The following is a 144,179-nucleotide window of genomic DNA, read 5'->3' on the forward strand; positions in this document are numbered from 1 at the left end:
CCCAGCCCAGAGATGGCAACCATAAGTGATAGATCCATAGATAGACAGATCTAGTAGCAAACCAACTCAGACAGTTCCACCAGTATTTACAGTGACTGACTTATTCAAGAGGGATCAGGCAATAGGGTCGCACTGTACAAAATGATTCACAAAGCTACTTGGATAAATTATTGGGGACTGTGGTCTATACTAACGTGTATAATTTTCTGTAAATTGGATCCTACCGTGTAATTTTACCTTATCGAATGTGTCATGCTAACAATTTGCCTTGCTTCAGTTCTGTTTTTAACAGTTCTGGTTGGTTCTACAACCCAAATCCTATTTTATTGTTTATTGAATGTCCCATCCTGTTGATAGTATTGCCTTACTCTGTGTAATGCTTCTTGAGTCCCAAAGTAAAAGACAGATTATAAATAACAAATAAATAACAGGATGTCTCTATCCTGAGAGAAAATATTTCACTTTTTATTTGCACAGACATCAAATCTATTCAGGAATAGATTATATTTTCGCACTAGCAAAATTACGACAAACACAAAGGTATAGTCTGTATTTGAGCAATAATCATGCAGATCTTGCCCCACTTAAATTTAACTATTATATAAGTGCATTTGGTAGGGTTGCCAACCTCCAGTTGGGGTCTGGAAATCTCCTGGAATTACAAACAACAGAGATCAATTCCCTTGACAAAAAATGACTGTTTTGGAGGATGGGCACTCTGGCATTATATACCTCTGAGGCTCCTCCTCTCCCCAAACCTCAACCTTCCCAGGCTCCGCCCCCAAAATCTCCAGGGATTTCCCAAGCCAGAACTTGCAACCCTAGAGGGGCTGTAGAATTTGGAGATGAAATGAACTGTTGTTAAAAGATGAACAGATAACTAAGAAACTAAAAGAATAGCGCAAGTTCTTCTTTAGTATTAATGAATCAAAAGAGATACCATTTGTTATAATCTGGGAATCCTTTAAAGCATATTTTAGAGGCATTGTTATGTTGATAGAGAACCATTTGACCAAAAGGGTAGGGGGGACATTAGTCTTGGAAGTAGAAAATGAGGAATCCCCCCCCCCCAAATAGTGTCTCCAAGAAACTAAGCTAGTTTTGGAAATGACAAGAGGCAAGTTAAAATTACAAAGCACTCACCAGACAGCAAAATCCCTATTGTATGCTAGACAGTCAATCTTTAACAAGCCAATAAGCCAGGAAAATATTTGGCACATTTACTAACCAAAGAATGGGGCCAAATAGAATTATTGAAATTAAGGACAAAATAGGAAACCGGCTTAAACCGGCTTTACAACAGCTCTCAGAAAACGAATGAAGAATAATGGCAAATTCTCTGCCAGACATAGGGGGCATGAGCTACAGGCAAAATATCAGCATTCAATGAGACCACCTTAGAAGTCTCCTCTTCATAACATCTTGATGGGATGTCTATTCCCCTCCACACACAAACATATGCATGCTGATCCCTCTTCTGTCTTGTGCTGCAGTTACCAACTACTTCCGCAGTTTCAATTTATCTTCTCTGCTTCCTTTATCCTTCAAAATGCCATTTATTAACTGAACTCCCGAATTGTTCCTTCTCTCATAAGCTGTTTCCACATGGGTTATTTGCCCGGGGTTTAATGCTGTTGGAAAGTGGGGTTTTCCTTGCTTCCCCACAGTATTGAGGTGTACCTCCTGGATTTTCACAGGCTTTTCTTCAGTCTTTCCCTAACCGGTTTGCTGCAAAAATTTTGGAAGAGATTGCAGCAAAGTCCAGAATGCTGTTGAGTGAGGGGGTGAAAAGGTTTGGCTATTTGTGGTCCTGCCCACATGGCAGCCATTTTCCCTGCCCCTCAGGCTGCCTTTTCCTCCCACCACCTCCGGGGGATCTTTGTCAAAAAAATTGCAATAGAACATTGTTATGTCATTTTGACGATATAACCATCTGTGAATCGATTTCTCTGAATTTCCAGTTTTCGTTTTTTTAAAGACTCTAGCCCCTTTTGTTGTGAAGATATAAAGGGAAAGAAATATCTATGCAACAAAAGGGCTAGGGACTTTAAAAAAAATAAAATCTGGGAATGATATTCAATTACTGTTTTAAAAAAAAGAAAGAAAAAAGCCCTGATGGTCCAGTGGAGGGTGGTGGTGGCTGCTGCCAGGGGACTGAGACAAGAAAACTATGGGAAACCTGCCTTGTGAAAGCCCTGTTGTCACTGTGATGTATTGGCAGTTGCAGCAGCAACAGGAAAAGTAGAAAAGCCTGTGACTGTGTGGGAAAACACTTTTGTTGCTGTTGTTCTTGCTTTCAAGTCACAGCTGACTTAGGTGACCCCCATCAGGTTTTCAAGGTAAGAGATGTTCAAAGGTGGTTTGCCATTGCTTTCCTCTGCGTAACAACCCTGGACTTCTTTGGTGGTCTCTCATCCCAGTACTAACCGTGGCCGACCCTGTGTAGCTTCTGAGATCTCACAAGACTGGGCTAGTCTGGGATATCCATGTCAGGATGGAAAACACCATACACACAAATAAAATCCCTGGTGTGTAGCTCTGTTACTGCTGTTGCCCAACTATAAGGACAGAGGGGTGGTGTAAAGAGAGCAGGGTCAAGAGGTGAAGGTCTCCAATACAGCCACTGAGGGCTCAGCCTGAATCCCCCCCATCCTCCATCCACTAGGCTACCCAGCCATTATGCCAACCTTACCTGCTAGTTGTCTCAAGGGGACATCCAGAACCGGCTCTGTGGGACACACAATACAGCCTTCCCCTATCTTGGGATTTCCCGCTCTTCATTCACCTCAGTAGGGTCACAGGGGTACAGAGAGGGCAAATTTGAAGTCCCCTCGACAGCTGGAACCCCCCACTCTGGTTGCTGCAATTCCCTTTGGCTTCTTCAGGGGAAAAAGCCAGGAAATGCATCTCAGTCCCTTTCACTGCAGAGAAACTGGTCGTTGAAGGAGCTGATCAGCAACAACCTTTGAACAGAGAGCCCAACCCATATCTCCTAAAATAGTCCATTAATATATGGATTCTAAAGTCCCAGCCATATCAAAATGGTCTTTGAACAGAAATGTCACAGCCGGGATTCCTGCATTTCATGACCCGTTGACTCCACTTTTCCTCCATATCTGGGTGTGCCTGTGTACACATGCATATACCGATAAGAATACATTTCGTCCATTTTATGAAGAGGACTGTAGGCAGCTGGGTACAGAATCAATGTGTTCCTATGGATGAAACACAAGACTCCTTTTTGGTTTTGCTGCAACAGACTAAGCTTCACCTTCCCCACACATAGATGCTGCCAACACTTCCCATGAGATGCTTCTGGTCACACAACTGCTTGCTCCCCAGGTCAGCGGAAGGAAATGTGTGCGTTTTTGTTGGCTTCTTTTTGCCTAGTGAGAGGGTAGGCCATAAACAAAAGAGAGTAAAGCGCAAGCAAATGTAACACAAATGTTGTAACAACAACAAAAATAATTTGATGCCTCCTTTCCTACAAATTTGGCCTTCCAAGGTAGCAATCAGTTAAAAAAACATTAAAAACAAACTTTGAAAACAATGCACATATACGTGGAAAACAACAATTGAAAATATAAAAAAGAAGGAGAGTCAATAAAGGATAGTCACATGAAACAAAAAAGTCTTCATCTGCTGACGGAAGATAACAATAGAGGGAGACAGATGACTCCACAATTTGGTGGCACAATCAAGAAGCCCTTTCATGGGATGCTACCCATTTCCCCTCAGATGATGGTGCAAATGAAGCACGCCCCCCCAAATGACCAGAATAGGTAACTTCATGTGGCAGTGGGTGGTCCTTAATGTATTTCAGCTCTAGCCATATAGTCAATACCAGCACATTGAATTGGGCCCAGAAGCAAACTGGAAGTCAGTGGAGCAAGACTGGGGTTATTTGGTTCCTACAACGCACTCCGGACAGCATTCTCACTTCAGCATTCTCTACCAATTACAGCTTCCACACACTCTTCAAGGGCAACCAAACACAGAGCACATTGCAGTAGGCTAATCTAGATGTTACCAGGGCATGCAACACAGTGGCAAGATCTTGTCTGCACAGTAAGGGCTGCAGATAGCTCCCCAGCTGAAGCTGCTGAAGGGGAACCCTGGTCACTGCTACCACCCGTTTCTCCAACAGGAAACCCTGGTTCAGAAGCACCTCCAAGCTATGAACTGCTCCTTTAGAGGGAGTGCAACCCCATCCAGAACTGGAGGTATCCAAATACCTGGGTCAGACCTTCCTCCCCTCCCCCTACACACACACCAGTACCATCTCTGTTTTGTTGGGATTAAGTTTCCGCTTGTTAGCTCTGATCAACCCAAAAACTGCCTTGAGGCACCTGTTCACAGTTTCCATGGCCTCCCTGGAATCTGCTGGAAATGCAAGATAGAGCTAAGTGTCATCCACAGACTGGTGGCAATTCAACCTCAATCTCCAGATGACCTCTCCCAGTGGCTTCATATAGATGTTGAAAAGCAGAGGGTGGAAACATTGAACCTTCCAGGACTACATAGGCCAAAGGCCAAGAAGCTGAGCAGCAGCCCCCCAGCACCACACTCTGAAACTAACCTTTGAAGTAGGACTGAAACCACTGCACAAAAGGGCCTTCCAGTCCCTACCCCGAAAGGCGATCCAGAAGGATACCATGATTGATGATATCAGAAATGGCTGAGAGGGCTGAAGAATCAATCAGGTCACTCTCCCCACATCCACCTCCCTCACAGATCATCCACCAGGGCAACCAAGGCCATTTGAATCCCATAACCAGGCTTGAAGCCAGATGTGAATTGATCCAAATAATCTGCTCCATTCTGGAATCACTGAAGTTGTCCAGCCACCCCTGGTTCAATCACCTTGCTCAAGAATGTCACATTTGAGACTGGCTGATAGTGATCGAAATCTCCTGTGTCCAGGGGAGGTTCCTTTAGTAGTGGAAGTACCACTTCCTGCTTCAAGGCAGGGGCAACCACCCCCCACTTGTGCCTCTTAAGCCATCTGAGTGGCAAGAAAAATAAAAGTAGAAATTAGAAAAAAATGTAGTAGGCAGCATAAAATGCTTTTTTATTATTACAGAAACAGCAACTAGTATTGGGATGTATACGTCACAATAACCTAGTTTGATGGTCTGATGAATGGTGGGATGATAGCCGGGATGATAGCCAATGATAGTCTTCTGGACCTGCTGGGCTGGCCTTGCCTGTTGGGGATTCTCTTCTAAACACCCCCCCCCCTTGATAGGGTGCCTTGTTTGTCGGCTGCAGCCGGGGATCCACAGCAACGGCATAATCAAACGGGTGATTTGTCGCTAGGTCAAGCGACGAGCTTCAGAAAGCAGATCTTTTGTTTTATTGTATAAGACTTCCGTCTACTGGAGCTAGAATATAACTGCAGCTTTTGGGGTGTTTTTTGTGTCTTTGACTTGGTGGCAACTATAAAGCTTTATTTAAGGAGTGAAAATGCCCCTCATCTTATGGGAATGTTTGGACTATAGACTGGTATCTGTGGGGCTATTTTATTTTTGTGCTCCCTGTTCTCTGGTATATTCAGATTGCATTTTCTTCTATGTTTTTGGACCTTGTATAGCTCAAGTTAGAGGATTACAAGATCAATTAGAGTATACTATTTTTTGGACTGTTTTTCTTCTGACGTTTCCTTCCACCCTGAAGACCTCTGGTGTGCTTGAAAACTTACACTATGTTTTGTGCCCAGTTAAATAGTAAAAGGTACTACACGGACTTTGTTCTTGTTTGGGGTTGTTGCATGGACCACTACGGCTGTACAAGTTTTTCCATATTCCAGGAATGACGGGGGGTGGGGGTTTGGATAAGTCCAATTTGGCCATAGACACACTGCAATGCAAATGGGGGCAGGTGAGGTGTTTCTGAAAGGGATCGGGTGAGTGTATCTGTTAAATGAGGATGCCCTGAAGGGCAGTTTCCTCCCCTCCCTTTTATTTTGGGTGCTTACTCTACCATCTACCTCCCAGTTTACCAGTGCACAGACGCAAATGACTAGAAATGAGCAACATAGAGGAATGCAAGTCTGAACTAAAGTTGCAGGACCATTCTGAACAGAAAACTTTCCATGGTAAACTAAAATGTCCTGAATCTGTATAAGTTCCCCAAATTCCTAGGTCTGGTAATAATACAAGCAGCCTGGGACATACTAAAACACATCCGGCCCACTCTAATGCCCGGTCTGAAAATCCCTGCAGCATTTCTTCATTACCTTTGAATTGCTTCTTGATGCCTTCCAAAAAAGGATTTAAATCCGAGAAGTCCCAGATGTGCCACTTCAGTGCAAGAGGAAAAGTCATTGGATTCCCAAATGCCTCCTTTTCTTCATACCTTGAGAAAATCATGTTAAAGTATCATCCATTCAATTCACAATTCCCCCCCAGGGGATCAAGGAAACAGAGGAAGGAATTGGCAGAAAGCTTACAGCAGGGGTCCCCAACCTTTTTGAGCCTGCCAGCACATTTGTAATTCTGACACAGCATAATAGGCATAACATCAGAATAGCTACCACAAAAAGGCTACTATAGGAGGAGGAGGAGGAGGAGGCCGCCACAACATGACTGCCAAAGCTTAATTCCAGTAACACAGCGCAGATCCTTGTGCTGGCAGCTGCCAATCAAGTCTCCAGTAGTCAATCAGAATCTTTTATAGAGAAAAGCCCTACCTGGTTCCACCCACTTCCAAAAAATATCTGGCAAGTGCCAGAAAAGGTGCCCACGGGCACCACATTGGGGACCCCTGACTTGGAGACACAGGCTGAGGCTGAAAGCAGAAAAAGATGGAAGGCTCTTTGGAGAGCAACATCGTCCACCTCACTGTCGCTCCTGGGACCCAAGAGCCACAACAGCAGCTGGGAGGAATGGTTATTTAAAAATAAAACAGAGCCCATTTCGGCTCAGGACACCACCACAGGGGAAGAAAGGGCTCCTGTCTACCCCACCGCCATTTTCCCTTGCAGAAACAGCACCTGGGGGGGCTAATTCTCCATTTTGCTACTCCATGTGGACTATTCTGTGCATTTGAAGCAGCAAAAAAGGGGAAATAACTCCCTTCCCCAGTGTTGTTTAGGCAGGGTTGTTGTGAGGATAAAATGGAAGAGAGCGGAATTAGGTTCAGCCGTAACGCCTTCATGTCTTTTTCTCCATCTCCCATAATACTAGAACTCGGAGGCACCCAATGAAGTTGCTGAGAAATAGGTTTGGGATAGACAAAAGGACTTTTTTTTTTTACTCAATCAGTAATTAAACTGTTGAATTCATTGCTGATGATGACCATGAGCATAGCTAGCTTTAAAAGAGGACTAGACATATTCAAGGAGGAGAGGTCCAGCAGGTTGGCCAAGTCTGCAGTATCTTTCATGTTCTTTTATCCTTGTTTGTATGCTGCGTTTTGTGGTCCCGGTGTATAAAAGGATACAAGGATAAAAGAACATGAAAGACACTGCAGACTTGGCCAACCTGAGAAATCAGCAGTGGCTGAACATGGACTGACACAAACAGGACACAGGGTCTTATTCCAAGACACTGAAAGACTGGACAGTTCTACCAACTATTTTGTCAGATTGCACAGAGAAGCCATTGAAATTCATAAACATCAGCACAACTTTAACAGAAAAGAGGAGAGTTTAAGAATGAATAAGGCTTGGCTTCCTGTTCTGAAAACCTCCAGACTAACAAAGACAACAGTCAACAATAGCCATGCAGATAAGCTTTGGATTACACACATTAACAGATCACTTCAGGATACAATGGTTCCATATTAACATACCATACCCTCATTAGCACATTATCTTGATACTTACAGGACAATGATTAGCACATTACTTTTGCAGGACAGTACTCAGCTCAAACCCAACCCCTTTCTGACTATATATTACTCTTCCTACACACTTGACGCTGAGAGACACTGTCCTTCAGTGTTACTCCTCTGAAGATGCCTGCCACAGTTGCTGGCGAAACGTCAGGAAAGAAAATTCCAAGACCACGGTTACACAGCCCAGATAACCTACAAGAACCTACTTGGGGAGACTTACAGCAGAAGCCTGAATTTTCTGGTCACCAGCCATGTATTGCCCATAATGGGCTGCTCAGCATGACAAATGCTTCATTTCAGAAGCTTATACTCATCTGAAGAGTGGCACAAACACACAGAGAGACAAAAGAGAAATTTTAATAGAAGCTTAACCCAGCAGAACCCTGGTTACAGAAATCCCCCTCCTGATTTTCTTTATACAACTGGAGAGCTGGGGACAGTTCAAGTCAACAAATGAAAGCATCCTTGTGCCTTATCTGGCACTTATGAAATCCCCCCCCCCAAAAACCCAACAATTCAAGACAGCACAGTTTTCAAATCAACATAATTTTATCATTAACATAATATCTGTACAACCCTCACATCTACCATGACTGAAACCCAAGTGCTAGGAACATAGCAACCTTGATAGCATCCTCCTTGCCCTTCAGGAGGGGCACTCCAATGGGATTTCTGAGGGAGAAAAACCTCCCAACAGCCTGAGGCTGACATAGGTCGTTTTTGCATGGGAACTTGGACCCACATTCGCCCCGTCTGACTCGGTTGTTCCTTGGAGTTCTGCAAGTGTTTTCCATCCATTAGACACGAGCTCGCTGACAACCCTCGCAACGTCTGGGTCTTCCCATCCCTCTCTTAACTCGACTCTTCCCTCTAACCTGAGCTCAGCCCAGCTGAAATCTCCATGCAGATAGCAAAGCACTGGACACAGACGACTGCTTTCTCTCACAACCAATCACAAAGCAGCGTGTCAAGAGGCAGGCATTCAAATACTTCCTGCTTCCTCGGAGCGCTTTCTGAGGTGAAATGTATTACTGTTGCTTTCAGAAATGAGAAACAAAGGGAAAAAAGGGAATGTTGGGAAATGCAGGAGAAATGTCTCCATTTTACCCCAGTTTTGGTGGTTGGGAGCCCGCAGAGACCTTATCGATGATCCTGCTGTGAAGAGACAGTCTTAAGAGAGTTTGAGGTAGCCCTTTTGATACACCCAAAACAAGGGCAGGAGGGTCTCTCCAGAGAAGGAGGCTCCGGAGAACTCGTAGATCAGGGCTGCTCGGTCAGCGTCGAAAAAGGCCACTCGGCCCCCAGAGTAGTTCAGGCAGACTCGGATCCTCTTCAATTCCCCCCTCAGGAACAAGGGAGGGCCGTGGTCTTTTAAGGCAGCCTTGTAGTATCCTCCCCACTTCCCCACAGTCCAGATCCCTTCCTCAGGACAAAAGAGGACCCCTCCCTTCCTCCTCACAGTCGTTCTGACCACCCCCACAATCCATCCTCCCTCACTTCCCACAAGGACTTCCCAGAAATGGCGGCCTGCTGTGAATCCCTCACGGCCCAGAACAGCACTATATTGGTCAAATCTCTCAGGATTGTCGGGCAGGGTTTGAGCTTTTTCTCCCCATCTCACGCTTTTCCGATCTTCGGACAGGACGAGTCGGGGATGAGCTGTGTCTGAATCCAGAGTCACATTTGCTGTTGGGGGGAAAACAAGGAAACAAGAAGAGAAGCATTTGCGGACCCAGGCCGAGCATGGGATCCAGAGGTCCAGCCCCTCCTACCAGGGGTCACCCACCCCAGCCCATAACACCCAGTGTTGTCCGAACCCCAAATCATGTGAGTGCAAGTTAAGCAGTACACAAATGACAAGTACAAACATGGTTGGATTGAAACAGGCCACAACTTTATTGGTTACAGCATTAGGCATTGGCAAGCATGGAGGTAGGATCCTGACATGAGGTGACCCGATGCCAGCTGATGTACCCTGCACCCAGCACCCTGCTGGGAGCAGCCTGAGATGGCAGCGTCCAGGACCCACTTGGACGGCAGCCACTGTGTAGTCATAGAATCATAGAGTTGGAAGGGACCACCAGGACCATCAAGTCCAACCCCCTGCACAATGCAGAAAACTCACAACTACCTCCCCCCTCCACACCCCTAGTGACCAGAAGATGGCCAAGATGTCCTCCCTCTCATCATCTGCCTAAGGTCACAGAATCAGCATTGCTGACAGATGGCCATCTAACCTCTTCTTAAAAACCTCCAGGGAAGGAGAGCTTACCACCTCCTGAAAAAGCCTGTTCCACTGAGGAACCGCTCTGTTAGAAAATTCTTCCTAATGTCTAGACGGAAACTCTTTTGATTTAATTTCAACCCGTTGTTTCTGGTCAGGCCTTCTTGAGCAACAGAAAACAACTCGGCACCCTCCTCTCTATGACAGCCCTTCAAGTACTTGAACATGGTTATCATATCCCCTCTCAGTCTTCTCTTCAGGCTAAACATACCCAGCTCCTTCAACCTTTCCTCATAGGACTGGGTCTCCAGACCCCCTCACCATCTTTGTTTCCCTTCTCTGGACACGTTCCAGCTTGTCTACATCTTTCTTAAATTGTGGTGCCCAAAACTGAACACAGTACTCTCGTTGAGGTCTAACCAGAGCAGAGTAAAGGGATACCATCACTTCGCGAGATCTAGACACTATACTTCTGTTGATGCAGCACAAGACTGCATTTGCCTTTTTAGTTACAGCATCACACTGCTGACTCATGTTCAGTGTTTGGTCTACTAAGACCCCATCCTTTTTGCACACACTACTGCTAAGACAAGTCTCCCCCATCCTATAATTATGCATTTGATTTCTCCTACCTAAATGTGGAACTTTACATTTTATTAGCTTTAGCCCAGTTCTTCAGCCTGTCCAGATCATCCTGTATCCTTGCTCTGTCTTCTACCGTATTTGCTACCCCTCCCAATTTAGTATCATCTGCAAATTTAATAAGCATCCCCTCTATTCCTTCATCCAAATCATTTATAAAGATGTTGAACAACACAGGGCCCAGCTCAGATCCCTGAGGAACTCCACTAGTCACTTCTCTCCAAGTGGACGAGGAACCATTAACTAGCACTCTTTGGGTACGATCTGTCAACCAGTGGCAGATCCATCTAACAATAATAGCATCTAACCCACATTTTCCCAATTTGTCAACTAGAATACTATGTGGAACCTTATCAAAAGCCTTACTGAAATCTAGATAAACTATGTCTACAGCATACCCCTGATCCAGCAAGGTAGTAACTTTCTCCTCCACCTGGAAGGAGTCCATCCCTTCGGCCCCTGACTGGGCATGTCCAAATCCAGGCCTCCTCCAAAGCTCCTTATTGGGGTCCCCAGCATGGGAAAAGGGGGCACGCAGGCCAGCTTTCCCCCAAACAGGATCCGGGCACCATGGCCAAACTGCCAGAAGAGGAGGCCAGAAGGGTGTGAGCTTCTGGACGACTCCCGCCAACGCCTAATGTTGCAACCAGACCCGTAGTCTGTGCAGGACGTCCTGCAACCAAATATCCATGCCCCACAAGGACAGGTGCACACCATCTGGGCCAAACCAGGCCCCCAAGCGACTCCACTGGTCCACGAGGTGAATGACATCACCCCCAAGGGCTTCCGCCGCCCTACCAGTAGCCAGCATTGCCTTCCACCTAGGCATGGTCTTCCACCTAGGCATGGTCAACTTTTTCCGGGCACCCTGCCAGGTCTGCCTTTCCAGCATGTCCAGCCACAAGTGCTCACCCTTGGCTACCGCCTTGTTTGGGCCTGCAGATCCCACACTGCTGCTGCCCGCAGAGTGCTGCCTTTTGTTTTGCCCCGGTCATTTCCACCCTGATGACGTCTGGCAATCCATGCTGCCATACTTTTTGCTGCCTGTGCGGTAACAGGGACTCCCCATGTGTTCCAGAAGCACCAAACCACTTCAATTTGATCCAGTCACCCGTGCCTAAGCGACTTCCCCCACCAGGGTTAGGAGCACCCGGGCAACAAGGAGTTGGATCCAACAACAGGTGACCCGCCTGCCAGCCAGTGTAGCATCAGCCCCCGTGAGGGACCGTGCCAGCCCAGTCTTCACCAGAGTGCCCACTGAGTGGGGGGGACCACGGAACGGCACACCCTGTGTCACCCAGTGGTGAGCACCAGCCAGCCGTCCCTGAGCCAGACCTGCCCAGACATGGCTCAGTTCCGAAGACTCCTTAAGCGAGTTATCAACACAAGAGGTAGGCTCATAGGCTTCCCCCCAAAATGGATCCACCTAATGCCCAGGCCACCCGCTGCAGCCAAGCAAGGAACAAGGGTCCTCCTGAGGGCCACCCCAGCCCAATTCCCACTCCAAGCAGGGAAATTCCCTCCAGCTGGTGACCCCTGCTCTATGCCCAGAGGAAGGCGAAAAACCTCCGGGACCCCTAGCCAATATGGCCCAGAGGAAAATTTCTTCCTGATGCCAAAGTGGCAATTGGCACTACCCTGGGCATGTAAGAAAGGGCCACAAGACGATCCCTCCAGTACAAGGAGCTTGCCCAATCAGTACAAGCTGCGCACACCCCCATCCTGCACACTATATGTCAGCAGGTCCAGGCCCCAATTTGCCACTGTGCGAAAACTAAAAGACATTATATGGTGTTGCTTTGGGCCACATGCAAATGGACCTCCACCTACCCATGTGGACCTCTCCCTGCCCATGGCACAAACACGGGTCTGTGACCACCGTGGTGGCTCCTATCTTAATAAAAGGGGGCACAAACACTCTGGGTGAGAGGCTGGGTCATGCCCAGCCCCGGGAGTGTATCGTAAGGAGGATTGCCGGCATTCCCTGCTCCCTCTGGAATTTACTTTATTTTAAACTCAGGAGACAGCCTCTTCCTGCCCAGAAGTGTGCATCCGAGTGACAGCTGGGGAGGCAGCAGACCAAGTTGAACAGGAGGCTTGTGAGTGACAGGCACGTAGTTTCCGTTCTTCTCCCAAACATCAACCCGATCTGTGCCTCTCTTGGGGAGGATTCTGAAAGGCCCTCCAAAGCTGATGCCCAGCAACTGTTCTCCCTGCATTTCCATATGGCGGCAGGTAGGCAAAAGGAGGCAGTTCATCCCCTCAGAGTCCACCTTCTCTTTCACCCTGTCTGACCTCCACAGAAAAAGAAGGAACTGGCTGAGGCAGGGAGGGAGAGATGTTTGAGGAACAAAACAAGAGCATCCAATAATGTTATCTCTAGAAAAACACCAAGTAGAAGAACACAAATTGTAAGGAGAAGCTTTTTAGTTAAGAAATAATTTAGCCGTGTATGAAGAAAAATTTACCTTTCTGCAGATGAAGTCCAGAATCCAAAGTGTCTGAAGAAGCAAAAGAAACAAACGTGAGCAGCAGACCCTTGTGCCAATACCTTTCCTGGTTTTACAAGGTATTTTACAAGGTGGCCCGTGAAAGGTGGGACTTTTGCCAAGCCAGGCTTCTGACTGGCTGTGCAGCTTTTCAAAAATGCTGCTTGGGCAGCAACTATCACCACAGCACAAGGATCTTCACTGTGTAACTGAAGGAATGCTGCAGCAGCCATTTTGTGACTGGCTCCACCTCCGGCAGCAGCTATTTTGTGGCATCCCATTTGTGGCTGCCCTCACCATGCTGTGTAAGAATTCCAAAGATGGCCACAGGCTCAAAAAGGTTGGCGACCCCAATCTAAGTAGCCTAAAGCATAATAAAACACATCTGGCCCTATCTAAAGTCCAGTCAGAAAAGTACATTGTTTACTCACCGAGAAGGTCCTTTCCGCTCTGAAGCAGAAGGTCATCTTGCAGCATTGGGTGTTTCTCGTCCCATTGCTTGGAGAGGCAGGACTAAAATTAAACTATTTCCTGTCTTGGGGCGAGGAACGCCCACACACTTCCAGTTAATCTAATACGAGCTCATTAGAGACAAGGAAAAAACAGGAACATGATAACAAAAACCATAACAACAGATTGAACAACACAATGAACTGGTTGAACATCAACACAACAGTAGGAAGGACAAGGTGCCCCCTTTATTGCAACTGTGTTTGTCTTGTGCAGCTGTGATTATCTTGCTTGAGGTTCACATTGGCTGATGAATGTTGGTTCAAATTAGTCAGCCACCCTGAGAAGATGACTCCTCATGGGTGGGCAACATGACCTTCTACTTCAGAGCAGAAAGGACCTTCTCGGTGAGTAAACAATGTACCTTTCCCGCTCTGAAGGAAGGTCACCTTGCAGCGTTGGGATGCCCAAGAGCCCCTTCACTTTCAGGTGGGTGTCCTAGATGTCATCTTCTTTAACTACGTGTTGCAATACGCGCCTACCGAAGGCGGCCTCTGCTGATGCTAAGGTGTTAATGTGGTAGTGCTTAATGAAAGTGGACGGATTAGACCACGTAGCTGCCCTGCATATTTCCTCCGTTGATACTTGTTTGAACAGTGCTGCGGAGGTTGCTGCACTCCGGAGGGAGTGTGCCATGATGTCTAATGGGGCCTGAAGCCCGCTTGCAATGTATGCCTTGGTGATGCACCTGCGGATAGTCGTGCTGATGGACTGGCGAGACATTGGCATACCCTTGTTAGGTAGTGCTATGGAAATAAATAGGTATTCGGTCTTTCGGATGGAAGCTGTCCTTGATATGTATATGTGGAGAGCTCTGTGCAAGTCCAAGGTATGCCAACTGCGTTCCTTGGAGTTGGAAGGATTGGGGCAGAAAGAAGGAAGGTTGATTTCTTGAGCTTGATGGAATTGTGATCGAACCTTAGGGGTGAATGACGGGTCTGTTCGGAGGACCACTCTGTCCTTGTGGAATATACACAGATCCTGACTTATGGAAAGTGACTTCAGTTCTGACACGCGACGGGCCGAGGTGACGGCCGTCAGGAAGAGGGTTTTCATTCTGAGTAGTCTGATGTGGACCACCCGCATTGGTTCAAATGTCCCTAAGATCAGCCTCAGTACCAAAGTATTGGGAAATGGCTAATGTAAAACCCATCTATAAAAAGGGCTCCAGGGGGGACCCAGGAAATTAGAGGCCAGTTAGCATAACATCTGATCCAGGTAAATTGATGGAGAGCATAATATGGGCCGCCCTCGTGCAGGACTAGCCAACGAACGGGCAGCGTCGGACCCGTGTGGCGGTTTCTACCGGGGGCCGCTAACCACCTGGTACGGTGACGGGAAAGAGCAGAACCGAGAGATCGTGCCTAGAGAATGGTTGGAAGGACCCTTGATTATCCACGCTCCGACCACCCTAGCCACCATCGCCACGGAGGAAACTATCCTGCTACGGGAACAGAACCAGACATTGAGCCTACAGAACCGGGACCTACAGGCGCAGCTGAGCGCTCTGCAGAGAGATTTGACTGCAGTTTTGGGGGTAGTGAGAGAGCTCCGACAGCCCTCGCAGCAACCCCGAGCCAGCTCCCTACCTGCCGCGGAACCACCCGTCTGTAGGGAGGCACCCCCACCCAAGCGCCCTACTGCCAGGGATCTGAAGGTATCCTTCGACGGGTCCAGCATGAAGCTACCCCATTTCCTGCTCCAAGTGTCCAGTTTCATGAAGGATCAAGGAGAGACCCCTCGGAGGAAGCCAGGGTCAGGTACGTGATCAGCCTACTAGAGCTTGCTTTATTTCCACTTCTTTAAGCATAAGCTCAACTGACTTTCTTTTGACTGATGAGTTGGTGCTAGCAGCTAGAGTAAACCTGACTTCTTTCCTGCTTATTTTATTCTGTTTATATTCCTCCCGCTAGATCAAGTAACACTGCACGAAACTGGGCCCGTCTAGGAGAACTATTTGATTACATCAAAAACAACCATCCAACTATTCCAGTTCTTATGGCTGGTGACTTTAACGCACGAATAGCGCTGGATGATAATACTCTCTTTCAAAATCTTATAGGGAATTTTGATGAGTCTTTCCTGAGCTTCCTATGGTACACTAGAACTTCCAGGGACTCGGTAATTAACTCTTCCGGCTTAAGTCTGGCCCAATTCGCTATCCAGAGAAACCTAGGATTACATGGAGAGACGGCATGGTGTGGTGGTTAAGGTGCTGGACTGGGATCTGGAAAACCCAGGTTTGAATCCCCACTCTGCCATGGAAACTTGCTGGGTGACCTTGGGCCAGTCACACACTCTCAACATTGAGCCTGGCAAGAGTTTGGATGAGAGACCACCAAGGAATACCAGGGGCATGATGCAGAGGCAGGAAATGGCAAACCACCTCTGAACATCTCTCGTCTGGAAAACCCTGTGAGTTTGCCAAAGGCAATTAAAAAAAAAATTCTATGGCTTGTTACGATCCTCATCCTGTCAATTGCATTGGTTTCCACTGTGTAATCTGCCTTGAGTCTCAGTGAGAAAGATGGATCATTAAATAAAATAACACTAAGTACCTGGCATTGCTGTCCTGCCTCAGTGACTCAGCAATAAGTCTAATCACGAGTTTATTCATTCAGTAGTGGAAGAGCTTTTCCTGGGCAGCCTGCAGGTAAGGCCGTTGCCTGTCTCTGAATACTTTCCTGTAGCTGAGTGTGTCTCAACCTTTCCTACCTTCGGTCCCACTAATTACCCTTATGAAAGAACCTGGGTCCCACCAGGATGGAATTTTTTTAAAACATCTTTTCTGAGAAAGACATTTCTGTGTCTGTACTTGCAGGCATTCTGTTTATTACACTGCTTATGGTAAGTTTTAAGGACATGAATATTGCAGTTATATTGCTTTATTGCTATGGCTTTAGAACACAACAGAAATAATTTTCCATTAGCAACTGAAAAGCAGTAGTTGTTCTGAAAACCCCAGATCCCACCTAGACAAGTTCTGCATCTCACCAGAGCTGCACAGCCTGCTGGTTGACAACCACGTCTGTGCATTAAACTCCCATACCTAACCTATAACTTACTGTGAGATCTAAATCACTTAATTATACAAATCTAAATCACTTAATTATACAAAGACCCCAACAACCCCAACCCCCACCATGAGATATAGAAATGAAAGAAAAGTCCAGTAGGATGTCCAAAATTCCGCGGGAGGATATCAGCAGCCGGAGATCACCACTACGATCAGATGGGTGACGTCCAAAGGAGAAAAGAAATCCACAGATCAATTGAGACGGTCGTTCCGGATACTGTATAAAGTCCCATTTTTGCCAAAAGCGTCATCAGTCATTGATCCCTTGTTGCTGTCCGCAGTTTGCTTTTGAATATTTGTTGAATATTTGTTATATCTTCTTGTAATATTTATGAGTATGTGAGTATGTTATTTCCAGGTTGGCTTTCACAATAGGTTAATCATAGGAGGATTGTATTTGGATCTTATAGGGATCTACTTATTCAAAAGCAAACTGCTGACAGCAAGCCTGGCAGCGTGGATCTAAACTAAACCCCCCTCCGCCCGCCTTGCCAGGAGTCCCACGGACACGGGCGGTGGGGCTTTACAGAGATCCACGCCTGCCACCCTCACCCACCCTTGCCACCACGTGAGCCTGGCAGGTGGGTGGTAGAGTTGCAGCTGGTGCCACCCCCCACCCCCGGCATCATGGGCAGGTAGGGAGGAGGATATGCCATGGCCCCATAAACCAGGCAGGTGGAGGCAGCGGCACTGCAAGTGGGAAGGGCAGGCAGGGGGAGAGGGAAGGGGAGCCACCATTTCCTCCTCACCACCACGTGAATCAGCAGGATGACATGGTGGCACATTAGATTGACAGGGTGGCTGTTCAGTGGCCAACAGGGCAAGTGGGGATGGGATGATGCCCCCTCACAAGTCTCATGGGCCCCCTTTATCACCAGATCTTTCTGAAGCGTAGATGACACATTAGTATGATTGCAAACACTGACAGCCAGTGTGTTGAAGTGCAGTGTGGTGGACTTGAACTGATGAGGCCTGGGTTCAAATTCCTACTCAGCTATAGGGTTGCCACTGCCTCCAGGTGGGCGCTGGAGATCTCCCCAAATTACAACTGTTCTGCAGATAGGGTTCCCAACTGCCCAGTTGTGGTGGCAATTCCCTGCCAATTAACCGGGCTGCCCACTGACCAGCTGGTGGTCAGAGCGGGCAGAAGCAGGCAGGGAGAGCGATTCCCTCCCGCTCATACTTTTGTGGGGTCTGATTGTGCAGACAGTGGGGCTAAAAAAAAAAAGGAAGTCACTGTATCTGGACTGTGCACAAATTTGTCCCTCTCCCCAACCCCAAAAGAGGCTCCCAAGTGGGGACAATGGCTGCTTCAGAGCTTGGACTCCACGGCAGAACCTTTTTTCTGCCAAGGGCCATTTGGATATTTATAACTTCATTCGCGGGCCATACAAAATTATCAACTTAAAAATTAGCCGACCTAAGATCCGGTTGGGCAAGATGGCGGAGTGACCGCACCTTACAGGAGCGGGCGTGAAGAATACCTGCATTGTGGCTAATAATTCCTACTTTAGCCCTGGGTCAGAAGATTTTCTCGAAGAACCCAACTCTCAAGAGAGAGGAGGACCGTCGCTTCCCCAAAAAGGGTTTCTGGACGTACCAGCAGGCAACCTCAGGCAAGTCCTGTATAGCTCCGACCTCCCAACCGACTACCCCCCCCACTCTTTTTTCCCCCCTTTCTTTTTCCCCTTTCCCTTCCCCCCTTTGTCAATAACTTTTGGCTTATATACAGACATATAGGATATTAAGTTGATAAGAACACCACTAACTTTTTTTTTACTTCCCCGAGAAACCAGCCTGCTGAGAAAAACCGGCGCCGACTCGTGAGGAGACATCGGGACCTGGAAGCCGGCGGTGCGAGTGGGCGGCGGCGCTAAAGGGCGAGGAGAAAGAGACACGACTTCGGTGGCTGGCAGAGTGAGGAAGAGGCGCTGACTCGTGAGGAGACCCGGCGGTGAGAAAAGACAGCGGCGCTGACTCCCGACTCGCGAGGAGGCTGACGACGCAAGAGGGCGGCGGCGCTGACGGGAGAGGAGGAAAAGAGGCCTCGGAGGCCGGCTGTCTGAAGAAGAGCGACGGCTGGTGTGAGGAAGCGGTGCTGACTCGCAAGGGGACCCGGCAGCGTGAAAAGAGACGGCGGTGCGGGGGCAGCATATTGTGGCGGCTGGCTGGTGGAAGCCTCTAGCAGCAGAGGCAGTAGAAAGAAAAAAAAAACGAGAACTGCACCTGAAACTACAACTCCCAAGTACCTTTGCAACTTCTGATGTGCTTAATACAGTTCCAGGGAAATAAGGAACGTAAATAAGGAACCTAAATATAAGTGATTGAGGAAACTGAGTGTGCCTATGATATTGATTTATTTAACCAAAGTGGTGAATAATTTAAAAGGGTAGAAATTGATTGTATATGAATTATATATACATATTTATATAGATATATTTTTTTTCTATGGTGTAAAAACTAAACTGGCTACACTGAATTGATTGCCATAATTATTATAAGAGACTTGATAACTAACCTAAGTGATTTGATATAAAAAAATAACTAAGACCAGCTAATACTTACTAAAAAATACAAATTAATATATTTAGCACCAGTGTATGTCTGGTACATACACAGAGTTACAAACCAGAAGGAAAATATACAGATATAACTTAATGAAGAAAAATAGAAAAACAGATAAAACCAGCAAGCCGATCTTAAGGAAAAATCTAGAAGAAGAGGAGAAGGAGGAAGAAACTGACAGTGAGGAAGAAACTACAAGCTACCACTTACAACAAAAGAGATCTAGCAAGGCACAAGTTAATATGGAAAAAGCAATGGAAAAACTGGCTATTCAACTGACGGCGTTAGCAACCCAACTAACAGGAACGGAACAAAGATTAGAGGCAAAAGTGGATCAAATAAACAATAAAATGGATAAGGTAAATAAAGAACTAGAAAGGCTGACTAAAGAATGCAACTCAGTCAGAACAGATGTGCTTACGGTACAGATGGAAATGAAGACAGTTAAACAAGAACTGGTCACAGGATTTCAAGATATTAAACAAAAAATAGAGGAGAACACTAAGGAAATACTGGACAATAGAGAAGATATAAAAAGAATTAAAGAAAGACAAACAAAGACAGAAAGAACACAACTAGAGCACAATACTTGGAAAGATGAAACGGAAAACAGACTAGCCACAACAGAAATGCAAGTGAGAGAGAACAACCTCCGCTTCCAAAAAATCCCAGAAGACATGCCCCAAGAAAGCCTGGAAGAAGATATGACCCAGCTGCTTGCCACGTACCTTGAGATTGAAGAAGAAGCCATAGACATTAGAGAAATCTACAGGGTCAACTCGAAATATGCAACTTTAAAAAAACTACCAAGAGAAATATTGGTAAAATTCATGGACAAACGAATAAAAGAGGACATATTGAATAAGCAAAGAGAAGAACCATTAAGGTACAAAGGAAAAGAAATACAGATCTTCCCGGATTTGCCGTTTTCAGTAAGGAAAAAAAGACGGGAGTTTGACTCTTTACGTAGGTTATTGCGTGAACGGGATATCAGGTATAGATGGGTTGGACCGTATTTTCTAAGTGTCCAACTCCCCTCTGGTCGAATACTGATAAGAACTACAGAAGAAGCTTATGATCTAGAAGAAGAACTTAAAATGAGGAATAAAGAAAAAGGTGATAGAGCTGGCAGATCTAGCTCACCACGGAATACGAATAAGAACTCTGTGGTAGACCAAGAAGGCCTGATGGGTGAGGCAGCAGCATACAAATAAAAAACAACATGATGGAAGGCCTAGAAATAATATCCATAAATATAAATGGCCTGAACACGACACAGAAAAGAAAGAAGACTTTTCATATGCTTTACAAACAGAAAGCAAATATAATATGTCTTCAAGAAACTCATATAAAAAGAAAATACAATTATCTGCTAAATAATAAGCGACTTGGAACAGTGTATACATCTGCAGCATCTGAAAAAAAAAGGGGCATAGCAATATATATCAGGGATCCTACCATTAAAGTCTTGGAAGTCATGAAAGATACAAAAGGTAGACAGCTAACACTCAAACTACAACTCCCAACAGGAGAGATAAAAATATTAACCTCCATATACGCTCCATTGACATCAAAAGAACAATTTTACACAGAGCTATTTACAACATTAGAAGAACAACTGGAGTATGAGATCATAATTATCGGGGACATGAATGGAGTTTTAGACGCTAAACTGGACAGATCCAAAAACCAAAAAAGTGGCAAATTACCAAAAAGTGTAAAACAGGATATGCTACGTCTTAACTTGCAGGATATATGGAGAATTAAAAATCCAAAAGTCAAAGAATATACATTCTATTCGGATAGGCATAGGACCTTCTCAAGAATCGATATGTGTTGGATCTCGACCACCTTGGTGAAAAATTTAGAATATGTTAAAATATTACCTCGGATTCTTTCAGATCATAATCCGATAGCAATAAAATGGCAAAGACAGAAAAAGGCAACATTCAGGTGGAGATTAAATGATACTCTCTTTAACAAGAAGATAGATCTTGATAGGGGCCGCGAAGAACTTAAGGAATTTTTGCTGAGAAATGAAACACCAGGAATGAGCCAAGCAACGATCTGGGATTGCTCGAAGGCCTACATGAGAGGTATTTTTATTTCAATCAACTCAAAAAATAAAAAAGAAAGGGAAAAGCGTTTGACAGATCTCCAAATAAATCTTGTGCAGCTAGAAAAAAAACATCAACAAACCAATAGCAAAAAAGTTTTAAAGGAACTCAAAAAGATAAGACATGAAATTGATATGCTTTTTACGGATGAGATGGCAAAAAAATTAAAATTTATAAAACAGAGGCACTTTGCTCATGCAAATAAGCCAGGCAAATACCTGGCAACCATGATTAAAACAGAAAAACAGAGAAGGACAATAACTGCAGCGAAAATAAAAGGACAGATAACACATAAAGAAGAGGAAATAGCTCAGTGTTTTCTAGAATATTTTAAAGATCTTTATAAAAAGAAGATACAAAATGAGCAAACGGAGGAGATAAAAAGCTATATTCAACAGAATCATCTAAATTATCTCTCTAAGGAAGATATAGCCTTCTTAAATCAAGAAATTACAATAGAAGAAGTAAAGCAGGCAATTAAAAAACTAAAGAGCGGAAAGACTCCTGGGCCGGACGGTCTTACAGCTATGTATTATAAACTGTTTACAGAAGAAGTGGCCCCAACATTAGTGAAAGTAATGAATGAAATATACAAGAATAAAAAGGTGCCAAATACTTGGAAAGAGGCATATATAACACTTATTCCTAAAGAAGGGACAGATCCAACATTACCCTCCTCATATAGACCAATTTCTTTACTCAACACGGATTATAAAATATTTACATCAATAATTGCACAGAGATTACTAGCTGAAGCAGACACGCTGATTAATCCCGATCAAACAGGCTTCATACCTAAACGACACATGGCAGACAATATCAGATTTTTGATTAACGCAAGAGAACTTGTAAAACACAGAAAAGAAAAAACGGCATTTATTTTTGTTGACGCAGAGAAAGCCTTCGATAACATCTCGTGGAATTTCATGAAACAGGTAATTTATAGCATCAGTAAAGAAGGTAATTTATCACTGTGGATATCTAGTATATATACAGAACAACAGGCGAAGCTTATAATAAATGGCAATTTGACAAAAGAGATAAAAATAGAAAAAGGAACTAGGCAAGGATGCCCACTGTCCCCATTGTTATTTAACCTAACACTAGAAGTATTAGCAAACAAGATCAGATTGAATCAGAAAATAACTGGGCTACGTGTACAAGGAGAAGAATTTAAAATAAGGGCCTACGCAGATGATGTATTGTTAACAATCACGCAACCAGAATCAAGTGTCAAAGAACTTATGAATGACATTCAAATATATGGAGGATTGGCAGGTTATAAACTCAACAAAACTAAAACCAAAATCTTTTTAGAACATCTACCCGGAAAAGAGGAGTCAGAAATAGCGAATATCTCAGGTTGTACAATATCAACAAAACCAATAAAATACCTGGGAATAACCTTTCCAAAAAAAAATCAAGACTTATTTATACACAACTATCAAACGGTTTGGAGCAAAATTGAACGTGACCTTCAAATTTGGACCAAGCTGAAGGTTTCTTGGCTGGGCAGAATAGCCATAGTTAAAATGAATATACTTCCAAAATTTAACTTCTTATTTCAAACAATCCCCATTAAAATATCAGATAAGATTCTAAAATCTTGGCAACAAAAAATCAATAGATTTGTATGGGACAAAAAACGTCCCCGTATAAAATTTAAAATTATGACTGATGAAAAAAAAAGAGGGGGATTGTCACTTCCAAATTTAATCATATATCATCAAGCGGCAACCTTGGTATGGGTCAAAGATTGGATTATGCAGACGAATGACAGGATCATTAAACTAGAGTTGGCAAGTCTACAAAGTGGTGCGCACTACCTACTGTGGGGAAAAAATTGGAAGAAAAGGTTAGAAGAAATGGAAGGACATCCAACGGTAGAAAATATGGTGGCAGTTTGGCGGAAAACAAAACTAAGACTAAGCTTCGAAGGGTCACTACTGATGGCACCTCTTAATGTCTACGGTTCTATAACAGACAGAAAGAAATATGGGACAATAAAATATCAGGACCTGATAAAAACAGATGGAACTTTCAAAACCTTATTAGAGTTACAAGCCGACTACCCGCAGATGCCCTGGCTAACATACCATCAACTAATTTCAAGATGCAAACAGGACTGTTGGACACGGGGAGTAATAAAAGGAAAAACAGAATTCGAACAGATGATAAGTAAGCCAACAGAACATCTATTAGGTAAAATATATAAGTTATTGCTGAAATATGTCACAGAAGAGGAACAAATCAAGTCTTGTCAAATTAAATGGATGGAAAATCTTAATGAGATTATAACAACTGATGACTGGGAACAGCTATTTCGCCGAAATCTTAAATTCACTCTTTGCCAAGGGATCCAGGAAAACTGGCTGAAAATGCTACACAGATGGTACATTACACCGAGCGATATACAGAATATGAATAGTTCGACATCTGGTCTGTGTTGGAAATGCAGCAAAGTTAGAGGCACCTTTTTTCACTGTTGGTGGACATGTACTCTAATCCAAAAATTCTGGAAGAAAATACACAAGAACTTAGAAGCTATCATCGGTCAATCTATAACATATGATCCAAAACTATTCCTCTTGAGTAAAATATCAGACAAATACAGCAACGATCAACAGATTATACTAAAATACCTAATCACAGCGGCGAGAACAGTTCTAGCGTCGGTGTGGAAAACGGATAAAACACCAAAACTTGAAACTTGGATAGATAAAACCTACGAGTATGTAACTATGGCACATTTAACAGAAACATTACAAAAAGACATTCAAAGACCAAACAAAGATAAATGGAACGCCTTTTATGAATATATTAAAACTAAAAAGTAACAAAAAAACAAAACGAAACAAAACTAGAAGATAGGTGAAAGTTAAGTGAATGATCAAATGTATCATGTTTTTGTCTTTTGTTTTTGAGTGTAATATTGAGCTTTACAAGGGGGAGGACTATGCATTTTGTTTTACCAATACTTTTTTCCCCTTTTCTTCTGTTAATGTCAAATATTGTTTAATCAAAAGTTTTTTCCCCCTTTTTCTTTTTTCTGTATCCCCATTAAATATGAAAACCAATAAAAATATTTATATAAAAAAAAAATTAGCCGACCAAGCCCCCAGCAGGCAGCTGCCCCAGATGACCCCCCCCCCTGCAGGCAAGGAGGCTGGCATCCAACCAGTGGCGCGCACGCCCACCTGGTGGCACAGGATGGTCTGTTGCACAAGCCGGGCACCCTGAGACTAGCAAGAGGGTTTCCCTGCCGGGCTGGGGGTGGGGAGATGCGGGGGTCTCTCCGCGAAATGAGCCTGGGAAGATTTCCCCAAGCAGCAGACCATTGCCCTGGGAAAGTTGGAAGGAAGCGGAGAGGAGCAGCTTTGCCGAGGGGAGCAACCTCGTGCATCATCTGCCCATTTCCAAATCAACACCCAGGTGCAAATCCCCGACCCCTCTTACTGGGGGGAAGTGGCAGAAACTCTCCAATTTCCCCCGCGAAGCTGACTAAAAAAATAAATAAATAAAAAGAGGGAAGAAAAGGTCCGATCGTTGGGGTGCGACCCCGCCTCTCTGCCCTTGTCTACGCCAGAGTGCTTCCCACAGCAGCAGCAGCACACGCGTTTTCCCTGCAAACCGGCATCTGGATGCGGACGCCAGATCCGCAAGAGGGGGCGGGATGGGCTGCACCACTCCAGACAGTGAGAGAGGGTGAGTCCCGTTTCCAAAAGCTCCCCCCTCTTCAAGAAAAGTCCACACAGACAGAAAAGCAGCACAGCAAAGAAAGGGCTGAGATTATTACCTGAGCTGCTCCTTGAGCTGCTACTTTTCTGGTACAGCCAGTCTTTTCGTTGCACGTGCACAATCTCTAAGCCTTCCACACAGGCAGGTATCCACCCTTCTGACCTTGGAGGAGGAGGAGCTGTGCAAAGCAGGGACCTGCCCATATTGAACTTGGAGTGGGTGAACAGGCGGGCTTCACCCTAATACCCTCTTCTGCATTGTTTAAATAGACTCTGCAGTCCTAGGATTACATGGAGAGACGGTTAAGGTGTCAGACTCCTTATGTTTGGAAGGGAGACCTCCGAAAGAGTACCAGGGACTTGACCCAGAGGCAGGCAATGGCAAACCATCTCTGAACATCCCTTGCCTTGAAAGCTATGGGGTTGCCAATGCCAAAAACAAAATGATAATGACAAGGCTTCTTAGGATTCTCATCCTGTCAATTGCATTGGTTTTTACACTATGTCATCGGCCTTGACTCTCAGTGAAACTGGCGAACCATAAAATAATGTAAATAAAATAATAATACCAAGTACCTGGTGTTGCTATCCTGCGTCAGTCATTCAGCAGTGGAAGAGCTTTTCCTGGACAGCCTGCAGGTAACGCTGTTGCCTGTCTCTGAATACTTCCCTGTAAATCACTGAGCCTCAACTTTTCCTACCTTCGGTCCCACCAAGGGCTCTTATCAAAGAACCTGGGTCCGACCAGGACAGAATTTTTTTAAAAACACCTTTTCTGAGAAAGACATTGATATGTTTGCACTTGCAGGCATTCTGTTTATTACAATTGCTTGTTTATGGTAGGTTATAAGGACATGAATATTACAGTAATATTCCTTTATTGCTATAGCTTTAGAAAACAACAGAAATAATTATTTCATTAGCAATTGAAAAGGAATAATTGTTCTGAAAATCCCAAATCCCTCTTAGACTAGTTCTGCCTCAACCAAGATGCACAGAATGCTGGTTGACAACCACTGCTGTACATTAAACACCCGGCACTCACAAAAAGAGCCCGTCAGGGAGGAAACTAGACTGAACCATCCCCTTGTGACAGGCAAAAATGTCTTCTGTGGGTTTGTTTGTTTGGTTCCTTAACATAGGGCAGTGACCTCTCAAAGGTCCAGAGAAGACCAGGCTAATTCCAGCTTTTGACCTCTCTAGCTATAATTTTTTAAAAAATTGTTGACGCACCATTGCAATGACCTATTATGGCAATGACTAGTTCACCCATTTTTAAAACTCACTCTTGCTCTTTTCATTGTGGAGTTATAAGAGGAACAGTATTGGCTGCATATTGAGCCTTATAACTCTGGCATGAGAAGGACTACTTTTAAAAAATGAAATCAGGGAAATCATTAAAATTATGATCCAAAGAAGACCAGGCCACTGCCAGCATTTGAGATGCCTAGCCATCTAGGGGAATGGGACTGGCTGCACATTGCTCTTTATAACTGAAACAAAAAGGGCTAGAGTAGAAAAGGGCAAGAGTCCAGTAGCACCTTAAAGACTAACAAAAATATTTTCTGGTAGCTGTGGCTCACAAAAGCTCATACCCTACCAGAAAATATTTTTGTTAAGTCTTTAACGTGCTACTGGACTCTTGCCCTTTTTTACTACTGCAGAAACACTAACATGGCTACCCACTGTGAAAAAGGGCTAGAGAGTTGCTTTTAAAAAATAAATCTGGGAACAAGTACATTGTTGCAATAGGCAGGGGATATAAATATTTTAATTTTTGTTTTAAACTATGTTGAACTGGTACCAACTTTTTAAAAAGGCCTCCATTAGTGGGTGGACGAAAGGCCTCCCCAGAGCATCAAGGCAAGGAAATTGCACATGAGCAGGAATTCAGTGTAAATTTAGACAAAAATAAAAGCCAGAATACTGAAGAGTCCTGCGCATATGGGTGCCAGCCCAGAGCCCTCATTCCACCCCCTCCCCATTCAATGGCAACATCCTCATCCGTCCATGTTGAAGGAGGACAAGGCCTTGGCTTCGTCTTTGCCTCTTCTCTCTCCTTTGCTTTCCCCATCTTCAACTTCTTGCCAGGCTCCTTCCTTTACATTACAAACCCCCCGGCATTTCCCCTTCCCCCAAAGTGTGGGTCCTGCTGTGGTCACCTCTCTCCTTGCAACCTGCTCTGCTCTCGCTCTGGTCTTTCAATGTCCCCCTCAAGCCACCTCCCTCCTATCCGGCTCTCCACTGCCAAAACCCCCCACCTCTCTCTTCATTCTGAACAAGGGACGTTTCTCCTTTGACCCCTCCATTAACTTCCTTTCTGCTCCCAGACCCCACAGAAACTCTTCGATCCTGCCCTTCAAACCCCTCTGCATCGGTCCATCAGAAAATAAAGCAGGGGGCCTCAGAACTGGTCACCAGCTTCTGGATTTTGATGGGACTTGTAGAGCCCAAAATGAAGGGAATCGGAAAATCCTGGCCCAGATTAGGTCCAGAGACTCTGGTCTTTGCAATGGAATCAAAGGTTTAACCATGAGAAGGCAGGAAGATGGGAAGCAGCACAGACAGGGAGGGTGGGAAATATCCCCTCCGTTACAAAACAAAGAGGGGTTAACTTCCCTCACTTATCAGAGCCAGTGTGGTATAGTGGTTAGAGGGTCTTAGAATCTATGAGGCCCGGGTTCCAATCCTAACCCCACCATGGAAGCTTGTTTGTTGGCATTGGGCCAGTCAGACACCCTCACCCTAACCTCCTTCTCAGGACTGTGGTTGTTGTGAGGATAAAATGGAAGGCAGGGGGGTGATATAAACTGCTGTGGGTCCACCTTTGGGAAAAAGGCAGCAGAGACAAGATGAGGGGGGGGGGTAAAGAAAGTCCTTGAAGGTTCAGAGCCAGTATTTTGTAGTGGTTAAAGCAGATCTAGGATCTAAGAGACCCAGGTTCAAATTCTCATTCTGCCTCTGATACTTGGAGGCTGACGGAAGTCACACACACACACACTCAGCCTCCTCCAATTCACAGGACACTTATTGTGAGGATAAAATGGAAGACTGGACAGCGATGTCAGCCACGTTTGGTCCACGCTGGGGAGAAAGGCAGGGTATACATGAAGTCCCTCTGTAATAAGCCAAACCTAGGACTGCATGGAAGGAATAACGGCAGAGAAATTACTAAAGCTATTTTCAGTATGAAAAAAGGGGGGTATGTTTTTCAGAGTTGCTCCTGTAGGAAAGGGACACTTGTCATAAATCTGATTTTGGGTACAGTTCACAAAAAGGACGATTGCACTTTTTGTTGCTCCATCAGATATTGCATACGTCTTCCGACAGGAGGTGGAACTGCTCATTCAGTATTTAAACTACCATTAAACATTGTGAGTACAACAAATCTCTAGTCAACGATGGAAGTGGGCATCTCCAGCTCCTCCTCTCCCTTCCCTCCAGCGGTTGGGGAAAAGGAGGGACCCTGGATTCCCGCTGTCCCCCCTCTTCTTTGGAGGTGGGACAGGATCATATATCTCATTCTGAATCTGGCACCCGTGTGTATCACATACCCCAGAAAGTGGGGCCAGGTACACTTAGGAGAAGGACTCCTACCAGCCCATAGAAACATCCCAGGATTGCAAAAAAAATCCCAAAAAGAAAAAAAATTACAAATCTAACATTTTCAGAAAAACATGGAGATCTTGTGAAATACGTTATGAGATCTCGGTTGTCAGTTTGGAGAAGGAGCAGTGGAGACGTGAGCCAGGCAGGCAGGGGAAGAGGAGAAGGTCTGCCACCCTCACCCACTCTTGCCACCACTACGTGAGCCTGGCAGGTAGGTAGGTCGAGTTGCAGCTCCACCATCCCCACCGCCCAGCTCTATGGGCAGGCAGGCAGGGAGGAGGAGGAAAGGGAGCCGCTTTTACCCCTATGCCATGGGACCCCTAAACCAGGCAGGTGGAGGCAGCAGCACTGCAAGTGGGAGGGGGCAGGCAGGGGAGGGAGGGGAGCCACCATATCCCCTCTTCACCACCATGTGAATCAGGCAGGTAAAGGTGGTGGTGCATTAGATTGACCGGGTGGCTGTTCAGGGGCCAGCAGAGCATGCGGGGGTGGGATGATCCCCCCCCCAAGCCTTGTTTAGTCCCTTTATCCCCAGATCTTCCTGAAGTGTAGATGACACATTAGTATGATTGTAAACACAGTGCTTTGAAGTGCAGTGTGGTAGACTTGAACTGATGAGGCCTGGGTTCAAATTCCTACTCAGCTATAGGGTTGCCAGCCTCCAGGTGAATTACAGGTGCAGATGACGGAAACTGGCTCCCCTGGAGAGACTGGCTGCTTCAGAGGATGGACTCTATGGCATTATGCCCCCCTCAGGTCCCTCTCCTGCCCAAACCCCACCCTCCCCAGCTCTGCACCCAAAACCTCCAGGAATTTCCCAGGCCACAGTTGGCAACCCCAGCAATGAAGCTCAGTCGCTCTTGGCCCAACTTCCCTCGCAGGGTTGTGGTGAGAACAAAGTATGAGCACCCAGTTTGTTGGAAACCCAATTAAAGGAGAAAGACAGAGAGACACATCTGTGTGGATGAAAAGGATTCGTAATGATTTGAAGAGAGACACAAAAAACAGGAATTAGAAACCTTTAACCCAGCAGGACCCTGGTTGTGCAACCCCCCCTCCTGAATTTCCTTCCAACTGGAGCGCTGGGGAGGGCTCAAGCCAATAAATGAAAGCACCCTTGTGGTTGTCCGGCTGTCACAATATACCCTCCCCCCCCCCAATAAAAAATTCAAGGCAGCCCAGTTTTCAAGGTAACATAACGTTATCACAAGAGCAACAACATCTTTGCAACCAGTAGTATAACTGAACCACAACTGCGATGAATGGAGCAGCCTTGACAGGGAGAGGCAATTTCCTCACAGGTGCTGCTTCCCATTGAAGCACAGAAAAGAGAAAGGCCAGAATATTAACTTAAACTTGTAATGGCCTCTTTCTTCCTCTCCACGGTCTTTGGTTGTTCCTCTTGTGCTTGTGAGGAATGGAGGCCGGAGGAGAATGGCAGGGGTGGTGGTGGTGGTGGGGGGGGGACACGGACTATTCACACAGCTCTCCTGGACAACAAGCAGGTTATTCTTTATAAACTGAATTGTGTCACTGTTGCTTTAAGAAATGAGATAAAAATTTTAAAAAGGGAATGTTGGGAAAATGTCTCCCTTTTTACTCCAGTCAGTTTTGGTGTCTGGGAGCCCAGAGAGGCCTCATTTGGTGCTCCTGGTGTGAAGAGAAGGGACTTAAGGAGAGACTTTAAGATGGGCTTTTCCACACACCCGAAAGAAGGGCAGGAGGGTCTCTCCACGGAAGGGGGCTCCGGAGAACTCGTAGATCAGGGATCCTCGGTCAGCGTCCAAAAAGGCCACTCGGCCCCCAGCGTAGTTCAGGCAGACCCGGATCCTCTTGGGCTCCCCGGTCAGGGACAGCCCTGTAGTGTCTCTCCCACTTCCCCACAGCCCAGATCCCTCCCTCAGGACTAAATAATAACTCTCCCTTCCTCCTCACAGACTTTCTGGCCACCCCCAAACTCCATTCTCCCTCACTTCCCACAAGGACTTCCCAGAAATGGCGGCCTGCTGTGAATCCCTCACGGCCCAGAACAGCATTGTATGCATCAAATCTCTCAGGATTGCTGGGCAGAGCTTGAGCTTTTTCTCCCCGTCTCACACTTTTCCTACCCTCAGAAAGGAAGAGTCGGGGATGGGCCGTGTCTGGATCCAGAGTCACATTTGCTGTTGGGGGGAAAATGAGGAGTCAAGAGGAGAAGCATTTTCAGCCGGGAGATTTCTCCCCCTCTGCCCTGTTCTGCGTCCTCCTCCTGCTCCCACCTCTTCATGACCCCCTCCTGGATTCACAGACTCTCTCCTGCCTCCTCCTGACCTGCTAAAAGGTAGAGCAGCCTTCCTTGGGTTGCCAACCTCCAGGTAGAAGCTGGAGATCTGCTATTACAGCTGATCTCCAGCCAATAGAGATCAGATCACCTGGAGAAAATGGCCACTTCGGCAGTTGGACTCTATGGCACTGAAGTCCCTCCCCTGCCCAAACCCCGCCCTCCTCAGGCCCTGCCCCCCAAACCTCCCATCATTGGCAAAGAGGGACCTGGCAACCCTAAGTCTTCCTGTGTGCTTCAAGAAAAGGCAGGTAAAATCCACAATAAAATCCCACAGTAACCCAACCCATTTCTTCCCATATCCTATCCCAAGCGGAGAACCTCGAGAGAGAAGAGAATCAGGGATATTTCAGTCACAGGATTTCCCCCCCCCCCAAGAAATCACACAAGAGATTATTTACATAAAAACCCAAATCACATGAAAAATGAGCAGAGGCACAGAATGGGTTGAACACATCTCAAAACAGGGAATACCACTGAATTTAGCTTTCATTGACTCTGAACAAAACACAGAGGCTGGAAGGGGGTTCCCATTGCTTTCAGCTTGCCAGGGAGATGCATTTCTCAATTGGCATTTGGGACCATTTTGGCAGGACTTGGGGTGGTTTCTATATTCCAGTGAAAGAACAAAGACTGGACTGAATGCAGCTTCTCAGGGAATGTCCTGTATGGTTACGTTACGTCAGCAATAAAGTGGAGCTGATGTCCTGCCTGCACCCCTCAGAGGATGGATACGAGATCAGACCCTCACTCCACAGCCTGAACAACCTGCCTTCTACCCTTCTGTCTTTTAAAAGGTTGCAACATCCAGCCTGATGAAGACCTCTGCTGTGCTTGAAAGCTTACACAACATTTTGTGCCAATTTAAATAATAAATAATGAATTGATTTTGCTCTTGTTTGCATGGACCACTACAGCTGTACAGGTTTTTCCTGGATCCCAAGAATGACATTTCTACCCAACCCAGCAGCCCCCACCCCCTCCATCTCATTCTAGTGATGCCTTTCCCTGTATATTGTCACAACAGAAAGGTCTAGAGACTTACTCTTTAATGAAGGCTGGGAATTCAGAGAACCAGGTACACGTATTGGTAAAATGTTATATATCTATATAATGATAATACAATTGCCTATTTAAAAAAAACTAAAAATCTCCCCAGAGGTGAGGGAAGTAAATGATCACCACAAGGAAAGGGTCAGGAAAATGGATGCCACATAGGTGGGGAAATCTAAATGTTCCCACCCACATAGCCATCCAGGCTTTCCTGCAAACCAGGTTTAAGAAAGATCAGAGAAAATTTGGGAAACCCCAGCAGGTGTACAAATGTGGTGATGAAGCAGGAGGGGGGAATCAGTTCCCACAACGGTTAAACTCAGGGCTAATAACCTGTGAGAAGATGGCCAGGATCAAGCTAGAAATTACAGGAATATCCTTGTATTTGAATTCCTGTCCCCTCCCTGCTCCTGTGGAAGCAACTTATTGACAGCTCTGCAAAAACTAAGCCAGTTTGAAAAGAGCTGCAATATTACCAATTGGAAGCCTTTCTGCACTAGAGTTACCATCACAAAGCTATCAAACTTCAAGCATGACCTTCCCTGGGCTGGAAAAACAGATGCCTCAATAGCCAACTTTGGCAGAAGAATGCTTATTTTATGGAACTCAACCAAGCAACAAACGTCCTTCGGCATCAAGAACGGGTTTCCTTGCCTCACATATATTTTGCAGAGCGTTGAAAACACTATTCGGATGCTTGCAAATTTGTCAGCACCAAAGAATAACATTTTTTTAAAAGCAGACATAACTTTTCAGTAAGGAAGAACTGGTTTGAAAGAAACTTTGCTGCCCTGAACACGCACATACATCTAATATCCAGGAGATACCTCTCCAAAAACCAGTTCTGCAACTTTACTGAAAGCTTTGGTAAAGGACTGATATGTTGTGATACACCATCAATGCTGTTTGAAAATGTATTAATTTAAAACAGCCAATAACGGACCCTACACAGAAGGGAGAAAAACAGAGCTAAGCCAGCATCCGACCTGCAAACATCTGCCTTCCTTCTGTCTGAATTTCCTCTAAAATGTACTCAGGAGACAACCTCCTCCTGCCCAGAAGTGTGCATCCGAGTGACAGGCAGGGAGGCGGAAGACCAAGTTGAAGAGGAGGCTTGTGAGTGACAGGCACGTCGTTCCAGTTCTTTTCCCAAACATTAAACACAAATTATGTGTGAACAACTAGAACAGAAGCACCAGGGCAGGCTGGTCTTCTGCATTTATATACTGCCTTCCCCTCCCCTCCCCCCTGTGAGGTAGGTGGGGCTGAGAGAGCTCTTAAGAGAGCTGTGACTAGCCCAAGGTCACCCAGCTGGCTTCGTATGTAGGAGTGGGGAAAACAACTGGGTTCACCCGATGAGGTCTGCCGCTCATGTGGAGGAGTGGGAATCAAACCCAGTTCTCCAGATCAGAGTCCACTGCTACAAACCACCGCTTTTAACCACTACACCATGCTGGCTCCCATCTCTTTTCCAAAGGTTGGTAGGGACTACAGTTCTTTCTTTTGTTCATCATCCTGCTCATTGTATACAACGCCTGACAGCTTTAGACTTCAGTTCTCACAACACCCTTGAAGGAACCGTATTGTGTTATTAGGTCCAGAAAGAATCAAACCAGAGCTTGAATATTTGCATCTCACTCCACCCCCACGCCCCCATCCATTATTCTGTCTGCTCCCTCCAAAGACAAAGCACACATTAAAATTAGTGATCATCATTTGTATAATTGCCTTATGGTTGTGCTGGCATAAGTTTCAGGAGGGCAGGCATGTTAGTCTGCAGTTGAGGAGCGAGACTTGAGTCCTGTGGCCCTATAAAGACCAACAAAATTTCCAGGCTAGTAGCTTTTGAGAGTCAGATTTGACAAAGGGAGCTTTGCGGAGGGGCCGTGGCTCAGTGGTCGAGCATCTGCTTGGCATGCAGAAGGTCCCAGGTTCAATCCTCTGCATCTCCAGTTAATGGGACCAGGCAAGTCGGTGATGTGAAAGACCTCCACCTGAGACCCTGGAGAGCCACTGCTGGTCTGAGTAGACAATACTGACTTTGATGGACTGAGGGTCTGATTCAGTATAGCGTAGCTTCATGTATGTTTATGTATGCCATTCCACAAAGGCAACTTTAAAGAAAGAAAAACATGGCTCAAATACACAATTTGTAGCACCTTGAAAATGAGGGAAATCTGGAAAGCAGGTAGGGAAATCCATGTAGAGAAATGGGATTCCCAATCTAGTCTGTGCCTCTCATGGGGAGGATTCTGAAAGGCCCTCAAGGGCTGATGCCCAGCAACGCTTCTTCCATCCTTTTAATATGGGGGCAGGTAGGTGAAAGGAGGCAGTTCATCCCCTCAAGAGTCCACCTTCTCTTTCACCCTGACAGACCTCCTCTCCAAGTCAAGGAGTTTGTTTACCTTGGCATTCTGTTTTCCCATAACCTAAATTGGAATGCCCATCAAAAAGCAGTGTCCAACAAAATTAAACCTGGGGTTGGTGCTATTGTCAATTTTTTTCACACCAAAGGTGGCAAATATATTCCAGGGGCTATTCAGGTTTTTAACCTGAAAATTACCCCAATTATCCTCTTTGGTGTTGCCATCTGGATTACAGTCATCAATGAATCTATAGATCGTCCACTGCTTCAGTTCTTACGAAAACTCCTAAATGCCCCTCGATGTGTTGCTGGCGTTACTCTTCGTTCTGAGTTTGGCCAAATGTCACTTGAAGCTAGGGCGTGGTTGGCCGCCTTTAAACTACACCTTAAACTGTGCTTTAGCACTGAGGGGTTCCTAGCTTCTCTGAAGCATGACCCTTTCAAATCCTCATGGCAAAAAATCTTAGATGAGAAACTGGCGTTGTTGGGCTTCTCGCAGGATATGTTGTCAGATCTTGGGAAAACTGAAGCTTTTGCCATAATTAAAAAGCGCATTAAAGAGCTCGATTATAACAGCACTACTTTTCGTGCTCGTCGCGTCTGTTCATCCCCGTTCTTCGGAATACCCCCTCCACGTGGTCTGCCTGCCTATACATATTATCTGACAACTCCTCGTCTCTGTAGAGCTTTTTGCTTGGCTAGATTGAATGCTAACCCTTCTATGGTAATGCAGGGCAGAATTCTGAATATACCATACTCAGACAGGATCTGCCCTTGCTCTTCTGGCTCTATTGACACATTAGCCCATGCCCTTTTGGAATGCCGCTTTTACGAGGAACTTCGATCACAATATATTTCCCCCCTTTTAATATACAAATCCAATGCCTCTGTGACTGACATAATGCCTTTTTTACTAAGCGACAGGGACCCCAAGGCTACATTGTCAGTGGCAAGATTTGTTTCAGTCCTTATATCCCTCCAACACTAGATATATGCTGCTCAAGATCAATTGATCAAGGAGCTTCTAAGGCAGTGGTTCCCAACCTTTTTTTGACCAGGGACCACTAGGACTTTTTTTGTTCAGTGCAGGGACCATAAGGTTCGAAATAAAAATTCCGAGAATTTGAAAATAAACTTTAATCAAAACTGTTAGTTAAACATTAAACTTAGAATAATATTTAAAAATATATTTTTATAATAGAGAACTTTTAATTGAAAATATTAATTTATTATGGGTTTATAACTTTGTTTCGCGGACCTTAATTTAGTTCTCGCGGACCCCCTGTTGGGAACCAGTGTTCTAAGGGATAAAAGGAAAGGAAAGGAAAAGGACAGACCTCCTCAGGACAAGAAGGAACTGGCTGTGGCAGGGAGGGAGAGAGGTTGAGGAACAAAACAAGAGTGTCCAGTAATGTTATCTCTGGAAAAACACTAAGCAGAACAATTGTAAGGTGAAGCTTTTAAGTTAAGAAATAATTGAATGATGTATGAAGAAAAAATTACCTTTCTGCAGGTGAAGTCCAGAATCCAGAGTGTCTGAGGAAGGAAAAGAAACAAAAGTGAGAAGCAGACCTTGTGCCTATACCAATCGTGTGACAAAAACATCCATTAATTATATGGTCTCTTTTTCTCTTGGGGAGGGTGTCAAGAAATGCAAGCCTAGTATATTAGAGTTTGACAGTTCAGGACTAGATCTCCAGCATCTTGTTAGATAGAAAACAGCCAAGAACCAGCCTGAACAGGTTCTGACCATAGCTGATGCAATGAGGAGTAATGGGTGCAATGACTTCAACAATGACTCAGCAGTTAGCTGATTGGTGGCTGGTGGTTGGAAAATGTATAAATGTATATATCTCTGTAACCAAGGTGTGGGAGATAATAGTGGATGTGATTTGTGTTGGAGATTGCTGTAAGTCTGAACACTGTAATATAAAACAAGCACTGTTTTATGTTGCCTGGCTTTACTGGTGGTTATTTCTGGGATTCTGCCTAATCCGCTGGCTCCTGCGACAGGGTTATGGGCCCAGTCCGCTACGCTGCACAGGTCTAAGTGTGGTGGTAGCATTGCAGAGTCCAGAAGTCCAGGAGGCTACTAAAGCAGTAAGAGTCTGAGTGGAGTTATGGCTCAGTCTCTGATTCCGGTGGAAAAGCTGACCTCAGAGAATTACCACTTCTGGTTGGTGAGGTTGGAGCAATAACTCAAGCATGAGTCTCAGTGGGATGCTGTGGAACAGGTGCCTGTTACCCAAGTTGAGAGGGACCGGGACTGAAAGGCTCTGGCAAATATCATTCTATCAGTGGATGACAGCCAGCTAATATATGTTGCTGGGAAAGACAGCGCCAAGGCGGCGTGGGAGGCGTTGAAGGCAGTTCACCTTCGCACCTCAGCCGGGACCATCCTTTTGCTAACAAGGAGGATGTATAGATGCCATAAATCGTCTCAGATGTCAACTGCCGAGCACCTCAAAGCTCTAGCAGAGTTATTTTGGCAATTAGCGCTACGAGGAAAAACCTACTCTCAGGAAGACTGAGTCTACATATTGCTCGGGTCCCTGGATGAGAGTTTCCATGTGCTCATCACCTCATTGGAGTGCATGACTACAGCACAGCTCACGGAGGAATATGTGGCCGGGAGGATTCTGGAGGACGAGTCCCGATGCCAGGAGAGCCGGCGTGAGATGACTTCAGCCCAGCTGAGAGAGCAGCCGAGAGAAGGAGCAGCTCTGCATTCTTCCCAGATGACTTCAGCCCAGCTAAGATTACAGCTGAGAGAAAGAGCAGCCCTGCATTCTTCACAGATGACGCAGAAGCAAGTGCCAAAAGCAGATGGCCGAGGGAGTCGAATTCTCAAGCAGGAAGTGGAGGAGTGTGTGTTCAATGTTTGCTGGTGCTACGGCTGCGGGTCGACGCAACATATTTGCAGAGACTGTCCTGAAAGAAGTCGTAAAAGGCAGCAGAGCGAGAAGCAAAGAAGGAAGCCATTTATTACACACACATCAGTCGTTTTGGCAGAAGCGGGAGAAGACACTGATTTGTGGTTATTGGACAGTGGTGCCAATCAGGTATTCATTAACAAGTCTTGTAATTTGGCCAGTAAAAAAGACTCATGTAAGTCTTGCTGATGGCAAGAAACTTAAGGTGGAGTGTGAGGGTGAATTGTATTTTCCTGCCCTAGGTCACACTTTCCCTAATGTATTATGTGTGCAATCAATAGAAAATAATCTATTGAGTGTGTCAGCCCTCGCCAAAGCTGGTTTTACTGTAATGTTCAAGGATGAAACATGCAATGTCAGCAAGGAGGGGAATGTGCTGTTAAAAGGGCAACTAAATCAAAATGCCTATGTGGTGCATAGTGGGTTCCCAAAGGCCAAAAATGTGGTAGAGGTGACTAATATAAATCCTCATAATGATTGTGTACACCTATTGCATAGAACAGTGGTTGGCAAACCGCGGCTCGTGAGCCGCAAGCGGGTCTTTGGCCCCTTGAGTGCGGCTCTCTGCATCCCCACACCCAGCCAGGCAGAGGCGTGGGCTCCCGCCCGGCTCCAGCGTGCCCCAGGCGGGAGGAGCCAGCAAGCGAGCGGGAGGTGGCGCCCCCTCCCCCAGCCTCCCCTCCTCTCTCTCTCTCTCTCTCCCCCTCCGGCGGGGAGGGATCAGAGGTGGCAGGGAGAGGCGGCAGCCGGACGCCCAGGCTGCTGCTGCAAGGGGGAGAGGCAGGCTCCGCCTCACACTGGGCCAGAGCGGGCTTCCTTTTCACGCTTCCTTCGGCTGGCTCGGCTGGCTGGAGGTAAATCCCACGGAGGCAGCAAAGTGAAGGGGGAGGGGGAGGCAGCCGGAGCGCTCCCCGCACGGGCTGGCAGGCAGGCTCATGCGCATTCCGTGGGCAGGCGAGTGTGCTTTGGCAGCGACCGCCGCAGCGACTTTGCCCTTTTCAATCGGTCTCCAAAGCCAATTATGAATGATTCCCCCCCCCCACGTGATAGTTCTCCTCCTGGCACCTGCTGGTGTGGGGAGAGGGGGGAGGCAGAAACCTGGAACGGCTATGCTGGGCGGCGGCCTGCCCAAAAGCATGTCACGAAGAACTTTTCCCAGTGTGTGTCCTTCACAAGGAGGCCGGCATGTGCCTGGCGCCCGAGGGCGGGCTGAGGAGCTTAGGGCCCACCGGGGCCCAAGCGGCGGAGCCTGGCGACAACCCTTGTGGAAAGGAGTGCCCTGTGTACTCCCGCCGCCGCCTCGCCCAGCCGGCCCGGGAAGGAGGGGAGGGCGGCGGGAGTGCCCGGAGGGGGGGCAGTGCCACCCAAGACATAGGAGAGGTCTCCTCAGCAGCGCGCCACAGCTGCCAGCGACCGCCTCACCCTTGCCACGCTCATGAGGCGCTGAGCCACCACCGCTGCTCGACGACAGCTGAGGGAAGGCGACTCCAGGGCGTTGGTGACCCGGGGGCGGGGTGGGGGCGGCAGCAGTGGGGCATGGGGGGAATCCCTCCCGGAGTCCAAATGGGGCGGTCCCCGAATTTCTCCTCTCATTGGACCTTTCAAGCCGACCACCTGCCAATGCCCAGTGCCAGGGGGGCGGGGGGCAGGCAGAGAGGAGCCCCCTTCCTGGGGGAGGTGGCGGGGGGGCATCCGAGGGTTGGGCAGCCAGCCTCGGTTGCAGTTTTATTTGGGGGGGGCTTGGGAACCGGGAGGGGGGAAAGTCTGCACTTGCAACGTTTGGGAGGCGCTGTGGGTCAGTGGTGGAGCATCTGCTTGGCATGCAGAAGGTCCCAGGTTCAATCCCTGGCTTCTCCAGTTAGGTGGCTCTCAAAAGAAATCTCAGTCGTTGTACTGTTGATATTTGGCTCTGTTGACTGAGTTTGCCGACCACTGGCATAGAAGGTTAGGACATGCAAGTTTTGCAATCATACAGAAGACCCTGAATTTGCTGGGAAGTGATGTGAAGTTAAACAAGTGTGATTCTTATTTAGACTGCACAGTATGTAAGTCTGTGAAAAGCAGAAGGTGCCCTGTGGCCAATTCAAGCAATAGAGTGACCAGTAGACCACTGGCCCTCATACATGCAGATATTTGTGGACCTTTCCCTGAAAGTGTTTCTAAAAATAGATACGTTTTGGTTCTGACAGATGACTATTCACGTTTTTGCTGGGTCTATTTACTGAAACAAAAGAGTGATGCATATCAAACAATAAAGTACTGGGTTGCCAAAGTAGAAAGGCAACTAGGACTACAAGTCACCAGTATACAAAGTGACAGAGGTGGGGAATTTATGTCTCAAGCAATGGCTTGAGAGCAAAGGAATAGAACACCGTTTAGCAAACCCTTGTTTGTCCCAGGAGAATGGTGTAGCAGAAAGAAGGGGTGGCTATTTGCAAGCAATGATGCAGGGACTACTTGAGGATGCCCAATTGAAACCCTCATATTGGGCTGAGGCCATAAAGGTAGTCTGTTAGCTAACAAATAGACTGTGGACTTCCAGTCTGGATGACATCCCTTACAGAGTGTTATATGAGAAAAACCCTTCCTTAAGACACCTGAGAGTGTTTGGTACTAAGGCATGGGTGAATATTCCACTCGAACACAGAAGGAAGGGAGGCAAGAAATCAAAACCAATGTTGTTTCTGGGTTATCAGAATGCAGCAAAGTCTTATAGGTTTGCGAATGACAATAATCAGATAACTTTCAGTCGGTCAGCCAATTTTTGGGAGTCTTATAATTGGCCAAGGCTTTGTGGCAGAGAAAAGGAAACTGAAAAAGTGTCTTTGCCTATTTCTGAAAATCCTGAATTTAAAACAGAAAGCATTTCCCTGCAAAGGTCTCCTAGCAGAGAAGCTGAGACATTTGAGGCTTCAGAAGGAGAGGGGTCTGTCAGAGTAACAAGTTGCCCATAATAATCTGACAGAGAAAGCTGACAGGTAGCTGTCAGATCAGAGGCATCTAGGATGATGCAAGAGGCAGCAATAGCCTTGCAGGTTTTAGGGTGAACTGCAACTAACCGGTTTAAAGCAGTAAGGATGATGTATTACTGTGGCCAGGTCTGCAGGTGGCCTTATTGGTTTCAGGTGGTGTTCTGTATATAAGCCTATGTAACTGTAACTCTTTATTGGGACGTTTGATAGAGAGAGTTTACGTGACGGTTTGTCTTTTATCTGTGCACTGTAAATTAAACAACACTGTTTTCTATAAAGCAAGGAGTTCTGGTGGTGTTTCTTGGATAACTGATAATCCGCCTGCTTCCACGTCAGGGCTATGGGCCCAGATTCGCTACACTGCGCAGGTTACATGTAGTGGTAGCACTATTAAGTTTCCAAGACGTCCAGAGGCTTTTGGAACAGTGAGTGATTGAGTGGAGAGATGGCTCAATCTGCAATCCCAGTGGAGAAGATCAACGCTGACAACTACGGCATTTGGTCGGTGAGAATTGAGCATTACCTTAAGAGAGAAGATTTATGGGATGTTGTGCTGCAAGCCCCCGCTGATGATGATAATGAAGAACAAGAGAAAGATAAGAAGGCGCTTGCCAATATAATTTTGACTGTGGGGGATAGCCAGCTTGTATATGTTGCCAGCAAAACGTTTGCAAAGGATGCGTGGGCGTCTTTGCAAGCTGTTTATTGCAGAGACTCGGCTGGAACTATACTAGCACTAATGAGGAGGCTGTACAGGACTAATAAATCACCTCACATGCCTGCCTCAGAGCATTTGAGAACTCTGGCAGAATTGTTTCGGCAGCTAGAGTTGAGAGGAAAAAATGTCTCAGACGAGGATAAAGTATACATCATGCTTGGTTCCTTTGATGCAAGCTTTGATGTGTTGGTGGCATCTCTGGAATGCATGGCTGTGGAGCAGCTTACGTGTGATTATGTGACCGGCAAAATCCTGGAAGACGAGGAGCGTCGGCAGGAGGGACGGATTCAGAGGACAACAGCCCAGCTGAGAATGAGTCACCCCATGATGGATAGAGCAGCGTCTCGTCCATCTTCGGAGACTTCAGCTCAGGAGTTTAACAACCCGGATTTTCACCCCTGGCAGCAAGGTAATTTACAGTCAACGCCGAAGACCTCAGCCCAGCGACGGATTCAGCCTGTAAGTGGGAGTGAAGTCCACTGCGCAGAAGTTGTTGAAGCAGGGTCGTGGAACAGACTGGAGGAGTGACATCTTCAATCAAGAGGGAGAGGACTGTGTGCTCTTTGTCAGGAAATGTTATTCCTGTGGCAGCACTCAGCACCTCAGAAGGGATTGCCCTTAATTAAAGAAGAAGACGGCTAAGAAACATTTCCAGACTGCCACACACACAGCTGTAGTGCTGGCAGAGACTAATAAGGGTGAGGATTTATGGCTGGTTAATAGCGGGGGTAGCAAGATTTTTGTTAAAGATAGCTCCTTACTGTCAAACACAAAGCAGTCTGCTAGAACGCATGTCAGCTTGGCAGACGGGAAACGTTTAGAGGTCCAGTATGAGGGCAGCCTAAACTTTCCAGAATTAAGCAATACATTCCAGAATGTGCTCTGTGTACCTCTCCTGGAAAATAATTTGCTAAGCGTATCTGCTTTGACCAGGGCTGGTTTTTCTGTGAAGTTTAAAGGAAACTCCTGCCAGATAAGCAGAGAAGGAGACATGCTGTTGCAAGGGCACTTAAAGCAGGATGTTTATGTTGTGTGCAGAGGGGCTAGGGAAGCCACAAGCACAGTGGGAACTTTAAACAAAAATCCTCATCCAGAGTGTGTGCATTTGTTACACTGGCGTTTAGGCCATGCCTCATTTTCAACAATAGAAAACCCTGAGCTTGCTAGGGGAAAATGAGGTGAGGCTAAACAAATGTAATAATTTTCTTGATTGTACAGTATGTAAATCAGTAAAGAGCAGAAGGTGTCCAGTGGCCAAAGTCAGCCAGAGGGTGACAGAGCCTTAAAAATTGTCCATGTAGATATCTGTGGCCCCTTCCAAGAGTGTGTGTCAGGGAACAGATGGGCTCTGGTTCTGGTTGATGACCACACGAGGTTTGGCTGGGTTTATCTGCTCAAGCACAAGAGTGAAACTTGTAAAACAATCAAGTACTGGGTGAACAGAGTGGAAAGGCAGCTAGGTTTGCCAGTTGCCAATCTCCAATTGGATCGTGGTGGAGAGTTCTTGTCAAATGAGTTAGCCCAGTGGTTAGAGAGCAAAGGGATTCAGCACAGACTTGCTAACCCTTGTGACCCCAGGAAAATGGAGTTGCAGAAAGACGGATAGGATATTTAAAATCCATGATGTAATCTCTGTTGGAGGATGCTAATCTAAAGCCTAGGTTCTGGGCGGAGGCAATTAAGGTTTCTAATTACCTCATTAATAGGTTGTGTTCTTCAAGCATTGATAACATCCCCTATATGGTTTTGTATAAAAGGAATCCATCCTTGAAGCATTTGGGAGTGTTTGGTTCCAAGGCTTGGGTGGATATACCTTTAAACATAGGAGGGGAGGCAAAAAGTCCAAACCACTTTTGTTCCTTGGGTATCAGAATGCTGCAAAATCCTACCGATTTACTGATACTTACAATAGGATAACAATTAGCCGTTCTGTTAATTTTGGAGAGTCATTCAACTGGGCAAGGTTGCATGGCTCAGATAAGGTGCCTGACATGATATCTCTTCCAATTAATGAGCAGCTGGAAGCCAGAGATAACAGTGGTTCTCCAGCTAGGGCTACAAGAAGGGAGAGTGTAAGGTCTGAAACTTCAGAAGGTTCTCCATGGAGGGAGAGTGCAAAGTCTGACACTTCAGAAGGAGAGAGTTCTGAAGAGACTGAGGTCAGGAGGTCTGAATGCAGCACCAAAGGTGTGCCGCCTACAAAGTTTGGTTTTGACTGTGATTGTGTCAATAATGTGTCAGAAGTGGAGCCAGCTTGCTATGAAGAGGTACTTTCTCTGGAGAAGGGAGAGAGGAGTTTATGGCTAAAGGCGATGCAAGAAGAAATGAATGCATTAAAGGAATATAATGTTTTCACTCCTGCTCAATTTCCAAAGAGTCAATCTGTGATAGGTTGCCGGTGGGTCTTTAAGTTGAAACAGCTGGCTGACGGCACAGTAAAACGTAAAGCAAGGATAGTTTGCAAGGGGTTTGCCCAACGCAAATATCTGCATTATGATCTGACCTTCAGTCCTACTGTTTGTGCTGACACAATTAAGACAGCCCTGGCTGTGGCAGGGTTGAAGGGTCTAGAGGTGTATCACTATGATGTGCAAACAGCCTATTTGAACGCACCTTTAAAAGAACAAATCTTTATGCAGCAAATTCCTGACTTTGAGTTGAAGCAGGAAAGCATGGTCCTGAGGCTAAACAAGGCGTTGTATGGTTTACATCAGTCAGCAACAGAGTGGAATCATTGCCTGACTGAAGCCATAAAACAATTAGGATTCAAACAGAGCGTGTCAGATTCGTATTTGTTTTCTAAATGCTCAGGACAGAAGGAGGTCTTTGTAATGACGTAAGTTGATGACTTGTGTCTGATGGCTAATAATAAAGGTGACATAGAACAGTTTGAAAAGCAATTAGGAGAACGCTTTAAACTGAAATGTCTAGGCAAAATCAGTAATTACCTAGGAGTAAAAATAAGCAGAGATGAAGATGGGATGTTTTCTTTGTCTCAGCCTGACAAAATACAACAGCTAACTGGAAAAGTTTAAAATGGTAGATGCAAATGTTGTGGATTCTCCTATAGTAACAGGATATGTGAGTGGTGAAACAGAAGTACAGGCAGAATGTGACAAGACTATGTATCAGTCTTTGGTGGGAAGCCTGCTGTATCTCACAACGTGGTCTAGACCAGAAATTCATCAGGCTGTGCATTGCCTGAGTAAGAAATGTGTATCACCAACAGTAACTGATTGGAAGGCAGCAAAAAGGGTGCTAAGATACCTGAAAGGATCTATGCACAGGAAGCTGTGCCTGAGAGTTCGTGATAGGGAGCTGGTTGCCTATTCTGACGCATCGTGGGCGGATCAGGGAAAAACAAGGTCTACCACAGGGTATGCGCTGTATTTGGGAAGAGCTCTTATTCACTGGAAATCAGTTACTCGATCATTTGTTGCAATGAGTACTTGTGAAGCTCAGTACAGCGCAATAAATGAAACAATAATACAGTTGGAATGGGTCATGTATTTGTTAAAAGAACTGAATGTAACTGTACCTGTACCTGTAAAGATATATACAGACAATGCTGCAGCAATGCAATTGGGAAACGAGCAATGTTTCAGAAGCAAAAGCAGACATATCCGGATTAGATATCAGAATGTGGCAGATGCGATAAACAGAAATCAAGTATATATTGAAAAGTGTGCAGGTGACGAAAACATAGCTGATCTGTTTCAAAACATGACTCCAAAGCAAAAGGACTGGAAGGCAGCTAAACGTGTGCTGAGATATTTAAAAGGCACATTAGACACAAAGCTGTGTTTAAAAGCCACAAATGGGAGCCTTAAAGCCTATGCTGATGCAACATGGGCAGATCAGGATCATGCAAGGTCAACTACGGGATATATAATTTACCTAGACCAGACTCCAATTCACTGGAAATCACTAAAGCAATCTTTTGTGGCAACAAATTTGTGTGAAGCTGAATTTAGTGCAATAAGTGAATGTACTAATCAATTAGAATGGTTTGTTTATTTGTTCAAGGAACTTAATGCAAATGTACCATTGCCTGTTAAGGTCTACTCTGACAATGAAGCTGCAAAACAGCTAGCAAATGAACAAAGTTTCAGAGGGAAAAGCAAACGTATCAGGATAAGATATGAGAATGTATCAGATGCGGTAAACAAAAACCTTGTGCACATACAGAAATGTGCTGGAACTGTAAACATTGCTGATATATTTACAAAGGTAGTAGATAGTCAAAGGTTTGTGAAACTGTCAAATATGATATACAAGCCTTGAGAAGGAGTGTCAAGAAATGCAAGCCTAGTATATTAGAGTTTGACCGTTCAGGACTAGATCTCAAGCATCTTGATAGATAGAAGACAGCCAAGAACCAGCCTGAACAGGTTCTGACCATAGCTGATGCAATGAGGAGTAATGGGTGCAATGATTCAACAATGACTCAGCAGTTAGCTGATTGGTGGTTGGAAAATGTATAAATGCATATATCTCTGTAACCAAGGTGTGGGAGATAATAGTGGATGTGGTTCATGTTGGAGATTGCTGTAAGTCTGAACACTGTAATATAAAACAAGCACTGTTTTATGTAGCCTGGCTTTACTGGTGGTTATTTCTGGGATTCTGCCTAATCCGCTAGCTCCCGCAACAGAGGGAAGGTGCCATGGCCTGAATTTGTTTTGCTTATGACCAGTTGGTCCACAAGCATAAAGAATGGAATAAAGGAATAAAGGTGCCATGGTATAGCCCCACCTCATCAGATCTTGAAATATCAGCAGGGTTGGTACTTGGATGGGAGACCAAAGAAGATTCTATAAATTAAGGCGATGGCAAAGAAATCCCTGCTTCTCACTTGCCTTGAAAACCTTTCTGGGGTCACCATAGATTGGTTGTGACTTGATGGCACATGCGTACATATTTCTTCTGAGTTTTGGCTGAAAGGTTAAGTACAACCTACTTCTTGGGGGGGGGGATACTTCACAAATTTCATTTATGTGGAAATATTCACATTTCTTTTCACTAGTCACTTGGAGTGACTGGCGATTCAATTCGTAGAAAGTATGCTAAGGTCTACGGGCCAAGGGTCCGCTCCTGCTAAACTTCACTTCCTTCCAAACAGATGTTCCACAGTTCTACCATATTATCCCCTTCTAACTCCACTGATTTCAGTGGGCTTAGAAGGGTGTAAATCTGCTTGAGACACCACCCTCCGTCCCCCTGAGACCACTCTGTGGCCTCAGCTATGACAGACTCAATCAGACACACACAGTGAAGGGGGACAGTTTTAATAGGTCCAATTTGGCCATAGACACACTGCAATGAGAACGGGGGTAGGTGTTCCTGAAAGGGATGGGGTGGGGGTCACCATTAAATGAGGATGCCCTGAAGGGCAGTTTCCTCCCCCTCCCTTTCATTTTAGCTGTTTGTTCTACAATTACATCCCAATTTGCCAGTTCATGGGCACAACTGGAAAGAAGCAACAGAGAATAATTTTCAGGAAATCCACATAATGCAATTCTGAACTAAAATTGTGGGAGAATTCAGACCTCAAAACTTTCCATGATGAACTCAAAAACCCTTGTGAATTGGTACATACAATTCTCACATTCCTGGGTCTGCTAATGATATACGTCAAGGGTCCCCAACATGGTGCCCATGGGCACTGTGGTGCCACCAATACCTTTCCTGGTGCCCACCAAGTATTTTACGAAGTGGCCAGGGCAAGGTGGGACTTTTGCCAAGCCAGGCTTCTGATTGGCTGTGCAGCTTTTAACAAATGTTGTTTGGGCAGCATCTGCCACTACAGCATAAGGATATTCACTGTGTGACTGAAGGTGTGCTGCATGTACCTCTCTCCTTTTGGAAGCATCCAAATAAAAAAAAAGTGAGGAATGTTGTGCCTGAGTAATCATACCTGCTTCAGACATACACGAAAGCTACATGCATATGCTGCTTACAAACAGAACCACAGAAGCCACTCCCCAGTGCCCCCCCACTATTCTTTAGCACCAACCTCGTAGGCACATACACAGTCCAAAGGCTGGAAACTTTCCTCCAACAGCCTCCCTCCCACCTATTCCTCCTTTTTGATACATTCGCTTCACTCTGCAAGGGAACACTCTGAACTGCTCAATAAGATAGGCTCCATTCATTAATGTAGCAAGGCTCACGCACGCGCTGTAGAAACTGATGACGTTGCATTGACAAGCTAACCGGATGTTAAGAAAATGTATCATTGTTGTATTGGAATGTCAAATGTCTATAAAACCTATTGCATTTGCCCTGCTTCGGTGTGACAGGATTGCGGAGCTGTTTGTCTGGATCCTGACTCACCCGGTTATGACTCCTTGGCCAATAAAGCAAGCCGTAAGCTCAAACCAACCTCCTGCCCTCATTGATCTCATTGGACTCTATGATAATGGGGGGAGCACTTCACTAGCTCTACCTCCAGTAGCAGCTTTTTTGAGGCATTCATTTTGAGGCTGCTGCAGCAGTCATCCTGTTTGCAGCAGTCATCTAGAAGCGCCTGGTTGGCCACTGTGTAAACAGACTGCTGGACTTGATCGATCTTGATCTGATCCAGCATGGCCTTTCTTATATTCTTATGGTCATTACCTTTGAATTGCTTCTTGATGCCCTCCAAAAGGGGATTTAAGTCCGTGAGTTCCCAGATCCGCCACTTCAGTGCAAGAGGAAAAGCCGCTGGATCCTCAAACGCCTCCTTTTCTTCATACCTGGGGGAAATCATGTCAAGATACCATCCATCAAATTCAGAATCCCCCCTGCCTCTGGCAGATCAGCGAAACAGAGGAAGGAATTGGCAGAAAGCCGAGAGACAGAGGCTGAGAGAGGAGCAAGATGGGAGGCTCTTCAGAGAGCAACATCCACCTCACTGTAGCTCCTGAGACCCCAAAGCCACACAGGAGGTCTGGGGAATGGCTATTAGAAATAAAACAGAGCCTGTTTGGGCTCAGACCACCACCACCGGAGGAGGAAGGGCTCCTGTCAGTCCCCCAGCCATTTTCCTGTTCTGAAACTGCACTGGGGTGGGGTGGGGGAGTTATTTCTCCATTTTTGCAGCTCCGCATGGACTATTCTGTGCATAAGAAGCAGCAAAAATAGGGAAGTCACTCACCTCGCGGGGGTTGTTTCAACATGAACAATGGCTGGAGAGGGAGGCAGGAGCCCTTCCACTCCTACAGCAGCATTCGGAGAACAAATGGGCCCTGCTTTCTTTTTTAACTGCCACATTCCCCACAGTTGCTGTGTGGCTGAGGGGAACCCAGACCCCACTCTGAAAAAAGCAAACATCAAGTTTGGCCTTCAGAACCCCAACCCCACATCCCCTGCCCAGATTTGCCCTGCAAATGTCCAGTGAAAGAAAAAGAAAGCTGGGGTGGTTTGAGCTCTGCACTTTAGGGTTAGAGTTAGGGGAGGGTCTGTGGCTCAGAGGAAGAGCATCTGCTTGACATGCAGAAGGTCTCAGGTTCAATACCCACCATCTCCAGGTCAAAGGATCAGGTACTAGATGGGGTGAAAGACCTCTAGCAGGGACCCTGGAGAGCCACTGCCACTCTGAGTAGACAGTACTGACTTTGAGGGACCAATAGTCTGATTCAGTATACGGCAGCTTCCTGTGTCCTGTGACTAGGATTGTAGGACACAGGTTCAACCCCACATCCAGCATTGCGGGTCACTGGGTGACCTTAGACAGGGTGTTTTGAGGATAAAATGGAGGAGGGCAGAATTAGGCTCAGTGCCTTCACATATTTTTCTCCATCTCCCATAATACTAGAACTCAGGGGCACCCAATGAAGTTGCTGAGAAATAGATTTGGGACAGGCAAAAAACATAATTTTTACTCAACCAGTAATGAATCTGTTGAATTCATTGCTGGTTGAGGTAATGATGGCCAAAAACGCATGGTCCCTTAACCCACTTTATTCCCCGTTTCAGCCAGGATCAAATTGACCCGGGCTGGGGGGAAACTGTACGCATTACCTTAAAAAGCAGGGACAAAGCTGTGCGCAAATCCATCCATGTAAACAGAAAGTGCGGGAGACGTGCACAGTTCCCTTTTAGCTTGCAACACCCCCGTTTCTGGTGACTGGTCATTTCCCGGGGCAGGGAAGGCCCTCATTGGTCAATTTGAAACGACCTATCACTGCGTGTGTGTGTGTGTGTGTGTGTGTGCCAAACTAAACAGGAACTTCATGTCTCCCGCACTTTCTGCTTACATGGATCAATTGGCACAGTTTCGTCCCTGCTTTTCAAGGAAATGCATACAGTCCCCCCCACCCCAACCCAGGTAAATTTGATCCTGGCTGAAATGGGGAATAAAGTGGGTTAAGGGACCATGCGTTTTTGGCCGATGGCGACGAGCATAGATAGCTTTAAAAGAGGATTCGACATTCAGGGAGGAGAGGTCCAGCAATGGCCACTAGACTTGGTGACTGAAGGGAGCCTCCATAGCCAGAGGCAGCAAACCTCTGAATAACACTGCTAGGAGGTAGCAGCAGAGGAGGGCCTCGGGCTCTGTGCCCTGTTTGTGGGCCATCCAGGGGCATCCCTTGGCCACTGTGTGAAACACAGGATGCTGGACTAAATGGACCACAGGTCAAGTGACATCACCGCACCCAGAAGGGTGTTTCCTTCTGTCCCTTTTGAATCATTTGCCCCTGGAGGGAGGCGTGGAAACTTCGAGGCCAGTAATGTCACAATGACAATTCTTCCTCTAAATCTACTTGGGGAGACTTACAGCAGAAGCCTGAATTTTCTGGTCACCAGCTGTATATTGCCCATAATGGGCTGCTCAGCATGACAAAGGCTTTATTTTGGAAGCCCTGTTGTTACCACGTGGCAGCCAGTGTGGAAACAGCCAAGAAGTAACCTGAGTAGGAGCAGCGCATTTAAGTGCTATGTGGTTGCAGAAACACTGATGGAGACATGGCACACACACACACACACCAACCCCTGCTTCCTCATGTGTACCCTCACCCTACCCTCCTTAACAAACGGAGCACATTGGATTTGGCTGGGTGGTCAAACGCTTGTTCAACTCTAAAAGGCCCCATAGTCAGCCCCGATGCCAACCAAGATAATAAAGTTTTCAAACTGCCATTTTGTGGAAAGAATTTAGCCGAGGAGGCTCAAACCCTGAGGTAGATTTTAAAACGTTGCTTTTGAAGCAGCTGCCACCACAACAAAAATATCTTCACTGTGTGACTGAAGGTAACCTGCAACAGCCATTTTGTGGCTGGCTCCGCCTCCTGTGGCAGCCATTTTGTGCCAGCCATGCCTTAACTGCCCCCACCACACCAGGGCAGAATTCCAAATAAGTTGGGGACCCCTCTTCTAGAGATTTTTCAGATAGGTGTCAACCCAGATCCTCCCAATACTATTTCACAATTTCCTGTTGACGAGGCTCTGTGTTTTAGCTGTTTGCCGCTGACGGATGGATGGAGATCCACGATCTTAATTGCACCTGATGTGGCCCTCAGCCACCATCCTGAAGGACCACGTTCTTCACAAGATGCCCAGACCCCTCCCAGAGTTGAGAAGGTTAATGAGAAGGATCCATTTACCTCTGCAAGGTGCTTCTGGCATCCTAAAGAAAAATGGCAGAGAGAGAGAAAGAAAAGAGACCTCAATGGTTGCTAAAAAGGCCACACCAGGAAGACCCCTCAGACCCTGGGAGATTCTGCACTCTGGCCCTTCTACTGTGTCCAGCTAGCAGACTCCACTCAAAGACTGGGGGGTGCATCTCCATACAGTGGGAGAAAATCTTTGAGAGATTAATATTACCAGACAAAGTGGAGCCATTTCAGAGGAGAGTTGGTGATCTGCTTTGGCGATTCAACAGCGGCTACTTTCACAAAAGGAGTTTTCCTCACATGGAAGGCAGGAAGCCCTCCAAGTAGCTCCCGTGGCCACGTGTGGACGCAGAGGCATTCCCAGCAACATTCCTTGCATCACCCCGTGTCGCTGTTATTTCCCTTCTGGCCACTGGAGAGCTTTTCCCAGGCTTTAAAAAAATGCTAAATTACAGTAGAATTGTAACAACATGATGGTCCCCGGTTTTCATTGTTTTGTAAATAAAGTCCTGGTTGCAGAGTTATAACTGGAAATGAGCAGCCTACACTTTACTTTAAAAAATCTAGATATTAGTGCAACACATCATTATAATGTTACAATACTAGAACAATTGAGCCGTTGCCATTTTCTTTAAAGCCTGAGAAAAGCCCTCTGATTGGGCGAGGAGGGGAATGGTGGCCACAGGGACTGAGAGAAGAGCCAAACTCTGTCACCTTTCAGCCCTTTAAAGGGCTTTCCCCCTTTTCCCTGCAGCGTTGTAACACGGCTCAGCAGGGTAAGTAGGGTTCTGGGCACACATGCCATCACATCTGCACATAAGTGATGGGTTGGCATCAGCAGGCACAGCACTGCCAGCAACAGGTGTGCGGATGCCATTCCCCTACCACTTGTTGCTGCCGTTGTGTGTGTGTGTTCATTTTTGTGCACCAATCTGCATGCAACAAGTATGAGCTACATTCACCCCAACATACACATCCTCCTGTTAAATCTTGCTGTTAAATCCTCCTGTTAAATCTTGCGGTTGGACTGGATGGACCTTGTGGTCTCTTCCAACCTTGTGTGGTTTTCTGTTTTTTTTGTGAAAATCTTGCCTATGACCCTTGTTCCTGGTGGTTGGGAAAGAGCTGCCTGTGAACCTGGTTTGACAGGCATGTAGTTCCCCAGACTGTTGGTTGACACACAAACACACTTCTGCTTCTGAGATGGAAGCCAAGTGGCCTCAGTTTATCAGGGAGGGGCCGGGGGCTCGGGGGGGGCTCCATTTCCAGGGGGTGGAGTTTAGCAGGGTGTCTTTGATCATTTTTTGTAGCCTGCCCCTGGTTGGAGATGTAATGGGGCAGAGGAGAAAGCAGCCCATGTATAGAGATGAAAACTTGCTAGCAACACAAACTGGGCTCATTTGCTTTCTGCCTAAGTTAGGAGGCACAGAAAGGGTTTGGGGGCAGCCTTCTCCGGAAGGGGAGCCTGGGCTGTTCCTGCCACTCTCACCTGCAGGAGTTCACTGGCCGGCTGCTGACACTTCTCCTCCATCTCCTGGATGAGGCTATCCAGAGAGGAGAGCTCCTCAGAGAGTGCGGCCAGGTGCTGGTCCCTGTTTCTTGCCACCTCCTTCTCCACCTCTTCCATCTGGGCCAGGAGACGTTTCTCTTGCTCCTCCAGAAATGAGTGTAGTTGTCTGAACTTGGCTGCCGTCTCTTGCTTCTCTCCTGAGGTTTGCTCCTGAAATGGAAAGAGAAGGAAATCAGGTCAACAGAATACAGTTAGTCTTTTCAGTGGGAAAAGGTTCAGAAGACTCCTGTCGAAAGGGCACTTTGGCCTTTCATAGAGATCACATCAACATTCGGCAGGGAAAAAGACAGATATCCATGGATCCATGCTGAGGGCCAAAGTACATCACTCTCAAATACCTGGAGGGGTTATTTCAGCCACAGAGGATGATGTCTGCAGCACAAGACCCAGAGAGTAGAAGGGACTTCTTGAGTCCATTTGTTTCCCCAGTAAAATACCCTCCATATGCTGACCCCTCCACTTCCATCAGCCAAAAAGGTACGATGTTTGAATAGAAATAACACTGGGGAGAAAAGAGCTAAGAAGCCCCTTCCCCTCACTTGGTCTCCCTGGATGCATTTTGGGCAAGAAAAAACTGCAGGGGAAAAGATCGACGCGCGGCTGAGTATTACAAGTACTTTCCCCCCTTAGAATCAGCAGTGGCAGAACAACCCTTGGCCCAGTTCAGGATAGGTGGAAAATCTATCAGCATTTCCACCCAGCATTTCTTTAGAGGTGGGACACCCTTATCTCTCTTGAGAGACTTCTCCTGGCTTGCAGTGTGTTGGAGCATGAACACAAATAGGTAGTCAACACATATGTTCATCTGCCCAGGGCTCATCCCAGAGCACAGAGCACCTTGGAAAGTCAAGTGATTCTGCCCCAAACAAAATCACCCAAGAATACAAAAAAAGGAGGGGGGATGAACAACCAGGGACAGCCCCACCCACTAGGAAGCTCCAGGTGACCATCCAAGATGCCAGAAGCACCAAGTGGGTGCGGTTCCCCAACATCTGTCTCATAGGTTGACTGACTCTTCTCCTATTTTCTGCCATTCCTCCCCCAATATTAGTTCTAGAATCTGTTCACTTCCCAGCCATAGTGACACTTACGAGCAGGTCTTGGCTTTCCTTCACTACCTCTGCTTTATACGCCACAATTCTTTCTCTCTCCTTCTTCAGCACCTCCAGGCAGTTGTAGAACTGATCCTGGGGGAGGAGAGACACTTTTTTAGAAGTTTATTATAAAACATAAGAAAAGCATAAGTGCCGTGAAAGGCCAAACTAGATATAACTGTCCTATTTATGTAATTTTTTTTTTAGTGAAATACAAGATCTAGAAATTTAGCCACTTATCACAGCAATTGATCTGCTTCAGTCTGACTCAGAATAAGGCAGCTTTATGCATAACTCTCCCACCCACCCACCCAAAAAGTTCTTCTTCTAATTTAAACTGCTGCCTCACAGCTACTGGGTGCAAGTGGGGGACACAGGAAGGTACCAAACATGCACACTTTCTCTCCCAGGCTAACAGCAATTCAAGGACAGCAACTGAAGTTGAGAAAGCAGTATGTGTGTGAGTGTGTGTGGGGGGGTTAAAACTAGGAGTCAGGCGGCTGCCCCCTCATAGCTCAGCCTTGCAATGGGCTGCCCAGACCTCAACACAGCCAGACAGGAAGAGAGTCAATCTCCCCATTTTATCATATCACCCCACTTTAGCCTCAGCAGGGGGCAAGAGGCAATGCCCTTGGGAGCCATGAAACCAGGAAGGAGGAAGCAAAGAGGTGTTTTCACTCCCCAATTTGGGCCCAGAGGCTAGGGTTGCCAGGTCCCTCTTTGCCACCGGCAGGAGATTTTGGGGGCGGACCCTGAAGAGGGTGGGGTTTTGAAGGGGAGGGTCTTCAATGTCATAGAGTTCAATTGGCACAGCGGCCATTTTTCTACAGGTGATCTGATCTCTATCGGCTGGAGATCAGTCGAATTAGTCGGTGAGGATACGGCCGTTTCAAATTCTTAATTTTAAATTCTTCATCAGTCCTTCGAAAACTGATGAAGACCTGTGCTTCTTTTAAAAACTACTTGACATTAACTTATTCCATCATGGCATATGTACTCTACCATTGAGACTCTTCCTGAGACTTTTTTCTTGATTTTGAGAACACTGTACAATTCTTCACCTGTGTTTACTGTATTGTGGGTTGTTTTGTTGCATGTTTCCTTGTTGTATATATTGATGTGCTTATAGTAGTAGCTCACTGATAAACTTTTTGCACTTTGTTAACATACTTTGCTCCTGTACTGATTTTCCTATCTACTTGATACTAGTACAGTGGTGCCTTATTTTCATCCACTACCTGGCAGTTGGCAACCCTACCAGAGGCTGAGGCAGAACCTGCAGGAAGTTCCTGCACAAAGAGACCATGGAGAAGGGAGGGATCCATGGCTCTTCCTCACCAATCTCCATGTTGTTGATTTCCTACCTTGTACTCTTTGGAGGCCTCCTCAAGAGGAAGGGCTTCATGATCTCTGTGCTCCTTGGATCGGTGACAGACCACACAGATGAGGGCTTCGTCGTCCGTGCAGAAGAGATTCAGCGGCTCCGGGTGCTTCTGGCAAACTCTCCCTTTTCTAGCAGCCACGATTGCCTGATACAGAAAACAAAGAAACAGAATTTGTTTCATCCCCCCCAGGGTTGCCAACCTCCAGGTACTAGCTGGAGATCTCCTGCTATTACCACTGATCTCCAGCCAATAGAGATCAGTTACCCTGGAGAAAATTGGCACTTTGGCCATTGGACTCTATGGCACTGAAGCCCCTCCCCTCCCCAAACTCCACCCTCCTCAGGCTCCACCTCAAAAACCTCCTGCCATTGGCAAAGAGGGACCTGACAACCCCCACCCCCTGAACTGTATCTCTCGTTGTAAGGGCTGGATGTAATTAGTGCCTTGTTCAGGGGTGGTGGTGGGACATTGTTATACAAAACCAGATGTAACCCAAAGTAACCTTTCAGTTGGAGTTGGGGGAGTTGTTCTGGACAGGGAGCTTTGTGGGGGGGGGGGAGAAGATACTGAAGGAAAAGAGAGTTCTGAAGGAAAGGAGAGAGAGAGAAGCCATCTGGGTCCAAGTGCAGAGAAGAGGGAAGCCTGACAAGGAGAGAAGGAGCCTCCCGGTGATCTGCAGCAGCAACAAGAGCCCCAAGATCAGCCCCATCTCCAGCATGGCTGAGGGCCGGTCAATCCACAGCAGCAAAGACAGGGGGAGAGACCTGAAGGAGGCCTCACAGAGACAGGATAAGACTCCCATCATCTCTCTGGTTTCCATTCTAAGCTGTGTTTACTATACGAGTGTCCTGATTTGACTCCCCGCCCCTCCTTGTTGGAGTAAACCCTACTTGTATATTAAGTTCTACTTGTAAATGTTTATGGGTGACTGGACGGTCTGGGAGTTGTTTTTGAATTTTTCCTTTTCTGCCTCCTGGCCATCCTGCATGTTAGGCAGTGGAGGCCAGTGGGCTGGAGGCCCCCCCTGGTTTCTTTTTCTTCTTTGTCACACACACTCCCTCCACTAATAAACCAGGTCCCATAAGGTCTCCCCTCAGCTGGGGTTGGTAGAAGAAACTGGTTTTTTCTAACCCTCAAATTCCTCTGGAAATCCATGAACGAATCACAACTCCTGGTTCCAAGTAAACCACATTCTCCCTCCACCAGCTTTGAGCTGTATTTTGCAATGTGCCTGAGGAGCCCCCAAACACCACCCCCTTCCTTTCTTGCAGTGCACGTTCCTGGTGGGGTATTATGACAAACCTCCAAAAGTTGGTCCAAATGGTGCAAGGAGGTGAAGCTGGAACTGCAGGAGTACGGATGGACCCTGATGGATTTTTAAGCCACCTATCAAGATATAACTCCAAACCAGCCCATCCGCCCTCTCACAGACAGCATCTCCTCCCAGGTGGCCCTTTGGATAACACCATGAACGTTACAAATGAATGACAATTCTGATACTGGCCCAACAAGCGGATATTCATTCTGGTGTGAATTGACTTGAGTTTGATTGGGGGGGGGGGGCTGCAATCCCTGTATCTCAATTTTTTCATGTTTTTAAATGCAATAATAGTAGTAATAAAATGAGACATTCCATCACATTCTGGTCCTGTAAGGGCATCAATATATTGGGCACCTATGGGTTCCTAGTCTTATTGTATGGAAACCCCATGAGTTCTAAACTCTGAGAAGTAATCTCACAGTCCCCGCCCCCCACCCGTCCTGCTCCATTAACTCCTTTGGGGTCATTTGCCCTCAGTGAAGCCTTTGTGCCAAAAGACCTACAGGCAACATCCTGCTCTGAGTTTTGGCCATCTTGATCATGAGGGACTTCTCCATTTGTCCTGGTGCTGAGAATGGATTTAGGGCCGACTGAGATGTAGCAAAAAGTTAGGCCAGAGCCAGTGAGCCTGGCTAGTTGCATAGTGCTCGGTTTCTGAGAATGACATGCATATTTCTTGCCTTCATGCCGTATTCACAATGACCTTGGCACAGTATTGGAAGCCCCACTTCATCAGAGGCCTGCACTTGGGGAGGGGGCTGGCCAGGACCCCCTTTGGGCAGTGAAACCTCTTGGGCTGGCCACACAGCTCCATCTTACTATGGGAGGGCCAAGGAAGTGGTCATTGTAAATAATGGACAGACCACCGTTAAAAGAAATGGCCGTGCGTGGGGAGGATCTGCCTGCCCTTTTTTAGATCCTCATGTCCAGCCTTTTTCATTGGCAAAAATGGCTCGGGTGGGGGGGAAGCCTGCTGCTCTGCCTCCCGCTTTGCAGTGTTTGGAACCCACAGGAGAAACACAAAGCTTTCAAGGTAAGTTACAGAGACCAAACGTCTGACTCTGCGTCGGTCAGGTACCTTTGTCCCCACTTCAGGTCAGATATATCATCTATTTCAGCTCTTCCTTCATACCTTATCTGGGTCAGCAGCCTCTTTCAGGTGAAGTAAAGAGTGACCTTTGTGTTCTGGGGATTGCTTACAAATGCGACACACGAGTTTTTCATCATCCTTGCAGAAGAAAAGGAGTTTCTGCCCGTGTGTTGGACACAGATCTGTTCCTGGATTTCTCGCACAAAATCTCTTCTCTTTTATTTTTTCTACCAAGTTTGCCAGCTGCCAGTTTGAGCGGAAATTCCCTTTCTGTATCTCAGCTTTGCAGACAGGACACTCCAGGTGCCCCAGTCCTTCCCATTTATCACAGTAGTCAGTGATGCAACCCCGACAGAAATTGTGGCCACAGTCCAGGGTAACAGGTTCTGTTAGGCACTCCAGGCAGATGGGACAGTTTAATTCCTCTTCCAGATCTGTGGATGGTGACCCTGAGGCCATGTTGGATGCAGTTTATGTCTCTTGGCAAGTAGAAAAGGGAGCTTTGTGAGGCCTGTAAAAAGGACAGCAGAAGGACAATGAGCTGGAGAAGGGGTGGGTTTTAGGCAGGAGATGTATTTTTCAACAGATAAACACGTAGTATTTTACTCTGGGATTTTTTTTATAAATCTAATAGGTGGCACAGAACTTTCCATTAACAAATGATTGATGAAATATAGGTGTGGATAGACGTTGATTTGATACTGGTAGGACAATTCAACAGAGTAATCAGGGTTGCCAATCTCCAGGTGGAGGCTGGAGATCTCCTGGAATCACAACTGATCTCCAGACTTCCAAGATCAGTTCCTCTAAAGAAACTGACAGCTTGCAGGGTAAACTGGATGGTGTCATACTCTGCTGAGATCTCTCCTCTGCCTAAACCCCACACTCTCCAGGCTCCACCCCCATCTCCAGGAATTTCCCAGCCCAGAGATGGCAACCATAAGTGATAGATCCATAGATAGACAGATCTAGTAGCAAACCAACTCAGACAGTTCCACCAGTATTTACAGTGACTGACTTATTCAAGAGGGATCAGGCAATAGGGTCGCACTGTACAAAATGATTCACAAAGCTACTTGGATAAATTATTGGGGACTGTGGTCTATACTAACGTGTATAATTTTCTGTAAATTGGATCCTACCGTGTAATTTTACCTTATCGAATGTGTCATGCTAACAATTTGCCTTGCTTCAGTTCTGTTTTTAACAGTTCTGGTTGGTTCTACAACCCAAATCCTATTTTATTGTTTATTGAATGTCCCATCCTGTTGATAGTATTGCCTTACTCTGTGTAATGCTTCTTGAGTCCCAAAGTAAAAGACAGATTATAAATAACAAATAAATAACAGGATGTCTCTATCCTGAGAGAAAATACTTCACTTTTTATTTGCACAGACATCAAATCTATTCAGGAATAGATTATATTTTCGCACTAGCAAAATTATGACAAACACAAAGGTATAGTCTGTATTTGAGCAATAATCATGCAGATCTTGCCCCACTTAAATTTAACTATTATATAAGTGCATTTGGTAGGGTTGCCAACCTCCAGTTGGGGTCTGGAAATCTCTGGAATTACAAACAACAGAGATCAATTCCCTTGACAAAAAATGACTGTTTTAGAGGATGGGCACTCTGGCATTATATACCTCTGAGGCTCTTCCTCTCCCCAAACCCCAACCTTCCCAGGCTCCACCCCCAAAATCTCCAGGGATTTCCCAAGGCTGAACTTGCAACCCTAGAGGGGCTGTAGAATTTGGAGATGAAATGATCTGTTGTTAAAAGATGAACAGATAACGAAGAAACTAAAAGAAAAGCGCAAGTTCTTCTTTAGTATTAATGAATCAAAAGAGATACCATTTGTTATAATCTGGGAATCCTTTAAAGCATATTTTAGAGGCATTGTTATGTTGATAGAGAGCCATTTGACCAAAAGGGTAGGGGGGACATTAGTCTTGGAAGCAGAAAATGAGGAATCCCCCCCCCAAATAGTGTCTCCAAGAAACTAAGCTAGTTTTGGAAATGACAAGAGACAAGTTAAAATTAAAAAGCACTCACCAGACAGCAAAATCCCTATTGTATGCTAGACAGTCAATCTTTAATAAGCCAATAAACCAGCAAAATATTTGGCACATTTACTAACCAAAGAATGGGGCCAAATAGAATTATTGAAATCAAGGACAAAATAGGAAACCGGCTTAAACCGTCTTTACAACAGCTCTCAGAAAACGAATGAAGAAGCTTAATGGCAAATTCTCTGCCAGACGTAGGGGCATGAGCTACAGACAAAATATCAGCATTCAATGAGACCACCTTAGAAGTCTCCTCTTCATAACATCTTGATAGGATGTCTGTTCCCCTCCACACACAAACATATGCATGCTGATCCCTCTTCTGTCTTGTGCTGCAGTTACCAACTACTTCCGCAGTTTCAATTTATCTTCTCTGCTTCCTTTATCCTTCAAAATGACATTTATTAACTGAACTCCCAAATTGTTCCTTCTCTCATAAGCTGTTTCCACATGGGTTATTTGCCCGGGGTTTAATGCTGTTGGAAAGTGGGGTTTTCCTTGCTTCCCCACAGTATTGAGGTGTACCTCCTGGATTTTCACAGGCTTTTCTTCAGTCTTTCCCTAACCGGTTTGCTGCAAAAATTTTGGAAGAGATTGCAGCAAAGTCCAGAATACTGTTGAGTGAGGGGGTGAAAAAGTTTGGCTATTCGTGGTCCTGCCCACATGGCAGCCATTTTCCCTGCCCCTCAAGCTGCCTTTTCCTCCCACCACCTCCGGGGGATCTTTGTCAAAAAAATTGCAATAGAACATTGTTATATCATTTTGACGATATAACAACCTGTGAATCGATTTCTCTGAATTTCCAGTTTTTGTTTTTTTAAAGACTCTAGCCCCTTTTGTTGTGAAGATATAAAAGGAAAGAAATATCTATGCAACAAAAGGGCTAGGGACTTTAAAAAAATAAAATCTGAGAATGATATTAAATTACTGATTTTAAAAAAAGAAAGACAAAAGCCCTGATGGTCCAGTGGAGGGTGGTGGCGGCTGCTGCCAGGGGACTGAGACAAGAAAACTATGGGAAACCTGCCTTGCGAAAGCCCTGTTGTCACTGTGATGTATTGGCAGCTGCAGAAGCAACAGGAAAAGTAGAAAAGCCTGCGACTGTGTGGGGAAACCACTTTTGTTGCTATTGTTGTTGCTGTCAAGTCACAGCTGACTTAGGTGACCCTCGTCAGGTTTTCAAGGTAAGAGATGTTCAAAGGTGGTTTGCCATGGCCTTCCTCTGCGTAACAACCCTGGACTTCCTTGGGGGTCTCCAGTTCAAGTACTAACCATGGCCGACCCTGCGTAGCTTCTGAGATCTCGCAAGACTGGGCTAGTCTGGGCCATCCATGTCAGGATGGAAAACACCATACACACAAATAAAATCCCTGGTGTGTAGCTTTGTTACTGCTGTTGCCCAACTAGAAGGACAGAGGGGTGGTGTAAAGAGAGCAGGGCCAAGAGGCAAAGGTCTCCAGTACAGCCACTGAGGGCTCAGTCTGAATCCCCCCATCCTCCACCCACTAAGCTACCCAGCCATTATGCCAGCCTTACCTGCTAGTTGTCTCAAGGGGACATCCAGAACCGGCTCTGTGGGACACACAATACAGCCTTCCTCTTTCTTGTGATTTCCCACTCTTCAGTCACCTCAATAGGGTCACAGGGGTACAGAGAGGGCAAATTTGAAGTCCCCTCGACAGCTGGAACCCCCCACTCTGGTTGCTGCAATTCCCTTTGGCTTCTTCAGGGAAAAAAGCCAGGAAATGCATCTCAGTCCCTTTCACTGCAGAGAAACTGGTCATTGAAGGAGCTGATTAGCAACAACCTTTGAACAGAGAGCCCAAACCATATCTCCTAAAATAGGCAACATATTAACTAGTCCATTAATATATGGATTCTAAAGTCCCAGCCATATCAAAATGGTCTTTGTACAGAAATGTCACAGCTGGGATGTCTGCATTTCATGACCCGTTGACTCCACTTTTCCTCCATATCTGGGTGTGCCTGTATACACATGCATATACCGATAAGAATACATTTCGTCCATTTTATGAAGAGGACTGTAGACAGCTGGGGACAGAATCAATGTGTTCCTATGGATGAAATACAAGACTCCTTTTTGGTTTTCCTGCAACAGACTAAGCTTCACCTTCCCCACACATAGATGCTGCCAACACTTCCCATGAGATGCTTCTGGTCACACAACTGCTTGCTCCCCAGGTAAGCGGAAGGAAATGTGTGCGTTTTTGTTGGCTTCTTTTCGCCTAGTGAGAGGGTGGGCCACAAACAAAAGAGAGTCAAGCACAAACAAATGTAACACAAATGTTGTAACAGCAACAAAAATAATCTGATGCCTCCTTTCCTACAAATTTGGCCTTCCAAGGTAGCAATAAGTTAAAAAAAACATTAAAAACAAACTTTGAAAACAATGCACATATACGTGGAAAACAACAATTGAAAACATAAACAGGAAGGAGAGTCAATAAGGGATAGAAACATGAAACAAAAAAGTCTTCATCTGCTGACGGAATATAACAATAGAGGGAGACAGATGACTCCACAATTTGGTGGCACAATCAAGAAGTCCTTTCATGGGATGCTACCCATTTCCCCTCAGATGATGGTGCAAATGAAGCACGTCCCCCCCCCCCCAAATGACCAGAATAGGTAACTTCATGTGGCAGTGGGTGGTCCTTAATGTATTTCAGCTCTAGCCATATAATCAATACCAGCACATTGAATTGGGCCCAGAAGCAAATTGGACGCCAGTGCAGCAAAACTGGGGTTATATGGTCCCTACCACCCACTCCAGACAGCATTCTCACTTCAGCATTCTGTACCAATTGTAGCTTCCACACACTCTTCAAGGGCAGCCACACAAAGAGCACAATGCAGTAGTCTAATCTCGATGTTACCAGGGCATGCAACACATTGGCAAGATCTTGTCTGCACAGTAAGGGCTGCAGATAGCTCCCCAGCTGAAGCTGCTGAAGGGGAACCCTGGTCACTGCTGCCACCCGTTTCTCCAACAGGAAGCCCTGGTTCAGAAGCACCCCCAAGCTATGAACTGCTCCTTTAGAGGGATTGCAACCCCATCCAGAACTGGAGGTATCCAAATACCTGGGTCAGACCTTCCTCCCCTCCCCCTACACACACACCAATACCATCTCTGTTTTGTTGGGATTAAATTTCCGATTGTTAGCTCTCATCAACCCAAAAACTGCCTTGAGGCACCTGTTCACAGTTTCCATGGCCTCCCTGGAATCTGCTGGAAATGCAAGATTGAGCTAAGTGTCATCCACAGACTGGTGGCAATTCAACCTCAATCTCCAGATGACCTCTCCCAGTGGCTTCATATAGATGTTGAAAAGCAGAGGGTGGAAACATTGAACCTTCCAGGACTACATAGGTCAAAGGCCAAGAAGTTGAGCAGCAGCCCCCCAGCACCACACTCTGAAACTAATCTTTGAAGTAGGACTGAAACCACTGCACAAAAGGGCTTCCAGTCCCAACCCCGAAAGGCGATCCAGAAGGATACCATGATCGATGATATCAGAAATAGCTGAGAGGGCCGAAGAATCAACCAGGTCACTTTCCCCACATCCACCTTCCACACAGATCATCCACCAGGGCAACCAAGGCCATTTGAATCTCATAACCAGGCTTAAAGCCAGATGTGAATTGATCCAAATAATCTGCTCCATTCTGGAATCATTGCAGTTGTCCAGCCACCTCTGGTTCAATCACCTTGCTCAAGAATGTCACATTTGAGACTGGCTGATAGTGATCGAAATATCCTGTGTCCGGGGGAGGTTCCTTTAGTAGTGGAAGTCCCACTTCCTGCTTCAAGACAGGGGCAACCACCCCCCACTCAGGTAGGCATTTGCTGTGCTCTGCACCCAGCCCCCCAGCCCCCCAATGGTAGATTTAAGCAGCCAGGAGGGGCAAGGGTCAGACAAATAGGAGGTAGTGGCCAGACTTCCCAAAATCCTGTTCACAGCCTCAGATTGAAGAAGAAGAAGAGTTGGTTTTTATATGCCGACTTTCTCTACCACTTAAGGGAGAATCAAATGGGCTTACAATCACCTTCCCTTCCCCTCCCCACAACAGACACCCTGTGAGGTAGGTGGGGCTGAGAGAGCTCTAGGAGAACTGTGTCAAGCTGAAAGGGATCCCATGCAAGTAGGCAAGTCGGCACCCCAGGACCATCCAATCCTGTCAGTGTGAATGTACAGTCCAAGTCGGAATGGATACAGGAGATTTTGTCTGCAAAGTGTTGAGCAAAATTATTGCAATGGGCTGTGGAAGAGTCCACCTCCTCCCTAGTCCAGAGCCCGATAGGCCCCTCCCCACCCGAAAGAGTTTTGCAGGTCTATACTGTTCAGATACAACAATGGCAGAGAAATAGTGTTTCTTTGCAGTTGCCCCTACCACTGAGTGTATAACATGATGTGAGTAGCTGAGCAGCTGTGGATTCACACACACCCTGTCGCGGACACACAAAGAGTTTTCTCTATAGACTCAGGAATAGTTGAACCCGCCGGTTTGCAACAGAAGCAAGTTGGGCCCCGTGCTGATTGCCCTGTGCCTGCAGCATCAGATCCTCATGTCTTCTCCATCTCTGGAGCCAATTGGACATACTTTTAAAATTATTTTTGTTTTTTAAAAAATCATGTGAGAAACAATCTATTACTGTAAGGACGCAGGGAAGTCGTTGTTTTTGCCAAGAAGGGTGGAGTCGGTGAATGAAGGTTAGCAGCAGAGGGAGTTTGTTTGCTGTTGCAGTGAATAGGATATTCTAGGCTCTCATCACTTTTTGTAAGGTATTTGAAAATTATGTTATGTGGGAAATTAATTGAGAAAAGGGGAGAGTTAGTACGACGGGCCTTATTATTGGAGTCATGTTGTTATTGGAGTGATGTATTTTTCAAGCCGAAGACCGGTTTCTCTGATGCTGAGTTTGTTCCAAGAGGAAAGACATTGCAAGACTTTGGCACTTGTTGGAGCGGAAAAGCTGGACTCTGATCACCATAAAATATTATTATCAGGAAGAACCAGCAGCTTCACTGAAATGGAAGCAGGCGCCTCTAAGGCCAAAGCTCCATCATCTTAGGAGGTTTTAGAGGGACAATCCTGAGGAAAAGTTGGCAATCCCTGCACATCAGACAAGCACAGGAAACCAACGGGAAACCTGCTGAAAGTGGAGGGAGCCAATGAGGAAGAAGGTGCCTCTAGGTCCCCTCTCCTCCTCCATGCCCCCAAAATTAAGTTTTTGAGGGAAATCCTGAGGAATCTTCGGGAGAGGGACAATTTGTCCTGGTTTTTTTTTGGGGGGGGGGAATACTACTTGCCTATTAACATCTAAACTTGTTTTGCTGTGTTAACAAGATAAAATGCACCAGTTGGCTTACTTATGGAATTTAAAAGTATAAATGCCTGAGAGAGCAATCCCAAACAGATCTACTCATAACCCTACTAAAGTCTATTCAGTGTGGCTTACTTCTATGAAAGTGTTATTAAAGGTAAAGGTAAAGGTAGTCCCCTCTGCAAGCACCGGGTCATTCCTGACCCATGCGGTGACGTCACATCCCAACGTTTCCTAGGCAGACTTTGTTTACGGGGTGGTTTGCCAGTGCCTTCCCCAGTCATCTTCCCTTTACCCCCAGCAAGCTGGGTTATTGGTGAGGCACTATTAAGTTTTCTATATGCAAAACTGCAAATATGCCCAAATATTTGACAGCCACAAACTTGTGCCTCTTAACCCATCTGAGTGGCAAAAAAATAGAAGTAGAAATTAGAAAAAAATGTAGTAGGCAACATAAAATGCTTTTTTTTTTTTTTTAAAGAAACAGCAACTAGTATTGGGGTGATGTCAGGCTGTTATCTCGGTTTAGATGTTTCCTTTCGTTTCTCTGCTGCACCGTCCAGACTCAAGGACGGCTACACATACCAAAGCTTGGGAACGCCACTCCTGGGAAATAATGCTCTGTTTATGCTTTGTAATTTCCCGCCGTTTCTCTGCCATATATTTCCAAATAACGGGCAAGACAAGCCATAGCTGTCATCTTGCCTTCAATGCACTGTATTGCCTATTTGACCAGTAAAGCCATCTGCTTGGAATCTGATTGTCTCTGTGGTAATTTCTGGTTCGATGGGTCAAGAGCTTACAGGTATATACGTCACAATAACCTAGTCTGATGGTCTGATGAATGGTGGGATGATAGCCGGGATGATAGCTGATAATAGTCTTCTGGACCTGCTGGGCTGGCCTCACCCGTTGGGGGTTCTAGACGGGTGTTCAGGACCGGAGGGGTAAGAAATTCTCTTCTAAACACCCCCCCTTTGATAGGGTGCCTTGTCAGCTGCAGCCAGGGATCCACAGCAACGGCATAATCAAACGGGTGATTTGCGGGAGATCCCGGGCAGTCCCTGGCCCCACCATGAACACGTGAAGCTGCCTTATACTGAACCAGACCCGTGGGTCCATCAAAGTCAGTATTGTCTACTCAGACCGGCAGCAGCTCTCCAGGGTCGCAGGCAGGGGCCTTTCACATCCCCTACCTCACCTGCCTATTCCCTTTAAGTGGAGATGCTGGCCAGGGATTGAACCTGGGACCTTCTGCATGCCAAGCAGATGTTCTCCCACTGAGCCATGGTCCCTCCCGCTTATGTTCTGTGTTGTCTTGTATGTGTGTGCTGTTGTTGTTTAGAGTTATCCGTTGGAAACAGACAAGACTGAGAAGTTGCTTACAACTTCTGGAGTGGGACAAGAACTTGAACAAGCTACCAGAAAGACTCTGAAAGAAAAGGAAATCCAACGACGGGGAACTGTGGGAACGGGAGGAGGAGGGAGACGGGAAGCTGAGCTCGGAGCATGGGATGTGTTTTTAAAATATCAAACTCAGGGGCTTAATGCACTCAGTATATACTACGTATATACTACATTTAAAAAACGTGTTATCCAGGTTAGATCACACCTCAGACCTCCCGTTTCGGCTTGGAAATGCTTTGGAAGCGCCAGACATCTGTTTTTTCTTTACTAAGAACCCAGATTGAGGCTTTGAGGTGTTTGGGATGTTTGGGAAACTTAAAGAAAAGAGATTTGAAGAAAGTTTCAAAAATCAAAAAAAGGAAAGCTTCAATAAATGAAAAGCGGAGGATTCCCCCCCCCCCTCTAAAAGCCGTGGCTGTGAAATCTAAAGCGGGACTGACTGTGCCGGGACGGCGACCTTTGTTTAAGGGGTAGAGAAGGACCCGAGCAGGTCTCAAATTGTTGGGGGGGGGCCTTCTCCTCTCGTAATAACAGGGGTAGTTTATAATACAGAAACAGCATAGAGCTTGAAGCACCGGGTTCTTGCATACAAATGCAGAGAGGGATCGTCCGTCTCTACAGGCAAAGCGACAAGCTTCAGAAAGCAGATCTTGGTTTGTTGTATAAGACTTCCGTCTACTGGAGCTAGAATAGAACTGCAGCTTTTGGGGTGTTTTTTTGTGTGTGGCTTGCTGGCAGCTGTTTAAGGAGTGAAGATGCCCCTCATCTTATGGGAATGTTTGGACTATAGACTGGTATCTGTGGGGCTATTTTATTTTTGTGCTCCCTGTTCTCTGGTATAACCAGTTTCCGTTTTCTTCTATGTTTTTGGACCTTGTATAGCTCAAGTTAAAGGATTACAAGATCAATTAGAGTTATACTATTTTTTGGACTGTTTTTCTGGCACTTTTCTTCCCTTCCACCCTGAAGACCTCTGGTGTGCTTGAAAACTTACACTATGTTTTGTGCCCAGTTAAATAGTAAAAGGTACTACACGGACTTTGTTCTTATTTTGGGTTGTTGCATGGACCACTACGGCTGTACAAGTTTTTCCATATTCCAGGAATGACAGGGGGGGGGGATTTGGATAAGTCCAATTTGGCCATAGACACACTGCAATGCGAATGTGGGCAGGTGACGTGTTTCTGAAAGGGATCGGGTGGGTGTATCCGTTAAATGAGGATGACCTGAAGGGCAGTTTCCTCCCCTCCCTTTTATTTTGGGTGCTTACTCTACCATCTACCTCCCAGTTTACCAGTGCACAGACGCAAATGACTAGAAATGAGCAACATAGAGCAATGCAAGTCTGAACTAAAGTTACAGGACCACTCTGAATAGAAAACTTTCCATGGTAAACTAAAATGTCCTGAATCTGTATAAGTTCCCCACATTCCTGGGTCTGGTAATAATACAAGCAGCCTTGGACATACTAAAACACATCTGGCCCACTCTAATGCCCGGTTTGAAATCCCTGCAGCACTTCTTCATTACCTTTGAACTGCTTCTTGATGCCTTCCAAAAAAGGATTTAAATCCGAGAAGTCCCAGATGTGCCACTTCAGTGCAAGAGGAAAAGTCATTGGATTCCCAAATGCCTTCTTTTCTTCATACCTTGAGAAAATCATGTTAAAGTATCATCCATCCAATTCACAATATCCCCCCAGTGGATCAAGGAAAGAGAGGAAGGAATTGGCAGAAAGTTTAAGCAGGGGTCCCCAACCTTTTTGAGCCTGCCAGCACATTTGTAATTCTGACACAGCATAATAGGCATAACATTAGAATGGCTGCCACAAAACGGCTACTGGAGGAGGAGGAGGAGGCCGCCACAACATGACTGCCAAAGCTTAATTTCCAGTAACACAGTGCAGATCCTTGTGCTGGCAGCTGCCAATCAAGTCTCCAGTAGTCAGTCAGAATCTTTTATAGAGAAAAGCCCTACCTGGTTCCACCCACTTCCAAAAAATATCTGGCAAGTGCCAGAAAAGGTGCTGCCAGGCACCGTGGTGCCCACGGGCACCACACTGGGGACCCCTGACTTGGAGACACAGGCTGAGGCTGAAAGCAGAAAAAGATGGAAGGAGAGCAACGTCCACCTCACTGTCGCTCCTGGGACCCAAGAGCCACAACAGCAGCTGGGAGAAATGGTTCTTTAAAAATAAAACAGAGCCCATTTCGGCTCAGGACACCACCACAGGGGGAGGAAGGGCTCCTGTCTACCCCCCAGCCATTTTCCCTTGCAGAAACAGCACCTGGGGGAGGGGTTATTTCTCTATTTTGCTACTCCTTGTGGACTATTCTGTGCATTTGAAGCAGCAAAAAAGGGGAAATAACTCCCTTCCCCAGTGTTGTTTAGGCAGGGTTGTTGTGAGGATAAAATGGAAGAGAGCGGAATTAGGTTCAGCCGTAACGCCTTCATGTCTTTTTCTCCATCTCCCATAATACTAGAACTCGGAGGCACCCAATGAAGTTGCTGAGAAATAGGTTTGGGATAGACAAAAGGACTTTTTTTTTTTACTCAATCAGTAATTAAACTGTTGAATTCATTGCTGATGATGACCATGAGCATAGCTAGCTTTAAAAGAGGACTAGACATATTCAAGGAGGAGAGGTCCAGCAGTGGCCACTAAACATGGTGACTGAAGTGAGCCTCCATAGCCAGAAGCAGCCAACCTCTAAATAACACTGCCGGGAGGCAGCAGCAGGGGAACGTCTCGGCCTCTGTGCCGTGTTTGTTGACCGTCCAGGGGCATTCCTTGGCCACTGTGTAGAACAGGATGCTGGACTAAATGGACCACTAGTCTCACTCAGCGGGCTCTGCTTACATTCTCAAGAGTGAGGCTGAGAGACCGTGGAAAGAAGCAGGTCACAATGACATCACCCTACCCGGACGTCTCCTTCCTTCTGTTCCTTTTGTTTGCCCCGGTGGGAGGTGTGAAAACTTCAAAGCCAATAATGTCACATGACAATTCTTCCTCTAAATCTACTTGGGGAGACTTACAGCAGAAGCCTGAATTTTCTGGTCACCAGCCATGTATTGCCCATAATGGGCTGCTCAGTGTGGCAAGAATTCTGCAAATTCTCTCCCTTGAGCTCTTTAATGTTTGGACTCCTCTGCCTGCTACTTACCAAGCAAACCCAGAGAGTGTAATAGGAAACCACAAACCATGTTCTTAGGACAGTCTCAGACCACACATTCATAGCAGTAAAGCATATAGGTTTATTGAACTTACAAAAAGAATATGAAGCAAAGGAGAAAGCAATACTTAACTAAATATATATGACAGCACTTAACAAACGTATACATACTGACAAACAGATACAGAGGCCTCTGGGTCACTTCCAGAGAGAGAGAGACAGAGATGGCAACCATTCAAAGGGTCTGTGGTCTCTCCGTGGAAGGACAAGGACTGGGCATCTGGATCAGCCTTATATGGGCTGAACCGTGAGGAGAGGGTCTCAAATGACCCCTCCCTGTCACATTCTTTAGAAAATGAGTTTCCACAAATCATGACTAAGATTGTTTAGAAATATCTTGTTCCATAATAATTCTTTCAGTGTCCAAGTCTGATATCTGATTTTCCTGTCCATCACTCGATGTACCAAAAACAATCTCCCCCTTCGTGAGCAGACAATTTGCCACCTGCTTGAACGGCCTTGATTTGGCCTTGATTTGGAGCACGTAATGTGCTTTGGGTGACTAGCTCCTGTGCCCTTTAGGGTCAAGAGCCTAATTAGAGCTGATGTCAGCTAAAAGTCAGGTCTTCACATTGCTAAGTTATAGATTAATAAGCTACAGATTAATAAAATTGGTTTTTCTTAACCCAAATCAATATTGTCTATAGATTAATATTTTCAATATAGATTAATGTTCAATACAAAAATTTTCTCACCACACTCAGCATGACAAATGCTTCATTTCAGAAGCTTATACTCATCTGAAGAGTGGCACAAACACACAGAGAGACAAAAGAGAAATTTTAATAGAAGATTAACCTAGCAGAACCCTGGTTACAGAAATCCCCCTCCTGATTTTCTTTTTATACAACTGGAGAGCTGGGGACAGTTCAAGTCAACAAATTAAAGCATCCTTGTGCCTTATCTGGCACTTATGAAATCCCCCCCCAAAAAAACCCCCAACAATTCAAGACAGCACAGTTTTCAAATCAACATAATTTTATCATTAACATAATATCTGTACAACCCTCACATCTACCATGACTGAAACCCAAGTGCTAGGAACATAGCAACCTTGATAGCATCCTCCTTGCCCTTCAGGAGGGGCACTCCAATGGGATTTCTGAGGGAGAAAAACCTCCCAACAGCCTGAGGCTGACATAGGTTGTTTTTGCATGGGAACTTGGACCCACATTCGCCCCGTCTGACTCGGTTGTTCCTTGGAGTTCTGCATGTGTTTTCCATCCATTAGACATGAGCTTGCTGACAACCCTCGCAACGTCTGGGTCTTCCCATCCCTCTCTTAACTCGACTCTTCCCTCTAACCTGAGCTCAGCCCAACTGAAATCTCCATGCAGATAACAAAGCACTGGACACAGACGACTGCTTTCTCTCACAACCAATCACAAAGCAGTGTGTCAAAAGGCAGGCATTCAAATACTTCCTGCTTCCTCGGAGCACTTTCTGAGGTGAAATGTATTACTGTTGCTTTCAGAAATGAGAAACAAAGGGGAAAAAGTGAATGTTGGGAAATGCACGAGAAATGTCTCCATTTTACCCCAGTTTTGGTGGTTGGGAGCCAGCAGAGGCCTTATCGATGCTCCTGCTGTGAAGAGACAGTCTTAAGAGAGTTTGAGGTAGCCCTTTTGATACACCCAAAACAAGGGCAGGAGGCTCTCTCCAGAGAAGGAGGCTCCGGAGAACTCGTAGATCAGGGCCGCTCGGTCAGCGTCGAAAAAGGCCAGTCGGCCCCCAGCGTAGTTCAGGCAGACTCAGATCCTCTTCAATTCCCCCCTCAGGAACAGGGGAGGGTCGTGGTCTTTTAAGGCAGCCTTGTAGTGTGTCCCCCCCCACTTCCCCACAGTCCAGATCCCTTCATCAGGACAAATGAGGACCCCTCCCTTCCTCCTCACAGTCTTTCTGACCACCCCCACAATCCATCCTCCCTCACTTCCCACAAGGACTTCCCAGAAATGGTGGCCTGCTGTGAATCCCTCACGGTCCAGCACAGCACCATATTGGTCAAATCTCTCAGGATTGTCGGGCAGAGTTTGAGCTTTTTCTCCCCATCTCACGCTTTTCCGATCTTCAGACAGGACGAGTCGGGGATGGGCCGTGTCTGGATCCAGAGTCACATTTACTGTTGGGGAAAAAACAAGGAAACAAGAAGAGAAGCTTTGGTTCTTGTAGGTTATCCGGGCTGTGTAACCGTGGTGATGGCCGTCAGGAAGAGGGTTTTCATTCTGAGTAGTCTGATGTGGACCACCCGCATTGGTTCAAATGTCCCTAAGATCAGCCTCAGTATCAAAGTATTGGGAAATGGCTAATGTAAAACCCATCTATAAAAAGGGCTCCAGGGGGGACCCAGGAAATTAGAGGCCAGTTAGCATAACATCTGATCCAGGTAAATTGATGGAGAGCATAATATGGGCCGCCCTCGTGCAGGACTAGCCAACGAACGGGCAGCGTCGGACTCGTGTGGCGGTTTCTACCGGGGGCCGCTAACCACCTGGTACGGTGACGGGAAAGAGCAGAACCGAGAGATCGTGCCTAGAGAATGGTTGGAAGGACCCTTGATTATCCACGCTCCGACCACCCCAGCCACCATCGCCACGGAGGAAACTATCCTGCTCCGGGAACAGAACCAGACATTGAGCCTACAGAACCGGGACCTACAGGCGAAGCTGAGCACTCTGCAGAGAGATTTGACTGCAGTTTTGGGGGTAGTGAGAGAGCTCCGACAGCCCTCGCAACAACCCCGAGCCAGCTCCCTACCTGCCGCGGAACCACCCGTCTGTAGGGAGGCACCCCCACCCAAGCGCCCTACTGCCAGGGATCTGAAGGTATCCTTCGACGGGTCCAGCATGAAGCTACCCCATTTCCTGCTCCAAGTGTCCAGTTTCATGAAGGATCAAGGAGAGACCCCTCGGAGGAAGCCAGGGTTAGGTACGTGATCAGCCTACTAGAGCTTGCTTTATTTCCACTTCTTTAAGCATAAGCTCAACTGACTTTCTTTTGACTGATGAGTTGGTGCTAGCAGCTAGAGTAAACCTGACTTCTTTCCTGCTTATTTTATTCTGTTTATATTCCTCCCGCTAGATCAAGTAACACTGCACGAAACTGGGCCCGTCTAGGAGAACTATTTGATGACATCAAAAACAACCATCCAACTATTCCAGTTCTTATGGCTGGTGACTTTAACGCACGAATAGCGCTGGATGATAATACTCTCTTCCAAAATCTTATAGGGAATTTTGATGAGTCTTTCCTGAGCTCTTCCAAAATCTTATAGGGAATTTTGATGAGTCTTTCCTGAGCTTCCTATGGTACACTAGAACTTCCAGGGACTCGGTAATTAACTCTTCCGGCTTAAGTCTGGCCCAATTCGCTATCCAGAGAAACCTAGGATTACATGGAGAGACGGCATGGTGTGGTGGTTAAGGTGCTGGACTGGGATCTGGAAAACCCAGGTTTGAATCCCCACTCTGCCATGGAAACTTGCTAGGTGACCTTGGGCCAGTCACACACTCTCAACATTGAGCCTGGCAAGAGTTTGGATGAGAGACCACCAAGGAATACCAGGGGCATGATGCAGAGGCAGGAAATGGCAAACCACCTCTGAATATCTCTCGTCTGGAAAACCCTGTGAGTTTGCCAAAGGCAATTAAAAAAAAAAAATTCTATGGCTTGTTACGATCCTCATCCTGTCAATTGCATTGGTTTCCACTGTGTAATCTGCCTTGAGTCTCAGTGAGAAAGGTGGACCGTTAAATAAAATAACACTAAGTACCTGGCGTTGCTGTCCTGCCTCAGTGACTCAGCAATAAGTCTAATCACGAGTTTATTCATTCAGTAGTGGAAGAGCTTTTCCTGGGCAGCCTGCAGGTAAGGCCGTTGCCTGTCTCTGAATACTTTCCTGTAGCTGAGTGTGTCTCAACCTTTCCTACCTTCGGTCCCACTAATTACCCTTATGAAAGAACCTGGGTCCCACCAGGATGGAATTTTTTTAAAACATCTTTTCTGAGAAAGACATTTCTGTGTCTGTACTTGCAGGCATTCTGTTTATTACACTGCTTATGGTACGTTTTAAGGACATGAATATTGCAGTTATATTGCTTTATTGCTATGGCTTTAGAACACAACAGAAATAATTTTCCATTAGCAACTGAAAAGCAGTAGTTGTTCTGAAAACCCCAGATCCCACCTAGACAAGTTCTGCATCTCACCAGAGCTGCACAGCCTGCTGGTTGACAACCACGTCTGTGCATTAAACTCCCATACCTAACCTATAACTTACTGTGAGATCTAAATCACTTAATTATACAAAGAAACAACAACCCCCACCATGAGATATAGAAATGAAAGAAAATTCCAGTAGAATGCCCAAAATTCCGCAGGAGGATATCAGCAGCCGGAGATCACCACTACGATCAGATGGGTGACGTCCAAAGGAGAAAAGAAATCCACAGATCAATTGAGATGGTCGTTCCGGATACTGTATAAAGTCCCATTTTTGCCAAAAGCGTCATCAGTCATTGATCCCTTGTTGCTGTCCGCAGTTTGCTTTTGAATATTTGTTGAATATTTGTTATATCTTCTTGTAATATTTGTGAGTATGTGAGTATGTTATTTCCAGGTTGGCTTTCACAATAGGTTAATCATAGGAGGATTGTATTTGGATCTTATAGGGATCTACTTATTCAAAAGCAAACTGCTGACAGCAAGCCTGGCAGCGTGGATCTAAACTAAACCCCCCTCCACCCGCCTTGCCAGGAGTCCCACGGACGCGGGCGGTGGGGCTTTACAGAGATCCACGCCTGCCACCCTCACCCACCCTTGCCACCATGTGAGCCTGGCAGGTGGGTGGTAGAGTTGCAGCTGGCGCCACCCCCCACCCCCGGCATCATGGGCAGGTAGGGAGGAGGATATGCCATGGCCCCATAAACCAGGCAGGTGGAGGCAGCGGCACTGCAAGTGGGAAGGGCAGGCAGGGGAGGGAGGGAAGGGGAGCCACCATTTCCTCCTCACCACCACGTGAATCAGGCAGGATGACATGGTGGCACATTAGATTGACAGGGTGGCTGTTCAGTGGCCAACAGGGCAAGTGGGGATGGGATGATGCCCCCTCACAAGTCTCATGGGCCCCCTTTATCACCAGATCTTTCTGAAGCGTAGATGACACATTAGTATGATTGCAAACACTGGCAGCCAGTGTGTTGAAGTGCAGTGTGGTGGACTTGAACTGATGAGGCCTGGGTTCAAATTCCTACTCAGCTATAGGGTTGCCACTGCCTCCAGGTGGGCGCTGGAGATCTCCTCAAATTACAACTGTTCTGCAGATAGGGTTCCCAACTGCCCGGTTGTGGTGGCAATTCCCTACCAATTAACCGGGCTGCCCACTGACCAGCTGGTTTTCAGACCGGGCAGAAGCAGGCAGGGAGAGCGATTCCCTCCCGCTCATACTTCTGTGGAGTCAGAGTGTGCAGACAGCGGGGCTAGGAAACCGGAAGGAACTGTATCTGGACTGTGCACAAATCCCTCCCTCTCCCCAACCCCACAAGGCTCCCAAGTGGGGACAAAGGCTGCTTCAGAGCTTGGACTCCACGGCAGGGGTGGGGAACCTTTTTTCTGCCAAGGGCCATTTGGATATTTATAACATCATTTGCAGGCCGTACAAAATTATCAACTTAAAAATTAGCCGACCAAGCCCCCAGCAGGCAGCTGCCCCAGATGAACACCCCCCCCCCGTGCGGGCAAGGAGGCCGGCATCCAACCAGTGGCACGCACGGCCACCTGGTGGCACAGGATGGTCTGTTGCACAAGCCGGGGACCCTGAGACTAGCAAGAGGGTTTCCCTGCCGGGCTGGGGGTGGGGAGATCTGGGGGTCTCTCCGCGAAATGAGCCTGGGAAGATTTCCCCAAGCAGCAGACCATCGCCCTGGGAAAGTTGGAAGGAAGCAGAGAGGCGCAGCGGGACGGGTTTGCCGAGGGGAGCAACCTCGTGCATCATCTGCCCATTTCCAAATCAACACCCAGGTGCAAATCCCGGACCCCTCTTACTGGGGGGGGGGAGTGGCAGAAACTCTCCAATTTCCCCCGCAGAGCTGACTAAAAAAATAAATAAATAAATAAAAAGAGGGAAGAAAAGGTCAGATCGTTTGGGTGCGACCCCGCCTCTCTGCCCTTGTCTACGCCAGAGTGGTTCCCACAGCAGCAGCAGCACACACGTTTTCCCTGCAAACCGGCATCTGGATGCGGACGCCAGATCTGCAAGAAGGGGCAGGATGGGCTACACCACTCCAGACAGTAGTGAGAGAGGGTGAGTCCCGTTTCCGAAAGCTCCCCCCTCTTCAAGAAAAGTCCACGCAGACAGAAAAGCAGCACAGCAAAGAAAGGGCTGAGTTTATTACCTGGCCCCTTGAGCTGCTACTTTTCTGGTATAGCCAGTCTTTTCGTTGCACGTGCACAATCTAAGCCTTCCACACAGGCAGGTATCCACCCTTCTGACCTTGGAGGAGGAGGAGCAGTGCAAAGCAGGGACCTGCCCATATTGAACTTGGAGTGGGTGAACAGGCGGGCTTCACCCTAATACACTCTTCTGCATTGTTTAAATAGACTCTGCAGACCTAGGATTACATGGAGAGACGGTTAAGGTGTCAGACTCGGGTCAGGGGAACCCAAATTTGAACCCCACTCTGCCCTGGAAACTTGCTGGGTGACCTTGGGTCAGTCACACACTCTCAGCCTCGACCCTGGCAAGTATGTTTGGATGGGAGACCTCCGAAAGAGTACCAGGGACTTGACCCAGAGGCAGGCAATGGCAAACCATCTCTGAACATCCCTTGCCTTGAAAGCCTATGGGGTTGCCAATGCCAAAAACAAAATGTTAATTACATGGCTTCTGAGGATTCTCATCCTGTCAATTGCATTGGTTTTTACACTTTGTAATCTGCCTTGACTCTCAGTGAAACTGGCGAACCATAAAATAATGTAAATAAAATAATAATACCAAGTACCTGGTGTTGCTGTCCTGTGTCAGTGACTCAGCAATAAGTCTATTCATAAGTTTATTCATTCAGCAGTGGAAGAGCTTTTCCTGGACAGCCTGCAGGTAACGCTGTTGCCTGTCTCTGAATACTTCCCTGTAAATCACTGAGCCTCAACTTTTCCTACCTTCGGTCCCACCAAGGGCTCTTATCAAAGAACCTGGGTCCCACCAGGACGGAATTTTTTTTTAAACACCTTTTCTGAGAAAGACATTTATATGTTTGCACTTGCAGGCATTCTGTTTATTACAATTGCTTGTTTATGGTAGGTTATAAGGACATGAATATTACAGTAATATTCCTTTATTGCTATAGCTTTAGAAAACAACAGAAATAATTATTTCATTAGCAATTGAAAAGGAATAATTGTTCTGAAAACCCCAAATCCCTCCTAGACTAGTTCTGTCTCAACCGAGATGCACAGCCTGCTGGTTGACAACCACTGCTGTACATTAAACTCCCAGCACTCACAAAAAGAGCCCGTCAGGGAGGAAACTAGACTGAACAGGCAAAAATGTGACAGGCAAAAATGTCTTCTGTGGGTTTGTTTGGTTTGTTCTGTAACATAGGGGAGTGACCTCTCAAAGGTCCAGAGAAGACCAGGCTAATTCCAGCTTTTGACCTGTCTAGCTATAATTTTTTAAAAAATTGTTGACGCACCATTACAATGACCTATTATGGCAATGACTAGTTCACAGATTTTTAAAACTCACTCTTGCTTTTTTCATTGTGGAGTTATAAGAGGAACAGTATTGGCTGCATATTGAGCCTTATAACTCTGGCATGAGAAGGACTACTTTTAAAAAATGAAATCAGGGTCTAAAGAATTATGGTCTAAAGAAGATCAGGCCACTGCCAGCATTTGAGATGCCTAGCCATAATTTTAAAAAATAACTCTCCATTAGAATGACCTATAGTGACAATGGCTAGTTCACAGATTTCTTTCCTGTTTTTTTTAAACTAACTCTCTAGCTGTTTTCATTGCAGAATTAGAAGGGGAATGGGACTGGCTGCACATTGCTCTTTATAACTGAAACAAAAAGGGCAAGAGTCCAGTAGCACCTGGTAGTATTTTCTGGTAGATGTGGCTCACAAAAGCTCTACCCTACCAGGAAATATTTTTGTTAGTCTTTAAGGTGCTACTGGACTCTTGCCCTTTTCTTACTACTGCAGACAGACTAACATGGCTACCCACAGTGAAAAAGGGCTAGAGAGTTGCTTTTAAAAATAAATCTGGGAACAAGTACATTGTTGCAGTAGGCAGGGGATATAAATATTTTAATTTTTTTTAAACTATGTTGATCTGGTTCTTGTAGGTTATCCGGGCTGTGTAACCGTGGTCTTGGAATTTTCTTTCCTGACGTTTCGCCAGCAACTGTGGCAGGCATCTTCAGAGTAGTAACACTGAAGGACAGTGTCTCTCAGTGTCAAGGGTGTAGGAAGAGTAATATATAGTCAGAAAGGGGTTGGGTTTGAGCTGAGTATTGTCCTGCAAAAGTATTGTCCTGTAAGTATCAAGATAATGTGCTAATGAGGGTATGGTATGTTAATATGGAACCATTGTATCCTGAAGTGATCTGTTAATGTGTGTAATCCAAAGCTAATCTGTATGGCTATTGTTGAATGTTGTCTTTGTCTGGAGGTTTTTCAGGGCAGGAAGCCAAGCCTTATTCATTCTTAAACTCTCCTCTTTTCTGTTAAAGTTGTGCTGATGTTTATGAATTTCAATGGCTTCTCTGTGCAATCTGACAAAATAGTTGGTAGAATTGTCCAGTCTTTCAGTGTCTTGGAATAAGACCCTGTGTCCTGTTTGTGTCAGTCCATGTTCAGCCACTGCTGATTTCTCAGGTTGGCCAAGTCTGCAGTATCTTTCATGTTCTTTTATCCTTGTTTGTATGCTGCGTTTTGTGGTCCCGATGTAAACTTCTCCACAGCTGCAAGGTATACGATATACTCCTGCAGAGGTGAGGGGGTCTGTTTTGTCTTTTGCTGATCGTAGCATTTGTTGTATTTTCTTGGTGGGTTTAAACACTGTTTGTAGGTTATGTTTTTTCAAAAGTTTCTCCATCCTATCAGTGACTCCTTTAATAAATGGCAAGAATACCTTTCCTATGGGAGACTATTTTTCTTGAGTTTTCTGATTTTTGTTTGGTTTAATGGCCCTTCTGATTTCATTCTTGGAGTAGCCGTTTGCTAGCAGTGCGTGATTTAGATGATTAGTTTCTTCCTTGAGAAACTGTGGTTCACAGATCCGTCTTGCACGGTCCATTAATGTTTTGATTATTCCTCTTTTCTGTCGGGGGTGGTGGTTGGAGTTTTTGTGTAAGTAGCGAGTTTTTGTGTAAGTAAGTAACCAGGGGGAGGGGGGTGGGGGTGGGGGTGGGGGGGACACGGACTATTCACAGCTCTCTTTGAGAACAAGCCGGTTATTCTTTATGAACTGAAATGTGTCACTGTTGCTTTAAGAAATGAGATACAAATTTTAAAAAGGGAATGGAGGGAAAATGTCTCCCTTTTTACTCCAGTCAGGTTTGGGGTCTGGGAGCCCGGAGAGGCCTCATTTGGTGCTCCTGGTGTGAAGAGGAGGGGTCTTAAAAGGAGAGTCTGAGGTGGGCTTTTCCCCACACCCCAAAGAAGGGCAGGAGGGTCTCTCCAGAGAAGGAGGCTCCGGAGAACTCGTAGATCAGGGATCCTCGGTCAGCGTCGAAAAAGGCCACTCGGCCCCCAGCGTAGTTCAGGCAGACTCGGATCCTCTTCGGCTCCCCGGTCAGGGACAGGAGAGGGTTTTGGCCTGTTATGGAAGCCCTGTAATGCCCCTTCCACTTCCCCACAGCCCAGACCCCTTCCTCGGGACTAAAGGATAACTCTCCCTTCCTCCTCACGGACTTTCTGGCCACCCCCAAACTCCATCCTTCCTCACTTCCCACAAGGACTTCCCAGAAATGGCGGCCTGCTGTGAATCCCTCACAGCCCAGCACAGCAGTATATGTGGAAAATCTCTCAGGATTGCTGGGCAGAGCTTGAACTTTTCCTCCCCATCTCACGCTTTTCCGATCCTCAGACAGGATGAGTTCGGGATGGGCAGTCTCTGGATCCAGAGTCACACATGCTGTTGGGGGCAAAAACGAGGAGACAAGAAGAGAAGCGTTTTCAGCCGGGAGATTTCTCCCCCTCTGGCCTGTTCTGCGTCCTCCTGCTCCCACCTCTTCACAACCCTCTCCTGGATTCACAGACTCTCTCCTGCCTTCTCCTGACCTGCTAAAAGGCAGAGCAGCCTTCCTTGGGTTGCCAACCTCCAGGCAGTAGCTGGAGATCTCCTGCTATTACAGCCGATAGAGATCAGATCACCTGGAGAAAATGGCCGCTATGGCAATTGGACTCTATGGCATTGAAGTCCCTCCCCAAACTCCGCCCTCCTCAGGCCCCACCCCCCAAACCTCCCATCATTGGCAAAGAAGGACCTGGCAACCCTAAGTCTTCCCTGTGTGCTTCAAGAAAAGGCAGGTAAAATCCACAATAAAAACCCACAGTAACCCAACCCATTTCTTCCCAAATCCTGTCCCAAGCAGAGAGCCTCGAGAGAGAAGAGAATCATGGATATTTCAGTCACAGGATTCCCCGCCCCCTAAGAAATCATGAGTATTTACATACAAACCCAAATCACATGAAAAATGAGCAGAGGCACAGAATGGGTTGAACACATCTCAAAACAGGGAATACCACTGAATTTGTCTTTCATTGACTCTGAACAAAACACAGAGGCTGGAAGGGGGTTCCCATTGCTTTCAGCTTGCCAGGGAGATGCGTTTCTCAATTGGCATTTGGGACCATTTTGGCAGGACTTGGAGTGGTTTCTATATTCCAGTGAAAGAACAAAGATTGGACTGAATGCAGCTTCTCAGGGAATGTCCTGTAAGGTAACGTTATGTCAGCAATAAAGTGGAGCTGATGTCCTGCCTGCACCTCTCAGAAGATGCCTGCGAGATCAGATCCTCACTCCACAGCCTGAACAACCTGCCTTCTACCCTTCTGTCTTTTAAAAGGTTGCAACATCCAGCCTGATGAAGACCTCTGCTGTGCTTGAAAGCTTACACAACATTTTGTGCCAATTTAAATAATAAATAATGAATTGATTTTGCTCTTGTTTGCATGGACCACTACAGCTGTACAAGTTTTTCCTGGATCCCAAGAATGACATTTCGACCCAACCCAGCAGCCCCCACCCCCTCCATCTCATTCTAGTGATGCCTTTCCCTGTATATTGTCACAACAGAAAGGTCTAGAGACTTACTCTTTAATGAAGGCTGGGAATTCAGAGAACCAGGTACACGTATTGGTAAAATGTTATATATCTATATAATGATAATACAATTGCCTATTTAAAAAAAACTAAAAATCTCCCCAGAGGTGAGGGAAGTAAATGATCACCACAAGGAAAGGGTCAGGAAAATGGCTGCCACATAGGTGGGGAAATCTAAATGTTCCCACCCACATAGCCATCCAGGCTTTCCTGCAAACCAGGTTTAAGAAAGATCAGAGAAAATTTGGGAAACCCCAGCAGGTGTACAAATGTGGTGATGAAGCAGGAGGGGGGAATCAGTTCCCACAACGGTTAAACTCAGGGCTAATAACCTGTGAGAAGATGGCCAGGATCAAGCTAGAAATTACAGGAATATCCTTGTATTTGAATTCCTGTCCCCTCCCTGCTCCTGTGGAAGCAACTTATTGACAGCTCTGCAAAAACTAAGCCAGTTTGAAAAGAGCTGCAATATTACCAATTGGAAGCCTTTCTGCACTAGAGTTACCATCACAAAGCTATCAAACCTCAAGCATGACCTTCCCTGGGCTGGAAAAACAGATGCCTCAATAGCCAACTTTGGCAGAAGAATGCTTATTTTATGGAACTCAACCAAGCAACAAACGTCCTTCAGCATCAAGAACGGGTTTCCTTGCCTCACATATATTTTGCAGAGCGTTGAAAACACTATTCGGATGCTTGCAAATTTGTCAGCACCAAAGAATAACATTTTTTAAAAGCAGACATAACTTTTCAGTAAGGAAGAACTGGTTTGAAAGAAACTTTGCTGCCCTGAACACGCACATACATCTAATATCCAGGAGATACCTCTCCAAAAACCAGTTCTGCAACTTTACTGAAAGCTTTGGTAAAGGACTGATATGTTGTGATACACCATCAATGCTGTTTGAAAATGTATTAATTTAAAACAGCCAATAACGGACCCTACACAGAAGGGAGAAAAACAGAGCTAAGCCAGCATCCCACCTGCAAACATCTGCCTTCCTTCTGTCTGAATTTCCTCTAAAATGTACTCAGGAGACAACCTCCTCCTGCCCAGAAGTGTGCCTCCGAGTGACAGACGGGGAGGCGGAAGACCAAGTTGAAGAGGAGGCTTGTGAGTGACAGGCACGTCGTTCCAGTTCTTTTCCCAAACATTAAACACAAATTATGTGTGAACAACTAGAACAGAAGCACCAGGGCAGGCTGGTCTTCTGCATTTATATACTGCCTTCCCCTCCCCTCCCCCCTGTGAGGTAGGTGGGGCTGAGAGAGCTCTTAAGAGAGCTGTGACTAGCCCAAGGTCACCCAGCTGGCTTCGAATGTAGGAGTGGGGAAAACAACTGGGTTCACCCGATGAGGTCTGCCGCTCATGTGGAGGAGTGGGAATCAAACCCAGTTCTCCAGATCAGAGTCCACTGCTACAAACCACCGCTTTTAACCACTACACCATGCTGGCTCCCATCTCTTTTCCAAAGGTTGGTAGGGACTGCAGTTCTTTCTTTTGTTCATCATCCTGCTCATTGTGTACAATGCCTGACAGCTTTAGACTTCAGTTCTCACAACACCCTTGAAGGAACCGTATTGTGTTATTAGGTCCAGAAAGAATCAAACCAGAGCCTGAATATTTGCATCTCACTCCACCCCCACGCCCCCGTCCATTATTCTGTCTGCTCCCTCCAAAGACAAAGCACACTTTAAAATTAGTGATCATCATTTGTATAACAGCAGGAGAAATAGCAAGAAACATTCAGAGTGCATTTAATCCCCTGAGTAACTGCAGTTCTCATTAGATTCTCAAGATTGACACACGTTTATGCAAGTTTACAGAAGCCATTTAGGTCATTTAATAGCAGAGCAGAGGTTAAGAAAAAAGGTATATGAAACTCTTGATTTGTTGACTGATATTGAGCCTTTGAAACTCTAAATCCTCCTCTCCCACCCAGTGTCATGTGAGTATTAATTAATCAAGTAATTAACATTAATTTGAGCCAGGCTTGTGCTGGAGAATTGCCTTATGGTTGTGCTGGCATAAGTTTCAGGAGGGCAGGCATGTTAGTCTGCAGTTGAGGAGCGAGACTTGAGTCCTGTGGCCCTATAAAGACCAACAAAATTTCCGGGCTAGTAGCTTTTGAGAGTCAGATTTGACAAAGGGATCTTTGCGGAGGGGCCGTGGCTCAGTGGTCGAGCATCTGCTTGGCATGCAGAAGGTCCCAGGTTCAATCTTCTGCATCTCCAGTTAAAGGGACCAGGCAAATCGGTGATGTGAAAGTCCTCCGCCTGAGACCCTGGAGAGCCACTGCCGGTCTGAGTAGACAATACTGACTTTGATGGACTGAGGGTCTGATTCAGTATAGCGTAGCTTCATGTATGTTCATGTATGCCATTCCACAAAGGCAACTTTAAAGAAACAAAAACATGGCTCAAATACACAATTTGTAGCACCTTGAAAATGAGGGAAATCTGGAAAGCAGGTAGGGAAATCCACGTAGAGAAATGGGATTCCCAATCTAGTCTGTGCCTCTCATGGGGAGGATTCTGAAAGGCCCTCAAGGGCTGATGCCCAGCAATGCTTCTTCCATCCTTTCAATATGGGGGCAGGTAGGTGAAAGGAGGCAGTTCATCCCCTCAAGAGTCCACCTTCTCTTTCACCCTGACAGACCTCCTCTCCAAGTCAAGGAGTTTGTTTACCTTGGCATTCTGTTTTCCCATAACCTAAATTGGAATGCCCATCAAAAAGCAGTGTCCAACAAAATTAAACCTGGGGTTGGTGCTATTGTCAATTTTTTTCACACCAAAGGTGGCAAATATATTCCAGGGGCTATTCAGGTTTTTAACCTGAAAATTACCCCAATTATCCTCTTTGGTGTTGCCATCTGGATTACAGTCATCAATGAATCTATAGATCATTGGTTCTTGTAGGTTATCCGGGCTGTGTAACCGTGGTCTTGGAATTTTCTTTCCTGACGTTTCGCCAGCAACTGTGGCAGGCATCTTCAGAGTAGTAACACTGAAGGACAGTGAAGATGTCTGAAGATGCCTGCCACAGTTGCTGGCGAAACGTCAGGAAAGAAAATTCCAAGACCACGGTTACACAGCCCGGATAACCTACAAGAACCAATGAACTCTGACCGTGAAAGCCTTCGACAATATTTTGAATCTATAGATCGTCCACTGCTTCAGTTCTTACGAAAACTCCTAAATGCCCCTCGATGTGTTGCTGGCGTTACTCTTCGTTCTGAGTTTGGCCAAATGTCACTTGAAGCTAGGGCGTGGTTGGCCGCCTTTAAACTACACCTTAAACTGTGCTTTAGCACTGAGGGGTTCCTAGCTTCTCTGAAGCATGACCCTTTCAAATCCTCATGGCAAAAAATCTTAGATGAGAAACTGGCGTTGTTGGGCTTCTCGCAGGATATGTTATCAGATCTTGGGAAAACTGAAGCTTTTGCCAAAATTAAAAAGCGCATTAAAGAGCTCGATTATAACAGCACTACTTTTCGTGCTCGTCGCGTCTGTTCATCCCAGTTCTTCGGAATACCCCCTCCACGTGGTCTGCCTGCCTATACATATTATCTAACAACTCCTCGTCTCTGTAGAGCTTTTTGCTTGGCTAGATTGAATGCTAACCCTTCTATGGTAATGCAGGGCAGAATTCTGAATATACCATACTCAGACAGGATCTGCCCTTGCTCTTCTGGCTCTATTGACACATTAGCCCATGCCCTTTTGGAATGCCGCTTTTACGAGGAACTTCGATCACACTATATTTCCCCCCTTTTAATATACAAATCCAATGCCTCTGTGACTGACATAATGCCTTTTTTACTAAGCGACAGGGACCCCAAGGCTACATTGTCAGTGGCAAGATTTGTTTCAGTCCTTATATCCCTCCAACACTAGATATATGCTGCTCAAGATCAATTGATCAAGGAGCTTCTAAGGCAGTGGTTCCCAACCTTTTTTTGACCAGGGACCACTAGGACTTTTTTTTTTCAGTGCAGGGACCCTAAGGTTCGAAATAAAAATTCGGAGAATTTGAAAATAAACTTTAATCAAAACTGTTAGTTAAACATTAAACTTAGAATAATATTTAAAAATATATTTTTATAATAGAGAACTTTTAATTGAAAATATTAATTTATTATGGGTTTATAACTTTGTTTCACGGACCTTAATTTAGTTCTCGCGGACCCCTGGGGGTCCGCGGACCCCCAGTTGGGAACCAGTGTTCTAAGGGATAAAAGGAAAGGAAAGGAAAAGGACAGACCTCCTCAGAACAAGAAGGAACTGGCTGTGGCAGGGAGGGAGAGAGGTTGAGGAACAAAACAAGAGTGTCCAGTAATGTTATCTCTGGAAAAACACTAAGCAGAACAATTGTAAGGTGAAGCTTTTAAGTTAAGAAATAATTGAATGATGTATGAAGAAAAAAATACCTTTCTGCAGGAGAAGTCCAGAATCCAGAGTGTCTGAGGAAGGAAAAGAAACAAAAGTGAGAAGCAGACCTTGTGCCTATACCAATCTTGTGACAAAAACATCCATTAATTATATGGTCTCTTTTTCTCTTGGGGAGGGTGTCAAGAAATGCAAGCCTAGTATATTAGAGTTTGACCGTTCAGGACGAGATCTCCAGCATCTTGATAGATAGAAAACAGCCAAAAACCAGCCTGAACAGGTTCTGACCATAGCTAATGCAATGAGGAGTAATGGGTGCAATGACTTCAACAATGACTCAGCAGTTAGCTGATTGGTGGCTGGTGGTTGGAAAATGTATAAATGTATATATCTCTGTAACCAAGGTGTGGGAGATAATAGTGGATGTGATTTGTGTTGGAGATTGCTGTAAGTCTGAACACTGTAATATAAAACAAGCACTGTTTTATGTTGCCTGGCTTTACTGGTGGTTATTTCTGGGATTCTGCCTAATCCGCTGGCTCCTGCGACAGGGTTATGGGCCCAGTCCGCTACGCTGCACAGGTCTAAGTGTGGTGGTAGCATTGCAGAGTCCAGAAGTCCAGGAGGATACTAAAGCAGTAAGAGTCTGAGTGGAGTTATGGCTCAGTCTCTGATTCCGGTGGAAAAGCTGACCTCAGAGAATTACCACTTCTGGTTGGTGAGGTTGGAGCAATAACTCAAGCATGAGTCTCAGTGGGATGCTGTGGAACAGGTGCCTGTTACCCAAGTTGAGAGGGACCGGGACTGAAAGGCTCTGGCAAATGTCATTCTATCAGTGGATGACAGCCAGCTAATATATGTTGCTGGGAAAGACAGCGCCAAGGCGGCGTGGGAGGCGTTGAAGGCAGTTCACCTTCGCACCTCAGCCGGGACCATCCTTTTGCTAACAAGGAGGATGTATAGATGCCATAAATCGTCTCAGATGTCAACTGCCGAGCACCTCAAAGTTCTAGCAGAGTTATTTTGGCAATTAGCGCTACGATGAAAAATCTACTCTCAGGAAGACTGAGTCTACATATTGCTCGGGTCCCTGGATGAGAGTTTCCATGTGCTCATCACCTCATTGGAGTGCATTACTACAGCACAGCTCACGGAGGAATATGTGGCCGGGAGGATTCTGGAGGACGAGTCCCAATGCCAGGAGAGCCGGCGTGAGATGACTTCAGCCCAGCTGAGAGAGCAGCCGAGAGAAGGAGCAGCCCTGCATTCTTCACAGATGACACAGAAGCAAGTGCCAAAAGCAGATGGCCGAGGGAGTCGAATTCTCAAGCAGGAAGTGGAGGAGTGTGTGTTCAACGTTTGCTGGTGTTACGGCTGCGGGTCGACGCAACATATTTGCAGAGACTGTCCTGAAAGAAGTCGTAAAAGGCAGCAGAGCGAGAAGCAAAGAAGGAAGCCATTTATTACGCACACATCAGTCGTTTTGGCAGAAGCGGGAGAAGACACTGATTTGTGGTTATTGGACAGTGGTGCCAATCAGGTATTCATTAACAAGTCTTGTAATTTGGCCAGTAAAAAAGACTCAGCCAGGACTCATGTAAGTCTTGCTGATGGCAAGAAACTTAAGGTGGAGTGTGAGGGTGAATTGTATTTTCCTGCCCTAGGTCACACTTTCCCTAATGTATTATGTGTGCAATCAATAGAAAATAATCTATTGAGTGTGTCAGCCCTCGCCAAAGCTGGTTTTACTGTAATGTTCAAGGATGAAACATGCAATGTCAGCAAGGAGGGCAATGTGCTGTTAAAAGGGCAACTAAATCAAAATGCCTATGTGGTGCATAGTGGGTCCCCAAAGGCCAAAAATGTGGTAGAGGTGACTAATATAAATCCTCATAATGATTGTGTACACCTATTGCATAGAACAGTGGTCGGCAAACCGCGGCTCGTGAGCCGCAAGCGGCTCTTTGGCCCCTTGAGTGCGGCTCTCTGCATCCCCACACCCAGCCAGGCAGAGGCAGTGGGCTCCCGCCCGGCTCCAGCATGCCCCAGGCGGGAGGAGCCAGCAAGCGAGCGGGAGGTGGTGCCCCCTCCCCCAGCCTCCCCTCCTCTCTCTCTCTCTCTCTCCCCCTCCGGCGGGGAGGGATCAGAGGTGGCAGGGAGAGGCGGCAGCCGGATGTCCAGGCTGCTGCTGCAAGGGGGAGAGGTAGGCTCCGCCTCACGCTGGGCAGGAGCGGGCTTCCTTTTCACGCTTCCTTCAGCTGGCTCGGCTGGCTCGGCTGGCTGGAGGTAAATCCCATGGAGGCAGCAAAGCAAAGGGGAGGGGGAGGCAGCCGGAGCACTCCCCACGCAGGCGGGCAGGCAGGCTCATGCACATTCCGTGGGCAGGCGAGTGTGCTTTGGCAGCGGCCGTGGCAGTGACTTTGCCCTTTTCAATCGGTCTCCAAAGCCGATTATGATTGATTCCCCCCCACGTGATAGTTCTCCTTCTGGCACCTGCTGGTGTGGGGAGAGGGGGGGCAGAAACCTGGGCGGCGGCCTGCCCAAAAGCACGTCACGAAGAACTTTTCCCAGTGTGCGTCCTTCACAAGGAGGCCGGCATGTGCCTGGCGCCCGAGGGCGGGCTGAGGAGCTCGGGGCCCATCAAGGCCCAAGCGGCGGAGCCTGGCGACAACCCTCGTGGAAAGGAGTGCCCCGTGCACTCCCGCCGCCGCCTCACCCAGCCGGCCCGGGAAGGAGGGGAGGGCGGCGGGAGTGCCCGGAGGGGGGGCAGTGCCACCAAAGGCAGAGGAGAGGTCTCCTCAGCAGCGCGCCACAGCTGCCAGCGACCGCCTCGCCCTTGCCGCGCTCATGAGGCGCTGCAGCCGCCACCGCTGCTCGACGACAGCTGAGGGAAGGCGACTGCGGGGCGTCGGTGACCCGGGGGTGGGGTGGGGGGGGCGGCAGTGGGGCATGGGGGGAAACCCTCCCCGAGTCCAAATGGGGCGGTCCCCGAATTTCTCCTCTCATTGGACCTTTCAAGCTGACCACCTGCCAATGCCCAGCGCCAGGGGGGCGGGGGGCAGGCAGAGAGGAGCCCCCTTCCTGGGGGAGGCGGCGGGGGGGGGCATTTGAGCATTTGAGAACTCTGGCAGAATTGTTTCGGCAGCTAGAGTTGAGAGGAAAAAATGTCTCAGATGAGGATAAAGTATACATCATGCTGGGTTCCTTTGATGCAAGCTTTGATGTGCTGGTGGCATCTCTGGAATGCATGGCTGTGGAGCCGCTTACGTGTGATTATGTGACCGGCAAAATCCTGGAAGACGAGGAGCGTCGGCAGGAGGGACGGATTCAGAGGACAACAGCCCAGCTGAGAATGAGTCACCCCATGATGGATAGAGCAGCGTCTCGTCCATCTTCGGAGACTTCAGCTCAGGAGTTTAACAACCCGGATTTTCACCCCTGGCAGCGAGGTAATTTACAGTCAACGCCGAAGACCTCAGCCCAGCGACGGATTCAGCCTGTAAGTGGGAGTGAAGTCCACTGCGCAGAAGTTGTTGAAGCAGGGTCGTGGAACAGACTGGAGGAGTGACATCTTCAATCAAGAGGGAGAGGACTGTGTGCTCTTTGTCAGGAAATGTTATTCCTGTGGCAGCACTCAGCACCTCAGAAGGGATTGCCCTTAATTAAAGAAGAAGACGGCTAAGAAACATTTCCAGTCTGCCACACACACAGCTGTAGTGCTGGCAGAGACTAATAAGGGTGAGGATTTATGGCTGGTTAATAGCGGGGGTAGCAAGATTTTTGTTAAAGATAGCTCCTTACTGTCAAACACAAAGCAGTCTGCTAGAACGCATGTCAGCTTGGCAGACGGGAAACGTTTAGAGGTCCAGTATGAGGGCAGCCTAAACTTTCCAGAATTAAGCAATACGTTCCAGAATGTGCTCTGTGTACCTCTCCTGGAAAATAATTTGCTAAGGGTATCTGCTTTGACCAGGGCTGGTTTTTCTGTGCAGTTTAAAGGAAACTCCTGCCAGATAAGCAGAGAAGGAGACACGCTGTTGCAAGGGCACTTAAAGCAGGATGTTTATGTTGTGCGCAGAGGGGCTAGGGAAGCCACAAGCACAGTGGGAACTTTAAACAAAAATCCTCATCCAGAGTGTGTGCATTTGTTACTGTCATGAGTCAGCCTGAACTCTCCTCGGAAGAAGAGGAGGAAGGAGTGGCAGAGCAGGGTGATGCACCAGTGGAAGTCTTACCAGGGCGACTGGACCATAGGTCTGAACCAGCAAAGACGGCAGATGCAGAAGAAGGTGGTTCATATTGGGAAGGAGCAGAGGAACAGAGAAGGTTATCACCTCCAGACTCGCCCAGCCCAGTTAGCCGTCAAAGATCAAAGGTTCGGCTCAGTTTGCAGGAGAGGCGTCGCAGCGCGAGATTGCAGGCAATTGGTCGTAGGTGTTTGCAGGAGTCAACACCAGCAAGTGATGCAGAACAGCTGGTCCGGGAAGGGAGTTAGGAGGAACAGCCATAAATCTTAGGCTGGCCAGTCAGTCAGTGTGGGAACAACTTTGTTAATTGCTGCAAGCGCTGCGGCTCGTGCTGAGATCTCTGTGCTCAGTATTATCTCGCTTAGGTGCCAGCAACCAGCTCCTGCCCTTCTGGTATCCCTGCAGAACCTGGGAGGACCGAGCCTAGTCCTTGATTCAAAGGAGCTCGTTCTGGTGAGTAGACCTGTTCCTTGTTTAGAGTGCTGCCTTGGTTACACACTCAGTCCACCCACACTACCGGGAAGAGTAAACCGCGACAGGTTCTGCTCCCCCCAGTACTCTCCATTGCTGGGAGTGGAGTCAGAAGCCAAGCACCTCTGCCTGGTCCCTGCCTGTACGCAACACGTTGTTCCCACCCAACTTACTGGCTGCAAATGGAGGGAGAGGCTGCAGCTGCATTTGCTAACCAAATGCAGGCCCTGCAGGGGCAGGTTACCCAACTTACACAAGTGGTGACCTTGCTTCAACAGCAGCTGCTGCAGCAGCAGCTCCCACCTCCTGCTTTCCCAGCCAGACCACCTAAATGTCCGGTCTCTTTACCAGAGAAATTTGCTGGGAATGTGGAAGAGTTTCCCCTGTTTCTGGCTCAGTGCCAACTGTACATTCGGCTCCGGCCAGGAGATTTTCCAGATGCCAGTACTAAAGTGGGGTTCGTGCTGAGCCTGCTTAAAGGACCGGCAGCAAAATGGTCTACACCACTCCTCCTTAGGCAGTCCCCTCTGCTTCAGGATTGGGATGGATTTCAGGAAGAGCTCCAGAGGGCATTTGGGAATCCAGTCAAGGAAGAGAATGCCAATAGACAAATCCGTCGCCTGCGGCAGGGGCGGGGCACTGTAGCTACTTATGCCACGGAGTTCCAACTCCTGGCCCAGGATCTGGCGTGGAATGAGGTTGCCCTGGTGGATCAGTTTGTGGAAGGGCTCTCGGATGAGATCCTGGATGAGCTGGCCCGTACGGAGTGACCGGCAGCTCTTCGGGATCTGATAGTGCTGTGTCAGCGCATAGGCCATCGGCTGGAAGCCCGAAGACAGGCCAGGGCTGGGAGGTCACCGAGATATGAGTCCCCCCATCGGCTTGCACCAGTTCCCGAGCCAGGCCCACCTGCACCAAGGGAGAAGGGAAAAGGGGATCCCATGTTGCTAGGGCCCGGTAAACAGGCAGCCCCGGCTCATAGAAGCCCAACAGGGCTGGGGCAAACCATGACTTCAAATGGGGCCCTTGACTCTGGAGAGGGGCCACTCCTCCTCCCCATTGAGCTATGTCTGCCTGACCAACGACGACTAGCAACCTTCGCCATGATTGATTCCGGAGCAACGCGCTGTTTTATGGACCTGGGCTTCGCCCGTCAACATCAGGTTCCAATGCGGGCCAAGGCGGAGGTCTCCATGGTGGAGACCATTGATGGGCATCTGCTGAAGTCAGGTCCAGTTAAGCAGGAGACTGAACTCCTCGGATTGTGCATAAAGCAATACCAGGAGCCACTCTGCTTTGACTTAGTGCACATGCCTCGGTTCCCCGTGGTGTTGGGAATGACTTGGTTGATCCGGACCAACCCCACCATAGACTGGACCCAACGAATAGTCCGCATCCTGTTGGGTGAGTTGGACCCTCCGGGGCCGGTGCTTGCGGTAGCAACTGCCGACCAGAAGACCCCCATGCTCCCAGATCAGTATGCTGATTTTGCCGATGTGTTTGAGGAAAAGGGGGCTGACCAGCTCCCCCCTCACCGTCCCTATGACTGCGCTATAAATCTGGTCCCAGGAGCTCCGCTGCCTAGCAGTAGGCTCTATTCCCTGTCGGAGCCAGAGCGCGTAGCCCTTCAAGAGTTTTTGAAGAAAAATCTGGAACGAAGATTCATCCGCCCATCCACCTCTCCCACCTCAGCCCCGGTGCTATTTGTTAAAAAGAAGGGAGGAGAGTTACGGTTGTGTCATGACTATCGGGCTTTGAACAAGATTACGATCCGGGATCGTTACCCACTGCCATTAATCCCTGAACTGCTAGAACGACTCCGGGGAGCATCTCGATTCACAAAGCTAGATTTGCGAGGGGCTTACAACCTGATTCGAATTCGCTTGGATGACGAGTGGAAGACCGCCTTCGGAACACGATATGGCCAGTTCGAGTACCTCGTGATGCCTTTTGGTCTATGTAATGCACCGGCCGTCTTCCAGCGGTTTATCAATGATATATTCCAAGACTTGTTGGACCGGTATGTGGTCATTTACTTAGATGACATCCTGATCTACTCCAGGAACCCTGCCAAGCATACAGAACATGTGCGGACAGTCCTATCTCGTCTCCGCCAGCATAGGCTCTATGCCAAACTGGAAAAATGTGAGTTCAATCAGTCAGAGGTGGAGTTCTTGGGGCATCGCGTCTCCTCCCAGGGGATAAGCATGGACCCGGTCAAGGTTGAAGCAGTGCTATCCTGGCAAGCTCCACGGAACCGTAAGGATGTCCAGCGATTCCTAGGGTTCGCTAATTATTACTGCCAATTCATTCCATGGTTTGCAGCCCTTACGGTCCCGCTGACCCGCCTGCTACGGCCTAAGGAACCCTTCCAGTGGACGCCAGAAGCCCAACAGGCATTTCAGGTCTTGAAGAAGAGTTTCACCACCAATCCGGTTTTGGTGTACCCTGATCCTGACCTTCCCTTCATTGTGGAAGCAGATGCATCGGATACCGCGTTAGGTGCAGTTTTGGGGCAGAAACACTCTCCGGACGGACCGGTGCGACCATGTGCCTACTATTCCCGGCAATTCACTGCGGCCGAACGAAATTACACCATCTGGGAACGGGAGCTGCTAGCCATTAAAGTTGCCTTTGAAACCTGGAGGCATCACTTGGAAGGAGCACGGCATCCAGTGACGGTCCACACGGATCATCGCAACCTGGAGTATTTGCAGTCTGCCCGAGCTTTAAACCAACGGCAGATCCGGTAGTCGTTATTCTTCTCCCGCTTCCAGTTTGTCATTCGCTACCTGCCGGGGTCTCAGAATAAACGAGCTGATGCGCTCTCCAGAAAACCCGAATTTGCCCTGAGGCCAGAGGAGGAAAGGCCAGCGCCTAGGATCTTGGCCCCGGGAACTATAGCCGCAGCACTCCCCACTGAATCTTTACAAGATCGAATCAAAAAGGCCCAACAGGGAGACCCCCATGCTCAACGGATCTGCCAAGCCTTACAGGATCCAAAACAGAAACTCCCACCAGGGTATACCCAGCAACAGGACCTAGTGCTTTATGAGGGACGACTGTATGTGCCCCCGGGAACAGTACGAGGGGAGGTTCTCCAACTGGCTCATGATGCCCGAGCAGCTGGGCATTTCGGCCAGTATAAAACACTCCACCTCCTGTCCCGAGAGTTTTGGTGGCCACGGATGCAGGGAGAGGTCGCCCGCTATGTGCAATCCTGCCAAATCTGTCGACGGGCCAAAGGTGTCCCTGGGAAGCCGGTGGGACTCTTGCAGCCACTCCCCACGCCCATGGGACCTTGGAAGGCTGCCTCCATGGATTTTATCACAGATCTGCCATGTTCTCAGGGGTACACCTGCATAATGGTTATTGTAGACCTGTTCATGAAACTGGCTCACTTTGTACCTTGCCCGATGCCCCCGTCGGCAAAGGAAGCAGCTCGACTGTATCTGCACCATGTGTTCCGCCTCCATGGAATCCCCAGGCATCTGATTTCAGACCGTGGAATACAATTTACCTCCAGATTTTGGCGTTCCCTGCAGACGCTCCTAGGAACCCAGATACACCTGTCATCAGCTCACCATCCCCAGTCGGATGGCCAAACGGAGCGTACCAATGCCACATTGGAGCAGTATCTGCGCTGTTATGTGGGCTACCAACAAGATGACTGGGCTGAGCTCCTACCGCTGGCAGAATTTGCCTATAATAACTCGGTACACACCCCCACTCGGCAGACACCATTCTTGGCAACCTATGGGCGCCACCCCTGATACTTTCCACAGACCGCGCCAGCTTCATCCGTCCCTGCAGCAAACACCTTTGTACAGGAGCTACAGGCACTGCACCGGATACTCAGGGAACAACTCGAACGGGCCAAACATGCGTATAAAGAGATTGCAGACAGGAAACGCCAGATCGGGCCCGCTCTGAAGGTGGGGGATTCTGTATGGCTCTCCACCAAGTATCTCCGTAGCCAACGGCCCTCCAAGAAGTTAGATGACCGTTTTATTGGGCCCTTCCGGATTTTGGAGCAGATCAATCCTGTGGCATTTCGCCTGGACCTTCCCAGGACTATGCATATTCATCCAGTTTTTCATCGCTCCCTCCTCACACCGGTGGCGCCCTCACACCCCCTTCACAAGACAGCTGCTCCCCCACCACCGATATTGGTGGACGGCCAGGAGGAGTATGAGGTGGCCCGAATCCTGGACTCTCGTCGACATCGAGGGCGCCTCCAGTACCTAGTGGAATGGGAAGGTTATGGGCCAGAAGACAGGTCTTGGGAACCTGTGCAAAACCTTCATGCTCCTGATCTGATTCGGCAATTCCATCAAGCCCATCCATGGAAGCCTGGGGCTCCAGGACCCTCCGGGGAGGGGCCTGAGGGGGGGATGGTGTCATGAGTCAGCCTGAACTCTCCTCGGAAGAAGAGGAGGAAGGAGTGGCAGAGCAGGGTGATGCACCAGTGGAAGTCTTACCAGGGCGACTGGACCATAGGTCTGAACCAGCAAAGACAGCAGATGCAGAAGAAGGTGGTTCATATTGGGAAGGAGCAGAGGAACAGAGAAGGTTATCACCTCCAGACTCGCCCAGCCCAGTTAGCCGTCAAAGATCAAAGGTTCGGCTCAGTTTGCAGGAGAGGCGTCGCAGCGCGAGATTGCAGGCAATTGGTCGTAGGTGTTTGCAGGAGTCAACACCAGCAAGTGATGCAGAACAGCTGGTCCGGGAAGGGAGTGAGGAGGAACAGCCATAAATCTTAGGCTGGCCAGTCAGTCAGTGTGGGAACAACTTTGTTAATTGCTGCAAGCGCTGCGGCTCGTGCTGAGATCTCTGTGCTCAGTATTATCTCGCTTAGGTGCCAGCTACCAGCTCCTACCCTTCTGGTATCCCTGCAGAACCTGGGAGGACCGAGCCTAGTCCTTGATTCAAAGGAGCTCGTTCTGGTGAGTAGACCTGTTCCTTGTTTAGAGTGCTGCCTTGGTTACACACTCAGTCCACCCACACTACCGGGAAGAGTAAACCGCGACAGGTTCTGCTCCCCCCAGTACTCTCCATTGCTGGGAGTGGAGTCAGAAGCCAAGCACCTCTGCCTGGTCCCTGCCTGTACGCAACAGTTACACCGGCGTTTAGGCCATGCCTCATTTTCAACAATAGAAAACCCTGAGCTTGCTAGGGGAAAATGAGGTGAGGCTAAACAAATGTAATAATTTTCTTGATTGTACAGTATGTAAATCAGTAAAGAGCAGAAGGTGTCCAGTGGCCAAAGTCAGCCAGAGGGTGACAGACAGAGCCTTAAAAATTGTCCATGTAGATATCTGTGGCCCCTTCCAAGAGTGTGTGTAAGGGAACAGATGGGCTCTGGTTCTGGTTGATGACCACATGAGGTTTGGCTGGGTTTATCTGCTCAAGCACAAGAGTGAAACTTGTAAAACAATCAAGTACTGGGTGAACAGAGTGGAAAGGCAGCTAGGTTTGCCAGTTGCCAATCTCCAATTGGATCGTGGTGGAGAGTTCTTGTCAAATGAGTTAGCCCAGTGGTTAGAGAGCAAAGGGATTCAGCACAGACTTGCTAACCCTTGTGACCCCAGGAAAATGGAGTTGCAGAAAGACGGATAGGATATTTAAAATCCATGATGTAATCTCTGTTGGAGGATGCTAATCTAAAGCCTAGGTTCTGGGCGGAGGCAATTAAGGTTTCTAATTACCTCATTAATAGGTTGTGTTCTTCAAGCATTGATAACATCCCCTATATGGTTTTGTATAAAAGGAATCCATCCTTGAAGCATTTGAGAGTGTTTGGTGCCAAGGCTTGGGTGGATATACCTTTAAACATAGGAGGGGAGGCAAAAAGTCCAAACCACTTTTGTTCCTTGGGTATCAGAATGCTGCAAAATCCTACCGATTTACTGATACTTACAATAGGATAACAATTAGCCGTTCTGTTAATTTTGGAGAGTCATTCAACTGGGCAAGGTTACATGGCTCAGATAAGGTGCCTGACATGATATCTCTTCCAATTAATGAGCAGCTGGAAGCCAGAGATAACAGTGGTTCTCCAGCTAGGGCTACAAGAAGGGAGAGTGTAAGGTCTGAAACTTCAGAAGGTTCTCCAAGGAGGGAGAGTGCAAAGTCTGACACTTCAGAAGGAGAGAGTTCTGAAGAGACTGAGGTCAGGAGGTCTGAATGCAGCACCAAAGGTGTGCCGCCTACAAAGTTTGGTTTTGACTGTGATTGTGTCAATAATGTATCAGAAGTGGAGCCAGCTTGCTATGAAGAGGTACTTTCTCTGGAGAAGGGAGAGAGGAGTTTATGGCTAAAGGCGATGCAGGAAGAAATGAATGCATTAAAGGAATGTAATTGTGAGAGCCATGTGTTCCTGACTCCATTTCCCCTTAGTATCATCCATCTCTGTCCCTTTGAACTCGTAAAAGCAGTTCACACCTCCCCATGCCTTCCTGGACCCCGGCGCCTCTTCTGCCTTTCCCAGGTGCCGCTCCTACCCTCCCCTTAGTCGCTTCCTGCAAGCACTCCCTCGGGCCGATTATGGCCTTGAGGGTCTGATACTCCTAACCGTCTCGCTGGGACCCGTTTGATGTTTTGTATTACACCAATCTCCTTTGTAACTTCCCACGATCGGAAGTGTGAACCCCAGTGCCCTGTAGTCAATATATTCTGTAACTCTGATAAGCTAGCTCACTTGCAACTTCAAACCCGTGTCTGTCTTGTACTATCTGAAGCCTTCAATAAATCCTTTGTTTCTGCATCCAAGTCTGAGCAAGTGATTTTGCGAAGTTAGCACAGCTAGGTTGGGACTCTCACATTAAGTTGCAAGTCCTTGCCTTTTCGTTCTGCACCTGTACCTTAAGGGACAGTAATGCCAGGCGAAGAGGATCCCTCTACACCCCCGGGTTCACCGGAGAAACCCGAGGCACCTGAGAAGCCGGACCCTAAGGAGGAGGTTGCCAAGCGGAAGGTACCCGGTGCCCCTCACCCGGGACCGGGCTTGGGTACGAAAACCAAGGACACCTTTAACTCCTGGCTGGACTCTCCTAAGGGCTGGTCGCTCTCCCGGACCGAGGCGAAGCACCGTCGCATGGCTTTGTCTGGCACGAGACTCGAGGACGACCCTGCGCGTAGGGAAGTCCTGATGGACGAGGAACAGAGGCAATGGCAGGAGGAACGCCAAGCCATGTTGGAGCGCATGGATGCCATGCAGACTGTGATGGGTGAGATGGCTGCGGCCATGGACGCGCTGAAGGTACAGCCCCCCCCGGCAACCCTCCGGATGGGACACCGGCGGCTCCCCCCATCCCTCCCAGTACCCCGACCCGCCGTGACCTGAAAATCACGTATGATGGGTCGGGGGATCAGTTGACCTTCTTTTTGGTCCAAGTGGATATATTTATGCGGGAACAGGGCCGGACCTTTACCTCGGAAGAGTCCCAGGTCCAATATGTGGCCTCCCTTCTACAAGGCGAAGCGGCCGCGTGGATGGTATTACAATACGAGCTCCGCTCCCCGGTGCTGCGGAATCTGGACGAGTTCATGATTGCCCTCCGAAACCGGTTCGAGGACCCGAACCTGGGCGAGTGGGCCAAGGCTAACCTGATGCAACTACGCCAAGGGACTAAGTCGGTGGAGCAGTATGCGAGCCAATTCCAGTCTCTATCGAGCAGAATTCTGGACTGGAGCGAAGCTACCCGGGTGCAGTGCTTCAGGGAAGGACTAAACCCGGACCTGCAACATTGGGCCTTCATGCAAGGTAACCCCCCTGATGTCGAGGGCTGGGTGCGCCACGCCGCCGACATCGAAAATCGGAAGCAGCTCCTGACCCTGTCCAAACAGCGCACCGGCCGTGATTTTAAGCCGAAAGGAGACAGACCAAGCGGTACCAGAGATTCCCGTACCCCGGGTGGCAGCGGCCCCTCAACCGCCGAACGCCGCCGGCGGTTCGAAACTGGGGTGTGCTTGGTGTGTGGAGGTAAGGGTCATTTCGCTTCACAGTGCCCATCCCGCTCCGGCCGTCCTGCTCCTCCTCGCCCAAACCCGACCGAACCGGAGAAGACCCCGGCGGAGAGCCAACCGCGACGCCGAAGCAGCGCTCCTGGACGCCGGAGCGCGCCCTCCGCGCTACATGCGAGCGCTCAAGACGGAGCCTCCACCTCTACTGGTCCATCGGGACCCCGGATTACAAATGCAACTTTCGACTCGGCCGAGTCACGGAGTACAACTACCACGTCTCCTTCATCCAGTGAGGAGGAGGAGTGGGAGATGCCGGCAAAAAACGCCGTCGGTCTGCTGTAAGAGGGGCTCCTCAGCAGACCGCTCCAGTCGTTGTGCAAGGAGCTCCACCAATGGTAAGCGCCCAAGAGGATAATGTGTACATCCGGGTCCACCTATCCTTACCCAAAGGGGGTCCCGTGTTAGAATTCCCCGCGCTAGTTGACTCTGGGTGCGCCCGCACCTTGATTAGTGAGGAAGCCGCCAAGAGACTTCGCGTTCGACGCAAACGGCTCCCTGGTCCCCTCCGTTTCTCGCAAATGGACGGTAGTGATTTTAAAAAGGGGCCCGTCACCCACCGCACCACGGAGGTGGTCATGGCAGTGGGGGAACATTGGGAACGACTGTATTTTACCATCGCCCCTATAGTTGCCCCCGTAGTTTTGGAAATGAATTGGTTACAGGGACACAACCTCTCCATTAATTGGGTCAAACGGACACTCACTTTCCCCGAGGACTCCTGCGGGACGCATGACAAGGACCGAGTGCTTTGCACCCCGGCCGCCGCGTTGGTGGGTTCCCCCGGGCCCATCCCCGCGGCACCCCATCTACCCTCGGAGTATTCCCAGTTTGCGGATGTGTTTGATGTGAGGGAATGTGACGAACTGCCCCCACACCGAGAAACTGATTGCGCCATTGAGATCGTGGGAGAAGGCAAGTTGTCCGAGGGGAAGGTTTACCCCATGAGCCCTAATGAAAAGGCGGGGAAGGGGGCGAACGCCGCGCTTCCCTCAGCCCGTTTGCAGTGGTCACCGCCCTGCCAGCAGGCGTTCGATGAGCTTAAAGTGCTCTTCTCGTCCGAGCCAGTACTAGCCCACCCGGACTGCACTAAGCCATTTGTGGTCCAGGTGGACGCCTCGGACGTTGCCATGGGGGGAGCTCTCCTGCAGAAAGACGAAAGTGGGGAGTTGAGACCATGCGCCTACTTCTCCAAAAAATTTTCCCAATCAGAAATTAACTGGGCAATTTGGGAGAAGGAGGCGGCGGCGGTGAAGCATGCCCTCACCATCTGGAGACATTTTTTGGAAGGGGCAGAATTTCCGTTTGAGGTGTGTACCGACCACAAAAATTTGGAGGCTCTCAAGGGGGCCAGGAAGCTCAACGCTAAACAGATTCGTTGGGCTCAGTTTTTCGCCAAATTCCGTTTCACCCTCAAACACGTCCCCGGAAAGGAAAATACCCTGGCTGATGCTCTCTCCCGCCTCCCCCAATACCGCAATGACTTCGACCGTCCCATGGACTCTCTGTTCACCCCCGAGCCTTAAAGCCTATGCTTATGCAACATGGGCAGATCAGGATCATGCAAGGTCAACTACTGGATATATAATTTACCTAGACCAGGCTCCAATTCACTGGAAATCACTAAAGCAATCTTTTGTGGCAACAAATTTGTGTGAAGCTGAATTTAGTGCAATAAGTGAATGTACTAATCAATTAGAATGGTTTGTTTATTTGTTCAAGGAGCTTAATGTAAATGTACCATTGCCTGTTAAGGTCTACTCTGACAATGAAGCTGCAAAACAGCTAGCAAATGAACAAAGTTTCAGAGGGAAAAGCAAACATATCAGGATAAGATATGAGAATGTATCAGATGCGGTAAACAAAAACCTTGTGCACATACAGAAATGTGCTGGAACTGTAAACATTGCTGATATATTTACAAAGGTAGTAGATAGTCAAAGGTTTGTGAAACTGTCAAATATGATATACAAGCCTTGAGAAGGAGTGTCAAGAAATGCAAGCCTAGTATATTAGAGTTTGACCGTTCAGGACCAGATCTCAAGCATCTTGATAGATAGAAGACAGCCAAGAACCAGCCTGAACAGGTTCTGACCATAGCTGATGCAATGAGGAGTAATGGGTGCAATGATTCAACAATGACTCAGCAGTTAGCTGATTGGTGGTTGGAAAATGTATAAATGCATATATCTCTGTAACCAAGGTGTGGGAGATAATAGTGGATGTGGTTCATGTTGGAGATTGCTGTAAGTCTGAACACTGTAATATAAAACAAGCACTGTTTTATGTAGCCTGGCTTTACTGGTGGTTATTTCTGGGATTCTGCCTAATCCGCTAGTTCCCGCAACAGAGGGAAGGTGCCATGGCCTGAATTTGTTTTGCTTATGACCAGTTGGTCCACAAGCATAAAGAATGGAATAAAGGAATAAAGGTGCCATGGTATAGCCCCACCTCATCAGATCTTGAAATATCAGCAGGGTTGGTACTTGGATGGGAGACCAAAGAAGATTCTATAAATTAAGGCGATGGCAAAGAAATCCCTGCTTCTCACTTGCCTTGAAAACCTTTCTGGGGTCACCATAGATTGGTTGTGACTTGATGGCACATGCGTACATATTTCTTCTGAGTTTTGGCTGAAAGGTTAAGTACAACCTACTTCTTGGGGGGGGGATTCTTCACAAATTTCATTTATGTGGAAATATTCACATTTCTTTTCACTAGTCACTTGGAGTGACTGGCGATTCAATTCGTAGAAAGTATGCTAAGGTCTACGGGCCAAGGGTCCGCTCCTGCTAAACTTCACTTCCTTCCAAACAGATGTTCCACAGTTCTACCATATTACCCCCTTCTAACTCTGCTGATTTCAGTGGGCTTAGAAGGGTGTAAATCTGCTTGAGACACCACCCTCCGTCCCCCTGAGACCACTCTGTGGCCTCAGCTATGACAGACTCAATCAGACACACACAGTGAAGGGGGACAGTTTGGTAGGTCCAATTTGGCCATAGACACACTGCAATGAGAACGGGGGTAGGTGTTCCTGAAAGGGATGGGGTGGGGGTCACCATTAAATGAGGATGCCCTGAAGGGCAGTTTCCTCCCCCTCCCTTTCATTTTAGCTGTTTGTTCTACAATTACATCCCAATTTGCCAGTTCATGGGCACAACTGGAAAGAAGCAACAGAGAATAATTTTCAGGAAATCCACATAATGCAATTCTGAACTAAAATTGTGGGAGAATTCAGACCTCAAAACTTACCATGATGAACTCAAAAACCCTTGTGAATTGGTACATACAATTCTCACATTCCTGGGTCTGCTAATGATATACGTCAAGGGTCCCCAACATGGTGCCCATGGGCACTGTGGTGCCACCAATACCTTTCCTGGTGCCCACCAAGTATTTTACGAAGTGGCCAGGGCAAGGTGGGACTTTTGCCAAGCCAGCATCTGCCACTACAGCATAAGGATATTCACTGTGTGACTGAAGGTGTGCTGCATGTACCTCTCTCCTTTTGGAAGCATCCAAATAAAAAAAAAGTGAGGAATGTTGTGCCTGAGTAATCATACCTGCTTCAGACATACACGCAAGCTACACGCATAAGCTGCTTACAAACAGAACCACAGAAGCCACTCCCCAGTGCCCCCCCCCCCACTATTCTTTAGCACCAAGCTCGTAGGCACATACACAGTCCAAAGGCTGGAAACTTTCCTCCAACAGCCTCCCTCCCACCTATTCCTCCTTTTTGATACATTCGCTTCACTCTGCAAGGGAACACTCTGAACTGCTCAATAAGATAGGCTCCATTCATTAATGTAGCAAGGCTCACGCACGCGCTGTAGAAACTGATGACGTTGCATTGACAAGCTAACCGGATGTTAAGAAAATGTATCATTGTTGTATTGGAATGTCAAATGTCTATAAAACCTATTGCATTTGCCCTGCTTCGGTGTGACAGGATCGCGGAGCTGTTTGTCTGGATCCTGACTCACCCGGTTATGACTCCTTGGCCAATAAAGCAAGCCGTTAGCTCAAACCAACCTCCTGCCCTCATTGATCTCATTGGACTCTATGATAATGGGGGGAGCACTTCACTAGCTCTACCTCCAGTAGCAGCTTTTTTGAGGCATTCATTTTGAGGCTGCTGCAGCAGTCATCCTGTTTGCAGCAGTCATCTAGAAGCGCCTGGTTGGCCACTGTGTAAACAGACTGCTGGACTTGATCGATCTTGATCTGATCCAGCATGGCCTTTCTTATATTCTTATGGTCATTACCTTTGAATTGCTTCTTGAAGCCCTCCAAAAGGGGATTTAAGTCCGTGAGTTCCCAGATCCGCCACTTCAGTGCAAGAGGAAAAGCCGCTGGATCCTCAAACGCCTCCTTTTCTTCATACCTGGGGAAAATCATGTCAAGGTACCATCCATCCAATTCAGAATCCCCCCTGCCCCTGGCAGATCAGAGAAACAGAGGAAGGAATTGGCAGAAAGCCGAGAGACAGAGGCTGAGAGAGGAGCAAGATGGGAGGCTCTTCAGAGAGCAACATCCACCTCACTGTAGCTCCTGAGACCCCAAAGCCACACAGGAGGTCTGGGGAATGGCTATTAGAAATAAAACAGAGCCTGTTTGGGCTCAGACCACCACCACAGGAGGAGGAAGGGCTCCTGTCAGTCCCCCAGCCATTTTCCTGTTCTGAAACTGCACTGGGGTGGGGTGGGGGAGTTATTTCTCCATTTTTGCGGCTCCGCATGGACTATTCTGTGCATAAGCAGCAAAAATAGGGAAGTCACTCACCTCGCGGGGGTTGTTTCAACATGAACAATGGCTGGAGAGGGAGGCAGGAGCCCTTCCACTCTTACAGCAGCATTCGGAGAACAAATGGGCCCTGCTTTCTTTTTTAACTGCCACATTCCCCACAGTTGCTGTGTGGCTGAGGGGAACCCAGACCCCACTCTGAAAAAAGCAAACATCAAGTTTGGCCTTCAGAACCCCAACCCCACATCCCCTGCCCAGATTTGCCCTGCAAATGTCCAGTGAAAGAAAAAGAAAGCTGGGGTGGTTAGAGCTCTGCACTTTAGGGTTAGAGTTAGGGGAGGGTCTGTGGCTCAGAGGAAGAGCATCTGCTTGACATGCAGAAGGTCTCAGGTTCAATCCCCACCATCTCCAGGTCAAAGGATCAGGTACTAGATGGGGTGAAAGACCTCTAGCAGGGACTCTGAAGAGCCACTGCCACTCTGAGTAGACAGTACTGACTTTGAGGGACCAATGGTCTGATTCAGTATACGGCAGCTTCCTGTGTCCTGTGACTAGGATTGTAGGACACAGGTTCAACCCCACATCCAGCATTGCGGGTCACTGGGTGACCTTAGACAGGGTGTTTTGAGGATAAAATGGAGGAGGGCAGAATTAGGCTCAGTGCGTTCACATATTTTTCTCCATCTCCCATAATACTAGAACTCAGGGGCACCCAATGAAGTTCCTGAGAAATAGATTTGGGACAGACAAAGAACATAATTTTTACTCAACCAGTAATGAATCTGTTGAATTCATTGCTGGTTGAGGTAATGATGGCCAAAAACGCATGGTCCCTTAACCCACTTTATTCCCCGTTTCAGCCAGGATCAAATTGACCCGGGCTGGGGGGAAACTGTACACATTACCTTAAAAAGCAGGGACAAAGCTGTGCGCAAATCCATCCATGTAAACAGAAAGTGCGGGAGACGTGAACAGTTCCTGTTTAGCTTGCAACACCCCCGTTTCTGGTGACTGGTCATTTCCCGGGGCAGGGAAGGCCCTCATTGGTCAATTTGAAACGACCAATCACTGCGTGTGTGTGTGTGTGCCAAACTAAACAGGAACTTCATGTCTCCCGCACTTTCTGCTTACATGGATCGATTGGCACAGTTTCGTCCCTGCTTTTCAAGGAAATGCATACAGTCCCCCCCACCCCAACCCAGGTAAATTTGATCCTGGCTGAAATGGGAAATAAAAGTGGGTTAAGGGACCATGCGTTTTTGGCCGATGGCGACGAGCATAGATAGCTTTAAAAGAGGATTCGACATTCAGGGAGGAGAGGTCCAGCAATGGCCACTAGACTTGGTGACTGAAGGGAGCCTCCATAGCCATAGGCAGCAAACCTCTGAATAACACTGCTAGGAGGTAGCAGCAGAGGAGGGCCTCGGCCTCTGTGCCTTGTTTGTGGGCCATCCAGGGGCATCCCTTGGCCACTGTGTGAAACACAGGACTAAATGGACTAAATGGACTAAACACTGGACTAAATGGACCACAGGTCACGTGACATCACCACACCCAGAAGGGTGTTTCCTTCTGTCCCTTTTGAATCATTTGCCCCTGGAGGGAGGAGTGGAAACTTCGAGCCCAGTAACGTCACAATGACAATTCTTCCTCTAAATCTACTTGGGGAGACTTACAGCAGAAGCCTGAATTTTCTGGTCACCAGCTGTATATTGCCCATAATGGGCTGCTCAGCATGACAAAGGCTTTATTTTGGAAGCCCTGTTGTTACCACATGGCAGCCAGTGTGGAAACAGCCAAGAAGTAACCTGAGTAGGAGCAGCGCATTTAAGTGCTATGTGGTTGCAGAAACACTGATGGAGACATGGCACACACACACACACACCAACCCCTGCTTCCTCATGTGTACCCTCACCCTACCCTCCTTAACAAACGGAGCACATTGGATTTGGCTGGGTGGTCAAACGCTTGTTCAACTCTAAAAGGCCCCATAGTCAGCCCCGATGCCAACCAAGATAATAAAGTTTTCAAACTGCCATTTTGTGGAAAGAATTTAGCTGAGGAGGCTCAAACCCTGAGGTAGATTTTAAAACGTTGCTTTTGAAGCAGCTGCCACCACAACAAAAATATCTTCACTGTGTGACTGAAGGTAACCTGCAACAGCCATTTTGTGGCTGGCTCCGCCTCCTGTGGCAGCCATTTTGTGCCAGCCGTTCCTTAACTGCCCCCACCACACCAGGGCAGAATTCCAAATAGGTTGGGGACCCCTCTTCTAGAGCTTTTTCAGCTAGGTGTCAACCCAGATCCTCCCAGTACTATTTCACAATTTCCTGTTGACGAGGCTCTGTGTTTTAGCTGTTTGCCGCTGACGGATGGATGGAGCGCCACGATCTTAATTGCACCTGATGTGGCCCTCAGCCACCATCCTGAAGGACCACGTTCTTCACAGGATGCCCAGACCCCTCCCAGTGTTGAGAAGGTTAATGAGAAGGATCCATTTACCTCTGCAAGGTGCTTCTGGCATCCTAAAGAAAAATGGCAGAGAGAGAGAAAGAAAAGAGACCTCAATGGTTGCTAAAAAGGCCACACCAGGAAGACCCCTCAGACCCTGGGAGATTCTGCACTCTGGCCCTTCTACTGTGTCCAGCTAGCAGACTCCACTCAAAGACTGGGGGGTGCATCTCCATACAGTGAGAGAAAATCTTTGAGAGATTAATATTACCAGACAAAGTGGAGCCATTTCAGAGGAGAGTTGGTGATCTGCTTTGGCGATTCAACAGCGGCTACTTTCACAAAAGGAGTTTTCCTCACATGGAAGGCAGGAAGGCCTCCAAGTAGCTCCAGTGGCCACGTGTGGACGCAGAGGCATTCCCAGCAACATTCCTGGCATCAGCCCCGTGTCGCTGTTATTTCCCTTCTGGCCACTGGAGAGCTTTTCCCAGGCTTTAAAAAAATGCTAAATTACAGTAGAATTGTAACAACATGATGGTCCCTGGTTTTCATTGTTTTGTAAATAAAGTCCTGGTTGCAGAGTTATAACTGGAAATGAGCAGCCTACACTTTACTTTAAAAAATAAAAATAAAAGCTAGATATTAGCGCAACAGATCATTATAATGTTACAATACTAGAACAATTGAGCCTTTGCCCTTTTCTTTAAAGCCTGAGAAAAGCCCTCTGATTGGGCGAGGAGGGGAATGGTGGCCACAGGGACTGAGAGCAGAAGAGCCAAACTCTGTCACCTTTCAGCCCTTTAAAGGGCTTTCCCCCTTTTCCCTGCAGCGTTGTAACATGGCTCAGCAGGGTAAGTAGGGGTCTGGGCACACATGCTATCGCATCTGCACATAAGTGATGGGTTGGCATCAGCAGGCACAGCACTGCCAGCAACAGGTGTGCGGATGCCATTCCCCTACCACTTGTTGCTGCCGTTGTGTGTGTGTGTTCATTTTGGTGCACCAATCTGCATGCAACAAGTATGAGCTACATTCACCCCAACATACACATCCTCCTGTTAAATCTTGCTGTTAAATCCTCCTGTTAAATCTTGCGGTTGGACTGGATGGACCTTGTGGTCTCTTCCAACCTTGTGTGGTTTTCTGGGTTTTTTTGGTGAAAATCTTGCCTATGATCCTCGTTCCTGGTGGTTGGGAAAGAGCTGCCTGTGAACCTGGTTTGACAGGCATGTAGTTCCCCAGACTGTTGGTTGACACACAAACACACTTCTGCTTCTGAGATGGAAGCCAAGTGGCCTCAGTTTATCAGGGAGGGGCCGGGGGCTCTGGGGGGGGGGCTCCATTTCCAGGGGGTGGAGTTTAGCAGGGTGTCTTTGATCATTTTTTGTAGCCTGCCCCTGGTTGGAGATGTAATGGGGCAGAGGAGAAAGCAGCCCATGTATAGAGGTGAAAACTTGCTAGCAACACAAACTGGGCTCATTTGCTTTCTGCCTAAGTGAAGGAGGCACAGAAAGGGTTTGGGGGCAGCTTTCTCCCGAAGGGGAGCCTGGGCTGTTCCTGCCACTCTCACCTGCAGGAGTTCACTGGCCGGCTGCTGACACTTCTCCTCCATCTCCTGGATGAGGCTATCCAGAGAGGAGAGCTCCTCAGAGAGTGCGGCCAGGTTCTGGTCCCTGTTTCTTGCCACCTCCTTCTCCACCTCTTCCATCTGGGCCAGGAGACGTTTCTCTTGCTCCTCCAGAAATGAATGTAGTTGTCTGAACTTGGCTGCCGTCTCTTGCTTCTCTCCTGAGGTTTGCTCCTGAAATAGAAAGAGAAGGAAATCAGGTCAACAGAACACAGTTCGTCTTTTCAGTGGGAAAAGGTTCAGAAGACTCCTGTCGAAAGGGCACTTTGGCCTTTCATAGAGATCACATGAACATTCGGCAGGGAAAAAGACAGATTTCCATGGACCCATGCTGAGGGCCAAAGTACATCACTCTCAAATTCCTGGAGGGGTTATTTCAGCCACAGAGGATGATGTCTGCAGCACAAGACCCAGAGAGTAGAAGGGACTTCTTGAGTCCATTTGTTTCCCCAGTAAAATACCCTCCATATGCTGACCCCTCTACTTCCATCAGCCAAAAAGGTACGATGTTTGAATAGAAATAACACTGGGGAGAAAAGAGCTAAGAAGCCCCTTCCCCTCACTTGGTCTCCCTGGATGCATTTTGGGCAAGAAAAAACTGCAGGGGAAAAGATCGACGCGCGGCTGAGTATTACAAGTACTCTCCCCCCTTAGAATCAGCAATGGCAGAACAACCCTTGGCCCAGTTCAGGATAGGTGGAAAATCTATCAGCATTTCCACCCAGCATTTCTTTAGAAGTGGGACACCCTTATCTCTCTTGAGAGACTTCTCCTGGCTTGCAGTGTGTTGGAGCATGAACACAAATAGGTAGTCAACATATGTTGTCAACAAATAGGTAGTCAACATATGTTCATCTGCCCAGGGCTCATCCCAGAGAACAGAGCACCTTGGAACGTCAAGTGATTCTGCCCCAAACAAAATCACCCAAGAACACAAAAAAGGAGGGGGGGGGTCTAGATCTGGATGAACAACCAGGGACAGCCCCACCCACTAGGCAGCCCCAGGTGACCATCCAGGGTGCCAGGGGCACCAAGAGGGTGCAGTTCCCCAACATCTGCCTCATACGGTCGACTGACTCTTCTGCTATTTTCTGCCATTCCCCCCCCCTCAATTCAAGTTTTAGAATCTGTTCACTTCCCAGCCATAGTGACACTTACGAGCAGGTCTTGGCTTTCCTTCACTACCTCTGCTTTATACGCCACAATTCTTTCTCTCTCCTTCTTCAGCACCTCCAGGCGGTTGTAGAACTGATCCTGGGGGAGGAGAGACACTTTTTTAGAAGTTTATTATAAAACATAAGAGAAGCATAAGTGCCATGAAAGGCCAAACTAGATATAACTGTCCTATTTATGTAATGTTTTTTTTTTTAGTGAAATACAAGATCTAGAAATTTAGCCACTTATCACAGCAATTGATCTGCTTCAGTCTGACTCAGAATAAGGCAGCGTTATGCATAACTCTCCCGCCCCCCCCCCCAAAAAAACTTCTTCTTCTAATTTAAACTGCTGCCTCACAGCTACTGGGTGCAAGTGGGGGACACAGGAAGGTACCAAACATGCAGGCTTTCTCTCCCAGGCTAACAGCAATTCAAGGACAGCAACTGAAGTTGAGAAAGCAGTATGTGTGTGAGTGTGTGTGTGGGGGTTAAAACTAGGAGTCAGGCGGCTGCCCCCTCATAGCTCAGCCTTGCAATGGGCTGCCCAGACCTCAATACAGCCAGACAGGAAGTGAGTCAATCTCCCCATTTTATCATATCACCCCACTTTAGCCTCAGCAGGGGGCAAGAGGCAATGCCCTTGGGAGCCATGAAACCAGGAAGGAGGAAGCAAAGAGGTGTTTTCACTCCCCAATTTGGGCCCAGAGGCTAGGGTTGCCAGGTCCCTCTTTGCCACCGGCAGGAGATTTTGGGGGCAGACCCTGAAGAGGGTGGGGTTTTGAAGGGGAGGGTCTTCAATGTCATAGAGTTCAATTGGCACAGCGGCCATTTTTCTCCAGGTGATCTGATCTCTATCGGCTGGAGATCAGTCGAATTAGTCAGTGAGGATACAGCCGTTTCAAATTCTTAATTTTAAATTCTTCATCAGTCCTTCGAAGACTGATGAAGAATTTAAAATTAAGAATTTGAAACGGCCGTATCCTCACCGTGACCTGTGCTTCTTTTAAAAACTACTTGACATTAACTTATTCCATCATGGCATATGTACTCTACCATTGAGACTCTTCCTGAGACTTTTTTCTTCATTTTGAGAACACTGTACAATTCTTCACCTGTGTTTACTGTATTGTGGGTTGTTTTGTTGCATATATTGATGTGTTTATAGTAGTAGCTCACTGATAAACTTTTTGCACTTTGTTAATATACTTTGCTCCTGTACTGATTTTCCTATCTACTTGATACTAGTACAGTGGTGCCTTATTTTCATCAATTACCTGGCAGTTGGCAACCCTACCAGAGGCTGAGGCAGAACCTCCAGGGAGTTCCTGCACAAAGAGACCACGGAGAAGGGAAGGATCCATGGCTCTTCCTCACCAATCTCCATGTTGTTGATTTCCTACCTTGTACTCTTTGGAGGCCTCCTCAAGAGGAAGGGCTTCATGATCTCTGTGCTCCTTGGATCGGTGACAGACCACACAGATGAGGGCTTTGTCGTCCTTGCAGAAGAGATTCAGTGGCTCCGGGTGCTTCTGGCAAACTCTCCCTTTTCTAGCAGCCATGATTGCCTGATACAGAAAACAAAGAAACAGAATTTGTTTCATCCCCCCAGGGTTGCCAACCTCCAGGTATTATTCAAAAATGCAACTAGCCAGGCTCACTGGCTCTGGCCTAACTTTTTGCTACATCTCAGTCGGCCCTAAATCCGTTCTCAGCACCAGGACAAATGGAGAAGTCCCTCATGATCAAGATAGCCAAAACTCAGAGCAGGATGTTGCCTGTAGGTCTTTTGGCACAAAGGCTTCACTGAGGGCAAATGACCCCAAAGGAGTTAATGGAGCAGGGCGGGTGGGGGGCGGGGAATGTGAGATTACTTCTCAGAGTTTAGAACTCATGGGGTTTCCATACAATAAGACTAGGAACCCATAGGTGCCCCATATATTGATGCCCTTACGGGACCAAAATGTGATGAAATGTCTCATTTTATTACTATTATTATTGCATTTAAAAACATGAAAAAATTGAGATACAGGGATTGCAGCCCCCCCCCCCCCCAATCAAACTCAAGTCAATTCACACCAGAATTAATATCCGCTTGTTGGGCCAGTATCAGAATTGTCATTCATTTGTAACGTTCATGGTGTTATCCAAAGGGCCACCTGGGAGGAGATGCTGTCTGTGAGAGGGCGGATGGGCTGCTTTGGAGTTATATCTTGATAGGTGGCTTAAAAATCCATCAGGGTCCATCCGTATTCCTGCAGTTCCAGCTTCACCTCCTTGCACCATTTGGACCAACTTTTGGAGGTTTGTCATAATACCCCACCAGGAACGTGCACTGCAAGAAAGGAAGGGGGTGGTGTTTGGGGGCTCCTCAGGCACATTGCAAAATACAGCTCAAAGCTGGTGGAGGGAGAATGTGGTTTACCTGGAACCAGGAGTTGTGATTCGTTCATTGATTTCCAGAGGAATTTGAGGGTTAGAAAAAACCAGTTTCTTCTACCAGCCCCAGCTGAGGGGAGACCTTATGGGACCTGGTTTATTAGTGGAGGGTGTGTGTGACAAAGAAGAAAAAGAAAGCAGGGGTGCCACCAGCCCACTGGCCTCCACTGCCTAACAAGGAGGATGGCCAGGAGGCAAAAAGGAAAAATTCAAAAACAACTCCTAGACCGTCCAGTCACCCATAACCATTTACAAGTAGAACTTAATATACAAGTAGGGTTTACTCCAACGAGGAAGGGGGGGTAGTGAAATCAGGACACTCGTATAGTAAACTCAGACTTAGGGATCACAGCTTAGAATGGAAACCAGAGAGATGATGGGAGTCTTATCCTGTCTCTGTGAGGCCTTCTTCAGGTCTCTCCCCCTGCCTTTACTGCTGTGGATTGACCGGCCCTCAGCTGTGCTGGAGATGGGGCTGATCTTGGGGCTCTTGGTGCTGCTGCAGATCACCGGAGGCTCCTTGTCTCCTTGTCAGGCTTCCCTCTTCTCTGCACTTGGACCCAGATGGCTTCTCTCTCTCCTTTCCTTCAGAATTCTCTTTTCCTTCAGTATCTCCCCTCCCCACAAAGCTCCCTGTCCAGAACAACTCCCCCAACTCCAACTGAAAGGTTACTTTGGGTTACATCTGGTTTTATATAACAATGTCCCACCCCACCCCTGAACAAGGCACTAATTACGTCCAGGCCTTACAACGAGAGATATAGTTCAGGGGGTGGGGGTTGCCAGGTCCCTCTTTGCCAACGGCGGGAGGTTTTTGAGGTGGAGCCTGAGGAGGGTGGGGTTTGGGGAGGGGAGGGACTTCAGTGCCATAGAGTCCAATGGCCAAAGTGACAAAATTGGTTTTTCCAACATAAATTAATTTGCACATACAAATGACTAAATAAATAACATTTGCAGAGGAGCAATTTGTAAATTGACGCAGTACATATGTGAAGCCAGTGTCTTCCCTTGTGAAACTCTTTACTGGGAGGGAGAACCGGCAGACTGCGCATGATCCACAGCGATGATGTCCAACAGCCCCTGTGGTGGGAGGTTTATTTAGTCATTTGTATGTGCAAATTAATTTATGTTGGAAAAACCACACGCCCCCTTAAATTAAGAATTGGGGAGCACAGGTCCAGAATAAAAAATCAAGTATTAGAAGCGCCCCAAGTGGAGCATTGGTTGAAGTGCAAACATACAGATAGTGACTTTCAGTTCTTTGCGGTTTGGCAAGCAACACCTAAGAAGTTCCAGAGATCTAACATAGAACGAATTTTAAGTCAGCAGGAAGCACGCTTTGTGCAACTCTTTGACTGCATATCCCCTAAGGGGTTAAATATGGCCAATGATCTTACCTCCTTCTTGTAAATTAACACCTGCACCTGGGATCGATCCTAATGAGTAATGCAGTAAGCATTTAAGTATACTGCCTGTATGGAATTAATTGACTGGAAACAAGAAAGGATTCTTGTCGGGTTGACACCACACAAGTCACTGTGTATGAAAATTCATTTATGATTGTAAGTATAATTGTAATTATATTATATATGTGTAAAATAATTAATATTACAATGCTTAGAATGTTAATTTATAGTTCTATTTAAATAATTTATCAACAGACCAGCATTCTGATATTACAAACAAATGCTGAGGATACAAGGGACGTTCTGAGAGAGGATCCAGATGTCATAAATATATGTCCTTCAGGGTAGCTGAAGAAATATTGAAACAGGCAAAGATACCGGAATCCTGTTCTACCCAATTGGACTCAAGGACATTTATGGACAATATATGCATAATTCATGAAAGAAAGACACCACAAGTCAATTGCTAATTTCTGTTGAATTTGATTTTTTATGAATTTTGCCTTGTTGTATATATAAAACTGTACATTTAATTTTGTTGATTGAAAAGGCACTATGAAGCAATAGTGTAATCTGAGGAAATTATATTTATAAACATTGATATAAGTGAATCATTAGCCTACATCTGTGATTTTTGAATACTACCAATTTACAGTTGAATTTACATTTTTTTGAAACCTCCAGGTATTAGCTGGAGATCTCCTGCTATTACCACTGATCTCCAGCCAATAGAGATCAGTTCCCCTGGAGAAAATTGTCACTTTGGCCATTGGACTCTATGGCACTGAAGTCCCTCCCCTCCACAAACCCCACCCTCCTCAGGCTCCACCTCAAAAACCTCCCGCCGTTGGCAAAGAGGGACCTGGCAACCCCCACCCCCTGGACTGTATCTCTCGTTGTAAGGCCTGGACGTAATTAGTGCCTTGTTCAGGGGTGGGGTGGGACATTGTTATACAAAACCAGATGTAACCCAAAGTAACCTTTCAGTTGGAGTTGGGGGAGTTGTTCTGGACAGGGAGCTTTGTGGGTGGGGGGAGAAGATACTGAAGGAAAAGAGAGTTCTGAAGGAAAGGAGAGAGAGAGAAGCCATCTGGGTCCAAGTGCAGAGAAAAGGGAAGCCTGACAAGGAGACAAGGAGCCTCCGGTGATCTGCAGCAGCACCAAGAGCCCCAAGATCAGCCCCATCTCCAGCACAGCTGAGGGCCGGTCAATCCACAGCAGTAAAGGCAGGGGGAGAGACCTGAAGAAGGCCTCACAGAGACAGGATAAGACTCCCATCATCTCTCTGGTTTCCATTCTAAGCTGTGATCCCTAAGTCTGAGTTTACTATACGAGTGTCCTGATTTCACTACCCCCCCCTTCCTCGTTGGAGTAAACCCTACTTGTATATTAAGTTCTACTTGTAAATGGTTATGGGTGACTGGACGGTCTAGGAGTTGTTTTTGAATTTTTCCTTTTTGCCTCCTGGCCATCCTCCTTGTTAGGCAGTGGAGACCAGTGGGCTGGTGGCACCCCTGCTTTCTTTTTCTTCTTTGTCACACACACCCTCCACTAATAAACCAGGTCCCATAAGGTCTCCCCTCAGCTGGGGCTGGTAGAAGAAACTGGTTTTTTCTAACCCTCAAATTCCTCTGGAAATCAATGAACGAATCACAACTCCTGGTTCCAGGTAAACCACATTCTCCCTCCACCAGCTTTGAGCTGTATTTTGCAATGTGCCTGAGGAGCCCCCAAACACCACCCCCTTCCTTTCTTGCAGGGCGCGTTCCTGGTGGGGTATTATGACAAACCTCCAAAAGTTGGTCCAAATGGTGCAAGGAGGTGAAGCTGGAACTGCAGGAATACGGATGGACCCTGATGGATTTTTAAGCCACCTATCAAGATATAACTCCAAAGCAGCCCATCCGCCCTCTCACAGACAGCATCTCCTCCCAGGTGGCCCTTTGGATAACACCATGAACGTTACAAATGAATGACAATTCTGATACTGGCCCAACAAGCGGATATTAATTCTGGTGTGAATTGACTTGAGTTTGATTGGGGGGGGGGGGCTGCAATCCCTGTATCTCAATTTTTTCATGTTTTTAAATGCAATAATAATAGTAATAAAATGAGACATTTCATCACATTCTGGTCCCGTAAGGGCATCAATATATGGGGCACCTATGGGTTCCTAGTCTTATTGTATGGAAACCCCATAATGAATTCTAAACTCTCTCACAGTCCCCCCCCCACCCGCCCTGCCCCATTAACTCCTTTGGGGTCATTTGCCCTCAGTGAAGCCTTTGTGCCAAAAGACCTACAGGCAACATCCTGCTCTGAGTTTTGGCCATCTTGATCATGAGGGACTTCTCCATTTGTCCTGGTGCTGAGAACGGATTTAGGGCCGACTGAGATGTAGCAAAAAGTTAGGCCAGAGCCAGTGAGCCTGGCTAGTTGCATAGTGCTCGGTTTCTGAGAATGACATGCATATTTCTTGCCTTCACGCCGTATTCACAATGACCTTGGCACAGTATTGGAAGCCCCACTTCATCAGAGGCCTGCACTTGGGGAGGGGGCTGGCCAGGACCCCCTTTGGGCAGTGAAACCTCTTGGGCTGGCCACACAGCTCCATCTCACTATGGGAGGGCCAAGGAGGTGGTCATTGTAAATAATGGACAGACCACCGTTAAAGGAAATGGCTGTGCGTGGGGAGGCTCTGCCTGCCCTTTTCTTTAGTTCCTCATGTCCAGCCTTTTTCACTGGCAAAAATGGCTTGGGCGGGGGGGAAGCCTGCTGCTCTGCCTCCCGCTTTGCAGTGTTTGGAACCCACAGGAGCAACACAAAGCTTTCAAGGTAAGTTACAGAGACCAAACGTCTGACTCTGCGTCGGTCAGGCACCTTTGTCCCCACTTCAGGTCAGACGTATCCTCTATTTCAGCTCTTCCTTCATACCTTATCTAGGTCAGCAGCCTCTTTCAGGTGAAGTAAAGAGTGACCTTTGTGTTCTGGAGAATGCTTACAAATGTGACACATGAATTTTTCATCATCGTTGCAGAAGAAAAGGAGTTTCTGCCCGTGTGTTGGACACAGATCTTCTGTTCCTGGATTTCTCGCACAAAATCTCTTCTCTTTTATTTTTTCTACCAAGTTTGCCAGCTGCCAGTTTGAGCTGAAATTCCCTTTCTGTATCTCAGCTTTGCAGACAGGACACTCCAGGTGCCCCAGTCCTTCCCATTTATCACAGTAGTCAGTGATGCAACCCCGACAGAAATTGTGGCCACAGTCCAGGGTAACAGGTTCTGTTAGGCACTCCAGGCAGATGGGACAGATGACTTCCTCTTCCAGATCTGTGGATGGTGACCCTGAGGCCATGTTGGATGCAGTTTATGTCTCTTGGCAAGTGGAAAAGGGAGCTTTGTGAGGCCTGTAAAAAGGACAGCAGAAGGACAATGAGCTGGAGAAGGGGTGGGTTTTAGGCAGGAGATATATTTTTCAACAGATAAATAAGTAGTATTTTACTCTGGGATTTTTTAATAAATCTAATAGGTGGCACAGAACTTTCCATTAACAAATGATTGATGAAATAGAGGTGTGGATAGATGTTGATTTGATACTGGTAGGACAATTCAACAGAGTAATCAGGGCTGCCAATCTCCAGGTGGAGGCTGGAGATCTCCTGGAATCACAACTGATCTCCAGACTTCCGAGATCAGTTCCTCTAAAGAAACTGACAGCTTGCAGGGTAAACTGGATGGTGTCATACTCTGCTGAGATCTCTCCTCTGCCGAAACCCCACACTCTCCAGGCTCCACCCCCATCTCCAGGAATTTCCCAGCCCAGAGATGGCAACCATAAGTGATTCATAGATGGACAGATCTAGTAGCAAATCAACTCAAACAGTTCCACCAGTATTTACAGTGACTGACGTATTCAAGAGGGATCAGGCAATAGGGTTGCACTGTGCAAAATGATTCACAAAGCTACTTGGATAAATTATTGGGGACTGTGGTCTATACTAACATGTATAATTTTCTGTAAATTGGATCCTACTGTGTAATTTTACTTTATCGAATGTGTCATGCTAACAATTTGCCTTGCTTCAGTTCTGTTTTTACAGTTCTGGTTGGTTCTACAACCCAAATCCTATTTTATTGTTTATTGAATGTCCCATCCTGTTGATAGTGTTGCCTTACTCTGTGTAATACTCCTTGAGTCCCAAAGTAAAAGACAGATTATAAATAACAGGATGTCTCTATCCCGAGAAAAAATACTTTTTATTTGCACAGACATCAAATCTATTCAGGAATAGATTATATTTTCGCACTAGCAAAATTATGACAAACACAAAGGTATAGACTCTATTTGAGCAATAATCATGCAGATCTTGCCCCACTTAAATTTAACTATTATATAAGTGCATTTGGTAGGGCTGCCAACCTCCAATTGGGGTCTGGAGATCTCCTGGAATTACAACTGATCTCCAAACAACAGAGATCAATTCCCTTGACAAAAAATGACTGTTTTGGAGGATGGGCACTCTGGCATTATATAGCTCTGATGCGCCTCCTCTCCCCAAACCCCAACCTTCCCAGGCTCCACCCCCAAAATCTCCAGGGATTTCCCAAGCCAGAACTTGCAACCCTAGAGGGACTGTAGAATTTGGAGATGAAATGATCTGTTGTTAAAAGATGAACAGATAACAAAGAAACTAAATGAAAAGCGCAGGTTCTTCTTTAGTATTAATGAATCAAAAGAAATACTATTTGTTATAATCTTGGAATCCTTTAAAGCATATTTTAGTGGCATTGTTATGTTGATAGAGAGCCATTTGACCAAAAGGGTAGGGGGGACATTAGTCTTGGAAGCAGAAAATGAGGAATTCTCCCCCCCCCAAAAAAAATAGTGTCTCCAAGAAACTAAGCTAGTTTTGGAAATGACAAGAGACAAGTTAAAGTTACAAAGTGCTCGCCAGGCAGCAAAATCCCTATTGTATGCTAGACAGTCAATCTTTGAACAAGCCAATAAACCAGGAAAATATTTGGCACATTTACTAACCAAAGAATTGGGTGTCAGCTCTTGGTCCAACATGAACCAGAAACCACTTCAGAGGAAAGAAGCTACACCAGAGACAGTCAGGTCCAAAGAAGTTGGTCTTTACTGGTCATAAAGGGAATCAGTGCATGAGAAGAAAGGTGACAGCAATGGGGCTCTATGGCTTAGGCTAGGTAACTTAACAGTACAGAAAACGGCGAAAGATTACATCACACAAACAGAGGGGGTTTTTTCACGGGGGTTTGAAGCGCCTTCGAATCTACTTAAAATCGGTCCTAATTTCAAATTCTTCACCTGGATCCCGGCTTTTTTGGGAAAGAGGGGAAAAAATCGCGTAAAACGCGAGTTTACCTAAACCACTTAAAAGCCGTTCTTTTTTTGGAGCACGCATTAACTCCCTCGGATACCCATGAAGAAATGTTTGCGCCGCTTGTGCTGCCCCTCCCCGTGATGTGTACTTTCCCCTCCCACAAAACCAGTGATTGGTTGGGGGAGTGTCCTGCACGCTAATGAGAACGCCCTTGAGTTGCGCCTACTGCCGTGGCCACCAGGTGTCGCTCACTTCACCGATGCTAGCCGTTACTATGGTTTCGACGTTTCCTGATGGGATGCCACCGTGCAAAAACCAATCGTGTCTCGAGGACAGGTCATATGCGACCCTTTCCCTCTGAAAGACCCTGCTTTGTGTCTGTACACCCATTTCCTATCCACATCTGCCATACCATCAGGTAGCTATGCCGGGCAGCCAAAGAAATTCAGGGGCGCGTGGTGTTTCATGGAGGGAGCGCGAGATGCTCGATCTGTTGAATCGCAGGACCTTTTTGGGGACACGCTCGCAACCATTAATGCAGAAGATATTCGTGCCTCCTCTCCAGTAAGCCATGGTGAGTAACCCCCTGTGCGCGTATGTCTTCTGCATTTCTGTCTGATGCTCCCTTGACGGTTCTCCGCTCTCCTTTTCAAAGACTCCTCGCAGGTGGCTTCCCGTGCATCCCCCCCCTCCGGAGACAGACAGCCTCAGGACCCAGACGAAACTACTGTTTCCTTGGAAACGGGAGCAAGTGATCCCACACAAGGTAATGTACTCTTTTTTTGGGCGCTCACCGGTGTTTTTATTATCCCTGCTTAACCTTCCCTTTACTATATTACTGCACAAGTACCGACACAGCGACATGTTTTGTTTCTGTGGTATATTCCGGAGAACAGGGTTGCTACACATTCCTACCCAAGTGGAGGAGGGGGGGTGAGCTCAAAGTGGTGCTGTGACTGCAAGGATGCGGCTGATTTATTCCTCTGAAACATTGGAGGCTTATAAAAGCATGGTCTGCTTCAGAAGCGGCACACTCTGGTGTGGAGGGGGAACGATGTTTGTTTCTTTGCACCCCCATTGGGAGAGACAGGCGGGGTAGAAATGAAGGAGAATGGATGTAAATTAAAGACATCTGTCTCCCCTGCTCCCACGCATGTTAGTCAGCTGAGGTCTAAGGCCACTGGAACTAGTGCTGTCTGTAAAATGGGCACTTGTAAAATGGCAGAGGTTTTTGGGAGACTGCTGACAGATTGTGGTGGCTGTTTGGCCCACTCTTGCCTGGTACTGATTTGGCAAAGGAGGATGAAACTGATTTGGGCTGTTAAACTTCAGCAAGAGAGGCAGCATGGTGTAGTGGTTAAGAGTGGTGGTTTGGAGCGTTGGACTCTAATCTGGAGAACTGGGTTTGCTTCCCCACTCCTCCACATGAGCGGGGGAGGCTAATCTGGTGAACTGGATTTGTTTGCCCGGCCCTACACATGAAGCCAGCTGGGTGACCTTGGGCTAGTCTCTCTGCCCCGCCTCCCTCACAGGGTGTCTGTTGTGGGGAAGGGAAGGGAAGGTGATTGTAAGCTGCTTTGATTCTCCCTTAAGTGGTTCAGAAAGTTGGCATATTCAAACCAACCCCTCTTCTTCTCCAGGATGAGTCAGCAGCAACTCCCAGAGCCTCTTGAGCCCAAGCTTGATAGTGTTGAATCTAGGGTAGTTTAGTGAATTGCTCTTAAATCCCGTTTACCCAGTTTCTCCCTGAAACCCAAAGATTCTCCATCCCCCCCCTTTTAAAGAATTGAAGTCAGTTTGTTATCAGTTCCATTTTGATCGAAGAGAAGTTTGAAGAGACAATGGACAGGAAGGGGTGTTATGCTGAATTTCACTCTGCAGATGCTCAGAGGCAGCAACATCTTCTCAAGGCTTTCTGTCCTGTTAGAACACCACATAAAAAAAAACCCAGCAAGGACTGAAAGATACAATAAGCTGCCCTGACTGAGCACATTACTGTGCTCAGCACATTACTGAGCCCAAGCTTTATAGTGTTGAATCTAGTAAGAGAAGTTCTCTTAATTCCTCTTTACCCAGTTTCTCCCTGAAACCCAACGATCCTCCCTCCCCCCCTCAGAGGTAGCAACATCTTCTCAAAGCTTTCTGTCCTGTTAGAACACCACATTAAAAAAAAACCCAGCAAGGGCGGAAAGATAAAAAAACTGCCCTGACTTCTCCTCAAAGAGAAATCCCTCTTAAAAGAGGGAAAAGGAAAAAAAGAGGAATCGATGGCTAAAATTGTTGTGGGGTGCAGGGTGATCGCGATAAAGGAAAACGGAACCATGCCTAAGTTTATAAGTTCTGCCAAAGGGTCTATGCTGCTCATGTGACCTTCTCTTTCTCTCTGAACCGCTGTATGCAGGAAATCTTGGAGCGCTGATACCCAATACGCAGAGGACCACTCAATCACCAACAATGAGGAAGATTAAACGTGTGGTGAGGAAGCGAGAAATTATGAACCTGTAGTGCAGATGAGGGGTGGAAGCTCAACTGAGCATTATTAATTGAATTCTAAAATATCAATGCTTGCCTTCCATTGCCCAATCGTGTTTGTTTGGCGGGTTTTTTTTCCCATTGTATCTATGAATAAATTTTGATCTTTTACTTGGAAAATTAATATTCCTGTTTTACTAAGTGCAGATGTCTTCAGCTAAGTTACTCAAGCGAAATTTGTGACTCTCATGCAAGCTGCAATTAAGGATCCAGCTCAGCCTGTTTGTTTACCTGCATATAACTGGCGCATTTTTATTCTGGGGATGACTTCATTCTATTTCATTCTATTTTTCCATTAGCAAGGGTGTGCAAATCGCTTCTCCCACCAAGCATTCTGAAATGACTGCAGTGATAGCTGGCTCCTTTGTTTACCACATTAACATACCAGCATCAAAGGATGTTCTTAGAATTGGTGTCGCCAATGCAGTTCGATGTAAATGTGGGGGGTGGCCGCCTTTTGAAGGATCTCATCCGGTAGCAGGTTAGCACCAGCCAAAGGGCATCCTGCAATCCTCTGCTGTTCCCATTTTAACCCTTGCTTGGAATCTAACCCTTGCTTAGAGTCTCAATGAAGCCCACAGACATTCCTGATTATGGTGTCTGCCTAACTGTGAGAGCCATCAGCACTTATGTTGGGGGCGTTGGTGTGTTCCATTGGGGTGGCGCGGGAGGAGTGGTGGGGATTCAGATTTGAAGTAAAGCTTGTTTCCCTGCCGTTGTCTTCCTTCAGACAACCGAGAAGGATGTTTCCATTTTTATATAGATGGGATTTTTTAGTTAGAACGCATTGACCATCTGGTATCGCAATCAGTTACACGTGTAGTTCTGCTGACAATCATAAAATAAACCCTGTAAAAGGGGAATCTTGACCCAATAAACGCTAAAGCCATCCAACCTTCAGAGGGCGGTTAAATGAGTACCCAGCTTGCTGGGGGTCTAGGGAAGATGACTGGGGAGAGCACTCGGAAACCACCTCATTAATCAAGTCTACCTTGTTACTGTCCGGGTGTGAAGTCACCCCATGGGTAAGGAATGGCTCGGTTCTTGCACAGGGGGCCTTTACACCTTTACTTTCTTTTCCAGCCACCAACATTTGGGGAGGGGTGAGGCTATGTTCAAAATTAGACACTGAGCTGAAGTCTTAGGTTTGGGAACAGATCATGATAATCCAGAGGCAATCCAAATCATTTCATAAACACTCGCTTACGACACAGATAACAAACAGGGTTGCTTTTCGCCAGAGCAGGGGCTCGATTCCTTTGCCCTGCAAAACAAAGACGGTTCCCCTATGTCCAGGATCAAACTTCATCAAATTCCAGTACAAACACTTCCAAAGCAACATATGCTTGAGTGTGCGGTGTCTAACTTTTGTACTAGGTAAGATTGAAAAGTGTTCTCTTTTATAAAAATGAGATGATTCTATGATTCTAAGTCACTTCGCTCTCTCCATGTTTCTGGGGGGATCCAGGAAAAGTGGGAGGAACACGGGGAGAAAGTGTCAGGATACAAGCACATCATCTGGTAAAACTTGAACAGGATTTCAGCCAATCAATAAGACATTACAATTCCACAAACCCAAAAAGAAGATGGTTTCTATCTGGACATTAAAAAGTATTATGTCACAATTGGACCGGGTCCTCAGTGGAATGGGCTTCCTTTGGAGTTAGCAAGCTTACCTTCCCTGGAGGTTTTTAAGGATAGCACAGATGGCCATCTGTCAGCAATGCTGATTCTACAACATTAAACTGACGGTGAGATGGAGGGGCATCTTGGTCATTTTCTGGAAATGTGGTGGGTTTTAATGTGGGTCAAGATAGTTTTGAGTTTCCTACATTGACAAGAGTGTTGGGCAAAACAACCTTGGTGGTCCAAATGAATTTTTCTCACTTCGCCCTTTCCCTGCTTCTGGTGTCATCCAGGAAAAGTGGGAGGAACACGGGGAATAAGTGCCTTAAGTTCTGATAGTGGTGAGCGACTGGATTTTAGCGGCTCAAAATGAATTTTTACCGCTACATAGACAAACAGAGAAAAATTGGAGATATTCCTGGCACACAAGGCAGCGTGCGAAATTACAAGGGTAGGGGGGGGTATATTGCAACCCAATGAAGGGAAAAGGGGGAGGAAAAAACATTAATAAAGAAAAGGGCTGATGCACAAATGGGTGGAAGCACTTCATAAGGGGTATTTACAGTAGTGTGTTCTACTGTCTCAGGTAAACAGAGTATTGGGGGCAAAAATTGCTTTCTTCCACCATAATTCAGTTTGATAATTTGTTTCTGTGAATGCTTGTTATTGGTATAAATGTGCACCAGTATTCATAGCACCTACAAAATTTGGGCAACAAATCTAGCAAAGAAAAGTGGAGGAGGGGCAACATGGGGGAAGTAGCAGAAATATTTACACTCACGTTACATTTCCATAGGGGGTTGGGACCATGGGATTGTAGCAAAAAGTTTATTTAAAAGTGCATCATTGAATCACAGAGTCGTGGAATCATAGAATTGGAAGGTTAACCCTAGGGTTATCTAGCTCAACCCCTTTCACAATTCACCAAGTGCACAACCACACCCCGCACCAATTCCTAGTTTCCTCTACTGCATGCCCAGATGATGGCCAATATGCCCTCGCTCACATTATGAGCCTGAGGGCAAAGAAAAAGCAATGCTAACAGATGGCCATCTAGCCTCTGCTTAAACACCACCAGGGAAGGAGAGCTTACCACCTCCCAAGGAACCCTATGCCACCGAGGAATCACCCCATTAGAAAATTGTCCCTACTGTCTAGGCTGTTACGCTTTTGATTTAAATTAAACTCGTTCCACCTACTGGGCCAACAGAAAACAACTCAGAACCATCCTCTAAATGGCAGGCATTAAGGTACTTGAAGGTAGTTGAGGATGGGATGGGAATCGAGGAAATGCATAATGCAGGTGAATCCCTGAAGTGTTACCTGGAGGTTGGCAACCACTTAAATCTGTTATTGGAGGGCTGCTTTCTTTTTCCCACAGCTTCAGCACTAACCTCTTTTTGCATGCTGCAGAGATTAAGCAAATCTGCCATCAAGTACACAGCCTCAATTCATTTTTGGAAACTACAACTCTTATCATGTTTGCAAATATGAGATTCTGCGGCCAGGGACAGAAATAGGTGGGGGGTTAATCCGCCAATGATTCCTTATCTGCTCACAATCTTTCTCTCGGTCAAATATCTCTCCCACACATTTAGTCTCAAAGTTGGCAGCAAACGACCCCTTCTTAACGCTTCTTTAAATCTTGATTTAGAAAATGGCTTAGTGCGTGCTGGGGACAAACGTTTTTGTAGATGAATTTGATCAAATCTGTGGAAATATGGGGATTACAGCTCCAGGACAGGAAATAACTGGAGACTAGTGGGTATGGGGTAAACTGAAGAAGGCGGAGTCTGTCGAGAGGAGAGAGTTTAGTGGTGTCACAAGAGCACCAGAAAGGCCCTGCTGGTGCAGGAAACATTGTAGGCGCCCCCTTCACCCTAGGCGCATGGAAGCCGCTCACCAAGGTCTGTCTTGTCAGTGATGCGCGAGGGAACTTCAGCGTCATGTTATCACTATTGAAAACTGAAGAATTGCCCATGCATGCCCTCGGTTCATTCATTACCCTTAATGCTTTATGGTCTTCACCACAGCAAACACCAGTGGAACAGAAAATGAAGCCTAACAAAACTTATCCCAGCATAAGCTTTCACAGGTCAAGATTGACTTCATCACAGGCAGTCTACAGATGGTGGAGGTATGACTGAGCCCAGTATTATGGCGGAAGGATTGTATCCTTAGGTGTTTTGTAAGATTTTTGCTTTCCAGCCAAGTGGTTCATAGAAGGTTTTTATGACCATTAATAGGGTTGCCAGGTCCCTCTTCACCATCGGAGGGTGCTTTTGGGGGCGGAGTTGAATGAAGATGGGGTTTGGAGAGGGGAGGGACTTCAATGACGTAGAGTCCGATTGCCAAAGCTGCATTTTTTTCGAGGTTAACTGATCGCTATCGGCAGGAGATCAGTTGTGATGGCGGGAGATCTCCAGCCAGTACCTGGAGGTTGTCAACCCTGACCATTAATGATTTTAAATACACATATTATTTTCGGTGTTGATGTGGGGGCATAGTGTTTGTGTGTGAAATCCTAGCTCAGTGATTACCGAGGTGGGCAGTACCACCCCCTGGGGAGGGATTACCAAAGGGGGCACTAAGAGACAAGGGGGCAGCAATAAGGGGGCGCTAGAGGTGGGCCCCTTCAATTGTACTGTTGGATAGAGTAGGGGGCACTAGGGTTGAGTTTGCGGAACCAAGGGAGCGGTGGATCTAAAGGCTTGTGAACCACTGATCTAGCTGATCAGGTCTGCTTCAGTTACACTTTTCCCTCATGGAATTGCTCACACAGGTTGCCTCAACACTTATCAGCTGTGCCCACGAAACCAGCAATCCAAGGGATGAAGTGTTTTCTGACTCACACAAGCATGTGTGTGTGTGTGTGTGTGTGTGTGGTAAGCGCCCTCCAGTAGGTCTCGACTCATGGGGACCCAATGAATGAAAGTCCACCGATTTGTCCTACCTTGGATAGCCTTGCTCTGGTCAGTGAAACTGAAGGCTATGGCTGCCTTAATAGAGTAAATCCCTCTCTAGCTGCGTCTTCCTCTTTTCCTGCAGCCTTACATTTTTACTAGCTTGGCAGTATTTTCCATTGAATCTTGAGGTATCTCGACCTGACCCAAGTACGATGGATGTAGAGTGGCCATTTATTCCTCTTGGAATATTTACGGCTTGATTTGATCTATTGCCCAAATTTTTTTTTCCAGTCCACGGGATCCATAACACTCTCCTAAAACAACACATTTCAAAGGAATCTATTTTCTCCCCATAAGCTTTCCTCACTGTCCAGGTATCACACCCATACACACGAAAGCTTCAACCAGATGAAATGTTAATAGTCTTTAGCCAACCCACCACAAATCTGTTTTGCAATTTCCTTTGTTCTTGTGACAAAAAGGAAACCAGGCTACCCTATTGAACTAGCCCGGAGGCGCCATGGCCCATCTCTTAAGCAGGAGGAAGCTCCATTATAATATTGCCCTATAGGCAGAAACCGTCTTGGGCCAGCTCAGGGCACAACAGGCTAAAAAGCACAGGTTTTTCACTACCTTTGCAAAGGTCGCATGCATTCCAGCCTCGCTCATGGGCCAATTTTCTTTGGGATGTGCTGGGGAATATGGAGAGCAACAGGGACCAAACAAGCTAACTGAAAAGCACATCTGCTGTTTCAACAGATGGGTAGTTTGTTAGTCTACAGCAGCGAAATCACTTAGTCTTTAATGTGCCACTGGATTCTCCACTTAGTCTTTAAGTTGCCAATGGAATTCTCCTGTTTTGTCTATCTCTTCTTACATCAGTTGTTGATAAAAGGGATGGGCTTTGTGACAGGCTGATAACCCCCCCCCCCCGCCCACCGTGATACGCTTTCAAATGGCTTCCTGGAGGCCCCTGGTTGGCCACTGTGTGAACAGACTGCTGGACTGGATGGGCCTTGGTCTGACCCAGCAGGGCTTTTTTATGTTCCTTATGTTCTTATGCACATCACAAGGTGCCTGTTGTGAGGGGGGAAGGGAAGGCGATTGTAAGCCGCTGATATTCCTTACAGTACAGAAAAGCGGAGTATAAAAACCAACTCCTGTGTCGCTGTCAGAGCTCGGAGGAGGGGCATTGCCCGTCATTTGTGCACTGTGCGTGCCCATGAGACCACTCAAAGTATGGTCCCGAGAACGAGTGGGATTTCCATCATGTCCGCTCGCATCTTGTCCGCTCAGGGCCGCACACAGCTCTGTGTACTTTGTCAGGCATTCCTGGGCAGACCGGCGCACATAACCAAGGTTCTCTAGGGCTAACGCAAACCAACTTAATTCGCGAAGAGCAAATTGACTAGGCGTGCGATCTATCTTGAAGGAGAGTTGCTTTACCTCCATGAAACAGAGGAGGTGGCGCAATTCTTCCCTGCTCCACTTTCTGGAAGCCATTTTGTCTCTGATAAATTAGAACTCGCGCATGCACTATGAACAACCAGTGCTATTGCGTTCTTTATTAGAACGCGCCTGCGTGTGATTGAGCCACACGGGAGCAAAAGCATGTAAACCCCCCCCCCCCACAGTCTTGAGGCCGCAAAAAAAGGGGGAAGAAATAGTCATGCCAACTTTCCATCGAACAGCGACACCCGGTGGAATGATGAGAAATTGCAGGCTTCATTCACAGAGTGGGCTGGGAAAGGCGGGCCAGAAAATAGATTGACGCATGACAGAAGGAAGAGTCCGTGAGGAAAAAAGCGCATGTTTTCCAATGAAGAATACTGAATGATGCGGGAGATTAGAAAAGCCGGGGTCCCATGAAAAATATATATAAACCGGCACCACGCTGGCTCAGGACAGAAACCGGTGCCATGAAAAAAACCCCAGAGTCTCAACAGAGCTGCGATTCCCACAGCTCCAAACATCTGCAAGCAACTTCAAACAGTTAGGAATGCATAACAGTCCTTGGGCAGTCTGGACAGTGGGGAGTGTAACACAAAGATACCTACTGAGAAACAGAAACCGCGATACAGGCCTGACATTGGGCCAAATAGAATTATTGAAATCAAAGAAAAAATAGGAAACCGGCTTTACAATGGCTCTCAGAAAATGAATGAAGGCACTTAGTGGCGAATTATCTGCCAGACGTAGGGGGCATGAGTTACAGACAAAATGTCAGCATTCAATGAGACCACCTTAGAAGTCTCCTCTTCATAACATCTTGATAGGATGTCTATTCCCCTCCACACACAAACATATGCATGCTGATCCCTCTTCTGTCTTGTGCTGCAGTTACCAACTACTCCCGCAGTTTCAGTTTATCTTCTCTGCTTCCTTTATCCTTCAAAATACCATTTATTAACTGAACTCCCAAATTGTTCCTTCTCTCATAAGCTGTTTCCACATGGATTATTTGCCCGGGGTTTAATGCTATTGGAAAGTGGGGTTTTCCTTGCTTCCCCACAGTATTGAGGTGTACCTCCTGGATTTTCACAGGCTTTTCTTCAGTCTTTCCATAACCGGTTTGCTGCAAAATGTTTGGAAGAGATTGCAGCAAAGTCCAGAATGCTGTTGAGTGAGGGGGTGAAAAAGTTTGGCTATTCGTGGTCCTGCCCACGTGGCAGCCATTTTTCCTGCCCCTCAGGCTGCCTTTTCCTCCCACCACCTCCGGGGGATCTTTGTCAAAAAAATTGCAATAGAACATTGTTATGTCATTTTGACGATATAACCTGTGAATCGATTTCTCTGAATTTCCAGTTTTCGTTTTTTTAAAGACTCTAGCCCCTTTTGTTGTGAAGATATAAAGGGAAAGAAATATCTATGCAACAAAAGGGCTAGGGACTTTAAAAAAATAAAATCTGCGAATGATATTAAATTACTGATTTAAAAAAAAGAAAGACAAAAGCCCTGATGGTCCAGTGGAGGGTGGTGGCGGCTGCTGCCAGGGGACTGAGACAAGAAAACTATGGGAAACCTGCCTTGTGAAAGCCCTGTTGTCACTGTGATGTATTGGCAGTTGCAGCAGCAACAGGAAAGTAGAAAAGCCTGTGACTGTGTGGGGAAACCACTTTTGTTGCTATTGTTGTTGCTGTCAAGTCACAGCTGACTTAGGTGACCCCGTCAGGTTTTCAAGGTAAGAGATGTTCAAAGGTGGTTTGCCATGGCCTTCCTCTGCGTAACAACCCTGGACTTCGTTGGGGGTCTCCAGTTCAAGTACTAACCATGGCCGACCCTGCGTAGCTTCTGAGATCTCGCAAGACTGGGCTAGTCTGGGCCATCAGTGTCAGGATGGAAAACACCATACACACAAATAAAATCCCTGGCGTGTAGCTCTGTTACTGCTGTTGCCCAACTATAAGGACAGAGGGGTGGTGTAAAGAGAGCAGGGCCAAGAGGCAAAGGTCTCCAATACAGCCACTGAGGGCTCAGTCTGAATCCCCCCCATCCTCCATCCACTAGGCAACCCAGCCATTATGCCAACCTTACCTGCTAGTTGTCTCAAGGGGACATCCAGAACCGGCTCTGTGGGACACACAATACAGCCTTCCCCTTTCTTGTGATTTCCCGCTCTTCATTCACCTCAGTAGGGTCACAGGGGTACAGAGAGGGCAAATTTGAAGTCCCCTCGACAGCTGGAAACCCCCCCCCCCCACTCTGGTTGCTGCAATTCCCTTTGGCTTCTTCAGGGAAAAAAGCCAGGAAATGCATCTCAGTCCCTTTCACTGCAGAGAAACTGGTCGTTGAAGGAGCTGATCAGCAACAACCTTTGAACAGAGAGCCCAACCCATATCTCCTAAAATAGGCAATATATTAACTAGTCCATTAATATATGGATTCTAAAGTCCCAGCCATATCAAAATGGTCTTTGAACAGAAATGTCACAGCTGGGATGCCTGCAATTCATGACCCGTTGACGCCACTTTCCCTCCATATCTGGGTGTGCCTGTGTACACATGCATATACCGATAAGAATACATTTCATCCATTTTATGAAGAGGACTGTAGGCAGCTGGGGACAGAATCAATGTGTTCCTATGGATGAAATACAAGACTCCTTTTTGGTTTTGCTGCAACAGACTAAGCTTCACCTTCCCCACACATAGATGCTGCCAACACTTCCCATGAGATGCTTCTGGTCACACAACTGCTTGCTCCCCAGGTCAGCGGAAGGAAATGTGTGCGTTTTTGTTGGCTTCTTTTCGCCTAGTGAGAGGGTAGGCCATAAACAAAAGAGAGTCAAGCGCAAACAAATGTAACACAAATGTTGTAACAGCAACAAAAATAATTTGATGCCTCCTTTCCTACAAATTTGGCCTTCCAAGGTAGCAATCAGTTAAAAAAACATTAAAAACAAACTTTGAAAGCAATGCACATATACGTGGAAAACAACAACTGAAAATATAAACAAGAAGGAGAGTCAATAAAGGATAGCCACATGAAACAAAAAAGTCTTCATCTGCTGACGGAAGATAACAATAGAGGGAGACAGATGACTCCACAATTTGGTGGCACAATCAAGAAGCCCTTTCATGGGATGCTACCCATTTCCCCTCAGATGATGGTGCAAATGAAGCACGCCCCCCCCCAAATGACCAGAATAGGTAACTTCATGTGGCAGTGGGTGGTCCTTAATGTATTTCAGCTCTAGCCATATAGTCAATACCAGCACATTGAATTGGGCCCAGAAGCAAACTGGAAGTCAGTGGAGCAAGACTGGGGTTATTTGGTTCCTACAATGCACTCCGGACAGCATTCTCACTTCAGCATTCTCTACCAATTGCAGCTTCCACACACTCTTCAAGGGCAGCCACACACAGAGCACATTGCAGTAGGCTAATCTAGATGTTACCAGGGCATGCAACACAGTGGCAAGATCTTGTCTGCACAGTAAGGGCTGCAGATAGCTCCCCAGCTGAAGCTGCTGAAGGGGAACCCTGGTCACTGCTACCACCCGTTTCTCCAACAGGAAACCCTGGTTCAGAAACACCCCCAAGCTATGAACTGCTCCTTTAGAGGGAGTGCAACCCCATCCAGAACTGGAGGAATCCAAATACCTGGGTCAGACCTTCCTCCCCTCCCCCTACATGTGGAATGTGTAAGATTTTTAATTAATTTAATTCTAGCATATTAAAAAATGTTATTCTTCTATTATATTTATAAGCTGTGGTTACTTATATAAGCCAATAGAGAGCAGAATTGTTTAACAAAAAAAGTTTTAAGGCTTTTAATTAGTTTTGGCATGTCTTTAAAAAAAATTGTTTCTTGTACTTCCCAACACCAATAATAAATGAGATCATAGGGGTGAATTTGAGAGGAGAAGATATTCAAATCCTCTTGGAACAAAGAACTTTGGAAAAGAGTATAAAAGATTGGGAAGTAGGTGGAGCTTATTAGAGGAAAGTTTCACTTTTGGGGTCTTTGTCTAAACTCTTTCCTCTCTAATTGTTTTTTCCGGGAAAAATAATTAAAAATCTCTTGCTTTCAATCCTAAGGTTGGGTTTCTTTTTATTCAAAATTTAAAACTGTTTAAAGAAATAAATCTTTTTATTTCCAACAGTTTAATGGCGACCACTGGGTGACTTTTCTGCCCTAGCTTTCGTGGAGGGGTCTGCAGTGACAAAGTACCAGGGGAAGGTGCACCCTGGCGATTTTGCCGGTCCTCAGGGGCTTTTGGATCTTCAGTCTCTCCAGGCAGCAGGAATAGCAGAAGGCCCTCTTCAAAACCAACTCAGGAGAAGCAACGGAATTTAGGTAAAAAAATCCGCAGAAGGGAATTGGAAACGGCCATTTGGCAGGACTGGCTCCCAGTAAGTCCTTTTAAATTGGTAAAAGGCAAGGGAGTAACGTTGCCAATGGAAATCGGGCTACCAAGCAGTTCAGTGGGACGCCACTGGATTACATGGTGCACATTTGGAATGGTAACGGGGGCTGTAAGAGGATACAGCCAATGGTTTATTATTATCAATGGGAAAAGCACTAGCCAGAGCAGGGATTGTGGAATCCTGTGCTGATCCGGAATTTTTTTCAGTTGCCTCCAGGGCACTGGAAGAGGCAAATGCCTAGAAAAGGGAAAGTAGTTTTGTGTTTGTATTTGTCTTGTCCAGCTTTGTTTTATGTTCCCTCTTTCTGTGAAGTATTTTATAAAGGGTTATGTGATTATTTGACAAATGTTAACGTGTTTATTTTTATGGGGCCAGCCTGGAATAATGGACGGCGTCGGCTAAAAGGAGTTTCTCTCCTCCCCTCATTCTCTTTCTTTTCCTTTTTAGAGTTGGTGTGTAAAAGAGACTGGGCTGCCAAAAAGGAATCAAATTGTTTGAGTAGTCTGGTTTTGTTGTGTGTTTTTTTTCTGTTGTAAATCTGTTCTTTGCTAGAAGAAAAGTAATCAGGTTGTCTTCATTTTTCTCCAATTTTATCTTTCTGAGGAAGAGACTGGAAGAGAAAGAATCCCCCATGCCCCTCCTTTCTCCGCTTCAAAGTGTTTCTGTTCTTCTTTCTCTTTATCAGACTGGTCGTAAATCAAGCCAGCAATATTGTTTTGTTAACAGAAAAACCTTTCTTTCTCTGAAGTTTAAAATGTGAAACAAAAAAAAAAATAGAATTTTAAGTTAACTCTGACTGAACCAGCCCTCTTGCTGAATGCAGGAGGAGGGGCCAAGTCAAAGTGTTTGGAATTTGGAAAGCAAAGTCTTGTGAACTGTATCAAACTTTATAAGAAAAGAAACAGACTGAAAATGCTTATAAGGTGAAAAAGAAATGTATTATGGTTTTGAAAAAAAAAAAAAGCAAGTGAATTTTGAAAGGACCTGAGAAAGTTAGAGCATGTTTTGAGTGTGCTGTGAAGGGGCAAGTGTTTAAGAGGGCTGAGAAGAGGTGTTGTGTATGGTTGGGGAAGACTTTGAGAGGGAAGCAGAAGGGTTTATAAAGAGGGAGGATAGTTATGGTTATTCAATGAGATGGATATTGGTGATGCTGGGTGCCTGTTTTCTCCAGGGACGGAAAAATCATGTTAATATATTGAGTGTTTTAAAACACAGTCAAATTAAAGCCAGGGTATTGTTGAAGGCTTTCACGGTCAGAGTTCATTGGTTCTCGTAGGTTATCTGGGCTGTGTAACCGTGGTCTTGGAATTTTCTTTCCTGACGTTTCGCCAGCAGCTATGGCAGGCATCTTCAAAGGAGTAACACTGAAGGACAGTGTCTTTTTTATTTTATGTTTTTGTGTTTTTATGTTGTTATAACATAAAAGTGGCATCATTAATGAAAAAGGTTTAAAAGATATTCAAATCAGGGTGAAAAGGAAGGCTTTTTCAGCCTTAATAGCTTTAGGTATTATTTATTCTGTACTGATAAAGAAACCAAAAAAAAAATATTATTTGTAAATGAATGCTGTAAGTGCAAGATGGCAATGCAGGCCAGTTGAACATTTCACCCATACAGGTAACCTTTGACTGGGAGCGTAAATGCCAGTTAAAATTACCAGTGGTACAGCAGTTGCTAACAAATGGGAAACAACATCCCTATTCTGGCATTGCCAAAGCCAGGTAAAAAAAAAAAAAAAAAGAGGATGGAAATTAGTTGAGGATTTAAAGGAAATTAATGAGATTGTTCAACATGGGTATCCAGTGGTGTCAGATCCTCACACTTTCCTGTACACCCCATCAGGACACCATGTATGGTTTAGTGTGACAGATTTGAAAAATGCCTTTTTAGCATTCCACTGGATGCCAACTCTAAAGACCTGTTTCTCCTGGGGTGAAAGAATCCAGATAATCTCTGCAAAAACAGAGAGGCTGGTGTTAGAGGGAACAATCTCATTGCTGAATTTCTTAAGACAGGAAGGATATAGGGTCTCAAAAGAAAAACTCCAAGTAGCCCAAAGGGAAGTAATTTATTTGGGACACAAAATAACACAGGGAACACGAAATCTTTTATTTTCTCACAAGGAGACTATTTATCGCATGCCACTCCCTCAAACTAAGAAACAGCTAAGGTCCTTCTTAGAAATATTGAAATTTTGTCGTGAGTGGATAAAAGAGTACAGTAAACTAACCAGAGACTTTATAAAAATATGCCATGATGAGGAACCAGAAGTATTGCAGTGGGAACCTGAAAATGCACATAAGTGAAAAGAGCTGAAGCAAGCTTTGATGACAGCACCGGCTCTGGGTATCCCTGACCTGCAAAAGGGAGGTTACATGGCGGGGGTCCTTACACAAACTTGTGGGCTAACTGAAAGACCTGTAGCTTATTTATCAAAACAGCTGGATCCAGTGACACAAGGGTGGCCTCCATGCTTGAGGGCAGTAGCTGCAACCGCCCTGGCTGTGGAGGAAGCAAGGAAACTGACTCTTGAACATCCAATCAAAGTGTTTTGCCCTCATGCAGTGACTATTTTGTTACAACAGAGAGGAGCCAAGTGGCCTACAAATGCACGGCTGTCCCAATATGAAGCCTCACTAATTGGTAGAGATGATATCACATATGAACCTTGTAACCGTTTAAATCCTGTTAGTCTGTTGCCTATAACAACTGACCTGGAGGAACCTCATGACTGTCTACAGACTGTAGATATATGTACCATGGCACGGATAGACCTCAAGGATGAGCCTATCCACAACGCAGATCTCGAGATTTGGATTGATGGATCTTCTCGAGTGGTGAGTGGAAAAAGGCAGAGTGGATACAGCCTGGTAACTGAGTGCAAAGTGCTTGAAGCAGATGCTTTTGAAGTTGTATAAGCATATAAACACATCTGGAAAAAACAAGAAGTCCTGACAGCTAGTGGGGAGCTGTAGGGCATGGAGATTTAATTTTACAGGTTTTGGACAATATTTAGTTACAGGTGACAATAACATCAAACTGAACATACCAAGGAGGCCAAAGGAAATTGCAGAGCTGATGAATTGGCAAAAGTGACTACAGCAAAATCAACATCCTGTGATATGGTAATGACTTTAACCCCAGTTTTTACACTACCCCCTACAGGGCCCTGCACTGAAGAAAAAAAGAAACTGGATGGCAAAAGTAAGGACTATAAAAACAAGAGGGGGGTGGTTGAAGGGGCCTGAAGACATGCATCATATACATCCTCACACAATTACACTAAAATAGTCATCTGGGAAACAGGGTTAGCAAAAATATTCTTGCAATCATACAATGGAAAGGGCATCTATCAGGAAACAAAACAAATAGCAAAATCATGTGACATATCTAAGGGTACATGTAAAACATCAAGGACAGAGGGGGTTGTTTGTTGGGGAAGTTATAAAACAGTTTAAAAAAATGGGAATAAAGTGTAGTTTTTACACGGCTTGGCAACCCCAGTTATCAGGAAAAATAAAAAGAATAAATCTGACCCTAAAAAAAGATGCTAATTAACATTTGTGTAAAAATTAATTTAAAATGGTCAGATGTATTGCCTATCACACTGACACGAATCTGTATATTAGCCCGGGGGGCCACACAAGTTGTTGCCCTTTGAGGCTCTGTATGAATGTCTCTCCTAGCATTTTTAAAATCAAAAAACACCGAATAAAAAGGTTAAAAACAGATATATAAAACCCAAAAACTGGCTTGTGTTATATAACCTCTCCCCCTAGACTTTTGTCCATTTTTGTTTTATAGGAAACTGGGTGTTTGTGAAATCTTAAAAGCATATTACTCTTCAGCTCAGGTAGACGGGTCCGTTCCAAATTATTTTCACCGTAAATGTCGCAGTGAAAGTAAATAAAAAGGGAAGCTGGGTCCACTATTCCAGATGCAAGAAAGCGCTACCACCGTGTGAGGTCGAGACCAGAAGGGCAGTAGATGACGTCGTGGCAGCCAACGCCATAGCAGCTGGCGAGAGCTCATGTGCAAGAGGCTCGAAGTGGTCGGTAAAACCTGCAGGCGAACTTAAACTTTTATGCAGAAGCCAACAAAACTTATGATTAAAAGCGTGGAAACCAGAGCACAATCGTTAGCTAAAGAACAAGAGTAGAATTTTGAGACTCTTTTAGAGAGCCATTTTAATGTAATACTTGGTTTTTTGGTTTAGAAAAAGTGGCTAGGGAAACACTGTGTCTATATTATTGTTTTAAAATTGTAAGTTAATATAATAGAGTGATCAAGATTCAAAATAATTTTAATTTTGATCATGAGGGGGGAATGTGGAATGTGTAAGATTTTTAATTAATTTAATTCTAGCATATTAAAAAAATGTTATTCTCCTATTATATTTATAAGCTGTGGTTACTTATATAAGCCAATAGAGAGCAGCATTGTTTAACAAAAAAAGTTTTAAGGCTTTTAATTAGTTTTGGCTTGTCTTTAAAAAAAAATTCGTTCCTTGTACTTCCCAACACCAATAATAAATGAGATCATAGGGGTAAATTTGAGAGGAGAAGATATTCAAATCCTCTTGGAACAAAAAACTTTGGAAAAGAGTATAAAAAATTGGGAAGTAGGTGGAGCTTATTAGAGGAAAGTTTCACTTTTGGGGTCTTTGTCTAAACTCTTTCCTCTCTAATTGTTTTTTCCGGGAAAAATAATTAAAAATCTCTTGCTTTCAATCCTAAGGTTGGGTTTCTTTTTATTCAAAATTTAAAACTGTTTAAAGAAATAAATCTTTTTATTTCCAACATACACACACACCAGTACCATCTCTGTTTTGTTGGGATTAAGTTTCCGCTTGTTAGCTCTCATCAACCCAAAAACTGCCTTAAAGCACCTGTTCACAGTTTCCATGGCCTCCCTGGAATCTGCTGGAAATGCAAGATAGAGCTAAGTGTCATCCACAGACTGGTGGCAATTCAACCTCAATCTCCAGATGACCTCTCCCAGTGGCTTCATATAGATGTTGAAAAGCAGAGGGTGGAAACATTGAACCTTCCAGGACTACATAGGTCAAAGGCCAAGAAGCTGAGCAGCAGCCCCCAAGCACCACACTCTGAAACTAACCTTTGAAGTAAGACTGAAACCACTGCACAAAGGGCCTTCCAGTCCCTACCCCGAAAGGCGATCCAGAAGGATACCATGATTGATGATATCAGAAATGGCTGAGAGGGCTGAAGAATCAACCAGGTCACTCTCCCCACATCCACCTCCCACACAGATCATCCACCAGGGCAACCAAGGCCATTTGAATCTCATAACCAGGCTTAAAGCCAGATGTGAATTGATCCAAATAATCTGCTCCATTCTGGAATCATTGCAGTTGTCCAGCCACCTCTGGTTCAATCACCTTGGTCAAGAATGTCACATCTGAGATTGGCTGATAGTGATCGAAATCTCCTGTGTCCAGGGGAGGTTCCTTTAGTAGTGGAAGTACCACTTCCTGCTTCAAGACAGGGGCACCCCCCCTCTCAGGTGGGCATTTGCTGTGCTCTGCACCCAGCCACCCAGCCCCCCAATGGTAGATTTAAGCAGCCAGGAGGGGCAAGGGTCAGACAAGTAGGAGGTAGTGGCCAGACTTCCCAAAATCCTGTTCACAGCCTCAGATTGAAGAAGAAGAGTTGGTTTTTATATGCAGACTTTCTCTACCACTTAAGGGAGAATCAAACGGGCTTACAATTACCTTCCCTTCCCCTTCCCACAACAGACACCCTGTGAGGTATGTGGGGCTGAGAGAGCTCTAGGAGAACTGCGTCAAGCTGAAAGGGATCCCATGCAAGTAGGCAAGTCGGCACCCCAGGACCATCCATTCCTGTCAGTGTGAATGTACAGTCCAAGTCGGAATGGATACAGGAGATTTTGTCTCCAAAGTGTTGAGCAAAATTATTGCAATGGGCTGTGGAAGAGTCCACCTCCTCCCTAGTCCAGAGCCTGATAGGCCCCTCCCCACGCAAAAGAGTTCTGCAGGTCTAAACTGTTCGGTTACAACAATGGCAGAGAAATAGTGTTTCTTTGCAGTTACCCCTACCACTGAGTGTATAACATGATGTGAGTAGCTGAACAGCTGTGGATTCACACACACCCTGTCACAGACACACAAAGAGTTTTCTCTATAGACTCAGGAATAGTTGAACCAGCCGGTTTGCAACAGAAGCAAGTTGGGCCCCGTGCTGATTGCCCTGTGCCTGCAGCATCAGATCCTCATGTCTTCTCCATCTCTGGAGCCAATTGGACATACTTTTTAAATTATTTTTGTTTTTTAAAAAAATCATGTGAGAAACCATCTATTACTGTAAGGATGCAGAGAAGTCGTTGTTTTTGCCAAGAAGGGTGGAGTCGGTGAATGAAGGTTAGCAGCAGAGGGAAATTGTTTGCTGTTGCAGTGAATAAGATTTTCTAGGCTCTCATCACTTTTTGTAAGGTATTTGAAAATTATGTTATGTGGGAAATTAATTGAGAAAAGGGGAGAGTTAGTATGACAGGTCTTATTATTGGAGTCATGTTATTGGAGTGATGTATTTTTCAAGCCGAAGACCGGTTTCTCTGATGCTGAGTTTGTTCCAAGAGGAAAGACATTGCAAGACTTTGGCACTTGTTGGAGCGGAAAAGCTGGACTCTGATCACCATAAAATATTATTATCAGGAAGAACCAGCAGCTTCACTGAAATGGAAGCAGGTGCCTCTAAGCCCAAAGCTCCATCATCTCAGGAGGTTTTAGAGGGACAATCCTGAGGAAAAGACAGCAATCCCTGCACATCAGACAAGCGCAGGAAACCAACGGGAAACCTGCTGAAAGTGGAGGGAGCCAATGAGGAAGAAGGTGCCTCTAGGTCCCCTCTCCTCCTCCATGCCCCCAAAATTAAGTTTTTGAGGGAAAATCCAGAGGAATCTTTGGGAGAGGGACAATTTGTCCTGGTTTTTTTTTTTGGGGGGGGGAATATTATTTGCCTATTAACATCTAAGCTTGTTTTGCTGTGTTAACAAGATAAAATGCACCAGTTGGTTTACTTATGGAATTTAAAAGTATGAATGCCTGAGAGAGCAATCCTAAACAGATCTACTCATAATATTGTCGAAGGCTTTCACGGTCAGAGTTCATTGGTTCTTGTAGGTTATCCGGGCTGTGTAACCGTGGTCTTGGAATTTTCTTTCCTGACGTTTCGCCAGCAACTGTGGCAGGCATCTTCAGAGTAGTAACACTGAAGGACAGTGTCTCTCAGTGTCAAGGGTGTAGGAAGAGTAATATATAGTCAGAGAGGGGTTGGGTTTGAGCTGAGTATTGTCCTGCAAAAGTATTGTCCTGTAAGTATCAAGATAATGTGCTAATGAGGGTATGGTATGTTAATATGGAACCATTGTATCCTGAAGTGATCTGTTAATGTGTGTAATCCAAAACTAATCTGTATGGCTATTGTTGACTGACACAAACAGGACACAGGGTCTTATTCCAAGACACTGAAAGACTGGACAATTCTACCAACTATTTTGTCAGATTGCACAGAGAAGCCATTGAAATTCATAAACATCAGCACAACTTTAACAGAAAAGAGGAGAGTTTAAGAATGAATAAGGCTTGGCTTCCTGCCCTGAAAAACCTCCAGACAAAGACAACATTCAACAATAGCCATACAGATTAGTTTTGGATTACACACATTAACAGATCACTTCAGGATACAATGGTTCCATATTAACATACCATACCCTCATTAGCACATTATCTTGATACTTACAGGACAATACTTTTGCAGGACAATACTCAGCTCAAACCCAACCCCTCCCTGACTATATATTACTCTTCCTACACCCTTGACACTGAGAGACACTGTCCTTCAGTGTTACTACTCTGAAGATGCCTGCCACAGTTGCTGGCGAAACGTCAGGAAAGAAAATTCCAAGACCACGGTTACACAGCCCGGATAACCTACAAGAACCAAAGATCTACTCATAACCCTACTAAAGTCTATTCAGTGTGGCTTACTTCTATGAAAGTGTTATTAAAGGTAAAGATAGTCCCCTGTGCAAGCACCGGGTCATTCCTGACCCATGGGGTGACATCCCGACATTTCCTAGGCAGACTTTGCTTACAGGGTGGTTTGCCAGTGCCTTCCCCAGTCATCTTCCCTTTACCCCCAGCAAGCTGGGTTATTAGGGAGGCACTATTAAGTTTTCTATATGCGAAACTGCAAATATGCCCAAATATTGGACAGCCACAAACTTATGCCTCCTAAGCCATCTGAGTGGTAAGAAAAATAAAAGTAGAAATTAGAAAAAAATGTAGTAGGCAACATAAAATGGTTTGTCGAAGGCTTTCACGGTCAGAGTTCATCAGTTCTTGTAGGTTATCCGGGCTGTGTAACTGCCCGGATAACCTACAAGAACCGATTATTATTATTATTTTTACAGAAACAGCAACGAGTATTGGGGTATACGTCACAATAACCTAGTCTGATGGTCCGATGAATGGTGGGATGATAGCCGATGATAGTCTTTTGGACCTGCTGGGCTGGCCTCACCCGTTGGGGTTTCTAGATGGGTGTTCAGTACTGGAGGGATAAGACATTCTCTTCTAAACACCCCCCCCCCTTGATAGGGTGCCTTATTTGTCTGCTGCAGCCGGGGATCCACAGCAACGGCATAATCAAACGGGTGATTTGTGGGAGATCCTGGGCAGTCCCTGGCCCCACCATGATCACGTGAAGCTGCCTTATAATGAACCAGACCGTTGGTCCATCAAAGTTAGTATTGTCTACTCAGACCGGCAGCAGCTCTCCAGGGTCACAGGCAGGGATCTTTCACATCCCCTACCTCACCTGCCTATTCCCTTTAAGTGGAGATGCCAGGGATTGAACCTGGGACCTTCTGCATGCCAAGCAGATGCTCTCCCACTGAGCCATGCTCCCTCCGCTTATGTTCTGTGTTGTCTTGCATGTGTGTGCTATTGTTGTTTTGAGTTAACCGTTGGAAACAGACACGACTGAGAAGTTTCTTGCAACGTCTGGAGTGGGACAAGAACTTGAACAAGCTACCAGAAAGACTCTGAAAGAAAAGCAAAACCAACGGCGCGGAGGCGTGGAAATGGGAGGAGGAGGGAGACCAGAAGCTGAGTTGGAGCAGGGGATGCGTGTTTCAAATATCAAATTCCCTTTACTAAGAACCCAGTTATTGAGGCTTTGAGGTGTTTGGGATGTTTGGGAAACTTAAAGAAAAGAGATCTGAAGAAAGTTTCAAAAATCAAAAAAAAGGAAAGCTTCAATAAATGAAAAGCGGAGGATTCCCCCCCCTCCTCTAAAAGCCGCGGCTGTGATATCGAAAGCGGGACCGACTGTGTCGGGGCGGCGACCTTTGCTTTAGGGGTAGAGAAGGACCCGAGCAGGTCTCAGATTGTTGGGGGGGGGGACTTTCTCCTCTCGTAATAATAGGCGTAGTTTATAAAACAGAAACAGCATGGAGCTTGAAGCACCAGGTTCTTGCATACAAATGCAAAGAGAGAGCGATCGTCCGTCTCTACCGGTCAAGCGAACGAGCTTCAGAAAGCAGATCTTTCTTTGTTGTATAAGACTTCCGTCTACTGGAGCTAGAATAGAACTGCAGCTTTTGGGGTGTTTTTTGTGTATGTGGCTTGGTGGCAACTGTAAAGCTTTGTTTAGGAGGACTTCACTATTAGTAAACGAACATTACAAGTTACAAGCCAACAAGCAGCAAGGATCATAAGCTTTCCACCAAAGTGAAATTGTGAGCCACACACAGGAGGCTGAGGAACCAACTTCAGCCTCCTGCCACACACTCAGATGCAAGAAAGTGTCCCTCCACAGATTTCTTACTTACCCTCTTTTCTTGGAAAGCCTCCTCCAGAGGAATCACCTGGTGATCTTTGTGCTCCTCGGATCTGCGGCAGACCACGCAGAAGGGGGCTTCAATGTCCTTGCAGGTAAATTTCAGGGGCTCCTGGTGCTTCTCGCAGATGCCCCTCCTTCGCTTCTGCCCCCTTCGCTTCTGCCCCCTTCCTTCCAAAGGACTGAGTTTCTGGATTATTTCCACAAAGTTGGCCAGCTCCTGGTTGGGCCAGAGGTTCCCTTTTTGCACTCTCCCATTGTCAAGTTTAATATTTATACTGTGTTGTGATTTCTGAAGTCCTAGGATTACATGGAGAGACGGCATGGTGTAGTGGTTAAGGTGCTGGACTAGGATCTGGAAAACCCAGGTTCGAATCCCCACTCTGCCATGGAAACTTGCTGGGTGACCTTGGGCCAGTCACACACTCTCAGCATTGAGCCTGGCAAGAGTTTGGATGGGAGACCACCAAGGAATACCAGGGGCATGACGCAGAGGCAGGAAATGGCAAACCACCTCTGAACATCTCTCTGTGAGAGCCAGGTGTCTCTGATCCCCCCTGCTCCTTTAGCATTCCCTATCTCTGGTCCTTTGAACTCGTAAAAGCAGTTCACACCTCCCCGTGCCTTCCTGGATCCTGGCGCCTCTTCTGCCTTACCCAGGTGCCGGTCTTGCCCTCCCCTGTGGCGCATCCTGCTTACACTCCCTCGGGCCGAATGTGGCCTTGAGGGGCTGAGACTCCTAACAGTCTCTCTGGGACCTGTTTGATGTTTTGTATTGCGCCAATCTGTCTTGTAGCTTCCCACGACTGAAGTGTGAACCCTGATGCCCTGTAGTCAATATATTCTGTAACCCTGATAAGGTCGCTCACTTGCAACTTCAAATCCGTGTCTGTCTGTACTATCTGAAGCCTTCAATAAATCCTTTGTTTCTGCATCTAAGTCTGAGCAAGTGATTTTGCGAAGTTAGCACAGCTAGGCTGGGACTCTCACATTAAGTTGCAAGTCCTTGCCTCTTCGTCTGCACCTGTACCCTAGGGGACAGCAATGCCAGACAAGGAGGATCCCTCTTCACCCCCGGACTCCCCGGACAAAACCGAGGCTCCGGTGAAGCCTGACCCGAAGGAGGAAGGTGCCAAGCGGAAGGTACCCGGTCCCCCACACCCGGGACCGGGCTTGGGTACCAAGCCCAAGAATACCTTCAATTCCTGGCTGGACTCCCCTAAGGGTTGGTCGCTCTCCCGGAATGAGGCGAAGCACCGCCGTATGGCCTTGTCAGGCACGAGGCTCGAGGACGACCCTGCGCGTAGGGAAGTCATGATGGATGAGGAACGGAGGCAGTGGCAGGAGGAACGCCAAACCATGCTGGAACGCATGGATGCCATGCAGGCCGTGATGGAGGAGATGGCTATCGCCATGGATGCGCTGAAGGTACAGACTCCCCCCGACAACCCCCCGGATGGGACACCGGCGGCTCGCCCCGCGCCTCCCAGCGCCCCGGCCCGCCGTGATCTGAAAATCACGTACGATGGGTCGGGGGACCAGTTGACTTTCTTTTTGGTCCAAGTGGATATTTTTATGCGGGAACAGGGACGGACCTTTAACTCGGAAGAGTCCCAGGTCCAGTATGTGGCCTCCCTCCTACAAGGGGAGGCGGCCGCGTGGATGGTGTTACAGTACGAGTTGCGTTCCCCGGTTTTGCGCAACCTGGATGAGTTCATGGTTGCCCTCCGAAACCGGTTTGAGGATCCGAACCTGGGAGAGCGGGCCAAGGCTACCCTGATGCAACTCCGCCAAGGGACTAAGTCGGTGGCGCAGTATGCGAGCGAGTTCCAATCCTTATCGAGCAGAATCCTGGATTGGAGCGAGGCTACCCGGGTGCAATGCTTTCAAGAGGGACTAAACCCGGACTTACAACACTGGGCCTTCATGCAAGGCAACCCCCCGGACGTCAAGGGCTGGGTGCACCATGCCGCCGACATTGAAAATCGGAAGCAGCTCCTGACTCTGTCCAAACAACGCACCGGCCATGACTTCAAGCCAAGGGGTGATCGGCCCAGTGTTCCCCGGGATCCCCGCGCTCCAGGTGGCAGCGGCCCCTCAGCAGCCGAACGCCGCAAGCGTTTCGAAACCGGGGTATGCTTGGTGTGTGGAGGTAAGGGCCATTTCGCCTCCCAATGCCCGTCCCGCTCCGGCCGTCCGACGCCTCCCCGCTCGACTCCGCCCGAACCGGAGAAAGCCCCCACGGAGGGCCAACATCGACGCCGAAGCAGCGCCCCGGGACGCCGGAGCGCGCCTTCCGCCCTACAGGTGAGCGCTCATGACAGAGCCTCCACCTCTACTGGTCCATCGGGACCCCGGATTACAAATGCAGCCTTTGACTCGGCCGAGTCACGGAGTACAACTACCACATCTCCCTCGTCCAGTGAGGAGGAAGAGTGGGAGACGCCGGCAAAAAACGCCGTCGGTCTGCTGTAAGAGGGGCTCCTCAGCAGACCGTTCCTATCGTTATGCAAGGAGCTCCACCGATGGTAAGCACCCAAGAGGATAATGTGTACATCCGGGCCCACCTATCCTTACCAAAAGGGGGCCCCGTTTTAGAATTTCCCGCACTAGTTGACTCGGGGTGCGCTCGTACCTTGATTAGCGAGGAAACCGCCAAAAAACTGTGCGTCCAACGCAAAAGGCTCCCGGGCCCCCTCCGCTTCTCTCAAATGGACGGGAGTGACTTTAAAAAGGGGCCCGTCACTCACCGTACCACCGAGGTGGTCATGGCCGTGGGGGAACATTGGGAACGACTGTATTTCACTATCGCCCCCATAGTGACACCCATAGTTTTGGGGATGAATTGGTTGCGGGGACACAACCCTTCTATTGACTGGGTCAAATGGACGCTCACTTTCCCAGAAGACCCCTGCGGGATGCACAACAAGGACCGAGTTCTGTGCACCCCGGCCGCCGCACTAGTGGGGTCCCCTGGGTCCCTTCCCACGACACCCCACCTTCCCTCGGAATATTCCCAGTTCGCAGATGTGTTCGATGTGAGGGAATGTGATGAACTGCCCCCACACCGAGAGACTGATTGCGCAATTGAAATTGTGGGAGAGGGCAAGCTATCTAAGGGGAAAGTTTACCCCATGAGCCCAAATGAAAAGGCTGTGTTGCGGGACTATTTAGACACTAATCTAGCGAGGGGCTTCATACGTCCCTCCAAAGCTCCGTATTCCGCCCCCGCCTTTTTCGTCAAAAAGAAAACGGGGGACTTGAGACTATGTATTGACTTTCGCAGACTGAATGCAGTCACTCAGTCTAACGCTTACCCCCTCCCTCTTATTCCAGACCTTCTAGCACAACTGAAGGAAGGCCGGATTTTCACCAAACTGGACTTGGTGGAGGCCTATCACCGCATCCGCATTAAGGAGGGGGATGAACCCAAGACGGCTTTTTCAAGTTGTTTTGGCATGTTTGAGTACCTAGTAATGCCGTTCGGACTTTCAGGGGCTCCGAGTGTGTTCATGCAATTAATTAATGAAGTGTTACATGATTTGTTGTTTCGGGGGGTAGTGGTATTCCTGGATGATATACTCATTTATTCTGAGACCATGGAAGAACATGTCCGCCTAGTGCGCGAGGTCCTCCAACGACTGCGGGACCACAAATTGTATGCAAAAGTGTCTAAATGTGAATTTCACCAGCCCTCTATCACCTTCCTGGGTTATGTAATTTCCCACCAGGGGTTAGAGATGGACCCCGGAAAGGTTCAAGCCGTGCGGGATTGGGACCCTCCCACCACCCGCCGCCAACTCCAACAGTTTTTGGGGTTTGCCAATTTTTACCGTAACTTCATTCCCAATTTCGCACAGGTGGCTCTCCCCCTCACTTCCCTTTTGTGCACCAAGGGGAAGGGGGCGAATGCCGCGCTACCCTCGGCCCGGTTGCAATGGTCACCGTCCTGCCAACAGGCGTTCGAGGAGCTGAAAGTGCTCTTCTCGTCCGAGCCGGTACTAGCCCACCCGGACTGCACCAAACCTTTTGTGGTCCAGGTGGACGCCTCGGACGTAGCCATGGGGGGGGGGGCTCTCCTGCAGAGAGACGATGGTGGGGTGTTGCGACCGTGCGCCTATTTTTCCAAAAAGTTCTCCCAGTCGGAAATCAACTGGGCTATTTGGGAGAAGGAGGCGGCGGCGGTTAAACATGCCCTCACCATCTGGAGGCATTTTCTAGAAGGGGCGGAATTTCCGTTTGAGGTGTGTACCGACCACAAAAACCTTGAGGCTCTCAAGGGGGCTAGAAAGCTCAACGCTAAACAAATTCGGTGGGCTCAGTTTTTCGCCAAGTTTCGCTTCACCCTCAAACACGTTCCCGGGAAGGAAAATGCTCTAGCCGATGCCCTGTCCCGCCTCCCCCAATACCGCAATGATTTCGACCGTCCGGTGGACTCCCTGTTCACCCCCGA

General features: G+C 46.9%; 2 protein-coding genes across 2 annotated transcripts; both read right to left on the minus strand.

Moving 5' to 3' along the window:
• Positions 1-9,010: 9,010 nt before the first annotated feature.
• On the minus strand, positions 9,011-54,994 carry LOC130492557 (E3 ubiquitin-protein ligase TRIM7-like). Its single transcript, XM_056866317.1, has 7 exons — positions 54,794-54,994; positions 53,427-53,522; positions 52,255-52,485; positions 50,757-50,779; positions 47,788-47,906; positions 36,050-36,082; positions 9,011-9,525 (listed from the first exon to the last, which is right to left on the minus strand). The coding sequence occupies exons 1-7, from the start codon at positions 54,992-54,994 to the stop codon at positions 9,011-9,013; spliced, it is 1,218 nt and encodes a 405-aa protein (XP_056722295.1).
• A 23,906-nt stretch (positions 54,995-78,900) lies between these two features.
• Positions 78,901-114,924, minus strand: LOC130493960 (tripartite motif-containing protein 10-like). Its single transcript, XM_056867592.1, has 8 exons — positions 114,499-114,924; positions 109,123-109,287; positions 107,724-107,819; positions 106,509-106,739; positions 104,990-105,012; positions 102,010-102,128; positions 85,040-85,072; positions 78,901-79,418 (listed from the first exon to the last, which is right to left on the minus strand). Exons 1-8 carry the CDS (start codon positions 114,916-114,918, stop codon positions 78,901-78,903), a joined length of 1,605 nt encoding a protein of 534 aa, XP_056723570.1. The 5' UTR covers positions 114,919-114,924.
• Positions 114,925-144,179: the final 29,255 nt, after the last annotated feature.

The sequence above is a fragment of the Euleptes europaea genome, chromosome 1 (assembly GCF_029931775.1).
Source record: "Euleptes europaea isolate rEulEur1 chromosome 1, rEulEur1.hap1, whole genome shotgun sequence".
Lineage (NCBI taxonomy): Eukaryota > Metazoa > Chordata > Lepidosauria > Squamata > Sphaerodactylidae > Euleptes > Euleptes europaea.

Bases quoted from the DNA above. Each gene is read 5' to 3' on its own strand.
- LOC130492557 (XM_056866317.1), bottom strand. From the start codon at position 54,994: ATGAAACAAATTCTGTTTCTTTGTTTTCTGTATCAGGCAATCGTGGCT. The intron at 36,083-47,787 runs GTAATGACCATA...TTCCTTCCTCAG, and splicing joins CATCAAGAAGCAATTCAAAG to ACACTCTGGATTCTGGACTT. The intron at 9,526-36,049 runs GTAATTTTTTCT...TCCCCCCAACAG, and splicing joins TGGACTTCACCTGCAGAAAG to CAAATGTGACTCTGGATTCA.
- LOC130493960 (XM_056867592.1), bottom strand. From the start codon at position 114,918: ATGGCCTCAGGGTCACCATCCACAGATCTGGAAGAGGAAGTCATCTGT. The intron at 105,013-106,508 runs GTGAGAGTGGCA...ATTTTTCTTTAG, and splicing joins CGGCCAGTGAACTCCTGCAG to GATGCCAGAAGCACCTTGCA. The intron at 102,129-104,989 runs GTAAATGGATCC...GATTTTCCCCAG, and splicing joins GCCAGAAGCACCTTGCAGAG to GTATGAAGAAAAGGAGGCGT.